The 144,179-nt window shown below is 39.1% G+C and overlaps 1 long non-coding RNA gene across 1 annotated transcript; it reads left to right on the top strand.

Annotated features, from left to right (window-relative positions):
- Positions 1-17,982: 17,982 nt before the first annotated feature.
- LOC140696562 (uncharacterized) lies at positions 17,983-18,991 on the top strand. Its single transcript, XR_012073033.1, has 3 exons — positions 17,983-18,168; positions 18,312-18,393; positions 18,513-18,991. It is a non-coding gene; the product is annotated as an uncharacterized lncRNA (long non-coding RNA).
- The last annotated feature ends 125,188 nt before the right edge of the window (positions 18,992-144,179 follow it).

Raw genomic sequence — 144,179 nt, 5'->3', positions numbered from 1 at the left:
AGCTTAATCAGGATTAGTAAGGAGCCCAAAGACACAAAGAATTCAAGGACTCTGTCACTCCACACCACAAGGTGACAGGAGCCCTCCTCCTACAGTCAGATGCCACACTGGGTACAAGCAGAGGAAAAGGGTCAGATTCCATGAGGCTGAGCAAGTATCGACAGAAAGACATTACTTGAAGGGATTACTTCAAATCCTAGTTTGAATAAAGCCTTAAATCAGATTAGACTGAATAAACGTTCCTTTATATCAATCAGATACAGGATCACGAAGAGACACCACCTCGGTCTTAGTCAAGAAGCATCTTGTGCACTGAGTCACAGCGCCGTTAAACCCTCATCTGCATTGACACACACGAATCCCTTGTACACAATCTGTGTGTGTTTTTATGCATTTATACTCGTAATCAAATGTGTACACACATATTGACATATCTTATTGATAGTGCAACTATCGCCCTGGCAGTTTTTACCACCCTAGAGATAAATCATGCGATCTATCATCTGATATAGATAGATAAATCATCTGATCAGGAGTCCATTTGCCAAATACCTGGATCTGTATGACACGTGGAACTTGTTGTCATGTCACATCACCTGTAATTCACATTCACGTGAAGCTGGTAATGTTTTAAAAATATCACTGAAATACTAATTGCAGAATACTTTCATTTTTTACTGCTCCCTAAGTTTAAGCTTCGCCTAGAATCTTCATTAACGCTTTTACTATAGTACTAGCTATTTCTTCTCTCATGTTATTTTTTTTCCCAACTGTGAAGAAGCGAGAAGACTGGAGTTGTAATTCTCTTATAATCATATGTATATAATATATATGTGTATAATCATATATATATAATATATACAGTTTCTCCCTTAATTTATCCAGAAAATGTTTTCTTCTCTGTATGTTGTATAGAAAGGGTTCTATACGCCTATATTTGAAAAAAAATAGGTCACTTATCATCTATCATCTGAAATATTTTCCATATCATTTAAAAGCCTATAACTCTTACTTTTTTTAATTGAGTAGTTACATGTACAGCAGTTTGTTTAAAATGGACCACATATCACCGTTGGGATAAATGTGTATATGTGTGGGGTGTGTGTATACACATACAAACGTGTTATATCTAGATATGTACATATGAAATACAAAATATAATATGTAACAGCGTTAAATATGTTATATAATATGGAATATATAATATGTACACATATATCTCGGTATATACATTGTATAAATATATCTTATTCACACACACATTTTTGAGCAAAAGTTTTAATGTTCAGCCATGTGCAATTTTGCGAGTGACATTAGCAGAATCTACTTATCTAAAAAAAGTTTTTCTTACAAACAATCTGACTGTAAATTTCTCTCTTTTTTTAGCTGAAATATAGTTGATTTACAATATTGTGCTAGTTTCAGGTGTACAGCAAAGTGATTCAGTTATATATATATATATAAATATTCTTTTTCATTATAGGTTATTACAAGATATTGAATATAGTCCCCGTGTTTGTTTTAGTTGAGTATATTCAGGAGAATGCACTTAGTAAAATTTCTAGTCTCCCCCTGAATTCTTCACATTCAGCTCAACAGCTATTGGATTCTTCTTTATCACTTATCACAAGTTTCAGAGTCTATATTTCGTACCTCATATCAGTGGGACCCTTGGTTTCAGCTGCCTGAAAATCTATCATCAAGAAAACGCTCAGCCACCTCCAGAATCTGGCCTTTTAATTATATTATCTGACGGACTGACAAAAGCATAAATGTCTTTTAATGAACCACATATCAGATCAATAAACTCTCAGAAGTTGCATCCCAAGACAGCTCCTCATATTTTATTTTCTCCATCTCCCTCAAAGGAACTGTATGTTGAAGTTGCCCACCTGCTAACGGCTACTCTTTACCTACGAGTCCTACATCTGCCTAGCAACATAGATAACCAACATTTCCAGAACGGCAGTCAGTTTCACAGATATAAAGTGTGGGTTACAAAATCAATCACTTTTTCCCAAGGGAGGAAGTCGCCGAATTGAATAATTAGGGCCAACTGTCCGAACCACGTGGTGACTAAAAATGGATCCAGCCAATGTAGGATGTTCTAGGCTCCAGGGATGCCCAGAGTTTTGGGAATAATTTACCTGGATGGTGGTTCTACATCATCCCCACCTGCCTTGTCCCTCACTTCCTTCATCATTCTCTGTGGTTGGTGACGTGGCTGCACCAATGCCCTTCCTCAGCCTTTCATAACCTACCCCTCCTGCTCGCAGTCTCCCATCTTTTGCTGAAGGCATCTTTAAACAACTCTCAGAGTAACACATTTCTTTGTTTCTAGTTAGCTTTTTAAGCCTTCTATACTCTAAAGATCAAAAATATGTGGTAAACAATCTTATGGTTACCGGGGAAAGGAGGTGGGAGGGGATGCCTTTGGAAATTTGAGATTTACAAATGTTAGCCACTGTATATAAAAACAGATTAAAAATTTTTTCTTTTGTATAGCATGGGGAACTATGTTCACAATGTTGTAATAACCTTTAGTGGAAAAAATATGAAAACGAACATATGTATGTATATGCATGACTGGGACATTGTGCTGTACACCAGAGATTGACACATTGTAATTGACTATACTTCAATTAAAAAAATGTGGCATTGGCATGATCCAACATATTATTGTGCACTGTTCAGCTACCCAGCGTTTAAAGCAGATTTCAATTTGAGTGACTTGGAATCTGGGATACACACAGCTCAGTTTCCAGAGCCCTCACTACCCCCTAACCTGCTCAACGTTTCTTTGCCTAAATAGCCCCTTGGATAGTCTTTGTTTTTTAAATGATGCAATTTTAAACATAAACAAAAGTAGAATACAACTATATAATAAAAACCAATGTGTTTATCACCTACATTCAAAAATTCTTAGTCTATAACTACTTCTGTTTTGTTTCTACTCCGACTCCTACTCTGTCCCCAGGGGATTATTTTGAGACTAATTCCAGACAACATACAATTTATCTGTAAATAGTTCATATTTATAAAAAGGTAAAAATCTCACCTGCAAAACCATTATCATACAACATGCAAAAACAGTTAAAATAAAGTAGTAAATAGAGTCAAATATCAAGGAAGTGTTCACATTTCCGCAAACACCTTTTTCATTCCTTCTCTCCATCTCCTCTGCTTTGTGACATCATCGCTCTTAATCTCACTGGTTCAAGTCAGAATCCAAATGAAGTCGTCAAATTTGGCTGCTGTCACCGAAGGCTCTTAAACAATCTGTCATTTCCTTTTTTTATCTTGTGATGTATTCTTGAAGACTTTGAGCTCATCATTTTTGTCTTTTGCCTCCATATCTGGCACCCAACACCTTCTTATACACAGGCATGTGATCATGTGATCCCACTGCCTCAGTGAGAGACCAGAGTTTTACCGAGAAGACTACTTCGCCCAAGGACCTTTTCCCTAATATCGGTAAGGTTGTCCCATATCTTAAAAGTAGAGTTTTAGTCCTTCTAATCTCAAACTCAGAAAAAAAGTTTTTTTTGAGTGGGGTAGGAGGGCACCGAGGTGACCTCAGGCCTAGAGGAAAAGTGGGCTTTATACCATCGAGAAGATGCAAATGTTTACAAAGCTCTTCCCTTCTTTGTTTTCAGATGGCCTAACTTCTTCTATTATCATTATAAATTTATAAGAAGATTTTGAACTTAGTCACAATTAAAAAAAAAATCCCCCCTGAGTGAACACATTTAAGATGTTGTGTTTCATGCATAACTTGTCATGAATAAAGAATCCAATTCCTCAAATCTAAATTCATATTTATTTTTCTAACTACACCTTAATAACAATCACCCATGAGGTAGGTGATTGGGGCCAAGTCACCTGGGACTTTATTCCGGTAATTTATTTATCTGGTTTATTGGTAATTTGGCTTTATTGTTAAGAGGGATGGTAAACTGTGGGAGAATTCTCAGTTGTGGTGTGACATGATCTGATTTATATTTTAAAGGGATGTATCTGGCTGCTTTGAAGAGAACAGATTTAAGGAGACAAGAGTGAAAGCAGGGAGACCTATGGGGGGCTGTTTCAGTAGCTGAGGTGAGTCAAAGCATCCAGGAGTTTGATGAGGACCTTGGAGACCACAGTTCTAACTTTATCACTACTGGAAAGCAAGCCAGGTTTATTGCAGTGAAGTGGCTTGAGCATGGTTGATTCCCAAATTTTTAAGAGCCTACAATGTAAACTAGGCTTCAAAAAATCTCAGTCCTCAAATATATGAAATAATAAATATTTTAGGATTCTTTCAAAAGAAAAGCCTGCCATTCATTTTCTGACGGAAATGCCTGATAAAGTTGTCTTACTTCTCATATTTCGAATCACCTGATCCACACATGCTGTATAATTCCTCATTGGTATCCACAGTGGGAACCAAGTCAATCCTTGAAGACCAAAGATGCAGGTGTAAAGGTGAGAGTGGTCAGTAAGGCAAGAAGTGATAACCAGAGAAAAGCAGGAATAGGGAGGAGGTATGGCTCAAAGGGAACAGGGTCCAGCAGACACTGTAAACGCAACAGGGGATCTAAGACCGTGACTAAACTGTTTACCACTGTAGCCTCAGTGTAGTGCCTGGCACACAGTAAACAGTTACTAAATCCTAAATATGTGCACAAATGAGTTATTGAAGGGAGACGAGGCTGTCCAACCACATAGCGTATAAATCCTCCCAGGCTGGTACAACGTTGCAGAAACATCAGTAGGGTGGAGTAACTCGAGGATGCAGGGAGTTGTCAGATTGTTTTATTCCTTGAAATGATCTCCAAAAAGATTTTAAAAATCAATTATTTTTATTTCATTATCTTGTTTCCTGAGGGGCTAGGGATGGAATATCCAGCTCCGAGGTCCTGGTATTCAAGGAGCCTCTGATTTGATGCACGAAACCAAACAGCAGACGGAGAGGAGGTGCTAGAGCTAAGGGGTATCCTGGCGGAAGAGAAGAATTGCTCAAGTCAACATGGTTCAAGGTAAGCTCAGATTATGAAGAAAAACACACACATGTACATCAGACGTAATTTGTGTATTCCAGCAAGAGTGTTGTCTCCACTGTAATTCCAGGGTAAAAGATAAGACAGGTACTGCTCAAATGTATCCAACCACATCCGAATGTTGTCAATACTCAGTGTCAGCCAGTCTGGGCTGCTGTAGGAGCGTGCTGTAGACCGTGTGCATTATAAACAACAGAAATGTATTTCCTGCAGTTCTGGAGGCTGAACGTCTGAGATCAAGGAGTGAGCATGGTCGAGTTCCGGTGAGCGGCTTTTTCTGGTTGTAGACTGCCCTTTTCTTACACATTCACATGGAAGAAACAGACCAAGGGAGCATTCCAGGGTCTCTTAAAGGAAACCAATCCAGACTCCTCACCCCTCAGATTATCACCCTGGGAGTTAGGATTTCTGCACATGAGACTTGGGGTGACACAAGCATTCGGTTCATTGCACTTGGCTTTGATGATAATTAAGTACAGTGAGAACAGAATCGTGAGGTCATAGATTCATAAACTGATTCCTTCCTCAGGGGAACCAATACTGTTTATACTCAGGGTGAAACCAAATATAGCTCTCTGCTTGACCCAAGGCAATACCTTGTGAACCACAGCTTCCTCACTAGGATGACGAGGAGCTGCCATCTTTTTTAAATAACAAAAAGGAAGCAGAGTTTGATGCACCACTTCTTCTGGGCTTCAGGAGTCTGGAAGGAGAGCTGTGAGTGGTGCTTGAGTGACTAAGTTTGACAAGTCTCAGCACCACCTTTGCCTGAGGGAGGCTGCACAGTCAACAGACTATCCCCACTTGCTTTAAACTTTCCCCCACCACTTCTCTTCCGAAGTTTGCAGAGAAGATCTCATCTCGATAATTAGTATGTTTCTGCTTTCAGAAATGACAGGCTAAAGTTCTTCTTACCCAGATGGAAGCAAACTGTGTTTTGGCTTCTCTCCTTGAGCAGAAGCCAAGGTAACCGTGGGTTTCTGGTTGACATTCTGATATAGAGGTTCCCAAGCCTCGGCTGGTAGGCAAAACACTCAACAACTATCCAGTTTGTGCCAATCAAGAAGTAAGATTAAAAAATATTATGTATCTATTCAACTATTAACAGACCTGTTCAGAGAGGCTATCTGATAGGGACTTTTTATTTAAAAATATAATTATAAAAACTAATTATCATAAAACATTACTATATTAAATAAACCTCCCTTCTCTCTCTTTCACACACACAAAAATACTATGGAAGTCTGAGTGGTGAGAAAGGAAAATCTCTAAATCTCTGCTTGCTTAGAAAACTAATTCAATAATTAGTCATCGTTGAGAAGAACATAAAGATGTTCTTTTATATAAACCTTTATATTTGTCTTAAGTTGTATAGAGGGCAGAGAAATGTGGCTGTATGTGCTTTCAAAGCTGGAAAATAAGATTCTGGTAAAGTAAATACCTTTGAGAGGAGTTTCAGAATGTTGAAGTCACCTTAACACTGTCCTTTCATGGAGAAAGCATGAATATTCTTAGTTGAGGGCAATTTTTGGCAGCAGGTAAAAAGGGTAGCAAGGGGTAAGGAATGGGGGTTACTTCGTAGTAGCTGGCATCACTTTGTGGTTTATTACAAAAAACAAGTCACCTTGAAATACACATTTAGGGCTAGTTTGAATAGCAAAACTAGAAGCCAGAAAGAATATATCTGAAAAGATTTAGAAAGTAGCTTAGACTTGAGCCAAATGTCAGGACTAGCGATGAAGGTATGATGGGATGTAATGTTTTCAGGAGACAGACATGAGAGGCAGCGATTTGTACTAAGTCTCCTTTACAGTGTGTTCAACCAACATGACCTCATTTTAACCCGTGTGAAAGCTGTTTGTAATATTGTCTTTGTGAAGGAAAAATACTGCAGCCATATCAGTAAACAAAGGATGCTGCAGCCATCAAGTCATGCGTCACCACTGCCACCCCCGACAGTGACCCAGAGGGAACTCAGGATGGGAAAGAACAGGACACTGGCCCTGGACAGCTAAGATGCACATCAAAGGAATGATTTCAAGGAGCCCAGACGCTTACATTTTTGCATCTTCTCATACAAAAAAAAAAAAAAGTGTTAACTTCCTTAACTTGTAATATCTGGCCGTCTTCTTCTTCTCCTTCTCCTCCTCTTTCTACTCCTCCTCCTCCTCTCCCCACTTCCCCTTCTCCCTTTCCCCTCCCCCTCCCCTCCCCCTCCTTCTCCCTCTCCCTCCCTCTCCTTCTTCTTCTTTTTTTCTTTTTGGCTTTCTTTAATTAACAGTCATCTTTTGAAGTTCCAGCTACCTGGTCTTTGTTACAAAAACTCCTGTATCCTGGACTATAAACTCCTCCCTTGCATCTTTGGAGCAGTCCCCTAGAGCCATCTGAGAGACCACCTCCTGAGCTCGAGTCCTCAGAAAGTCTGCTGCATAAAACTTCATTCTTAACTTTCCGGTTCTGCATTTTATTCCACTCAACATCATCCATATTTTTTTTACACAGGTGGAAATGGAATTAGGCTAGATAAGTTGTCCATGGCCATGCAGCAAATAAAGTCTGGGGATCAGAATTCAAACCGAGACTCCCATCCAAAGCCAGTGGTTTCTCAAGTTTGGATGAGTGACTCTGCATCTCACCTAAATCATAGAATGATGCTCTGAAAGGAAAGCTAAATACTGTGCTGATTAGAGAAAATTTGATCCTAGCTGAACAGCCCTTTCAGTCCATTTAAATCATTTGTGAAGACAAAAATGGTCTGTTTCTTCTCTACATATCAAACCATGAAAGGAAATGTGTTTACCAAAGTTTACAGGGGGAAGGTGTAGCTCAGTGGTCGAGCACATTCTTAGCATACATGAGGTCCTGGGTTCCATTCCCAGCACCTCCATTAAAATAAAATAAAATAATAGATAGATAAATAAATAAATAAATAAATAAATTAATTAATTAATTAATTAATAAAAAAAAGCCTAGTTACCTCCTCTCTCCAAAAAAAAAGGGGAAAAAGTTTACAGTATTTATCTAAATAAACTTGATTTAGTACTTGTTCTAGCTCTTGAAGAAATCAAATACCATGTTTTAGGTGTTCCGAGTATACAATTTACTCTTTTGTAAATATGTATTTAAATAACATTGGATCTTTGTGTATCGGTGCCCACAAGATACAGATGTAGAGAATATTTTCACCAAATATGGTCATGATAGATGTGGTGTTCACTAACTTTTCCTCCAGTGATTCCCAATACTTCTTCCTTTGTTTTGATGATCTTAAAATTTTAGGAAGTGATTCTTTTGGAGACAAATTCGGACACGTTCTCAAACCATCCTTTCTGGAACTCCCGGGCATTACAACAAAATAAACATCAATAAAACCCAAAATGTCTTAAGAAAATGGTGCATTTTCAGGCCTGCCTGAATGTAGACCATCACTAACTTTGTAAATGTCATTACTCATTCAGATATTTCCAAGGAGATAGGGCTTCATGTCTCAGAACTTTCTTGGGTGTCCAATTCCAAAGAAGGACATTCTGTATGGAACTTTAACCAAAAAGTCATGCTCTAGAGTAAAGACCAAGATGAAGAAGAGGAGGTGGTAGAGTTAGAAGTCAGAATCTTTGAGTAAATCACAACACACAAAAACTAGATGGAGTAAAAGTACTGGACCATACAGGTGCAGGTCAAGAACAAAGAAGCCGGTAGGCTACATCCCCATGCAGATGGGTTTCCATGGTTCAAGAGGAAAGCCTGTCCAGCTAACTGTAGCATCTTTAAAAAGAGGCTGATGAATTCACAGTCAGGGTCGCCCCCGAGTGATGTTTTATCATTCTCATTCCCACATACAAATCTTTTTCAAGACTCTCTCCTAAAAACATGTTTCTATTTCAAAACTTAGCAACATATTGTCTGGCTCCGACTCTCCTTCCGATTCCCGTCCTTCTAAATCATGTTTGAGAGCTAATTAGGTTGAGTGCCATTTTCAACTGCTACTTTGGAAGATAAGGTACATGCCTGCATATTGTGCACTGACTGCTGAGCACATCTGTGCTCCACATCAATCTGCAGGGATTTGGAAAATTAACATCTCTTTAAAGGCAAAGCAGGGTTATCATCAAAGGCATGTATTTCTTATTGGTCTTTGGCCTTGTGAATATAGCTTGGACTGTAATTGAAAGTGCATTGTAACAGAATTAGAGCTTTTAAAAAAATTGGAAATATTCCTCTCCTACACAAGTGCAGATAGACAGAAAAACAAGTTGGAAAAATCTATATCTTAAAAAGATATGTGTTTTTTTAAATGGTAAACAATTTTTGAAAGATGCACCATGTCAATATAAAATAGAAATCCACTTATATTGTCAAGAAAATGGGTTAGTACAATTTTCTATGAACTTTGAGATGCTCGACATGGGAGGAAAAACAAATGAAACAGAGCACCAAATCTTGGAATGATGATCTCAGGAGGTTTCCAGGTAGAAAAAAGCAAGCCAACCATTTTCTATTTTGCACTCTAGGTGTTAGGCTCATGGAATCCGGGAACACTTGTGCCTAGGGGAAAGAGAATGCCTTGGAGAGACCTGTGTTTGGGGCAGAGTCTTAGCAGAGTCTACAGGACACAACTGCCTCCCCAGGAAGGAAGGAGCAGCTAACACATAATCAGTGGTAGCCTGGAGGCATGAAGGAGCTGACGGGTTATATTATTTGTTGAAATGGATCTTTAATGCTTTTAAGATAGAAAAAAAGGGAGCAATCGAAGTGGCTGGAAACACTCAGAGGATCAAGCTAAAGCGAGTTCCATGTCGTGTCTTGAATTCTCAGTGCTGTAGCAGGCATTGTAGGGGAAAGAAGGAATGATGTAAGACTGGAAAACTCCCCATCTTGAGTGGACTATTTGTTCCATGCTTTATCAACTTAATTTAATTTATTACCAAAATGACAAACATGGTATAGACGGAAATCAAGGCAATAGGATGGATGGATGAGTGAAAGGGAAGGTCATATAAAAGAATAAGGAAGTCAGAGAGAAAGCAACCTGTGGTCCTGCTAGATTTGAGACCTTAGGATCCAGTTTGGCAGACATTTTCCCTAAAGGGCCTGATAGTAAGCATAGCCTTAGCAACTGCTCGGTTTTGCCACTGTCACAGCAAAGCTCCCGCAGATAATACGTCAACAAATGAACCCAGCTGTGTTCCAATAAGCACTTTATTTATGGAGGCTTAAATTTGAATTTTATATAATGGTCATATGTCACCAAATATTCTTCTTCTCTTTCCAGTCATGCAAAAACAACTTTGACCCCAGGAACTGTACAAAAGCAGGCACTGGGCTGGATCTGCCCCATGGACCACTGTCTGCCTTAGATCCTAGTGCTTACAGCATGATTTTATACACCTCACACGGGTATAATGGAGCCACACTGCAGAACCCTCAAGTTCTCTCTGACCACTGTCATTTTTAAAATACACTCCCTTTGAATTATTTCTTTTTTTGAAGCTACAACCTCCAAATTTAGAAACACAGACATTAGAAGATCTGGTAAGTGAAAGAGAATTGTGGATTGCTTTTCCACTGAACGTTTTAAAAATAAATAAAAACAATTTTGATTGGCACCACTGAGCATACCAAGGCTTATTTCTGCAGATTAAAAAGCCAAGTACCATTTCTTACAGAATAAAGAGACTGACACTTACGTTAGACTCACTTGGCATTTCTGGCATTAAAAAACAACAACAAACAACAACAAAAACAAAAACAAAAACAAAACCCCAAAGACTTCAATAAGACCAAGTAATTTACTTCTCTTCAGCATTGTGGCAAGTAACCTACGTCATCTGTCTGTGTGCAGGCAAATGTTTCCCATTGTTCTGTGCTGGGATGCTATCAAACATTGCCACTTTTTTCAGTCACCATTTATCACACTGACAGGAAAACAAAGCAACACGAAGACCAAAGAATAAAAGACGTACATTTAGAATGGCAGTTCATCTACAGTTTAGTGGCCTTTTAAATAAAGGAATACTTTGTATTTTTCATCCACCTTGTTACGGATGTTATGTTGCTCAGTATTACTTATAAATGCACTAGCTGTTCAAGAATGATTGTAGGTCACATGAGGTCTATTCAACCAGGTTGATCAATGAGAAATATCCTTGTTGCCTAGAGTATCCTTCCGATAAAAAGGTGAGTAATGAGTAGTCCCACCTTGAGTGCACTGCGTCAGAACATTGAATTGGGCTAGAAATTACAGGACCTGCATCTCCGTCTGTGGACAGTAGGGAAGCCACCCTCCCCATCCACCACTCTAAAGACCTACCTTATTCACTGCTACCCTACCTCTCAAACTGTATTTATGGGAACCTCCCACAAGCAGAAGAGCAGGCAGATATCCACAGGGTGTCTCACCCTGACTCCAAAAAACATAGCTTTGTTTGGAACATTTCATGTCTATTAAACTTCCGCATAACATTTTATTTGTGACCATATTTGTGACCACATTGTAGAGGTTTGAGTAGATTATTCCCCAGTCATTTGCAAATTAATAATCTCATTGATTTCCCATTTGGTTCTCTCTTGAATGTTAACAGGTGGGACTATCTCAGGATTTAGAACACCCATATTCAAATTCGGGTTAGTGATAAAGCACTGAATGAGATCAGGGGTGTCAATGAAAATAATCAATAAACAGTCCATAATAGGAATAGAAAAGAGTTTAATTGGAGCCAAACCGAGGACTATAGCCCGGAAGACAGCCTCTCCGATGACTCTGAGGAGCTGCTCCAGAGAAGCATGGTTTTCAGCAGTTTTATGTCTTGTCAGAACAAAGGACATCGAACAAGTCAGGGATACAGTCCTTCAAGGTTAAAAACAAACAAACTAACAAACTAACAAAAACAGAGCAGCACGTGCACAGCAAATCAGTGCGGCTTTGACATCTAGGAAGCAAGTCTTACCATCAGAGGGGGACCAGCCTCGGTGTTCCAGGAAGAGGGACATTTAATCTGTATTTTTAACACAGGCATTCTTTACTTCTGGTCAATGCACCCTTTTCTTTAATAATTAAAGCAGATGTGCAATGTAGGTTTGATGGGCCACACACAGGCTGTTCTAGTGAGCATCAAATTCAAGGGAACTCATGCAGAAGCCAGAATGATGGCCCCGAACTTCAATATGTAAACATTTTTTTTTAATCAGTGGGAATGGTGGAGCAGGGACCTCTGAAAATCCATTCCTCCTTAAGCGCAATGAGAACACTAACAAAAACTGTCAAAATCAACTCTTTCTAGAGCTCTGTAAGTTAGCCAGAGGCTGGAAGACAATCCAAAGAACATTTATTCAAGAGAAACAGCTGAATCTCAGTAAGAACAGAAAGCTTTGTGGCATTTTACTTGCCCTTTCTTCATCATCCTTCCCTGGCCCCCATGGGAGCCCTGAAGACCCATATTCCCACAGTCACACTGAGAGCCAGCCACACTGCATGCGCTAGTGGGGACAGAATGAGTTTGGAGCTGCCTAAAAGCAATATTTCTAAAGAATTATCATCATCTGACTGTTTATAACAGTCAACGGCTACATTAAAAAAGTCACAAATTAATAATTGAGCCCCTCTGCCTTGACAATCTAGAAAAATAAGACCAAAGTAAACAAAGAATGCGAATGAAAATAAAGATTTCAGTGAAACTAAAATAGAGAACAAAAAAACTAATTCTACCAAACACTTAAAGAAGAATTAATACCTACATTTTATAAATTCTTTTAAAAATAGGGGCAAAAGGATCATTTTTCAACTGATCCTGTGAAGCCAGTGGTACCAAAATCAAAACAAGACACATACGAAAAAAGAAAGTTGGAGCCTGTATTTCTAATGAACATAGATGTAAAAAAAAAAAAAAACACTAGCAAAATGAATCTAGCAACATATAAATAGGATTATACTGCAAACCACATATCTTATAAAGAATTAATATCCAAAATATACAAGCAACTCGCACAAGTCAATAGCAAAATACAAATAACTCAAGTTAAAAATGGCCTGTAAATACTCTATCCTGACCCACTTATCAGTGAAATATTAAGCTCCATGTGCTCCTCATTTTTCCACCTATGTTTCTGGCTGTGTCTCCTCACCGCGGCTGTTTCCTTTATTTCTTTGACATATCAGATTGGAACGGCCAAGAGCTCAGAACTTCGACCTACGTGTTCCCCACATTCTTTCCTTTGATTGACTTGAATCTCCTCCCACCTCCAGACCACTCCGCTCACCTTTGTGCTTCTGCGTGCAACAGCATCCCGACATCTTGATTTGTGTCACTAAGAACCCATCTTCTTTTCTTTTCTTTTTTTTTTTTTTTTTTGCTCTCAGTTAATGATAACTTGAGCTCTTCTGGCTAAAACTCTGGAGCCACTCTTAGACAATCTTTAAGCCCTGACATCAAATCTTGTAATCATTTGCTTCAGAATTTGTCCAGAATTTGACTATTTCTCACCACTTGTACTTCTGTCCAAGGCATCAGCCTGTCTCTGACTTGCTGTGAAAATGTCCTGACTCACCTTCCTGTTTCTGTCTTGGTCTTCACTCTGTCAGTGCACAATCTACCACAGTAGCCAAAGTTTTTCTATTAAAATGCCAATTAAATTATATCAGTTATTTCTCTGATCAAAACTCTATACTATCTCCCAGTCTTTAACATAATAACACTCAAAGTTTTCATGACATAAAATCTGACCCTACCATCTCTCTGACCTCACCTCTGAGCAGCTCTCTCTTTTGTTCACTTTGCTCCAGTCCCCTACTCCGTAGGGTTTCCTTCTCTTCCCTGCTCAAGTTCCCACCACTTTACTAGAGTTTCCTGGCATCACCTTCCAAATAAACCAATTGTATGAGAATCCTTATTCCAGGGACTCCTTGAATGAGAACCAAAGCCAAGACTTTTGGTAATGGGAGTATTTCCAGGCATCACAGCTCAGGACTCTCTTCTGACCTTGGGTAACCTGCTTCACCAAATGGCAGTCACGACCTTCTTGCTGGTGGTGAGACGAATGTTGGTAACTCCTGGCATGTTACAGCATCAGCATTTCTGAGACTCCTGTCTATGGGGAATTGAGTTGGGGGGGAGGTAAAAGCGGGCAGAGTGTCCCGTGCAATAACTCTAGCACTTGAGGAACAGGAAGTCAATGGTAGTTATAAGAAGGTGGTTTGGTTGGCGACTCTTCACTGTCGGTGAAACTTTGGCAGGAGAAAACTGCAGGCTCAGGTTGGCCGACTCTCAATTCAGCTTCTGCGTGAAGGTCAGAACTGAAAGGTTCTCACTTCCTACAGCCGGATGGGATAGTGGCAGAGTTACAAAGCGAGCTGAATGCACGGTCCCAAGAAGTCTCTTATGCTGGAGTCGGGACCCAGGTAGGAAGGAATGGAATCCTGAGGTCTGAGATGCGCACATCTGGTGGATGCGACTGAGAACCAGAAGCACCCCGGTTGCCCGAATCCTCGAAGGCAGAAATGCCTCCTTGCTAAGGATTGGCAGCCCTCTCTTGCCTGAAGACCATTCAGAGTCCCTGCCACATTACACTTGTCCTCACCGAGACTTTCCCTCATTTTGTTTTACAAGTAATACTTAAAGTCTAGCTTCAGTATGTCTTCCTGCCCCTGCTACAGGAAGACAGACATTATTTACAAAGTATGAAAGGCAGTGTCTAATGTGGACGGGCAGAACTCGGAGGACAGCTCAGGAGATATTCTGACGTTTGCCAAACCCTGGTGGTGGGCAGAGTATCAGGACTGACATGGGAGATTTGATGGATATGGGGTCCCTTTTCTGCAACTTGGGGCTTAATGTCCTGGCAAAGATAACTAGAACAAGTCCCACAGTACATTTCTGGAACAGATCATGAAAGGTTAAAGAAATTGATGATGTATTGAAAATGAAGCGGAGATGACAGAAGTGTCTTAGAAGACCTGTCTTAAATGGCTAAAAAGGCTCAAGGAATTGAGTGTATTAAAGTTGATCTATTATATAACAGGGAACCCCTGAGCCAGACACATTCTGGGGAGGCTCAGAGATTGTCTCTGCACCAGCAGTAAGAGATGTGCCAGGACAGAGGTACGAAAACTGCTGGGAGCCTCAGCGTGGGTAGTTGGAGAGTTCTGCCATGAACACAGTTCTCTGCGTCCTTGGGAATGGCAGGATTCCAGAATGGCGGAGCCCAGCTGATGGCACTAAGTTGCTAGCGATCAGGTGAACCCAACCAAGAGTCCGTGCCAGAAAGATGGGCTATTGGTCAAGTCACTGACTCACAGGGACCGGGCTCCCACCAGAGATGCAAGGGAGGCCACTGGTGGAACTGCCACACTTACATAACCGACAGGAGCCGATGAGGGGACCACGGACATCACCTACTGCAAAGGAGCGCACAGCTGACCCTCCATCTCTGAGTGAGTTTCAGATCCAGAGGCCGTGAATTGAAGGCCACAGCACCTCAAAAAGAAACCCCCCAACTTCACTCAGACCCATGTCACCTTCCTCGATGCACTGACATCACTCCCCCTCACGCAGGTGAACTTAAATTAGTGAAGAATGTAAGAAAAAACAAATGATACCTGATTCATGGATGAATTGGTTAGATGTGCTGATTTCAGCCAAAAACGCTCTGTTGAAGATAACAGCTCCAATCAGGCTTGGCCTGGAAAGGCAGTAATAAAGGGGTGTTTTCCTCACAAGAAGAGATTCCAGCACCCCAGGTCCAAGGTCATCAAACTTTTTCCCAAAGAGCCAGGCAAAAAAATATTTTATGTGCATGGACCTCTTTCCTAACAACTCAACCATGTCCTGGTAATATGGACAGACGATACGGAAAGGACTGGGCTCATCTGTGTTCCAATGAAATTTTATTTACAAAAGCAGGTGGCTAGACCATCGGCCATCATCTGCTGACACTTGCAGTAGGTTATCCACTTGGTGCGGAGAGAAAACTGGCCTGAAATAAGAGCAGACATAGGTTCTAGGGCAACTACCAATGTCTTGGCTTGTTGAGAGAATTGAAAATGCATAGACTGATTGCTCTTTGGGCCCATGGGCATACAGCGTGTGGATTTTTGAAATTTCTATCGGCGCCCAGCAAAGCTCAGCCATGAAGAGAAGGCACAAAATGAGAGGAATAAGATATCTTGTCCTGAAAGGCGGATCATCTTCTGTCTTTGCTCTCCCTGAGGATGGAAGCAAGACCCGCGACTCACATGGGCCTGGGAAGAAAGCAGCTGGGGGGTCAGAATGGAGAAGATGAATGGGTCCCGTTCACCACAGGAAGCATCGCTGCTCCTGGAGCTGAATGCTCAGCCTACCGCAGCAGACAGCTGATGGTCAGCCCTGAGTCTGCTCCTGATGCGCAGAAAGACCAGCAGGCCACTTAGTGGTGATGAGTTCCAGCCTTCTCCTCCCAACACCTAACGCCATGACTGCTGCCCAGTGGGTCAGGGCTCTTCATGCCCTGGGACTAGTGGGCCAAGGAAGGCGTGATTGTACTGGAGAAGATGTGGCCCTTCCTACCATGAAGAGCGAGTTTAGGTCAAATACTCAGAAACAAAGGTCTGGGTTACTCCACTGCACCAGCACCCCTGCCAGCAGAAACAGTAGTGCAGGGTGATGTGAATATAGGGTGGGTGGTAATGGATGGAGAGGTTGGAAATGTAATGATTACAGTCCGGCTTCTGTATTCACTGGTACCATCTGCTGCTGATTAAACCCCTCGGCTGGCGGGACCCGCTGATGTGGAGGGCTGGCTGTACAGGACTTGCGCATCCACGGATGTTGGTGTCATTGAATCCTGGAACCAATGCCCCACGGATCCTGAGGTTCGATGGTACAGCTTCGGGAACAAATGCACTCTCAGGGACTGTAGCTGGTCCCACTGAAACTCCTGTCATAGAGCTATTCTGGTTCAGTATTCATGACTGACTACCCCCTCAAAAATGTGACCCAACACAGGGAACTTGTGAGCGGTGAAGTGCAGGTGATGTTTCAGTGCCTTGCTCTTTTCCCCGAGCACATACCTCCACATGCTGAAGGCTGCTTCAGTAGAAATGTCTGAGTCTCTCCACCTTGGGGCAACTTTTTTCTTGCCCCCCAACTGTGGAGACATACTCTGTCTCTGCACAGGTCGGACAAGTGTGCAGAAGCATCCGTCATGCCAGTCACAGCCCTCCAGCAGGGGGGGGCAGGGAGTTGCGATGGAGCCGCCAGCACCTCCCCAAGTCACCCCGGGCGGGCTAGGCGGTGAATGGCTGGATTACACCCCAGACTGCTCCTGGCTGATTTCTGCTCTGTCTCAACACTCCCCCTTCTTTAGTGGTATTTCCTGAGGTCGTTTCCCAAATAAGCAACTGCAATTTATTTATTTTGCACAGTATATATATATATATATGTATTATTGAAGTATAGCCAGTTTAGTGTTGTGTCAGTTTCTGGTGCACAGCACAATGCTTCAGTATTACATATATTAATTTTCATATTCTTTTTCACCATATGTTGCTACAAGATATCAAATATAGTTCCCTGCATTATACAGTATGAACTTGTTATTTATCTATTCTATATATATATCAGTTAGTATCTGCAATTCTCCCAATTTATCCACTCCCATCACCCCCACACAAAGTTTGTTCTCCGTATCTGAGAGTCTGTTTCTGTTCTGCAAGGAAGTTCATTTGTCTTTTATTTTTAGATTCCACATACAAGTGATGTGACTGCTACATAAACCCCTTTCCAGAGGCTGTTTCTGGAGGAACTCACACTAAGACGATGCTCTGCTGGGACCAGAGAAGCTACGTTTGGGTTTACATTTTGAGGGAACTGTTGGTCTCAGGGATACAGAGTTCCAGAAGGTTACAGTCAGATGAGATTCTGGAACTCTTTAAATCTGCAATTCTAAAAATTATGTACAATGCAGTCAGTCTCCCCTTCACAATTTACAGGGAACACAAGCTACAGTCCTCATAAATTCGTGGCTAAGTAGAAACTATTCTCCTAATTTTCTTTTAAATGCATTAGCCTGTCCACCTGGCTTTCATTTCTATTTCACTGAGGACTCTAAGAGCAACTACTGAACATCCCAAGAAGCCACAATTATTCCCAATGAGGTAGAAAAGGGATGGCTAAGTTTCCCATAATTTTGATGAATGGTATATTATAAGAAATTATTCAGAGATCACTGGAACATGAAATTTTGTTCATTAGTGTGCATAAATACATTCATTATAACAGTGTCTGATCTATTTACCAGGAAGGGTAACAGCAGAAACAGGAATCTCTCCTTTGTACTAAATTATATCTCCTGATCTCGAGGTTTAGCCATCTCCTTTCAGGTAAGTACCAATTCATTTGACTCTCACTTTTACCCCAACAGTAATCCATAGTCTTTACAAAGAATATTTAAGTGCAGACATGTAAGTATATAATTACACTATTGTTTCTCTCTCTCCAGGCTTTCGCTCCATTTTCTTGAAGTGGCCACTGTTCCCAGTTCCTTGAATATCTGTCTTGATGTTTTCCTGCAGGTGCACACACACAAATACCTTGACACACCTGCACAAACACACATTCAGCCCAAGCGCACACGCACGTACATGTTTACATATTTACGTAAATGATGTAATGGATCGTTGAGGTAATTTTTATGTCAGTGTGTCAAGAACCACCTACTTTTCATTGATCATTTATTTTCACTGTATGATATCCCGTGGTCATACTCCAGTTTTTAACTATTTATATGTTGATGGATTTTTAAGTGTCTTCTGATTTATTTCCGATTACAAACAATAACCTGTAATCAACGTTCTCTAGGCTTATCTTGCCATATTTTGAAGGACAGATTATTAGAAGCGGGATTTTGGAGTTCAATGGTTGAGACACTTTAAATTAAACAGATAACAACTAACGAAAAATGGTTTCCTAAAATTTATTGTAACAGTCTAGAAGTACCAGTAATATTATTTTTGATAATTCCTGTTTCTTCTAACACTATTATAAATATTTAACTAGTTCTATTATAGTAAATAAAAATGGTATTGCTAGTAATATTGATCATCTTTTTAATCTAGTTATACTTTAATAGACTTATTTTTAATATACTTATTGAATATACTTCTTTTTCCATGAATTGTGTATTCAAATATTTGTCTCTTTTTCTACTGTATTAGTTATGTTGAAATTGGTGATGCATAGGAGCATTCATGTATTACAGGTACTAATTTTTGGTTTAAATATTTCACTTATTTCCCTACACTTTTTTAAGCATTTTGGTAATACTTTCTTCTCTGATAGAGTGTCCTATTTTCATATATTCAAGTTACTCCCAGGCAAAATCAAATCACAAATATTTGGAGTATTTATTTGTTAATTTAAGTTTTATTTATCAAGTTTATTGTTAAAAATTCCTTTGGTGATGGTTATATGAATTTTGGGAGGAAAACAGCATTTCAATGTGTATTTGCTGTCAAGCAAAACATATTTTGTTTTCAAAACTGTTATTCAGTCAGTTCACACATATGTACCTTATTTCAGGCACAGTTGCAGGCACTGACAATATAGCTATGAACAAGTCATTGACATTCATTTTTTTTTCTCTGGGTAATATTTAAACACTCAAAGGTCATCAAATATTAAAAAATAATCTCATCATCCCAAACTAGTTATTTTTCTTTTATCTTTAACTCCTATTAATAACACTTCTAATAGTCTCAATTATTTAGATCAAGTTGATGGAGTGATCTCCTCTAGCTTCCATTTCCTTTCCCCTATCATGACATAAATTTTTTGTCCACACCTACCTGGTCTGTCTGTACGAGTCTCCCCTTTCTCTTCCTTCTCCTGCATTTTTATACCATCACACAGTCTGGGGGTCAGGCTGCCTCTGTTTCCCCTCACTGCCCCAGTCCCGATGTTCATTGCTGCCAAACAGAAAACCCCAAACCACAACTCTTACCAAACCCCATCTCAGATCATGTCCTCACGTCTTACCTTCAACTTTCAAGAATAAAAGCTTGGCCTGGCGTTCAATGGGGGCACCGAAAAAGCAGTGGCAGAATCTGATTTGCTTCTGAAAATTAAAATGTTCCTAACTGAAAAATTCAGGAAGCATGTGCTAGCGAGGAGCGTCGACCATGGCACTGACTGACAATGGATGAGAGGAGAGTAGGCGGAGCAGAGGGAAGTTTACCAGAATAAAAGCTCCCTGAAAACAAGTTATGCATGTTTTGTTTTTGTTCTTTGTGGTCTGTTTAGTCACTTCTGTATCCACAGTGCCTAGAACAGTAAGCCCTCAGTAAATATATCTTTAATGAATGTCAAAGGCAGAGAAACAGACACGGATGTGGGTGACTTGTTTGGGGGTTTCCAACATAGAGTATGGACTCAGGTCTTCCTGTGTGAGCAGTGGTGCTATCGATCAAGATGACGCAGGATAAACCCTTTGTGGCACAATAACTGGTAATAGGTCCTCCGTGCTTACCAGATACCAGGTATTGCTAAATGCAAGCCATTCATTATATTACTTAATCCCCAGATGGTTATATGATATAATTGCATCATTTCCTCTCATTTTAAATATAAAGGCACTGAGGCTGAAAGGGGCTAATTAAAACCTCAGATGCTAAAGCTAAATGTTTGCTAAAACCAGAATCTGAATCTAGAGACTTACATAGACTTTGTTGCATAGACTAGGATCTTAGATATATTTGAGCTTCCAAATAAGTGGGGAAAATTATCATAAGAAGTAGAAAAACTAAATGCATAAATAAATATGTGCTATGAGTTTTTAAAATGTCAAAAAATTAAGTAAAAAAAATCCATTCCTGATTATTCCATTGTGAATTCTCTCAGATTTTTAGGGTTGACACATCCGAATGCTACAAAAGCTTTCTAGGAAAGAGAACATTATGGAACGTTTTACAATTTATGTTGCAAAATTAATTATTTTTCCAAAAGAGGAAAAAAAATACTACAGAGTGAGCACATGGAAGTGTAGATGTAATAATCTTATATAAATAATCTTATATAAATCTTATATAAATCAGGGTAATTTACTATTAGGGAATATGTTTCTATAGTTAAGTTATCACACAGATGGAAGAAAGTGTAGGTCATAATTTAGAGAATAAGCAGGCACTTGGAAAAAATGCAATGATGATTTCTGGTAAAAGCTGAAAACTGGTATTATAAGAATATGTTCTTGACATAACAAAGTTGCCTGTCTTGAATAAAGAGCTCATCTCGTAATCAAGAGCAAAAAGGCAAAGGAGTTCCCATGACATTTAGGCTTATGGCGAGGAGTGTGATTATTCCAATATCATTTAGTATTATTCTGGAAGCTGGAGTTAAGGGACAGAGGAAAAATAATGTACAATGTAAGAAGAAAACTCAGAACTCTACTTTTTTTTCATTTAATATATTTGTTATGTTAGTGTTTTGAGTGGGAGAGAGTTACTTAAAAGATAATCCATTTGGGAAGCTTATTTTACATCTGAGTCTTCAAATCATTTTGAAGAAATCAGTGGTCCAAAGGTTTCATGGAAGAAAGGTGAAGACAAACTTCCTGGCTTAGTGAAAACAGCACGAGGCTGTGGTTGTGCAGAACCTTCTACTGAGACCTGAGAAGTCCCACCTCAAGGCCATCATCATTCACGTCTTGGAGACATCATTCAGTGTCTTTTGTGGGGATCTTTCCAGATTCAGTCTCTTCTAATGGCCTCTGGATAAAAGTGAGACCCAGGTTTGGCACAGCAACATCACCAGGCTATTCATCAATCCAAGGAAAGCACATGATAGGAATTTGAAATGCATCCTATTCATCCCATTTCAGACTTAATGCAAAACCTGTACTGGCTGCTACCTCCCTGCCATAAAGACGAAGCAGAAGCTAGGAAGGAACTGTGTAGCAGTCCTGGTACTCAACCCTCATTGTGATGGTCCATAATTTGGGGAACCTCAGGTAAATACAGTGAGATTCAGGCATCTGTGCAGGTCTCAGACTTTTCTACAACAGGGTGATATTCTAAGTCTTTGGATCCTTCCACTAGTCCAACGCCACACATCAAAAATCTTAAAATAGGGAGCGTTAAACACTAAGTACAAATCAGAGAAAAATTAATTCTAGAAGTAACAGATAAAGACATACAAACTTACATGCTGAAGTAGTAACTGAAGGGAAAATGGTAGATTCAGAACATTTAGATCCTTTGATGTCGGATATCCAAAAACTGTACCTCGATTTGGAGTGAACATTTTGTTTCCTATGAAGGCAACACACAAAGAAAAAGCCCTGCACTGGTACCACCCACATCTGCCTGCAAACTGAAACCTCCAAATTGCACATCAATTAAGATACTGTTAGAAACAAGTGCAGCAATGTGGACAACTGAAAGATTCGAAACAAAAACAAAAAATGATTTCCAGTGAGAAAGTGATATACAGCTGGGTATAAAAGTACACATGTAGACTACATGTTCTAGCTAAGACAAATCAGCTTGTGAAAAAGAAATTACCTGCCGAGAACAATTATGAAAGCTGGATGAAATGCCCAAAGCATTTATCTGGAGTCACACAGGAACTATCAAGGGAGCCAGAAGCTGAGGAGTCGAGGTTTCATAAAGAAGGAATGGAAGGTATTGCTATATTGAGATGAGCACAGTCTTTTACACTGTTTCAGAAGTAGTACAAGGTAAGAGACAGTGAACCCTTGGAGAAAGCAAAGGCTAAGAAGACTTGGGAAATTAGTGGGGCTCTTGGCAGTTTCACAGGGCGAGGGAGATGAAAACTGAAGATCAGGGGCCGGCCAAGAAAGAAGGAACCTGGTACACATCTCAGGAGTGAGGAGGAAAAAGACATAACTCAGCCCAAGTGAAGACTGATGAGCTGTGTTTACTAACTCAAGCCCTAATTTGATATGCTTTTATTCGAACTACCTGCCAGAAGCTAAGGAGGTTTTGGAACCCCTATAATTTTTCAGTTCAAATGTCCAGCATTCACTGGGCAAACAAACAAAAAAATGAAATACAGCTACATCATGTAATAGGAATACACGGGAAAAACAGACAATAGAACCAGATTTTAAAGTGGTCTAGAACTTGGAGTTATGACTTTAACAAAACTTCAAAATAACTGCAAATAATCTAAGAAAATGCATGGAATAATTGACATTTTAAACAAGAGCATTGAAATCTATACAAAGAGGACCAATGTGAACCCTGGATTGTCAGCCCTATTGGTTAAGACAGTAATACCACATGATATCATTCATACGTGGAATCTAAAAAAAAAAAAAGAAGACACTAATGAACTCAGCTACAAAACAGAAACAGACTTGCAGACATAGTAAACAATTTTATGATTACCAAAGGAAAGAGGGTGGGAAGGGACACATTTGGGAGTTTGAGATTTACAAATGTTAGCCACTATATATAAAAATAGATTTTAAAATTTTCTTCTGGATAGCACAGGGAACTATGTTCAATATCTTGTAATAACCTTTAATAAAAAAATATGAAAATGAATATATGTATGTGTATGCATGACTGGGACATTATGCTGTACACCAGAAATTGATACATTGTAACTGACTATACTTCAATTTTAAAAAAGTGAAGAAAAAGGGATAAGAATTGTATGGCATGGAGGCCAGTCCATTGTAAATTTTATTGAGCGTCTATTGTCTACAGAGTACTGTTCTGATATTCACAAGACATCTGTAAAGTAGACATTTACATTTGATTTCTCATTATCGTGTCCAACCACCAAGTGGATTTCCTGGAATCCAAACTCAGGATCACTTCAACCTGAAACATTTGCTTTAATACCAAAATGACTAGAATGCAAAGTTTCCAGTGTTCTTTGTCTCTAATTTACTGAATATATTGCCATAGCTTATTCCTAATAGGCACATACACATTGGCAAGATACTTAGAACCTGTATCTTTTAAATAACTTATTAAAAGATGCTATTATTGTCAGCATGTCTGCCTTCAAGAAGGTAAAAATTGGTCTTCTGTTGAATTCCAGTAGAGGCTCACCTTCAGTTTTAGTTAAGTCATCACGATCATGTCATGACTTTCTTCCTTTCTTCCTAATTCCAGAAAAAAAGATTTTCAAGACAGTCCTATGTACCAAGGTTGGGTTATTATGATTGTATTTGTCCCACTGGCCATGTATTTCACGACATTTTGTATAGATTATCAACACTCCACCCATTTTTTAACATAGTACGCACACTTCTCCATCCAGTATTGGTATTTACAACTTCACACAACTGAGCTGAGCTCTGTGAGGGTAAAGCTCTTCCTCAGAGGCCAGCGTATTGTCTGGTACATAGACGGCATCCAGAAAATAGTGTTGATGACTTTTATTAGGTCTTCTTTATTTATTAATCCTTATCTACCTACTCAAGTTTCAAGTTTTGGCCAAAATCCTCGCCAAACTTAATTTTGATTCTTTTGAAATAAGAAACAAAGAGCAATTTTATGACACAAGAGATTTCAGGAGGAGGTTAGGTGCATATCACCTGCGCGTTGTCCTTTACCAAATGACAACAGCAATCAGGTAACACACAGAATCCAGCCTTCCAAGTACAGGCTTTTGCCTTTTGCTTTGCTGACGGCTTTTGTTTTGTTTTTCCAAAGTCTGAGCAGTTCTTGACCCCCAGTTCTAGAGAGAAATAAAGAACAGAGACTTTTCTTTCACCCCGGAGAAAATGCTTCACAGGGAAGAGGTTATTTCCACTCATTCTATAACCTGTCTTTGGGCAAAAATAGTTGGCTTTGTTGAATTCTACATACAACTATGTTACCGAAGGCAAGTTTGCCTGCCCGCCGCACCATGAGGCCAAACAAACTGAAATATCAGAATTGGGAGCAGAGAAAGGTTTACTGCAGGGCCGAGTAAGGAGGACAGGGGCTCATACCCAAGAAAATCCCAAACTCCCCAAAAGGTTTCTGCAAAGTGTATTTAAAGGCAGGTGAGGGAGGCGGGTGGCTTGTGTGTGATCAGCTGGTGCACAATCCTCTGATGAGTTGATGTGGGGGTAACAGGGCAGTCAACACTGTCAACGCCCCATCGCCAGGAGGTCTGGGGCCGTGTGCTCTCCATCACAACGTAGTTAATTTCTTCCCTTTGGTGGTGGTTTTAGCATCTGAAACACTCAGGAAATATACACGAGATACTATTATCTGAGTCCTTCACAGAGGAGCTGCAGCAGAGGATATAGGGAGGGATCTGACCCTGGAAGACCCCACAGGGTCCTGTTTGGTTACAAATACAATAAGCCGTTTGAGGTAGGTTGAGGGGAGAGGTTTCCGTCCATCCTCATAGCCTAGGGGAAAAAGCGAGCAAACACAGAGTGAAGGAAGTTTGTTTGTTTGAAGGGAGCCTGCAAGTGTTGCCTGTTTCATATGTTGCAGAAATTCATAAAGTTTCATGATGAAGTTCCTCTTTCAAAGAGAGAAACAGACACATGCGAGTACAACTTTCTCAACATAGTTTGTCTTTTCCATGTTTTTTCTTTTGAGTAAAGAAAATATTAATTACCGCGTGAGTATCGGGAGATGACAGACAAAATCAGGAAAGGTCTTCCAGGACAGTTTGTCGGTTACCCAATTTTGAACTTAATACACTGGTCGTAATTACTGCAGATGAAATGGTGAACAAGACCGCTGCCACCACCACCGTGGCAGCTGTAGTGGAGACAGCTGACTGGTAACACACCTGTTTTACAAATCACCACAAGGGCACGGTGCACTGACGAAAACTGTTGGTAGAACTTGTCCGGGGTTTTTTCAGGGAAATACAGGTGTGAAAGTACCTTTGTGGAGGTTGATGCGGGTTTCACATCCCTGTCTGGACTCTCGCTACCCAAAGAGCCATCATTCATCCTCACGATGCAGCTCTGGTGATGTCTTGCTGGCACACCGACCCCCGCGCTCCCGCACAGACTCTGCCTCTCATATGTGCCGACTGTGGGAGCTGACGCCCCTTGGTTGTCCCGAGACATCTTTGTCCAAGGGCATCTGGCTAGACGGTGACCCCCCTGAGGCCGGGTAGGAGGCTGAGTTTCCCAGCACAGCACCTGCCACGGAAAAGACCCTCAGGATGTATTTACTGACTTGAAGGATGCTGATATGTCCAGAAGGGAGGAACGGGCTTGTTAGCTTCCTGTTTTTCTGATCTCCACGGCTGTTGTCTATTGGGATGTGCATGGAAAGAATATTTAATGAGTGTCAGATGTGAGCTGGGAGCAGAGAGGAAGTATTAAATACGAGGAGGTCGGGTCTCCTAACAGAGATACACACAGATGGCTCGTTGGGATGGGAAGCGTTTCATCGGACGCTTGGTGTCAGTACTTCTCACGTTCCTGTTTTCCTTAGCGATGGTCTCAGGTGTTTTCTTCAAATTCATTTGTCTCTCTTGACTCTTTCCCCGGAGCTGCTGAAACACGAGCCTGCCCGTCTCATGTGCTTCTACATTACCAGCTTTATCAAGCATGACGCCTCCTCCCCATCTCTAATATTCCTCACAGATGGTACTTCTCAACACGAACTACTTTGTCAAACATGACATTTACTTCCCAGGCTTCCGAGGGGCGGATGAGAGCCTTCCGCATAATTTTTTTTACTGCTACAGGTCATTTTTTTCATAATTGCCATTGATAACTTATTAGTTACACCACCTTGCTCCTCTGGAGGTCCACTTGTAAAAGAGTTTGAAAGGTACGTTTCACAGATTAATTTAAATAAACCACTTCTGCTTTGATGTCACTTTTTATTACCATCTAGAAAGGGATCTTTTTGACAATTCCTAAAAATCAACCAAAAGAGCCAATTCTCTCTTAGCATGTGTGTGTGTGTTGTCTGTGTGTGTCTGTGTGTGTGCATGCATATATGTCTAACTAAATACTTCAAGACTTTAGTTATCAACATGTGTAATTGGTTTACTGAGCACAGAAGTGTTTGGTTATGGAAATTGGAAAGTCAGAAACACAGACCACAAAAAGCTGCGTGTGTGTTTGTGTGTGTGTGGGGGGGGGTCTTAACAAAATTGAGAAACAGGAAAAAATCATTTTGTCTGCATTTGTTAACGATGAACTTATTTGCAATTATCCTTTTAAAAGATCACTTAATTTTTCGGCAGCTGTTTAATGTCATGTGGAGACAGCTCCTGGCAATGGTAAAGGTTTTTCAGTTGGACTCTGTGGGGTTGGTAGTTTCTTTGCTGCACTAAATTCTGACATCAGTACCATGTGGGAGGAGTTCTTGAGAGGTTCTGGTTTTAGCTTCGTTTATTTTCTTTTCACTTCTCACTGGGGAGCAATAGATCTTGGCCCCTGACCTGTTAATTCCTTCTCCTTCCACTTCTGGCCTCACACACATCTTCTCCGCCATCTGACAGGCACTGAACATGGCCTTCTCCACTTTCCTGAGCCACTGAAATGTGAGCTGGGCCACTGTTCTTGAGAAGGGAAGACTCCATCAGGCCACATATGGCTACGTTAGCACTTCAGAAAATATTATTGGGGGAGAAAACGTAATTGCAAGTGTAGAAAGGAATTAAAATTCTTCTTGGACAACCAGTGATCCTTTGAACATTGGGATATTAACACTCAATATATACTTTGTCTTTGCAAATCTACAGAGGAAGAGAAAAATGTGCCTAGCAAAGCAGGACATGGGATGCCAGGAGTTCAAAATATTATGAAATCAGCTCATAAAACATCTAACGTCCTAAGTTCGTTAGTAAGGGAAAGAACCAGAGCACATTTGCTCATAAAAAGAAAAGCATGAAAAACAAATCACAAGGGTATTAATAATTGAAACTCAGGCCACACAAAAAGAAAATGGAGTAGCAATTTTAGAAATTAAATTAGTCAGTTAATTGCCATTTCAAACACTCACACTAACTATGGTGTGAGAAGTTAGGCATCAGCTAGAATTCATTGCAAATGGATTTTATGTGATTAGTCAGAATGGGCCAGTACCAAAGCTGGATGTTTGCGGTTTTAATCATCTAAATTTGCCCCATATTCTTAATTTCCATCTTTGCTCATCTCATGATCAAAAATTTAGAATGTGTCCTTTTATGAAAAAAGTGTCTAAGAGGTTACTTCCTGTGCTGTCTCTGGTTCCTGTATATTTGTCCTGACAGCCTGCTGAGATAGAAATAACTTTGCATTTCAAGCAAAGTTTAATTATCTGAATTCTATAGGGCCGTCACATGTAGAATAGAAAATTATCCCGTCCGCTGAGCTGTCGTGGACTCAGTCACCCATTCACGAGACCCAGCCCAAGCTCCCAGGTTCTTCTTTGACCTCCTTAATCAGTCAATTTTAACCCCTTCAGAAAATGCACTGAAGGGTCAGTGGCTCACTCACTGACTGAATGAATTGATTATTTGTTCAGTCAGGAAATGCTTTTGTCTAGATATTTTTACATTTACTGCTTATTTCTATGATGATGGATAGTACCTTATTATAAATTTATCATTCCTTTCCTTGTGGAATATTGTTTTAACTTTCAGACAATTTCCTTGAATTATAGCACCCCTATACAAAAACCGAAACTACACATTTTTATCAGATTAGTCTTGGCACACACTTCATTATGATCATATATTTAAAAAATTGACTAAATTTCTATAGCTTAATAAGGAAATCTGAGGTCAAGAGCTTGGCATTGAGCCTTCTCCAAGATCAGACCCCAACTTAACATTTCAGCCTGATGTCCAAATATTCTGCCTTGGCAAGATAGTTCTCCAAAATAGGTTAGTAGACTTCCTCGCTACAAAATAACATTTGAGGTTGCATGGTTAGTGACAAGGTGATCTTTACAGAAGAAATTAATTGAAAAAGTGCAACCTGTCCTCAAAGGGAGGGTCTAACATCTAAAATCCAAGTACTCAGAAAAAAAAAGCAATTCCTATCTATCCTCAATATATTAAGGATGAAAAGAACATGTACCAGAGTTGGATACTGGGAACTTAAGCTTCTAAACTCCTCCTGTGAGTGAATGTCTGAGTTAGGTCGTGTCGAGAGGAAGCCATAGCCACAAGGAGTTCAGACCCTTGAGGTCTGCAAACTGATGGGTGACCATATTTAAGTTAGACCCACTGTTTATTCATTCTTGCATCACACAGTCTCTGCCACAGAAAGCTCATTAAATACAGATTAAATGGATACACCAATGACTTAATCTATCATAATATGCCTGTTCTTACCAATCGGCTGAGTATTTGGCTGGATTTTCTTGGGCACCCAAGATATCTGGGAGCCGCAAATGGATGATTGTTTGGGGAAAAGGCAGCCTGGCGTCTCTGGGCAGTACAGCCAGGAGATGTCCCTTCCTAAGGCTTGTATGGCAGTGCCTGAAGGTTAGATAATGCTATGTGGTTAACGTAATCTAGGGGCAAAGATAAGTCACCAGAAAGAGGGAGGACTATTAGTAACATGTAGCTGTAATAGAGGAGATTAATAACCAATCTTGGAACAATAAAAACAAGATGCTTTACTAAGTCAGTGATCACAGCCTGTTTTGTTTATCTTTCAAGACTACCTCCTTGTGCTCAGATTTCAGGCTCAGCAAGCAAATTTCCCATGACTGAAATGCTGGTGAGAAAAACTGCTCCAGAAAGGGGCTGCCCTGCAGAAAGGGGCACGCACACAAAAGATCCTGGTTGGAAAAGCAACATCTTCACCGTTAGGAGTAGAATGTGCAGTCTAGTAGAAGCAGTTTTATTTAAATGGGTCTACTCATAAAGTCTATGCTTTTTATTTATTTATTTTTCTGGATTTGAATCTGGAGCTGCACTTTTGATTTGAAGACACAGGACACATCAAGGGTAAGTCACCTGGTCGTGCAGTTCCCTGAAGTCTCTCGGCAGCCTAGTCCCTGGCTTTCCTCTGGGCGTCCCTCCACCTCACTGCTCATACTGAAGCTCTCGAGGGTAAATCTCTCTCATTCCCACCATCTCATCCTTGTTTCATACAATATTGAGGACAATGACTGCTTCTAAAGTCAAATTTGAAGAGGCTGTCCCGTAAGGCTAGTAAGAAGAGAGCAAAGCTTTAGGACGTGCCACCAGGGCTCTGTTAGCAAAGTGACTTAAAGTGCCGAAGTTTGAAATGATGAAGACGTTGTTCGAAGTGTCTTGGTTTGCATTTTAGGGTTTGTCATAGTAAGGGTAGTTTCTTGAATCATTCCCCTCTAAAGAGTTTGTGACATTTTAATGCTGGGCAGAGACATACTCCTACTGCCTTTGGTTGCTTTACCTCATCAGAGATGAGGCTCAAGCAATTGTGGACCCCAGGAGAGGAGCTGGGGCTAGTTCACGCACTGGCAAATCTGGCCATCAAAGCTACGGCCACTGGGGAGGGAGGGTGTGGCTCAAATGGCAGAGCGCATGCTCAGCACACACAAGGTCCTGGGTTCAATCCCCAGTACCTCCTCTAAAAATAAATGAATAAGTAAGCCTAACTCCCTCCCCCCACCAAAAAAAAAAAAAAAAAGCTACGGTCATCTGGAGTGGTATCGCGGTCCTTACGCCACAGACAGCAGAGTCCATCACTGACTGCATTAAACTGAGTCTTAAGCAGAGCTACTTGCTGAGTTTTATCACGTGTGGAAATTACTACTGAATATGCGTTTGGGGCAGTTAGGTTTTACGTAGATTTAGGCTGGCATATTACAGAGTATTTTGGCTGGATCAGTGATGAACTAGCCATAGAAATGACTAAGTTTCATAATCACTTTACTTTCCTGTTCTTCATGGTCGTTCTGTCCTGAGAGACGTATGGGGCCAGATTCACCTACTCTCTTCTAAGTACAGCTAATACTGGAAAGCGCAAATGGAAGACAGGGTGGGAGATGGGTTTGGGTGGGGGCTATTGCTGGTGGCTGTGGAAACAGTGAAAAAGGACTGGATCATGCATGAATGACCAGGTTCAGGGACAGCATATAGCACCATAAAAACATTCCATGGGTCAGTTTAGCGGAAGAAATCTGCAGATTCAATACAATCCCAATCAAAACCCCGACAGGCTTTTTTGGTGCTGTCAAAAATCTGATTTTAAAGTTGATGTGGGAAGGAAATAATTATACTGCAACGTAACAAAGTTGCAGGACTCACACAACCTCATTTAAAATCCTATTATAAGAACATAGTACCCAAGATGGTCTGGAATTCGTGCAGGGATAGATGCAAAGACCAATGGAACAGAATAGGGTCCAGAGAAATATGTCCACATTTAGTCTACTTATTTTTAACAAAGGTACAAAAACTATTCAATGAAAAAATAAGAGTCATTTCAACAACAGTTTTGGAATAACCTGACATTTATTTGGGAAAAAAAAGTTCAGCTTACTTTTCATGTCTTATAAAATTAACTAAAAATTGATCACACACATACAGATAAATTATAAAGTTATGAAACATCTAGAAAAAGAAAGATAAAATATTTGTGACTTGAATTAAGCAAAGAGTTCTTCTTTACAACTTCAAAGCATGATCCATTGAACTTTCTAAAAGTAATAAATTGGACATTTTCCAATTTTAAATCTTTTGCTATGTCAACTGTTGTGTTCAGAGAAGAAAAACACATGCTACTCACTGGGAAAAATATTTGCAAGTCATAACTGACAAAGCACTTGTATGCAGACTGTATGGACAACTTCTTAAAACCCAACAATAAAAACAAACCCAATTAGAAAATGGGCAAGCACTTCAGTAGACACTTTGCCAAAGCAGTTATGTGCGTGGGAAATGAGCATGTGGAAACACGTTCAACACTGTTAATCACACATAAGTTAAAACCACAAGGAGACTGCACTGGACTTTACACTCACACACACAACACAGATCTGATCATACTGATGAGCACGAAGAGCAACTTGCAGCTTCACACGTTGCCAGTGAGACCGCAAGGGGGGTCACCACGGTGGTAAACAGTTGGACAGTTCTGTGTAAAGTTAAACATACATTGACCATAAGACCCAGCAACCACCCTGAAGTATTTACCAAAGATAAGTGGAAACTTACATTCATACAACTTTTATGTGGCATTCTGGAAAAGACAAAATTCTCAGGAACAGAGAACAGACCAGTGGTTGCCAGGATTTAAGGCTGGAGAGCATCTGACCACTGGGGCATCACAAGGAACTGATTTGGGGTGAGGAGCTCATCTGTGCCTTGCTTGTGGTGGAGGAAACGTGACTGTGCACATTTATCAAAACTCACAGATCTGTCTACCATCAGGAGTTAACTTTATGTAAATTAAACATAAAGCAATTATAGAACATGCAACGGGCCGGTTTGACAAGAGGCAGTGTCTATTTTAGTTTGCTTTAACTCTGAATGCTTATCCTGATGATGTCTGGACCCACCGGCGGTCCCGCAGACACAAGTGTTAACTGAGTGTTTATGGCGAACGTGGAATTGGTGAAAGCAGAGAAAAGGATAAGAAAATGAGATTGATGTGGACGGAGAGCTAGTGTGATCTGGGCTCCATTCTAGGCTCTTAATACGCACAAATTATCTTCAAATTGATGAAAATCCCTACACTTGTTTGATGGAGAGAGGCTGAAGCTCGTACAGAGGAAAAAGAAAATGTTCTGAAGATGCACTGCTTCCGTATACAGAGTGCGTAATACCAACCCAGGCTTATAGTTCAGGGGCATGGAAGATAAAGGGATATATAAGAAGGCATTGACCCAATTCTGGTCCAGATCTAACAATTTTCTTCACTTTCCAACCATGACTCTAAATAGTCTTGGAGATGTGATGGAGAAACGTGAGCTAGCCCATAAGCCAGTACATGGACTTAAGGATACCAACCCAGCCACGCCCAGGGAGCGTTTCACTTTCTACGGGGAAAACGTGACATGCCACAGGGCTCTGCTTTGTTCTACAATCTAAACCACGACCCGAGTGAAGGCATAGCATCATGCCTGTCAAGTTCACGTGTATTAAAGAGACAGATCAATGTTTTACATGTGGGATGGTATATTCAAAATATCACGCCAGCCCAGAAATATGGAAACAAGTGAACACTTGAAATTCAGCAGGGATCAATGTAACACGTGCATTTTAGTTCAGAAACAGTAATTGTGAAAAACAGAGTGTGGCCCCTGTTTTGTGAGAAGAATGAGACGTTGGTGCCTGTTTGTATCTTAAATTTCACAAAATTAAAAACAAATAGAGGGTGAAGAACCTTGATTTTATAGCAAGGTTTTTGGTGATACATTTTATTCCTTTTAATTGCAGTATAGTCAGTTTACAATGTTGCCTCCATTTCTGGTGTACAGCATAATGTTTCCATTATTACATATATACATAGAAATATTCCTTTTCACATTCTTTTCCATTATAGGTTACAAAAAGATGTTGAATATAGTTCCCCATGCTATACGATAGAAACTTGTTGTTAATCTATTTTTTTTGTGTGTGTGATATGGCAAGCTTTGGGAACACACATCTAAGTGTTTTGGGTGGTCAAGTTGTACCATGGCCAGTGATGTGGCTATAGATATATGCTGTGTGTCTAGCTGTCTTCATGGATGTGCAGGACAGAACTGACATCTGTGGAGGTGCGGGGTCAGTTTCTCTGCTTCGATCTGACCATATTGTTGAGTCCGGCTTTTGATTTTACTGTGTGCGTGGGGTGTGCGTGTACATGGGTGCGTGCGTGTATGTGGCTGTGCGTGTGTGTTGGCAGCTTTCAAGATCTGGTAAGCAAACTACAGCACTACTGATGGAAATGAGGAGTTAGCACTGTGATTGCAAACACCAGTCTTCTTGTCTGCTCAATGAAATAATTAACTCAACTAATGTTGATTCAGGGTGTAACATACACCAGACACCATGGCCAGGGCTAATATGCAGCAATGAATAAACAAGAAAAAAAAATTAAACGAAGATATCTGTCATTTTGCACCGTTGTCAGAATTCAGGGCACCTAGTTATTATAGGTGATCAATCATTGCAAAGAGTGATAGCTATGGACAGATGGAACAAGCTAGAATAAATATACTTTATTTTTTGGTGGTTCTAGAGCTTTGTTTATGCATTTTATGTCCTGATGGCTTTTAGTAACTTCATAAAGAGGTGTTGATTTGCCAAGACAGAATTAAACCATTTGGCTGGTCTAGGCTGTGGCTTCCAAGATCACTTTGGGCATTTTAGTGAAAACCCTATTAAAATGTCTCTTTCTGATCGTGATTCAGCCTAACTACATTGTCTGCCTGGCAAATTTGATATTTTAAAGCTGTTTGAAACTGACTGGAAAAACAGCATCCCGAAAAAAGGGACTGTTTGAATTATCGGGCATCTGCAGATGGCTGTGTTATACTGTGTGGGGGGACCTTCCCGCTGAGCACCAGAGCAGGAGCCCTGGTGAGGTGATGACTGGGAGCTGAGAGCTCAGTCCGGCAAACACAACCACCATGGAAGCGTCCCTGGGGTGTAAGAGCTTCTTCCAGAATGAAAGGTCATAAAAACGAGGGCCCTAGTGGACCAGGTGCAAATAATGGCCGGGACAGAACCTCTTCCAAAAGTAAGAAGGGCGGATGACTTCAACTGTTACAAAGTCCAAACGCGTTCTGTTCGCTGCGTGACAGGCCAGTAAATCTGGAGAAGACATATTGGGGTAAGGAATAATAACTTTATTCAGAAAGCCAGCAGACCAAGAAGATGGGAGAACTAATATCCTGCAGGACCATCTTTCCGAAGTCAGAATTCAGGCTCCTTTCGTAATAAAAAGAGAGATGCAGTTGTTTGTTGCAAGCTTCTTGGTGTCAGAATCCTTTGTTCTTGCAGCTGTCCATGTGGGTCAGGTCACAGTGTTCCTGTAAACCTCCAACAAGACAAATGTTATTCTCTGTTCTGCAACTTTTTATCTCTGTATGAATGGGAAAGTGTTACACCCTTAAAGGTCAGAGCCTTGAGAATGGGCTCTCCTGTCTATTTCAGGCTCTAGGCAACATTCTTTTACAAAAGGTGCCAAACCAGCAAGACTGAGCCCAGGAGACAGAGCACAGGGTTAAAGCCAAAGGAACAGATTCAGTATGGAGTCAGATTGGTTCTTCCCTACTACACAACCCCTCTGAAAAGAATAAGAAGGGCTTATATAACCAACCTCCAATTACAAAGGGAGAGAAAGAATCACTTTTTAAGGAGGACAAGGCAACCTGAAGTTTTATCTGTATCTCGTGAAGGGAGGCAGTGTGATGGCCCTACTGCTTCTATGTCTCATCAAGTTGCTCCTCTGGGCGGGTCGCCAGCCAAGGTCAGCCGAGGGACGTTTCTATGTGTTTGCCTCTCATTAAGGTTTATTTTCAATGTGCCCTGGAATATATTAGTATATTTATCCCAGAGTGAGAAAATCAGACCATGAAGTCTAGCTGGGAGAAAATCAGAAAAGTGATTGAGACAGACATGCTGTGATAAATACCCACCTCACTGCGCTTATGTGGTGCCTGCGTGCTATGCGCATAAATCTAGGCCAAAAGCTGAAGCACAATCTGACCGTGTCTAGAAGTCACTGGGTCATCATCGCCAGTTGTGAATAAGCGTTCAGGATGTTTTTTGCTATTTATCAGTCCTTTATTAAGAATCCACCACTTGGCATGCACTGCAGATTGCTACTTGTTTTGATTTTATCACTGCTTCCTTCAAACTGGCCACCTGTTAATGGAAAAGAAAGAGAAATCCATAGATAATTACACTGCACTATCATAAATTCCAAGTTTTATTGAAGTATTTTTTGAAGTATAGATGATTTATAATGGTGTGATAGTTTCAAATGTACAGAAAAGTGATTCAATTATACATACACATAATATATATTATTTTCCAGATTATTTTCTCTTATAGGTTATTACAGGATATTGAATACACTTCCCTGGGCTATACAGTAAGCCCTTGTTTATCTATTTTATATATAGTAGTTAGTATCTGCAAATCCCAAACTCCTAATTTATCTCCCCCAACCTCTTTCCCCTTTGGTTACCATAGTTTGTTTACTATGTCTATGAGTCTGTTTCTGGCTTGTAAATAAGTTCATTTGTATCATTTTTTTTCAGATTCCACATATAAGTGGTATCATATGACGGTTGCCTTTCTCTGTGGGACTTCCTTTACTCAATATGAGAATCTCTGTGTCCATCCATATGACTGCAAGTGGCATTCTTTCATTCTTTTTTATGGTTGAGTAATATCCCATTGTGTGTGTTGATGGACATTTAGGCTGCTTCCATGTCTTGGCGATTGTAAATAGTGCTGCTATGAACATTGGGGTGCATGTTTCTCTTCAAGTTACAGTTTTACCCAGATATATGCCCAGAAATGGGATTGCTGGATCATATGGTAAGTCTATCTTCAGTTTTTTGAAGAATCTCCATACTGTTCTCCATAGTGGCTGCACCAATTTACATTCCCACCAACAGTGTGGGAGGGTTCCTTCTTCTCCACACTCTCTCCAGCATTCATCCTTCATAGAATTTTTAATGATGGCCATTCTGACTGGTGTGAGGTGATACCTCATTGTAGTTTTGATCTGTATTTATCTGATAATTAGCAGTATTGAGCATGTTTTCATGTGCCAGTTGGCCATCTGTGTGTCTTCTTTGGAGAAATACCTATTTAGTTCTTATAGTCAACTTTATCTCACACTGGGTAATGGCAGTGGACTTCTCAGAGATTAAATTTAGACTGAACCTCCAAGAACAAGTGTATCTTACCCAGGTGAATGTGAATGGAGGAAGAGAAGTAGGGAATTCCAAATGAGAGAAGCAATATGAGGATGGTCAGATGCCCCTGAAATTTTTACGTGAAAGATTCGGGAAATAGATCAATAGTCAGGCAATAGCAAAAAATATCTCTGAAAGGGTGATGGGAATCATAGCATGAATGCTTTTGCTGAGGATCCTTGTCTTGAAGGCAAGAACAGAGTCCAGAGAATAAGGGTGCTTCTTTTCTCCAGCATGTGGTGGGCTCAAGATAATTTAGGGCATTTTGGTTGGACTACAGAGAGACCTTAGCCTAGAGATGTGTGTTGAGTAGTTGAGAACACTCAGCGGGAAGTTTGTTGGTGGAAGGGAGACAAGAAGGTAACATCTGGCATTGGGACAGGACAGCCCCTCCAGAGTCTCTGTTTGGGGTCCTAGTAAAGTAATGAACCTAGGATTTACTGTGGACTGGGGTCTTCCTTTAGTTTCCACTTTCATATCAGGCATCAAGAATTGAATGTGTTACTAATTATCAGAGAAATGAAAATCAAAACTACAATGAGGTATCACCTCACATCAGTCAGAATGGCCATTATTAAAAAGTCCACAAGTGATAAATGCTAGAGAGGGTGTGGAGAAAAGGGAACCCTCTTACACTGTCAGTGGGAATGCAGTTTGGTGCAGCCATTATGGAAAATAGTATTGATGTTCCTTTAAAAAAAAAACTGAAAATAGACTTACCCTATGATCCAACAACAACCCCACTTCTTGGCATATATCTGGAAAGAACTCTAAAACTCTAATTCAAAAAGATTCATTCACCCCAGTGTTCATAGCAGCACTACTTACAATAGCCAGGACATGAAACAATCTAAATGTCCATTGACAGATGACTGGATAAAGACAATGTGGTATATTTATACAATGGAATACTACTCAGCCATTACAAAGAATAAAATAATGCCATTTGCAGCAACATGGATGGATCTGGATATCAGCATTCAAAGTGAAGTAAGCCAGAAAGATAAAGAAAGATACCACATATGATAGTACTCATGTGTGGAATCTAAAGAAAGACACAGATAAACTTATTTACACAACAGATACAGACTCATAGGCATAGAGAACAAACGTATGGTTACCAGGGAGTAAAGGAGGTAAGAAAGGATAAATTGAGAGTTTGAGATTTGCAGATACTAACTACTACATATAAAATAGATAAACAGCAGGTTTCTATGTATAGCACAGGGAACTATATTCAATATGTTGTAGTAACCTATAATGAAAAAGAATGTGAAGAAGAATGTATGTATGTATATGTATGGCTGAAACACTATGCTGCTCACCAGAAATTGACACAACATTGTAAACTGATTGTACCTCAATTTAAGAAAATGGAAAAAAAAAAGAATTGAACATGTTAAAAAGCTGGTAAGTTCTTTGGAATTGGTCATAAGAAAACTAGGATAATTACAACACAGGTGAGGGAATCCTATCAATTTTTGTGACATTAGTGATTCTGACAAGTAGATACATGTAAAGCTCTTAAGTCAGAGGTCTTCCAGGTCTGGAGCAGGGAACCCTGGTGATGAACGTTTCATGTACAAATCTTATCTGGATGTTGGGATGTGGGCTTGGAGGCGTTGCAAAGAGTTTTCTAGGAGCAAGGGGCTCACATTTGTACTAAAAGTCGACAGCACCTGATTCTCAGAGCTTAGTTCTGGAGTTTGTGAAGCACATCTGGCCCTCTTGAAGGAGAAAACAGTCCTGTGTGTCCTTGGCGACCTGCCCCACCTTGTTTCTTCTTTAGCTGTCAGTCGTACGTGTTCTTCTGGGATTCTGCAATGGGAGGCTGCTATTGGTTACTCTTGAACCTGCTCCCTGCAGCATCACCCCAGGTGACATGCCCTGACCTTTGGTTTGATGGTCATAATGGAGGTAGTGCCCATAAGGCTGGGGAAATGCAATTTGAAGCTTCACTGGTCTCAGCCTGGGCTTCAATTTTTCTCCTGAAGGCTTTGTGTCTTTGGATGACTTCTATACCTTAGATTCTTTTCATGAGAAAATGAAGATTATTAGCCAAATTTGTTTGGAAATTCTGCAAGTCCCTGATTATGATGATCTCATCTGACTTGAGAGAAGGGAGCAGTTGAATGTAGTCTCTGTACTTCATCAGAAACCTAGACCACAGGAGATCTAACGTGAATGCAAGGTCAGTGCTGTGCTGACTCATGACTCAGATACCGGGTGACCATGCCCCACTCAACACCACCATCTCCACTCCCAGCAGAAGGGACCTGAGCTCAAATCTAATTTAAAATTGTCTTTTGTTGCAACCCTCCAGATATCTGTCCTGCCTGTTTCCTGGAAGCAGGCTATTTCTGAGCAAAGCTGATCTCTTGAAATAGGTTGTTACAGCCTTCCAAAGGGCTCTTTGCTCTAAAATGCATCTCTCATTGATCCTACCCAAATCCTTGCATTAGAAAGCCAAGTTAAGCCAGGGCCTCCCACATTTTGGTCATTACTGTACCATTCTCTCAAATTTTGGGAAAAAAATTCCTTTTCTTTTTTTCAAATTAATTTAATACATTTACGAAAAGGAAATTTCTCATTACTACTGAATAAAAATGTTGTAAGTGAAGAGGTGAGAGGGATGCATTTTGCACTTTTAAAGAGGACATTTTTGAAAGAATGTTATAATAGCAGTCTAGCAAATAAATACCACTCACTCAACAAGGAACCCAAAGAAAAGAGGGACATGAAAAGCAAGCTCACTTAGAGGGTGGCAACATGTGGAGGCCTTGGTGAGTAAGAAAGCAGAGCATCACATTGCCCAAAAGTGGAAGATGTGGGCTGGCCTTTCCTCCTGGCCCAGGCAAGCTTGTTCCGGGGGTAGAGTGTCTGCTGGGGTGCGTGTTGAGGTAATGGCAATTGTTGGGCCCTCAGTTGGCTGTGATTGTGGACAGTAGACCTGATAGTTGGCCTTCTTGACACTGAATCTATTTTTTCCTACCAGCTGGTCCTCTTTAAAGACTCCTGTAATATTTCATAAATTCTCCAGGCAAGAATTTCTTCCAGGACCAGAATCGTGCCTTTGTACGCCTGTGTGTGATTATAGGGAAGTCTTTTCCTTTTCAAGGGCTGGGTTTTTCTCATCTCTGAAATGGGACCAAGAAGAGTTACCTGGAAAGGCTGTTTTGAGGATCAGCTGATATAAATTCCATCAGCAGATGGAAATACCTCACGCATGGTCTCTGCACACCTCAGGTACTTAGTATTCCTTTTCTGTTTCCTTTGCTACACAATAGTGAGATGGTGGGTGTTTGACAGTCATGGTGACTTCAGGACGGGTTTAAGAGCACATGGTTTTGTGGGTTGTAAGTGTGATGAAGGAAACCACATGGACATCAGGCTTTTGTTTTGATGGCAGGGTTAAATAATGCGGTGTTTGGACCTTCATTGTACTTGGAGTTGTTATAGATGGTTCTATGCTTTAGTGTGACAAAGTGACAAAAGGGAATCCAGGTTCCCCATTAACCCTGATACTGGCCATAATTACTCTCGCTAATAGACACCATTGGTCTGCTAGCCAGCATGCCTGTAATGAGGCTCGGCCAGGAAACACCAGCCAAATCTACATGCATGCTGGACACATTGTAGGAGTATCCAGCAGCTGCTGTTGACCCATGAAGCCTGCACTCCTGTCGGCCTTGGAAACACACCTTTTGACCAATTTGGAGGACAAATAAACAGTTCATGAAGACCTTATCTTAAAGAGAGTTCATTTTCATTGGCTGTTGATGCCAATGTGACTAAAAGATCAAATGACATTAAGGACTCACAAAACAAGTGATACGCAAAGTAAAATCTTTTCCTCAGAAATATTTTATGTTGATCAGGGCAGTGCTGTGGATCTTCCATTTAATAAAATTTTCTATGTGCCAGGAACTGTGCTGAGTGCTTTACATATGTTATTTCAGTTAATGTTGCCAACCGGCTTGTGAATACACACAGTTATTTAGAGATTAAAAAATTGAGCCTAAGAGAAGTTAAATAAATTCTTAAGGTTGCAGTGCCAGTTAAGAAGCAACCTAGCTATCGAATTCCTGATCTAACTGTAGCCAATGTTCAAGGAAGTTGCTAGATCCTCATTGGTCAGATGATAAAAATATGTATTTCTACTACTATGAAACTCACAGGGAAGACATGGAAATCAAGTAAGTGAATATATGTGAAGGAGATTAAAAAAAAACTAAATTACTTAGTATGAGAACCACACTAACGTCTCTCCACCACACTCAAAGCAGCGTATCACACAATGGAGAGGCCACATAAGTGCTTGTGCATGAAGTTGGATGCGAGTGTAAATCAAACAAGTTAAATTAGAAGCAAACTAGTGGGGGAAAGTAGTTGTGGGGGAGGGCACTGGACTTCTGATTAATGTCATATTCAAGTTGATGGAGTTGCCAGGACCAGAAGTAGATTACCCATTTTCCCCAAACTTAGTAGACAGAAACCTTTTCCCACCCCACCAACATCCTGAACAGAAGGACAACTTCTTCTGATTATTCTTAAGAGTGTCTGAATTTCCTTCCCACCTTCCAGAGGTCTCTGAAATCAACGTCTGCAGAAAATCTTTCCAGTCAGATATCACATTTCCCTTCTTTGAAGAACAGCACAGTATAGAAATTACTTTTAGAAGACACCATTTCTGACCTTTTTGCTTTAAGATTATTTTCTAGGTTTTATAAATTGTGCCTATAATCCCAGTGCTTAGCTGATAGCAAACACAGTCATTGTTTTTATTTATTTTTTTTTTACTTTTGTATTGAAGTATAGTTGATTTACAATGTTAGTTTCAGGTATACAGCAAAATGATTCAGTTATACATATATATATATATAAACTATATATGTATATACATATATATAAAACATATATATATGTTTTCTTTTCAGATTTTTTCCATTTTGTGTTATTACAAAAAATTGAATATAGTAGGTCCTTGTTGTTTATCTATTTTATATATAGTAGTGTGTATCTGTTATTAGGAGTTGGGGATTAATGATCATTGTTATTTTGTTACTTTTTTCCCCACTGAATTTAATCAGGTTGCTACAAATTCCAATTATGTATGTTTCTCTCTCATAGTTACATAAATACTTATAGAACAAAAACTAACAGTTAATAACGTCCTAATTTTCCAGTGGTGCAAAGTCACACTGCAGTGGCCAGTTCCCAAGTGCCCACTGGTATCACGCTTCTGATATAAAATCTCTAACCAGTAATGTCTTACAAGGCATTAATCTGTGTATCTGTGCCCTGCAAGGAAAAGAAGCTGGTCCTGAAATGGGATCATCCTGCAGACTTGCTGGATTTGGTTAGTTTGGCAGAAGAATTCCTTGCCACGAGGAATGACTGTTATCAGACCATAAGTGCACACTTCCTTGGTGGGAGAGGGTGCCACTGGGGAGGGCAGATATAGGTTTTGTGGGCCTTGAAGTTTCTGAAATTATGTGTGCTCCTTTTTAGAAAAGGAACACGGGATGACAAAAAAAAAAAAAATTGGGTCCATGGAGCCCTAGAGAGGAAAACACTGTGATGGATTCAGTTGGGAATGGAGACGATGGCTCTCTCACCTTGGGAGACGTTTTGAAGGGGAATCGTGAAACAGGAGTTATTTATGCCTTAGACATTTTCCACGAAGGGCTCGCTACATTTTATTTCCATTTCCTGCTGTTGTCATCACAGGCCTGGGTCTAGGTGTGAACTCAGCAAGGACAGAGCTGAGATCCCCCTCTGAGAGTCAGAAAATACACTGCAATCGGATTCGTCTGCCCTGTAATTAGACTTTGTTCTTTCATCAAGCAAATTGTGCCTGATGTCATGTTCCTGGTAATGGGTATGATCATCATGAATGGTGTTCACCAGACACATCCAGCACATTGGCCCCACTGAACTTCCTGGCTCCTTGTAGCGGGACGTGACCCTGTGACCAGCTCCGGCCGAGGCTTTGTAAGCAGAGTAGATGTGTGTCACTTCTGAGCACGGGCCCTTAGATGGAGCTGGAGCTCTTTCGGTTGGCCGTGAGGACTGATGACACCAGGATGTAGCCTCCTGTCATCCTGGCTGGAGAGAGGAGACATGGGGGCTGACCCCATGATGGGCAAGAAGCCTAAAAACATGCCTTCCTTGTCATTGGTCACTAGCTTCCTGCTTGTTTATTACCCAGAACAAACTTGTCTGTCTCATGACACACGGGAACCTCCCAGGCCCTCCTGAACACAAACTTTGGGCAGGCCCACTGTGTCAGTTTTCTTGCTGGACAAGTTGTTACTGAGTCCAGACTCTTTCTCACAGCATCACACACCAATAAATTGAGAGACAAGGTGTTGGGGCAAGGAATAGTGACTTTACTCGCAAAGCTGGCAGACTGAGAAGATGGGGACTGATGTCCCGGAGAACCATTTCCCTAAATCAGAATTCAGGCTCCTTTTATACTAAAAAGGGGAAGGATTTTGGTTGGTTATTGCAAACATCTTGATGTCAGAATCCTTTGTTCTTGCAGCTGTCCATGTAGGTCAGGTCATGGTGTCCCTGTAAACCTCCAACAAGACAATTGTTATTTTCTATTCTGCAACTTATTATCTTTATATGAACGGAAAAGTATTAATGCCCTTAAAGGTCAGAGCCTTGAGAATAGGCTATTCTGTGTATTTCAGGCTCTAGGCAACATCCTTTTACGAAAGGTGCAGAACCAGCCCATGAAACAAAGCACAGGGTTAAAGCCAAAGGAACAGATCTAATATGGAGTCGGATTTGCTCCTTTCTATTCCAAAGTAATTGATTGAACACAACTTCAAGACAGACATCATCTAGATACCGGGAACACGGTGCTGAACAAAGATCTTGATGCTGCTTATATCTAATAGGAGGCATGAGGGGTTGATGTGTAAGACATTTCCAGACATGACTGAGTCTCATCAGTGGGTGAATGTCAGGCTCAAGCTGGGTTTCCACCAGGTAGGCATAAAAAGAAGAATATTAAGTAGGACATTAGATTCATCTAAAAAACTGCATTCATCTCTAGACTATGCCAAGATCTCGTCCTGAAGACCAGAAGAATTCATAAATATCACCCAGTGAAGTTGGCACTAACTGGGGAAGATTTTCATGTTGAAGAGAAGGATTGGGTTCTTTTTTTTTCTTCTTCTCTGGGTACTGCTCAGATGGATGTCATATGTTTCTGGACAGCTCTGAGTTAGAAGAAATAGGAGGATGGGAGGCATGTTCAGGGAGAAGTGGGCAAGGAGGTACATTCCTACTGGCTCTAGGCATTCAGAAAGAGATGTTAAGGAGACTTTGAATTTGCTGTAAGGTCCAGACAAGCTTACCACACTAAGGCATTGCATAGGAACTTAGGAATATAGAACGCTCATTTGACTAAGTAGCTCCAGGTTTGCATTTTTAGAAACCCAACCTAAATGGGTTCTAGCCCAGGGCAAGAAACTGAAGCATGGAGAAAGAAAGGGAGATACTTGGAATAGCAGTATGTCCTGGCAGGGGCTCTTTGGCTTTGAGCTTTATACAAACTGAAAGTAGATTTTCAACGATAGTATAGTTTTCTTTTCTTTTTTTCTTGGCAATTCACAAAATCCCTAAATAGAATGACGCAATTTTATTTTTGTGGCAAACTGTAAAGTTTTCCCTGAACTTACACTGACCCTCTCCATTTGAATTACTTCCCTTTGTCAACTATTCCTAGATCAGGATGTAAGTTTCCCAGGACTGCGATGCTGGCCACACCAAAGCCACCGAACTCAAATGTAGCACTTGGCCCTTCTTGTTTCTTTTCCCTATAAAGTCTTTTTCACTCATCATGTTGGAGACATCCTGGAACATTGTTTCTATTGCAACAGCCTGGAGAACTGGGGGGAGGACCCACTTCTAAGCTCAAGCAGGTGGTTGACAGAATGCATTTCTTGGTGGCCTCAGAACTGAGATCCCCATTTCCTTGCTGGCAGCCGGAGTCGCTCTCTGCTCCTAGGGGGCACCTGTCTCACTCTCTTCATCTGTAAACCAGCAATAGCCCCTCGAGTCCCTCTTGTATTTCAAATCTTGGTCCCTGACATCCCCTTCTGCTGCCTTCTCCTGCCTTTTAAAGTGTGTATGTAATTAAGCTCATCCGGATAATCACCAAGTTTTAAGGTCCAATTAACTGATTAAGATGGGCTGATTTGAATCTTAAACTACAAATGCAAAGTCTGTTCAATACCTAGACTAGTATTTGAATAACCTAGGAATGGGAATCTCAGGGAGAGAGGACAAACCTTGGAATTCTACCTCTCATGTAAAGTCCGAGAATTTCTTAAAGCTAAACATGGATGAGGTCACCCTAAGAGATCTAAATTCCTACTCTGATCATTTTTCCATCCTTTTGTGCTGACTTCACTCAGATCCATGAATCTAAGAAGTCACTTGGCAAAGTGATCTTCTTTTTAAAAATAAACAACGTCCACATTACCCCTCCACCACCAAAGTACACATACACATATTCACAACATGCACACACACTTCTATTTCTAGGGTAACACAGAATATAGACTTTTACTTTTCCAGATGAGGGAAAATTTGCCACAGAATTTATGAATCCGAAAGATCAACTAAAACAAGATAAAACAACTGGGAAATGGCATGGCACCAATTTGGGATTAGAACTAATTCGTAAGGTGAAGCCAAGACAGAGATGCTCGCCAATGTGCTCCAGACACAATACCACGCCCCCAGTTTGAACTCTGGGAATCAGCTCCAAATCGTGTCGGCCACACAACGCTCCTTTGTCATGAATCCTACATCAGAGCGCCAACACCATTCAAGGGACCACCCTTTGTCAGTGCTGCCTGCTTTGTGTTCTCACCAATTCATGGTCTCCCGCTGGAGGTTGGATGCCAGTTTCTGAACAGATGGCTTCCTTCTCTCTTTCTCTTGTCATACTGCAAGGAGGTGGCCATACACCAAAGCCTGAGCTATTGGATGACTCCTTGTGCTGGCCAGTGTCAGGTACCCCTGGAGACACCCCAGCCACAATCCCGGAGCTCCCGGAAATAGCTTACTGGCATCTGTCAGCAGATAGAGATCTTCCCTTCTCCACCTGCTCCAATCACAGCACTTGGCATCTTTCCTGTCACATCTCCATCTCAGGGTCTTGTAGACAGCATACAGTTGGGTCTTGTTTATTCAGTCACTCTGACAACCTCTGTCTTTGACTGGTGTGTTTCTTCTACATGTTTAGCCCTTTTCCACCATGACAGGCAAAATAATGTCCTCCCCAAACAGGCAAGCCCTCATACCTGGAAACTGAATACGTCACATTCCAGGACAAAAAGGATTTTGCAGATGTAATTAAAGTCGAGATGGAGAATTTGGGTTTTCTGAGTGGACCCAATCCAAATCGCAGTCAAAATGCGATGTAGAGGAGAAGGTTATGATGATGTTATGTGAAAGGGCTCAACCTGCCATCGCTGGTTTTAAGGGTGGAAGAAGGGGTCCATGAACTAAAGTATGGGAGCTACCTCCGGGAAATGGAAACAATGAGGAACTGGATCCTGCAAAGAGCCTACGGGAGGGAACACAGCCATTCAACACCTTGATTTCAGCCTAGTGAGACTAGATCAGATTTCTGATCTATAGACTCATTAAAATGATAAATTTGCATTGTTTAACTCTCTAACTTCGTAGTGATCTGTTATGGTAGCAAAAGAAAACTAACAGACTCAAATTTCAGGATCAAATCCAGCCTAGGTCTCCGTGGTAAATGCAGTGCTTATACGCCACCCTGGCTGGGGCTTCAGTTCCTTCTAGGGTAAAGCATCCTCCTTGCCGGTTCTCACCTGTTCTTTGGTCCATGCATGTTACTTCCTGCACACGAGACATAGCTGGTGTTTGCCTGGGTTGTTGCTGCTGTTTTTCATCAACCCCACACTCAGCTAAATCAATATTTGTTCCTAAAATTGTCCAGATTTTATAGCAATGATATAGCTAGGTGAAGACGCATGCTGGAAATAGAAAAGAATAGGGCCAGTTTGATTGAGGAGAAGGGCCATGTGCTGATGTCAGATATCACAGATTCCAAGTTCGTATAACGTGACATGACACCCAAACCTCAGTTTTCTCTTTCCTAAGATAGGGATAAACATATCTACGCCAGGGAATATTTATAAAGATTAAAGCCAGAAATATGTCAATTGTTTGCCAATGAGTAGATGTTTAGATACTAGACCTTACGGTACTTGATTTTCTTAATAGAAGAAACAAGATAATTAGAAGCATGATGCTTTCACTTCTGTTGTTCTATTTAAAAAATTGCTGTGGGACACAAGGAAAAAGTTTATTTTGAGTGATTATACACAAGTACTGTGATTTTTGAGGGTCAGTATCCCTGTCCATTAAATGAGCTGATGTGAATCCAATTATATGTAAGTAAATATGACACTTGTGCGTACATCGCTCATTGCCATAGCCTGAAAGATGACAATTAAATGGTTTTCCCCTTCATTTAGCTCATACTCATTAGCTAATTGGACAAGCATTACATTAGTTCAAAATTCAATCTTGTCAACAAAAACAGGCACTTCATATGATTGTTTTCATTTTAATGTATTTTCGGACTACTAGGCATGTGACATTTTACTAAAATAAATTGTGTTTTCACAGCACCCATTAACATTTTTAAAATTAATTTGAGTGTTGTGGGCTTTTGGAAATAATTTAATTAGATACAATTAATATAATTGTTATTTGGCAATAATAAGAAAAGATGCACAAAGTAGACCCAGAAAACAGTTCAAAGTCACCAGTGTATCTTTAAATATAATCATTCCATATATATGTGTGTGTGCGTGCATATTACAAATAGATGATATGCATATATGATATATCATTCCCTTTACATATGAAATATGTATATAACATATCATACATACCTGGTCATATGTACATCTAAGATAAATATATATATATAGATCTATATATATATATCTCATATGCATACACTTATATATGTTTCAGATTTGTTTTAAACTTACAAATAAGTTTGTTTTAAATTTCTCAAGTGCTGTGTAGTTGAGGGAAAGTGGCTACGCTGTCTGACATTCCACTTTGCCTTCTGGTGCTCCATTTGGGGATATAGTTGTCCAAGGTCCATCATGTTTCTGCACATCTGGTGAACAGAAGCACTGAGGCCTCTTTAAAGACCATCTTTTGAAAGATAAATCCAGTCTTGGAAGACAGAGATCATATCTTTCTCCAGAGCCAAGGAAAGGCCTTAACACTCTTGTCTAATACACTTAAATGTTTTCCTCCATGGCAGATTTTGAGTAGACGTGCTTGTGGTTCACTATAAAATATGTGGGTCTACAAAACCTGGGCTGCTTCTTCTGTAACAACGCTTTCCATAGGCAAGTATCCCCTGGCCCTCTTTGTGCCAACCTATGGAAATTGGTGCTTGGAAAAACTGAGCCAATATAATATTCTGGCTACTATCATTTCTGCAAATAATAAGCTGTCCTATGACTCTGACCCAGGACCCAGATTTTTTGCCAGCATCCATAAAACTGTGGCAGGCTAACTTCTTAATTGGCAGGAGAGTCAAATCTCAAATGCACTACAGCTCTTGACAGAATGAAACGTTGGTACCTATGACAAAAGAAGTGCTTCATACCAACAAAATAGATCAGTTGGGTGTTTGCTTGTTTTCAAGATGTCTAGAAACATGGCTTTCACACATATGCAGGAGCACTTTAGGATAACGGGACTCAGGGCTCTGACATTTAGGGGTATAACACTTTTCCATCCATACAGAGATAAAAAGTTGCAAAACAGAATAACATGTATCTTGTTAGAGGTTTACAGGAACATCATGATCTAACCCACACGGACAGGTGCAAGAAGACAGGATTCTGACTCCAAGCAGAACCAGCATGACTGAGCCCAGGAGACAGAGCACAGGGTTGGAGCCAAAGGAACAGATCTCATATGGAGTTGAATTTGTTCCTCTCTATTACATTGCTAAGATTCCTGGAGTTGTCTTGCTTCTGTCCCTTCCCAAAGTTCGATTGTTTAAGTAGTCTTGCTTTGAGTCCATAAACTAGTAATGTTCTGATCAATTTACTCTTTTGCTTAATTGAGCCAGACTTTCTATCTGTTCGAACGCAAAAAGCTGTATATAACCAGTTCATACATTTTGCAAAGTGGTTTGAGAACTAAAATAAATGTGCATAAATGGCTCTATAAAGGTGACAAGATCAATGTGATTGAGAAAGGTGAGCAAAGATTTCATGGCTTAGATTCTGCAAAAGTTTCAATGTAATGTTTTTCTTTCTTTTTCTTTCCTTTTTTTTTTTTTTAATGGCGAAACAAAGGTGGCTTAGTCCATTGGTCCTGGAGTTTTCAAAACATCATTTTCCTTGATTCAGAAAATATGTTGATTTGGAAATCCCTAAGTACTGCACATTTGTTGATAGTGGCTCCCAAGGCATCAAACATTTGCCTTCCTAAATGGAGTCAAGTTCTACCTAGTGACAGGATTAGCAAGGCTCCCTTTTCCCCACTAGAATCCAGCTGCCAAGGGCAGCCAATGAGGAGAATATTACTTCTTTGAGCATCTGGAGACTTTGGGAGAAATGTTGTTATGTAGACTTGAGGTGACTTAACTTGTACTCAGAATTGGGACAATCGGGAAGAGGTAATTTTATGCCTCCAGAACTCCATCTGGTGTCTTGTCATAATGTTTTCCTGTTATAATATTATTATAATATTCCTGTTATAACATCATCATCATCATCATCATCATCATCATATTATTATTATTATTATTATTATTATTATTATTATTATTATTATTATTATTATTTTCAATACTGAAGGATTTGTGAAAAGTGTAGGACAGATGATGATGGCTTTTTTTTTTAACCAGGCCTGTGATATTGAGAGCAATATAAGTTACCACTTGCCAATGGATCTCAAATGAAAATAAAAATATAAAATTCTGTATGCTCATAAATGTTGCGATGCCTCTCTTTAAGACACAGCAGACATGTTCCTTTAATTGGAAAAAGAATAATTACTACATGAAAGAGGTAATGATGAGGTACGAAGTCATGTAACAAATTTTACCCACAGCCTACTTTTCAATGGGAAGAAAAATGTGAAGGATTAAATTCCTGCACAAGACTGAAAAACTAGAATTTAAAGCTGATGTTTTCATTTTATTTGCAGTTGCAATGCACATTTTACTTAAGAAAAAAAACTTTGTCACATAAAATCTTATGAGAGCTTACCATCACCAGGAAGACTGAACATGGCTTATTATTTTAATTTTATAGATGAGGACGTTAAGGCACAGAGTCAAAATGCCAAAAGAGATGTGAAGAAAGGTCAAGAATTGAAGTCTCTATCTCTTAGTTAAATGTTCCATCATCTATAGAGTGTGCCCCTAGGCACTTATTTTAACATTCTCCCTAACCATATATTTTTTTTTTTTAGCAGAATAATCTTTGGCCTTCCCCTAATTTACTGCTTACAGAAAATGATACAGTACAAGGGCAAAAATAAAGAAAAATGAGACTTGGTCACCTTCCAACTTAATAACTGACATTTTGATTTTAAAGAGGTATCTAAGAATTCCAATAATCTAGTCACACATGTTCCATTTTACTTTTGTTACTATGACTATGTGAAAGTATAATAGGAAATTAAGTCTGACCCCACACTGGATCTATTTATTTTATTTTAACTGTTGTATTCTTGTGCTTTTGCTATAAGTTAAGAATGTTGCCTAGAGCCTGAAATATACAGGGCAGCCCATTCTCAAGGCTCTGACATGAAAGGGTGTAACATTTTTCATTCATTTAGAGAAAAGAATTTGAAGAACAGAGAGTAACACGTGTCTTGTTGGAGGTTTATAGGAACATCATGACCTGATCTATGTGGACAGCGGCAAGAACAAAAAATTCCAACACCAAGAAGTTTGCAGCAATCAACTATGTCCCCTTCTTGTTTAGTATAAAAGAAGCCTGAATTCAAACACAGGGAAAATGATTCTTCGGGACACTAGTCTACCATCTTCTCAGTCTGCTGGCTTTTCAAATAAAGTCAGTATTCCTTTCTCCAGCAACTTCTCTCGATTTATTGACCTGTCAGGTGGTGAGCAGTAAGAGCTTGAACTCAGTTAAAAAAAAAAGCAAAACATTAATCAAGTTTCTGACTCTTTTATTTTCTGCATAAGGGAAATGACATTTTTGAGGGAGGTGAGTGAAACCGGATTAATTTGGAAAACTCAAGAAAGGCATTATTTGAGTTGTAGACCCTTGGTAGTCTCAATGAGGCTTCCATATTAGTTAAGTGACTCCCATTGTTAGTATTCAGCCTATCAATGTGCATAATGAGAATTTATGATATTTGCCTCATCAGTGGAGATCGAGACACCTCTGATATCAACTTGCCCTTAATATCTAGAGAAGACGAGCTCAAAGTTCTGTTCCATTATATATGGACCATAATTCTTTTTTCTTTCATATTTTTCACCTGTTTCCAGGATGTTTGCTTTCCAATTGTTGCTAATGTCTTAAATATGTAATTTTCACTTAATTAGTACGTTTTTAAATAGGTGCACCATTCTGCATGAGTTCTTCTTCTGCCTTATGTTGGCCAAGCTACACATTTCTTACCACCTAGCAACTTGTCACAGACAGCCTTCATGCATAGTAGACCTCAGAAAGTTTTGAAGAGTGAAAGGGTTTGGGTTCACATAAGACAAATACCACCATAGGTACTGTTAGAGACCCATGTGTTTAGAGTTTTCACCAATTTTGCCACTCATTTCTTCCCAGCATTATTGAAGTATGATTGATAAATAAGATTGCAACATATTTGAAATGTACGATGTGATGATTTCATGTGTGTACACATTGTAAAAAGATTCTCACCATAAAGTTAATACATCCATCTCTGCACTAGTTACCTTCTGTCTGTGTGTGTGAAAACTCTTAAGATCTATTCTCTTACCAAATTTCAATTCCACAGCACATTGTTACCAAATAGAGTCACCATGCCCTACTACATCAGATCCCCAGTACTTACTCATCTCACACCTGAAAACTATAACCCTTTTACCAGCCTCTTCCTATTCCCCCACCACTCAGCCACCAGCAACCATTTTGCTATTCTCTGTTTCTATGAGTTCAACTTTCTCTCCCTTAGACTCCACTTAAAAGTGATACCATGCACTGTTTGTCTTTTTCTGGCTTATTTGTTGTCTCTTGATAATAGTCATTCTAGCAGGTGTGAAGTGACATCCCACTGTGGTTCTGATGTGTATTCCCTGACAATTGGTGATGCTGAGATCTTTTCACTGTCCTACTGACAATTTATATTATTCTATTACAGCTCATTTGCCCATTTTTTATTAGGCTGTTTATTATTATTTATTCATACTGTGAAAACCTTTAGGTTCTTTAGATTAAAAAGAGAAAAATGATTCAAATAAATAGAATCATAATAAAAGAGGCGACATTGCAACTGACAACATAGAAACAGTAATGATCACAAGAAGCTGCTGTGAGCAGTTACACGCCAAAAAAGTAGGTAAGCTAAAAGAAATGGATAAAGTTTTAGAAACATACAATCTACCAAGACTAAATCATGAAGAAATAGAAGATCTGAACAGATAATTTATGACTAAGAAGATTGAATTAGCATTAAAAATCCTCCCAACAAAGAAAAGCTCAAACCAAATGGTTTCATTGATGAATTCTACCAAATGCTTAAAAAACAATGAATGCTAACCCTTCTCAAATTCTCCTCCAAAGTGGCCATCTCATAAGGGAAGAGAGAGGGAGAGAGAGGAGGGGAGGAGGGAGGGGGAGAGGGGAAAGAGGCCAATATCATACTGTTTTGATACTCAAGTTTTGTAATATTGTTTGAAATGAGGAAGCATGATTTCCCCCAGCTTTGCTCTTTTTCAAGATTGCCTTGCATTTTGGGGGAATTTTGTGGTTCCATAAAAACTTTAGGATGGTTTGCTCTGCTTCTGTGAAAAATGCCCTTGAAATTTTGAGTGGGATAGCATTGACTCTCTAGATTGCTTTGGGCATCATGCACATTTTAACAATATTAATCCTCTTTAGCAAGGAACATCTTAACATGCATTTCCTCAATCTCTCTCATTAATGTCTTATAGTTTTTAGTGTATAGGTCTTCATACCTTTGATTAAATTAATTCCTAAGCATTTTATTCTTTTTGATGCAATTATAAGTTGAATTATGTTTTCTTAATGTCTCTTTCTGATAGTTTATTTTATATGTCAATTTAATATCAGTCAAATATTAAAGATTAAATTGAAGAATCACTTTCTAAAAATCAAAAAATTATATCTAATATCTAATGAGTGTTCACTGTTAACTATGTGTCAGATACTGTCCTAAATATCATTCCTGTGTTATTTTAAATATCCTTGGCTTCTTTTAAATAAAATAAAATTCCATCTGTACTTAGAATTTCTTCAGCTTCCCACCCACAACATTATAGAGGTCCATGGCTTGCTTTCTCTCTCTCTCCTCCTTCCTTCCTTCCTTCCTTCTTTCCTTCCTTCCTTCCTTCCTTCCTCTCTCTCCCTCTCTCTCCCCCTCTGTCTCCCTTTCTCCATTTCTTTCTTCCTTTCTTTCTTCCTTTCTCCCTTCCTTCCTTCCCTCTTTCTTTCTCTTTCCTTCCTCCCTCCTTCCCTCCCTCCCTCTTTTCTCTCTTTCTTTCTCTTTCTTTCTTTCTTTCTTTCTTTCTTTCTTTCTTTCTTTCTTTCTTTCTTTCTTTCTTTCTTTCTTTCTTTTTCTCTCTTTCTTTTTCTCTCTTTCTTTCTCTTTCTTTCTTTCTCTTTCTTTCTTTCTCTCTTTCTTTTTCTTTCTCTCTTCCTTCCTTCCTTCCTTCCTTCTTTCTCTTCCTTTTTCTTTCTTTCCCAAGAATAGTTTTGTCGGCAGCACATCAAGACTTAGTGGAGCTTTCTGACTTGGTTCCATCAGCCTATCCCCCAACTCAGAGACCTTCACTGTGAAAGAGAAGGAACCCTAAGACTTTGCTGTAACTTCCTTTCTCTTGTTTAAGGTAGATGTACTACAGCTGTCTTGTCTTCCTCACCACCCTTTCTCCTCTGATAACCTAATTTATCTTTCCTTCTTCATTAATTTCTAACAGAATTTATAACCCACTTTACACTAGCAGAGAATTTCATTTTTAGTACTAACTACATATTCCTTTTATGTCAAATCTATGAGACGCTTCCCTTCTCAGTCAGTTACATCATCATCAACTCCTACATGAATGTTCAATTTCATATTTTGTTGTTTGCATCATAATTTTTTGTCAAATTTGCCAGGTTTTTAAAACTTATGATATATTTTCATTTTTATGTACTACATTTGGTAGCAATTATTTCATAAAATGTATATAAACAATAGTTTTTTCTAAGTTCTGGCACTACCAAAATACTGTTAATTTGTTGTCCCATATGCACCCAACACATTGGTATACAATTCTAGCTTCAAAGCATTCTCTTACAGAAATTCATAGGCAATGCTTCATTATCCTTAACGTGGAGCACCTCACTATGTTTTGACATTTCACTTTTATATGCTTCTTCTAATTTGTATTCAATATCTTTTGTACTCAGTGGACATTTTTCACGCAAAGCCATTTTCTTTTCTTTAAATGATGAGCAGTTTTATGTTTTTCACTCTGTGGTGGAGAAGTCTGGGTGACCAGATTCATTCCCCAGGGTTCCCTCCAGTGAGGTGTGGCGAAGTGTGTAAATTCCTCCCAGTGGAACGTGAGCAGCACAGATGTGCATCCACTCTGTAAATGATAGCTCATCCGCCGTACACACCTGCATGCACTGCTTGGCGATGTTCCTTCCTCCCCGGGGCTGCTGCTGGTGCCTGGGAGAGCTTGCATATGGAAAAACCATTGCCAGCCAGGACCTTGAAATGAACGCATGGAAAACCCTCCACCCACTGCCAACCAGAGTACCACATGCCATAGAATATTCGAGCAAGAATAACCTCCTGCATCATTGAACCACTGAACTACTGAGATATGTGTGTTCTCACACCTATACCACCATAAAGATATGCCATTCTTACACCACGTGTGCTGAAAAGTTGATAGATTTCTTTGTCTTCTCCTTTTATCTCTTTACAGATTTTTCATACTTTACGTCTATTATTTTTTTGTACCACTCTCAGGGAAAGTCCCTGAGTTAGTCTTCCCTTACCCCTTTACAGCTGTACCCAATCTTCTCTTTTTCTTTGCTAGTAATAATTTTCATTTTCAAGAGATAATTGTTTTTTTCCAAAACAATCTGGGTTTTGATTTCTGGAATGTAATATCTCATCCTATATCTCCAGAGATATTATTTATATATTACGAAGTTTTCTGTTTCTTCAATAACAATTACTCTTTTTTTTTTTTGGTGACTTGATTGGTATCTTTTTATTGGCTTTTCTTCATTGCTCTTTTGTTCATTTTGAGGATTTTTGTTAGTCTGTTCCTCCTTCTAATGGAGACTCTGCGTCCATCTGCGTGTGCATGCATTTCCTGTGAACCGAAGGTTACCTCGATCTGGGGAAGTGTGTGTGCTGCCCATAGGTCCACACCTTTAGAATCTTCTAGGTTTGGGCATTTTTATTGTGCTGTTTTTTTTCTCTCATTTCCCAGGACACCGAACTGTCACTCTGTCCCAGATACCTACACTCACTATTCCAGCCTGAGGGTAAGCATCTCTAGTGCTCACTCCTAGCACAAGGAGAGGACAAGATACCACGCAGGAATCATGCCAGCATGTAAAACTTCATGTCTCTCAATACCAGGAGGCAGCCCTTGCGCTTCTTCGGCCAGGGTTGATTTATCTCCCAGCTTGAGACACCTGTTCACCAAATCACATCTTTCATAGCGGGCTTCCTCTGGTTATCCCATATGTTTAGTGATTTCTGATATTCTTCTTTTCTTCATCTGTGGATGGGATGAACCCTTGTTTTCCATAGATTTGATGACATTCTGTTTTTCACATGGTATTTTCTGTGATTTCTGGAAATTTGGGGGAGGGTCTAGATGGATACTTGTTTCTACTCAGTTTTCCTTTTTCATCCAGTTCCTTCCTTTTGGGGAACGTTTCCGTGTCAAAGTCAGGCAGCAACAATCCCAAATCATCCTTGCTTTTTCTTGTTCAGTCAGTGACAGAATTGACCACGTCTTAGAGATTGGAGGAGTAAATAAATACAAACCTACTCAGGGCTGCCTAGAAGGGAAGGGACTCATCTTAAAGGGCAGTGTGTCTTTTCTACACCAGGGCATTAGAAGTCATACAGGAGGAGTTGCCAGTTTAAGAAGGAGAAGTCTATCTCTCGTTCAGCCATCTGCAGTCAGAGCACTGACTGGTCTGCACATTTTAATCCAGTAGGTGGCTGCTGTGGACCCTTAACTGTGGCAGATAAAGAATGTTTGCAGATTTCAAAAGAGTCCCTGATTCATACACCAAACACCGTCAGCATGTAACGTTTCAACTACTGTGTTCTCCATTTATTAGAGTATTAATAACAAATATTTTCTAGCTCTTATTGTGTTTGATGCCACGTTAAGTGGGTTATTATTTATATTGTGTCATTTAACCATCACTGCCTTTCTGTTAGCTAAGTACTTATATCTGTTTCACAAAGGAGCATATGGGGGCACCAAGAGAATAAGCAACTCATCCAAGGTCGTATCACTCAGCGACAGCATTTGAATTAAGGTCCACCTGACTTCAGAGCATGTGCGTCTGATCACTGTGCTATGTGGTTATAAAAATACGCATATGTGTGTTATATTGATATTTGATTCCCTCCCAGTTCATTTCAAGGATAAATCGTATTATTGATAATATTTCAATCTGAAATGGCAGAATCAACTAGCACAGGTTAAGAAAGAGAATGAAATATATATTTAAAACACATAAATAATGCACATTTTGCAGTTGAATATGCAATTAAAATGCTCCCATACGCTTCATTCCAAAAGGCCCAGTTGTCAACTATCAACAAATCACCAATTCACGCTCAGTATTTAGTTGAGATGCACATGTAGTGAAATAACAATGTCTGAATCCCCCAAAATATGAGCTTTAGTCGTGAAATTTCTTGCTAATTTTTTTTTTTTACTTTAATCTCTCAACATACAGAAACGCAAAATTAGGAGAGGGAGGGTATAGCTCAGTGGTAGAGCGCGTGCTTAGCATGCACGAAGTCCTGGGTTCAATCCTCAGTACCTTCATTAACATAAATAAACCTAATTACCTCCTCCCAAATTAAAAATAAAAGAAATACAAAATTAGAATTCAAGGTTCTGGAATAAACATTTGTCTATTTTCTTATATTTGTGGCTTAATTATAATACCAAGATGTGCACACACCATGATGCAATTGCTTAACTCTGCCTTTTAGTGGATAAACTCGTGTGTGTGTGTGTGTGTGTGTGTGTGTGTGTGTGTGTGTGTGTGTATGTGCTGATCTTTCTTAAAAAGAAGCCAAATATGACTTACATTGCTTTAATTGTTTTAAATACCATCAGGTAGATTTTATTGTATTCATTGCTAGTGAGGGAAGGCTCGACAGAAGCAATGATCAAATAAATGCTTGCTACTTTTTAATGTTGTAGTCATTGAAAACTGCACTCTTTCAACAACTCAGCAATTATTCCTCGGCTCTCCTCTCCTTTGCCTAAATTCTGTGCTGCCAAGAGAATGAGAACACAGAGAGGCAGATTATAGGTTCGGCTCATGAACCGAAAGCACCTGCAGCATCCCATAATTTCCCTAAATGCAGGGAACAGATATTCCTTAAGTCATGTAATCATGGTTTTATGTGGTACCCTTTATATCTCTATTTGTGTAGACTGCAATTCCCAACTGCCTGCCATTTGCTCCTAAAATTGAAATGTAAATCTAATTGGAGGCTAATGTGGGATTGTCATTGTTGCCGTGTTAGCTATTTATATGTATGTACTGCATGTATAAATAGCTGTTTTGAGTCTGAGTGTTTCTGGCAGGACTTAACATCAACACAGAGGTAGACATAAGCCTAGAAAGGGAAACATGTCAAAGGCGTAGTTGGCTTTGGGCCTAAAATTTTACTTTTGACAGAAGATGGATATGCTGTAAGCCACTAACATATGGGATGTCACAGAGTTTGAAAAAAAGACACTTAGTGGAGAACAAATTGTAAAAGACTCTGCCAATAAACTCATTGGTTGATCTATTCCAAATGCTTCCTTCATAATGCATTGTAGTTCTGTTATGAATAAACATAATTTTGCCTTTCTGAAGATTCTTCTTTCACATTTGTGTCTATATAAGGTCATAATTCTTTGAAACGAATGAAAAGGAAATGAAATGGAAATAAATACAGTGAAATGAAAAGGAAAACTATACATGCATGATTTAATCAGACACTAAGGGTTCCTTTCTCTTGTTGGACCCACTGGTTAATTGGTTTCCTTGGGTTTTGTTGGTTTTCTTAATGTTCTGGAGTGCTCCTTCATTTATTTTAAGTCCTAGAACTCTGTTGTGTTTTGTTTTTGGAGAAAGAAGAAGAAAATTATGGTCATTTCAAAACAAAATACAAAACAAAGAATAGAAGAGAGAAAATCAAAATTCATATGTCCCCAGGCAAAAGGTGAATTCGACCAAGTCCCAAATATCCATTCCAGTACATTTGATCCACAGCAAAGTCGCTGATTGTGAATATCAATTTTGACATATGATGGTGATTCCTTTTTTTTTATCTTATTTTTATCTTTTTCAAGCATTTCTTATGTTTGCTGTCTCTATTTATCCAATACCATCACTGTGAAATGTATAAAGGAAATCATCTCCATTAGACATAGGCGAAACTGAAGACCAACGAGGGAAAGTTAGTCTGAGCTGACAACTCTATCTAATCGTACAAACTCTGTGAAGGCAGTGATCACGTTCACCTTGCTGATTATTACGTGCCTAAGACATAGCGGCTGTTTCTTAAATAAATGCAAAAGAATAGGTGAAGAGGACCCGGGTTTGAAACCACCTCTCCACACCTCCCCCTCTCAACCCACAGCTTTTCATCCACGTGGCCAGGAGGGCTTGTCTCCTCCACCCTTCTGAGTACTCCGTTTTTAACTTTACCATCCCGGAATCTTATTATGGACCTCACCCCCAGATTCTAACAAGGGAAGTACGAAAGAACTTACTAGACGATAACATTTCATAATCGTGATCTTTTCTTCCCAGATTTAAAAGCTAACTCCAATTACAACCAGTGCCATTGTAATTAATATTTCTTAACATTTATTCTATGCTTAATATTTTAAAAGCACTTCAGTTATTTAGTGAATAGTGCCAAATTTCCATAAATGATGCATTATATTACCTACAGGTTCTGTTGATGGAGGTCCTGCTTAAGTGGAGAACCTTGCATACTGCAATTGGCACATCTGTAAAGGAAAGAAATCTGTTCGAACCCTTAGCTAGAGAAGAGTACCTTATTGCAATGGACAGAGTACTTACAGCTGGAAGTCAAAGGCTGTGTTTAGAACGTCTTCCTTTTTTGGCATTGGGAGTGGGGTGCAAGCTCATTTTCTGTGTCTTTTCTACTATTTAATGACGCTTCCACGTAAAATCCTTTTCTTTCATTTCCCCACTTAACTCAAGAAAATCTCTACCTTTGAAGATGTCGTATGAAGGTTAGGGTCACGCTGCAATGGCAGAGAAGGCTGAGTTATTGCAGGGCTGCCTTGTGCAAGGACCATTCTAGGGGCGATGCCTGCGTCCTGTAACCCACTGCTGCTCAGTGAGTTAGGACGGTGTTAGTCTCACTCGATAGTTGCAGTATCGAAGCCTGGGAGGGATTCTTGCTGAGTCCAAGCTCATTCTGCTCACTACACGGCCGACCAGTACATTGGGGGATGAGGTGCTGGGACAAGGTAAAACAGTTCAGAAAGACAGCAGACCTACAGGATGGGGGACTAATGCCTTGGAGAGCCATCTTCCCCAAGTCAGAATTCAGGCTCCTTTTATACTAAAAAGGGAGGTGTGTGGTTGGTTGTTGCAAACTTCTTGATGTCAGAATCCTTTGTTTTTGCAGCTCCATGTAGGTTAGGTCATGATGTTCCTGCAAACCTCCAGCAAGACACATGTTCTTCTCTGTTCTGCAACTTTTTATCTCTATATGAATGGGAAAGTGTTACACCCTTAAAGGTCAGAGCCTTGAGAATGGGCTCCTCTGTCTCTTTCAGGCTCCAGGCAACCTTCTTTTACAAAAGGTGCAGAACCAGCATGACTGAGCCCCGGAGACAGAGCACAGGGTCAGAGCCAAAGGAACAGATCTCACATGGAGTCAGACTGGTTCTCCCCTAGTATAGGATGAGGACATTTGCCAAGGTGTGGTTGATTCCAGGGTACATGCTCACCCCACTGCCCTGAGTAGATGTGGGATCCTGCAGCCGGGGTACAGTAGTCACCTCTCCTACCAGGGAGTGAAATTTCTATGTGACCTTGGCTATTTCACTTCAATGTTAGGAGAATATTCCTTATAGAGAAAGATCTCACTTTCACTTTCTCCATAAGCGGTAAATTAATTCCATAAATACTTATTAAGATTTTACTGTGCTGGTTTCTACAGTCATGGGAACCACACAACGAGCAAGTTAGATGCACTCTTGCCCTTGACCCCAATCTAATTATTGAAATTATCTTAAGAGTTTATAAAACTGAAAATAGAAAATTTATAAATTGAAAAAAATGCACACCCGAGACATGTGAGAATACCTTTTCCTATTTATGTGAAAGTCAGAAAGCATCTCTTTAGAATTTCAAAAGCATCAATATATTTTCCTGTCAAAAATTCTCGCTAATTGGGTCTGAGAGATCTAATGTTATTTCTTATTGAACAGATGATAAAACAGCTTAAAGATCAGCTTGGAAAGAGGACAAAAGGCCCTTATTGTCACAATTTTAAGAGAGCAGTTTTACTTTTTGCACATAATCTAGTTTTTAATTCCCAGTCATATAAGTTGTTATACAGAGACAGTATATACAGCGTTTAGGACCATTTTGCTTTTCCACTGATTATTTTGTTTTAGATGTTTTCCACACTTTAGTAAATAAGACACATATTTATTTTTCATTTTGAGTTAGTCAGCATCTAAAATGTACTTGCAAGACAATGAGATTATATATAATGTAGAGGATAAGATGGAGGGCAATGGATTCAAAGAGTCTGAGTTCACTTCCTAGGTCCCCTGCCAAATAAATGTGTTATTCAGTGCCCAGTGTCTCAATTATTTCCCCTGTAAAGTGGAAATAATGTACTAACCTCACAGAGCTGTGAGCATTCAATTAAGTCGTGTGTTAAAAAACTTGGATCACCACATGGTACAAAGTACGTGCTCAGTAAATGATGTTATTCATAAAGAAGCAGTTCACAACAAGGAGCATTACGAGGAAATCTGAAGAGTCTTTGGTACAAATATTGAACTCCACATCATTTTATACAGTTATTGAAATAGCAGCTCAACGTGGTAGTCTTCAATGTGTTAACATGTTTTTTTTAATACTGGCATATCACATCATTTATTAAATTGTTGTGCTTTTTAAAATATTGTTGTCCATCCTCAGTTATTATAGACACTTTAGTAATAAATCCTTGCAAGTCAAGGAGTCTCCCTTATAGACGTGCTTCTTGGGGATAAGTGAGTCAACACGTATCAATATAAATACATAAAACAGATACTGGAAATGTATTTTCAGAATAAGGTAAAACTGACTTTGCCAATCTCACTTCATAAAGCACTGGATTTAATTTACTTCAGCATTTAAATTCATCACCTAAAATAGAAAACATAAAAACATAAGGAAAAAGTAACCTGACATAAGTCACATTAACTGTGATATGCTAAAAAGTCATGGTGACTACCATATGATCTCACAATTTCACTCTTTGATATTTACTGAAAGAAACTGAAAACCCATGCCCACACAAAAACCTGCATTTAAATGCTTATTGAGGCTTTACCCGTGGTTGCCAAAACTTGGAAGCAACCATGACATCCTTCAGTCAGTGGATGGATAAACTGTGGTCCATCCAAACAGTGGGATGTTACTCAGTGGTCAAAGAAATGAGCTATCAAGACATGAAAAGACATGGAGGAAACTTAAGTGTGCATTACCAGGTGAGAGAAGCCAGTCTGAAAGGGCTACATACATACATATGACTCCAAGTATATGATTCTGGAAAAGACTGAAAAATGGAAACTGTCAAAGAATCAGTGATTGCCAGGGTTGGTGGAGAGGAAAGGATGAACCGGCAAAGCACAGAGGAATTTGGGGGCAGTGAAATTATTCTATATGATACTATGATGGTGAATTCAGGACATTACACATTTTTCAAAACCCACAGAATGTCCAACAATGAGAGGGAGCAATAATGTAAGCTACCGACTTTGGGTGACAACAATGTGTCATTGTCAGTTCATCAGTTGTAACAAATGGACCAACTGGTAGGGATGTGGATAGTTGGGGAGGCTGTGTTTATTTGGGGGTCAGAAGTGTACAGGGAATCTTTATACCTTCCCCTCAATTTTTCTGTGAACTTAAAGCTGCTCTAAAATAATAAGGTCTATTTTGTTAAATTTATGATGCCAAAGCTTCAAAAATTTTCTTCTGTTATTTTTGCCTCAGATTTTTTTTAAATTTAAGTATAGTTGATTTACAATGGTGTATTACTTTATGGTGTACAGCATAGTGATTCAGTCATATATATATACACTTTTTCATGTTCTTTTTCATTACAGGTTACTATAAGCCATTGGAATAAAGTTCCCTGTGCTATATAGTAAAACCTTGTTGTTTATCTATTCTGTAGGTAGTTTGTATCTGCCATTCCCAAACTCCCAATTTATCCCTCCCTCCCTGCTCTTCCCCCAGTAACCATAAGTTTATTTTCTATGTGTGTGGGTCTGTTTCTGTTTCGTAAATAAGTTCATTTATGTCATATTTTTAGACTTCCCATATGAGTGATATCGTATGGTATTTTTCTTTCTCTTTCTGGCTTACTTCACTTAGAATGACAATCTCCAGGTCCATCCATGTTGTTGCAGATGGCATTATTTCATTCCTTTTTATGACTGAGTAATATTCTTGCATGTGTGTGTGTGTGTGTGTATACACACCACATCTTCTTTATCCAGTCATCACCTGTGTGGTGATGATCAATTCTTCCAACCAGCTGACTTTAAATAATTTACACATCTTCTTTCAAATTCACTATATTAAGCGAAGAGATGATGTAATCCAGTCTCAGACTTTAAAACCATATCATCATGCATTTATGTTTCAAAGCTATACATACACTTACACCCGTTTATATATGTACATATCCGTATGTGCATCACTTTGAAGAAATTCATAGATACAATTATGTTTAAAGTTATTGATCTGAAGAAAGACTGGATAGCAGCAGTGTGATCAGAGATGTATTGATCATATGACGTGCATATGACACTATGCTAGACATTGGAAATAGTAAGAGATGTAAGAGAAAGGCTTGCTTTCAGCAGGTTCAAGGTCTGGTTGGAGAAGCAGTACGATGTGGAAGTCTTAGCAGTAATAGAAGAAGGTGAGGGATCCCACCATCTCCAGATTCAGACTTTCAGAAAACTTGGCGAAGATGGTGTTTACAAGGTTGAAAGTAAATGAATATATGTATGTATATTCATGACTGGGACACTGTGCTGTACATCAGAAATTGACACATTGTAACTGACTGTACTTCAATTTAAAAAAAAAGAGAGAGAGAGAGAAATTCCTTCCTCTGCTGAGGAGTTCCCCTCTCCTCCAGAGTTGATCCAATCTCATCTCCGATCTGGTCTTCCACACAACTTGCCACCCCATTATCATGTTACTTAGAGTGTATCACTTGCTTTGTTCCCCCTGCCTGTGCCTCATTTGTAAACAACATTGTCAAGGCTATTATTGCAGCTGTTTGCAGGATGTCGGAAAGCTGTCAAACCCAGTGGAGTCAAACTGTTTGCAGCAAACGGCAAATGAAACGTCCTCATAAATGATTAAAGGCACTTCATAAGTGATCCTCTCTGAGGAAATGGAAATGTTGTCAGACTGAGTCATCATCTGTTTTCTGCACCTGGAATCAAGCCAAAGACGGCTGCCGCTAATAACCAGTGAGAGGACCGCCTGCTTCTCCAAAGGAAAGGGGCTGCTCTGGAGAAGAGCCTCTGGATTTGACGCAGCTTCATCACATCACGTGGGGGCTGCTGCCGTGGTTTTAGACTCATTACATAAACTCCATTTTTTTTTCCACTGTGCTTACATCCCAAAATAAAATACTGACAATCTGAAAAACAACCTAAAACTAGGAAATATCAAGAACAGCAACCAAACACACATGCATGCAATCAGCAATTACTCAGAAGGAACTCAACCCCTTGGTTATACTTATTCTTTATTGACAAAGTAGCCAACTTTATTAAGGAGAATATTAAATACATTTAAGTGAGACCTGTCTTCAATATACTCATTGACAGTGGAAGGTCAGGATGCCAAATTGTACTAAAGAAGAACCAATCTGACTCCATGTGAGATCTGTTCCTTTTGCTCTGACCCTGGGCTCTGTCTCCGGAGCTCAGTCATGCTGGTTCTGCACCTTTTGTAAAAGAATGTTGCCAAGAGCCTGAAATAAACAGAGGAGCCCATTCTCAGGCTCTGACTTTAAGGGTGTAACACTTTCCCATTCATATAGAGATAAAAAGTTGCAGGGGAGAGATCTACATCTGACTTATTGAAAGTTTATAGGAACACCACAATCTGACCTACCAGGACAGCTGCAAGAACACAGGATTCTGACACCAAGAAGTTTGCAACAACCAACCACACCTCCTCCCCTTTTAGTATAAAAGAAGCCAGAATTCTGACCTGGGGAAGATAGTTCTCTAGGACATTAGTTCCCCATCTTCTTGGTCTGCTGACTTTCTGAATAAAGTCATTATTCCTTGTCCCATCACCTCATTTCCCAATTTACTGGCCTGTCATGTGACGAGCAGAACGAGTTTGGACTCAGTAACAAAATGATAGTGGAATTCCACTTTTTCGAGTTTACTGTTTGAACAACTCAAGGTCTCTGAAGTTAGTTGTCCAAGATCACATCTAGTTTAATAAAACTAGTAGGTATTTGGCGGGAAACTGATGATCCTCCCCAAACAACATTTTAATATGAACTTAACCATGTGTAAACAAAATGGAACAAAATAAAAAACAAAAAACAAAACCATCTCTTAGAAGATGTGCTTCTCATGCGACAAGGAGATAGATCCAAATCACATGTACTTAAAGGAACATCAGCTTTGTTCAGGTTTTACATACATGCAATAATATTAAGCCGATTGTAAGTGCAATGAGTTTTAACAAATGTGTGTCACCACAAGCATGATGTAGGACATTTCCATAAGCACCCAAATAATCCATTCTTGTCTGCACAGAATACCTTCTCCTTACACCTTCCTACATCCTGGACCCTGACAACTGCTTCTATTTCCCTCACTACAGATCTGTCTTTTCTAGAATCTCATGTAAATGGATTGGCTTGGTGTCTGGCTTTTCCCTCAGCATAATGCTGCTGTGGTTCACATTGTGAATGTAGTGTTGCATATGTAAGCAGTTCCTAATATGTTCTAAACATTAAAGTTCATTCTCTTTTACATTATGACAGTCTGTCAAAAACTATAGAAATTTGACAGGACTGAGGGGCTCGCAAGAAATCGTGAGGAGTTTTTGAAGGGGGACAGCTAGACCACGTGCTGGATATATGTCCTACGCATCGTTCCATTAGATTCTCTTAATAACCCTTCAGGTGGAGTTTATTAATGAAATGAAAACTGAATCTCATCCGACATTAAAGAAAATGTTCAGAGTCTCAACAGCTCGTCAGAGTATAGGAAATGGAGGGAAATTTTTGTGCCTCAGTGGAAAACTCTGCAGTGTCCAGAGTACAATTTCCAGGTTGTCTGATTGTACAGAGTTGTGTTGGATTTTGTTTTTTTTGGTTTTGGCTTTTGTTTTGTTTGCTTTGTTTCAATTTTTTAGAATTCTGTATGTTGTAGATAACGGGTAGTAATGCGAACAGTTCCTGTCCATGCAAATCCTGTCCCGTGGAAATTCAATTCACTTTCCTCCCCTCTGCGGAACAGGCCAGGACATTTTAATATTTGCACATTCATTAAAATATTCCTTATCTATAGGTGTGTCTGTTCTTCGTTTTCTCCTTTGGTCTGTTGTAACGTCTTACCAATTCCCTGTTAATGAGTAAAATAAAATACTTAACACACATTCATTTTTATGCCTGTATGAGAAACATGATTTTTAGCTTTTTCTCTTTTTTTGAAAATTACTTTTACCAGCAAGGAATTAAACTCAGGGTTTCTGACCGTATATTCTGTGCTGCTTTCTGCTGTACCATGATTATCTTCTATATTTTCATAATAACTTACTGCTTCTATTATCAATTCCCTTAACACATCAAAAATAGGTTCACATTTTGAACTCTCTTTCATCAGGGATAGAACCATCTCCCAGGATGGACTGATTCTTTTCTGTAAGAGGTCAGTATTGTGAATGTGCTACGTGGATTTTTTGAGGGAACCACATAGCTTTGTTTCATGAAGGTCAGGCTTCATCGAGTCACCGCGTTAGCAGGAAGCCTGTAACCTTGAAGAAGATGAGGTCGTGTCCGAGAACCTCCCCTAAGACACGAATCTGAGGCTTCTCTAAGCCCTGACTTTTCTAGCTGCCAACATTTTCGAGAGCATCTTAGCGGTAATATTTGGTGTTGGAGGAAGCCAGAAAAAACTTGGACATGCTACTCTTTTCCTGTTCTGTTATCTAGATAGATGAAAATTGTGCTTTGTTCTCCTAGGAAACACCTGATTAGAGCGGGCCAGATGTCTAAGTTTTACGTCTTGGAATTATAAATTAAGTCCAATCTCTACCTGAGAGCTCAGCCCCGTTCATTAAATCTTTTGCAGATGATTGTCCTTGTTATGTTTAAACACTTCCAAAGAAAGAAGTTCATTATCATCTAAAAACCCAATCTATGCTCAGGAGGTCTGACTGTCAGAAGTTTCCCTTAGACTGAAGTGAGTCTTTACTCCTGAATTTATAACCTGAATCACTGACTAAGAATTTATTCTGAGCTAGGCAGATTATCTGCTGATTCTTACAACTGCGAGATGGTGTTACCCTGCTTTATGAAGATGGAAATTGTGGCCCAAGAGATAATTAATTTGACCAAAGACCCCAAAATTTGCCTCTCTTAACTGTCAAAATTGGAATTCAGCCCAAGTTGGCATGACTCCAAACTACTCTTTCTACTTTTTTTAAAAACTAAATTACCTCTAAAATGATCCAACAACCCAAATTCTTCTTCCTGGGGATAATAGACTGAGTTTGCTGTATTTAGTAAGGAGTCAATGGTCCTCTCTTTGAGCTGTGATGTCAGGACGCTTAAATTTTCAATCTTGTAGATGAAAGGAAGTCTTGAGTATGCCCCAGTTTCTTCAAAGGGACTTGATCGTGGGTCAGTTAAAACTTCCTTTGGAATATATGTTAGGTATTATAGTTAGGAAGAAACAGAACCTACTCTAACAAGTTTAAGGAAATAAAAAATAGAAAGGAATATTTGATTTCAGAATCTTCATGAGGACCAGAGGGTTGAGCACTGAACAGCCCTGAAGTCTGGAACAACCCAGTCACCACCATGGTACTTCTGGGTCAAAGGCACTGCCTATGTGGCCCCTTGGCACAATGACTCACATTGATGATGTCCACACTGTACCCCAGAAGCCCTCCCATTGCTGTCCTCCCCAAACCATTCACCTTCACCCACCATCACCCCTGCCAAACAATCAATTCCATGTGACACATACTTCCTTTCATTGCTTCCTTCCCAATACAGGTGTCCACAAATGCTGCAGCCTCCTTCACTTGTCTGAGACCCAAGGGAAAAAAGACTGGTGAACGGAGAAGTGTGGCTATGAAGACTAGGGGGTGGGAGGCACAGAATCATGCTGCGGGAAATTCTCCAAACACAGCAACAGCGTTCTCATTAAGATGCTGTAGGATGTCTGCCCACTGGAGGAAGTGTCGTGTGTAGGGGCAGATTCTGTGATCATGAGAAAAAGAATTATTCACACATTTGCAAAACCACCTCACACAATGGTGTTTCTGTTTATATTCTGTGGCTCTACTCCTAATCTCAAAGTGTTTTGTTTTGGGCTGTGACTTAAGTTTCCTATCATTTGAAGCTTGAGGATGGCAGCTGGGTTTACAGATGTTTCTTCTGCTTTTTCATGTGGAGGAGATTTGGCTTTCCTGTACTAAATCTGCTCTTTCAATATTTCCGTGGACTACTTTCATGGTCATTTTTCCCATTTTTCTCTCCTTCTCATAAAATTCCATAGCTCACAGGATCATATCTCAGATAGAGTGTGTCCTCTGGGAAGATATTTTAAATGCATGAAAGGAGGAACTCCTTACAGAAACAGTCTACGATATTCAATTTTGTACTTAAGTTTGGTTAATTCAGATCTTATGAGAAACTATTTTCTCTTTTATTTCTTACATGAGAGAAATCATTGCTTTCTTCTCATTGAAAAACCTTAGACCATGGAAGACCCAGTTCAATTCCTCCTATTTCAAACAGCCATTTCTGACCAATTTAACTTGAAGTGGCATCTCTCATTTCTCTAAATTTCTGAAACAGGGGTTACCTATGTCATTTATGTAGCCATAAGCAACATGTTCTTTTGTGACATTAAAAAAAAAATGTCCATAAGCTGACAGAAGGAGTATGTGGCCAAGGACAAAGAAATAGAGCCAGAAATCTCCAAGAATAGTGAAAAATCGTGACTTTAAAATAAATTCTACATTAATAAATTTTATGTTAGTCTCATAATTTTCTTTATTTAAACATTTTATTTGCTATTTATATCTATTTATGTTGCCTCTTTATTATGGAAACACTTTGCCAAGCTTCAGGAAAGTGCCATTGTAATTTAGATCAAATTGAATCAAACAAGTCCCATATTATGAGAAGCTATCACATCTTTTTTGGATGGAAATCTTCTATTTCCCTATTGTCTCTGTTCTGTTCCTAGATCAACACAGTAACTTGGTTCACGTCTTAGCATCTGTCTTCAGCTCCTACTTCAGCACCTCCTGTCCATGTACTTTCCCAACATCAAGCTTCTCAAAGGAGTTGACTGCTCTTCATTCTCTCACATTTCGTCCGAGGGTGAACATTCATCCTGATTTACTGAAGCTCTAACCCTTTCAGGCCTGTTGTCTAGTCATCTGTCCATCTGGTCAGACATTCATCCTAGATTTTTATCTTCACACTAACAGTCGTTAGTTTTTGCATGAACAGAAGCCACAATCGATTTGGTAAACCTCCACCTACACTTGCACCATCTGTCACGGTCTTACCTAACAGTGCCTGGTCAGTGGAAAGCCCACATGTTAACTCGGGCCCGATTTGGAAGGCAGAGGGAGTCCCAGGGCTCTCAGAGCAAAGCCCAAGGTCAAGGGCACTGACCACTCCCGAGCTGAGGGAGGAGAGGGGAGCAGCAGAGGCATTCCATTCTGACCCAACTGCCTACACCTCCTGCTCTCCAGGCTGCCACACGTTCTGCCTCCTTCCGGTCCTGTTGGGGCCAGTCCATGGTAACCTGAAGAAAAGATTACCTAAGTCCTGGAACATCCAGAGAAGCTACCTCCTGGTTATTCAGGGCCTTTGGACTTACTTCTGTTGCTCCTGGAAACAAGAGAGGACAAGCATTTTCCGAACTGCTCCCTTAAGCTATTTCTTCCACCTCTCATCTCCCTTCCCTGACTCTCCTATTTCCCCTGAATCTCTAATCACCCGTCCTTGAGTCCCAGCCCACCTCCACACAAGGGCACGGTATTCAGGCTTGTAATGTCCAGGTAAGCCTGCTTGCAACCTCGGAGGATTGGGTGGGAGGGATTCATTCATTTTAACTTTCCTAAAGGTCTTTGGGTCTCAAGTGCCTAAGAATGCGTAGGATCTAAGACTCTTAGCAACCATTTCTCTTATCAGAGACTGCAAATTCTGGTTCCCCTAGCATCTGGGTCCCTGTCCTTACTCTTGCAATGGCTGAGGGATGAGTTTTATAGACTCTTGAGTACAATAAAGTCAATGCGTGGCACACTAAATATTTTAAAATATATAATTGTTCAGTTTCAGCAACCTCTTTCATTCTCAAAAGTATTCACGATTGAATGATAAATGATCTTACAAAACTGAAACTTAATACCCATTAAACAGCTACATGGCTTCCCCCTCCCCAGGGGACCCCGGCTTCCGGCAACCACAATCTGACTACTTTCGATACCTCATGTTATTGGTAACACACATTATTTGTCCTTTTTTGTTACTGGTTTATTTACAGTATGGGTGTGCAAATATCTCTTCAAGATCCTATTTCAATTATGTTGGATATATACCCAGAAATAGATTGCTGGATCATATGGTAATTCTAATTTTTTTTTTTAGAAACTTCCATATTGCTTTTCATAAGCATCTTACATCCTCAGTAACAATGCATAAGCATTTCAATTTCTCCTTATTGCTATCTGTTATTTTCTGTTTTTCTAGGAGTGGCTGTTCTGACAGGTGTGAGGTTATATCTCATTGTGGTTTTGATCTGCATTTCCCTGATAATTAGTGATCTTGAGCATGTTTTTTGCTGATCATTTGTATATCTTTGGAGAAACATTTATTCAAGTCTTTTGCTCATTTGTTACCTGAGTTATTTGGTTCTTTTTGTAGAGTTATAGGTGTTCTTAATGTATGCTGGATATTAATCCCTTATCAGATATAAGGTTTGCAAATATTTTTTTCTCATTCTGGAGATTACCTTTTCACTCTGTTGATTATTTCCTTTGCTTCACAGAAGTTCTTAGTGTGATATAATTCCATCTGTCTATTTTTGCTTTTGTTACTTTTGCTTTTGGTATCATATCTAAGAAATTATTGCTAAACTCTGTCATGAAGATTTCCCCCTATGCTTTATTCTAGGATTTTTATACTTTCAAGTCTTACATTTTGGTCTTTAATCTACTTTGGGTGAATTTCTGTATATGATATAAGGAGAGCAGTCAACTTCAGTCTTTTGCAGGTGGATATACAGTTTTCCCAACACCATTTGCTGAAGAGACTATCTTTTCCCAGTTGTGTACTCTTGGCACCTGTGTTGAAGGTCACTTAATTGTAAACACAGTAGTTGATTTAAGGGCTTTCTATTCTGTTCCATTGGTTGGTATGTCTGTCTTTACACCAGTACCATGCTTTTTGGGTTACTGTATCTCTGTAAAATACACTAAAACCAGAGAGGGTAAGGCCTCTAGGTTTGGTTTTTTTGGTTTGTTTTTTGTTTTTCATCCCAAGATTTTTCTGGCTGTTTGGGGGTCTTTGGGATTTCATATGAATTTTAGCACTTTTTTCTATTTAGGAAGAACAATCTGAGTATGATTTTGATAAGGATTGCATTCAATCTGTGTATCACTATGGTTAGTATGAGCGTTTGAAAAATGTTAATTTTTCTATTCTGTAGATTTAGAATATCTTTCCATTTATTTGTTTCTCCTTACTCCCATTCAATGTATTTGCATTTCAATATTCAGAAGTAAATAAATAAGCTCTTTTTTCTGTGATCATAGTAATTGTAGATTTATTTGATATTTTTCCTCTCAGGAATTAATTAATACATTGACAAGGACTTCCTACTAGATTGATTTATATATAAATCTACATTGGACCCTCAGGGGCCATGAAAATTCAGTACCTTTTCCTACCTGAGACTCAGTTTCTTCACCTGTAAAATGGGAATAAGAAAACCTACTTCACATTTGTCTTGCAAGACTCAAATGAGGGACAGGAAAACTAGATCTATTACAATAAATAACTCAAGCTTAGTTTTGTCTGATCACAATGGCTTTGGGAATTCAAGTGATAATGCAAGTATTTTATCCAAAACTTTCAATTGGCACCTCAAGGGGAGCTACCTAACATGGGGTGTGACCATGGCTTTCTTTCCTGTCTTTGGACTTCTTCTGCCCCACTCTCCCCACTGATCTGGGGTTTCCGCTTGAGCTTGAAAGTATTGTTTCACATAACAGCCTCTTGAAGGTACATCACTCTTTATAGGAACATGTATAGGAAAGGGGGTCATTCTTGCAAGTACTGATCACATTTCATGGAAAAACCTTGATGTATTAGTTTGCTAAGAGCTTATAAAACAGAATCTAAAAACAAAAACAAAAACAAAAACAAAAACAAAAACTTCTCCACTAAGACGAGAATAGGAAAAACACAAGTTGTGATGTTGAGAAGGACACAAATGTGCTGTCTGTGAACAGTCTTACAAGTCAGGTGCCTGCATAATTAAAGCTCCCTCAACACTGGCCTTAAAATCATTTCTCAGTTGCCTTTTCTTTTTTAGATTCCACACATAAATGATATCACATGAACTTATTTACAAAACAGAAACAGAGTCACAGACATAGAAAACAAACTTATGGCTACCAGGGCGGAAAGGAGGTGGGAAGGGATAAATTGGGAGTTCGAGATTTGCAGATACTAACCACTATATATAAAATAGATAAACAAGTTTCTACTGTACAGCACAGGGAACTATATTCAAGATCTTGTAGTAACCTGTAATGAAAAAGAATATGAAAAGGAATATATGTATTTGTAGGTACGACTGAAACATGACGCTGTGCACCAGAAACTGATACAACATTGTAAACTGACTAGACTTCAATAAAAAAATTGCCTTAAAAAAATCATTTCTCAGAATGGATGGCTGCCCTTCCAAGATCAGAGTGAGTAAAAATCAGATGTAAGCACACACAAACACATACACAGACACACAATTCAGTGGGTGACCCTGAAAAATAAAACCCCAAAGCTATGCCTACATTAGAATTGTGCCAATGGAGGTAAATGCAGTGAGAACCACGAAGCATCTTCTATTTCGGCAATGATTTCGTAAATAAAACGTGAGTTTATAACCTGTGGAAAGTGACCCCATACCAAGATGAAGATGCATTTCACGTCTTGTGCTTTTCATGTACATTTGAATTTTCGGGCTGATTAAATGGGTCTGGGAGGGGAAAACAGGTGTGACAGACTGGGATTTCTCAACAGCAAGGTGACTGCCTTGGGATGAGATTTCGGCTACTGAAGGAAGCTGGAAGCTATTTCTATAGTCAAATGTTGCTTTTGCTTAAGTATTTTGTTTCAGTATTATCGCTTTCATGACCTGAATTTCAAGTAGAAATATTTTGAGAACATTACGCACCTTTTATAACACCAGATTGGTTTCAATCCCAATGGCATCATTATTAGCATAGTGATTCTAACTGTTCAAATCTTAACACTGAAGCCTAATCCAAAATTTTTGACGCACATAGTATAATTTGTTCCCTGTGATGCTAGAGGAATTTTCTTTCTGTGTTCTCAGTTTTTTCCCCTCAGATGCTGATATCTTTTCACAACTAAATAAATCTTAGCTTTCTCAACTGGAGGTAGGTTGGGAGAGAGGCTTAGAAACTGCATCCAACCGAGAGCAGCAGCTTCAGAACGGAGACACAGCTGGTAATGGGAATCTGGGGGGTCCCGAGAGAAGAATTCTGCTCAGGCTGAGATCCCAGAGGTTCTGAGTATTTGAAAGGTACTTAACACGCTCTACTGAGGTGTGGAACAGATGCTCAAAGGCCGCAAAATCCATGAGGGTTATTTAGCAGAAGGGACCATATTGTGATAGCTACCCCTATTTGGGGGCCAAAAAACCATAATCCTGTTTGAGCTCTGATTTCATTGATGAGAATATGCGTTGGGTATTCAAAGCCGCCCAAATAATAGTGATGACATTTTTGAGGAGTGGGTGTAGGGGCTGACTTTGTAAATTGTGAAAGTAATTTCTGAACGGAAAACTGACTGATGTGTAAGTCTCACGCGAAATGCAGTTTTCTTACATTACCTTTGTTTCCACAATGACTAATTGCCAAGTTCTATTTCTCCTTCTAGAATTTTCTTTCTTTCACTTAAAGGGCTAAGTCATCCGATGTGCCGTCAGGCTACCACCAGGGGACGTATGTTGTTTCTTACTGAAGGATGCTACAGAGATGTCAATCATCTTTCTTCAGTCATGGAACATTTCAGCATCTCACTTTCCGTATTCTCATCTGTAGCATCAGCAGCATTTCTCATGACTACAGCACTCACGCTATTCAGTCTGGTGCTCTGACGTCTCAGTTCTTCGACCTCACACCTGCTTTTTCACCTCTGAAACTCTGATTTCCCTTCTCTTGCTCTCTGAATATCATACCCTATATTTAAGTCTTATTTACGATCACATCTCAACCACAACGAGTGTTCAGCCACGTCGGAGCCTCCACTGAATGGTCTGACTCTTTTTCACCTTTGATTTTTTTCCCTTCTAATTCAACTTAGATTCAGTAGTTTGACACTAAAATTGCTTCTTTACATAGATGCTCAGCTGCCTTGAATCTGCCTTCATTTGTCATTCATATCTGACCAAAATGAAGCCTATTCAAGCAACATACTGACTAATGCACTTTTGAATGATTGAGTGGAATTACCATAAATATATTTATGTTAAAACATACATTGGATGTAATACAATACTGTATATACAATATATATTATATATACATGAATATATATTATGCATATATACAGTAATATATTATATATACATGTGTGAATATATATATATATATATATATATATATATATATATATATATATTCTCCTTCTGAATGGAGTAGCTCTAAGTTTATTTTGACAATTTTCAAGTGTGCCTTTAGCACTGTCTGATGGTGTCTCCATATTTCCTTGGTTCTTTCCATTTGCAGTGGCCTGAGATGACTGCTTTATACCCTCTATTTCTTCCCAGAACTAAAATATACCTTCCCACCTGCCTTTGCACAGCATCAGCCAATGCTTCATTATTTGTTCACAGGGAAAATAGTAGCAGGCAGATTAATACGAGTCCCTTTTCTACTGTTAATTATATCATCTGTCTACACACACACACACACACACACACATGTTATTCTCCCTATATCGTAAGTATACCATCCCTGTGCCTATCAGAGGCCAGAACCTCCATTTGTGTGCTGGACTCCCTGGGCAGTTTCTTACTCAAAAACACCCTTCTGCAAACAGTCTCACCCTTGCCTTCATCACCAATACTTCCTTCCCTCCATCCAATCCATAAGGGGGAAATGTGCTTAGGAACTTTTACTTCTGGGGCTGTAGAATTTACCTTAAAAAAAAAAAAAACCCTTTCGATTAAAAAAGCCCATGATAGAAATTGTGGAGATGATACAACAGGGCTAATTTTGTAAGCATGACTGAGTTTTATAAAATATGAAGCTAAGCCCCCAGGCACCAAAAATAGAGATTAGAAAAATCATACTGACATGTTGACACCACGCTGTGGTTTTATTTGAGGTATTTGCTGATCTCAGTAATTTAGACGTATTGTGTGAATGAAACCACTTGGGGAAGAAAAACAAAAAGACCTCTCACTCTAAAATTTTATTAATTTTAAATACATCATTTGTCAAAGTGATATGTGTACATTGTTTTATAGAAAACAAACTTATGATTACCAGAGGAGAAGGAGGTGGGAAGGGATAAATTAGGAGCTCAGGATTTGCAGATACTGACTACTATCTATAAAATAGATAAACAACAAGTTTCTTCTGTACAGCACAGGGAACTAGATTCAATATCTTGTAGTAACTTATGGTGATAAAGCATCTTCTTTCCATTGGTCTGAGCCCCAGCTGAGGATGTAAGCCCATCCTCAGGGCTTACAGAGTGGTCACCGCACAGCCCCAGGACCTGCCCTAAGTAGTTTAAGCCTAGAATGCAAAATCGGAGGTAGACAAGTAAGCATGAACAATAACCACAACTATCAAATCGTTACCTCTAAATACTACTTGGAAATACACTCTTACTTTAACAACATTTTTCCTTTTAGCAGCATTTATAAGTACATAGTTTAAAATGCACTGTTAATAAAAAACTTACCATGAAACTCATTGCCCTGTGCTCATCCTGAGACCACCCTCCAATGCCATTCCTTTTTCTCTCGTATAAACTTTCTTACTTCCCACCTACATTTTCCAAAACATTTTATCCCAGTTCTTGAATAAATTAAATGATTATTGATTTTATTATTCATTGAGGTAATTTTTTTTTCTTAAATTTCTGGGCTCTCTAATTTATTCTATTGCTCTATATGCCTGTTTTATACCAGTACCACACTGCTTTGATGACTGTAGCTTTATAATAAGTTTTATTGTTTTATTCAAAATATTTTAATTGAAATATAGTCAGCTACAATGTGTCAGTTTCTGGTGTACAGCATAATGTCCCAGGCATGCACATACATACACATATTTCTTTTCATATTTCTTTTTCAGTATAGGTTACTACAAGATATTGAACATAGTTTCCCATGCTATACAGAAGAAACTTATTTATCTGAGGTAAATATTTTTATTGATAAGTAATACACTATTGTTATATTTCTTTGTTTGATTTTTCTTTTTCCTGTAATTAATGATTTCTCACTTTCTTTGTTTTTCTTCCTGTGGAATCTGAGCCTACATATAGATAAGTGATTTATCCAAGTTCACACAGATGTGAGGGATTTAACAAGAGATTCAGACTCAGATTTTTTATTGTAAAGGCCATCCTCATCCAACTCTACAACATACTTAAGCTTCTGGAATCATCTGTGCTGAGGGGAGTAAAGCAAATTAAATGTTTAGCCCAATTCTGCTGTAACCCAAAGCCGTATCATGGTAGTATATGGGGAAAGGGTGAAGGTCAAATTCCTACAGTGGGCTTTCCCCAGAAGCTCCAACGATGCAATTTTGTTCCTTTAGGGTCTAATAATGATGAGTGTATTCAATGACTCATTTTTTAATAATTAATGAGTATGTAGGAAAATTATAGTTAATAAATCAAGGGATGTTACTTTTCTTCATGCTAGTGATATGAAAGTATTTAAACATAGATAAGTTAAAATTTGACTTAAAATTCTTGGGTAAATAAAATGCAACCAATAATATTAAAAACTGTATGGTTGTCTTTGGATATGAATGTAGTTGGGGCAAAACTACACGCTGAAGTCAGTATCCTTTTATTTCTCATCTATTATGCGTCAGGGGCTTCAATAGGTACACACATATGCCTAATATTTTAATCAATTCATCCAAAGAAATAAACGAAGTCCCATTCACAGATGAGAATTAGATAGCAAAGTTAAACGAATGCTCCAAAGTGAGGTAAGGGCAGAACAGACCTGCCAGGTACCAGGTCTGCTCAGTTCCAATGCTGTGGTCTTCATTCTTTGTGTCATCTAATTGTACATGGAATGAGGAACATCCTCAGAAGTTTGCAGGGAACTTGAGGAGAAATGTTTTTCTTATTTACCATGTATAAAATACTCATTCTATGATGGCTATGTAAGGCAGAAAGAAGTACAAAGTTCTAACCACCTACAAGAGACCACGAAACAAAGTAACAAAGCAGGTTTCAAAATAATATGAAGCTGTGATGTGAAGACAGGCATCAGTTACATTTTAGTTATTATTTTAATGGTAGTTCACATGAGAACGTATAAAGATAGCATGCCCCCGTTAGTTTTTAAAGAAGCTTTTCCAGTTCTAAACACAAAACTCATTGACGCCAAATACTGTCTGCATTAATTTAAAAGCACCCTAGAATGCACAATCATATCATTCTTTGCATTATTTCCCTTCCTTTCATTTTCCTTTATTTCATAATATTGTTTTCAAAGTCATGGAGCATCAGTATCATTGGACTTCTTGAAGTCATCAGAAGTTTTGCTTCTGTTTTAGACAAGTGTGTATATAAATCTCGTGTTCTATAATATTTGGTCAGTTTCCAAAGTTGTGATATTTAGCAGAAAACCCCCAAACCACACTCCGCATATGTTTTCAGTTCTTTTACCACTCAGCATATTCCCTTGCCTCTGCTCTAAACTGAATCCTACCTTCTGCAAACTCCTCTCATTTATTCTGTGTTTTCCAGGCACTCAGGCTACAAACTCTCCTAAAATAACCATGCTGATTTACAGACACGCTTCTTGCCCAAACAGTCCATCCTTTTCTGGGCTCTGTGTGTTGCCTTCTTAAAATTCATCAATGTCCACGTGGCTGGTCTCAGCTTCTAGTGCTGATGAAGGACTTGCAGGTATGATGGGGAATGTGCCGAATATTTCTAAGGCTGTTACTCGTTTTTGTTCCTTGAGATGTGTTTCTACCACGAGCATGTTTGCTCTGGGATTTACACAGGAGAGATGATGGTCCTGAGGCAGCAGGGGTACTGTCTGCCCTCCGGAAAGGGCTCAGCATCCCTGGTTTCCCTGAGGCAGCAGCTGGCGCTATGCCTCCTGCCAAGGAGAGGGGTGCACCTGCGTGCAGCACGGGATCTCTGCGCCGGTGCTGCGTGTCCCATGGCAGCCCCGAGCCATCTGGAGAACCAAGTGAGTGCCAGGGAATGGGCAAGTTTGGACACAAACCAAATCAAGAAACTTAAAAGAAGACCTAACTTTTTCCATGCTCTTTTCTTTAGACGGTGATAGAAAAATTAGAGATTTGGAGTCAAACAAAGTGAGGTTGAAATAACTGCTTTACATCTTCAAGTCTTTGTTACCATAGACTTAATGAACTTGTCTAATCTCCCTTACCTTACCTGTACAATATAATAGAATAACATGTATAAAGCTCCCAACTTTATAAATATTATGTTTAATGTTTCAGTTTTTCTGACATCACCTCCATCACACAGCAGTGTGTCCACATCAATCCTGACCAGGGAAAATTCAGTGCTTATTTTTTCACACATGATTTATATAAATTCTCCCTCTCTAAAATGGACCACTCACTCCTTTTCTCTTGAGTGACGGCTGTACTTAATGACTCCCTTCCAAAAAGAACAGTAGGAAAGGGGGAAAGTGAAGGGAGACTTCACAGTGGAGAACCCTGATCAGCAAACACAACCTCAAGCCGGTGAAAACTCATCTCGCAACTCAGGCTGTGCTGAAAATCACACTTTCCCTCTGTGATCGAGCTCCCCGAAACTCATCACCCTGGTTTAGAGAAACAGCCAACTGACTTAAATTGATGAAACATTGTACTTAACACTTCTCAAAACTGAGAAAGTCCTCAAAAACAAGGAAAGCTTGAGAAACTTCCACTGTTTAACAGAGCCTCAGCCTGGTACCTGGATGGAACCTGAGAAGGGAAAAATGACTTTATGTAAAAATTAAGGGACTCCAGGGAAGGTCTGAAGTTCACTCAGTAGGAACGTGTCGATGCCAGTCATAAGTTGTGACACACGTGTCAGTAACAGAAGGTGCTGATAACAAGGAAACTGCATGTGATGGAAACCCTCTGCACCACTCTTTGCAACTATTCTATAAATCTAAAGCTACGACAAAATAAAAAGTTTATGTCAAATGTCAAACATATAGAAATTCACAGTAAGAGATACTGGTGCATGGCGTGTCCCCATTTCTCTCTCTTACCATCACTGGCGTCTTCTTAGACATTAGGTCAAAAAGTCCCTTCTTAGACATTTGCTATAGACAAACAATTGATTTTGTGTAAAGATACCTTAGTAAAAATTAGGTGTTGTTTTTTTTTTAACTGAAATACTTTTTTTAAATGTTAATTACCAAAGCTTCTTTTTAAACTGATTTTGTATAGGCATCGTCAACAGTTCCTTCTAGGAAAATAAAATCTAGAAATGCTCTGTGCACATTCTCTGGTGAATTTGGTTCTGCTTCATGCAAAATTCAGTCAGCTTCTTAGATGAAGAGCTAATGGAAGTCATAAAATCACAGTGACAGGTAATTTATACTTGATGAATTTATCTTCATGAAATTTTGTATTAAAAAAAATTAAACCTGGGCAAAGTCTGCCAAGGCAAATGTGTATAGTATCTGAATAATGTAGGTTAAAATATGGTCTCTGAGCCAAATGAATTCTGGCCAAAGGAATTTTGGGGAAGCAGCGAGGAATACAATTTGTCTAATTTGCCCAGTGTGCTAATATTTACTCTATGGATTTGTAAGAGAAAACGGATTGTAATATGAAATAAAATTTGCTTTCCTGTTCACTAAGTCTACATTTGGACTACAGAGGAGAGCTGTTTAATTACCTCTGAGTCAGGGCACTTCTGTGCCGAAAATCCAGTTTGTGTCCATTCAAGAGACTGAGCAGTTCAAATGTTAGGGGTCAGAAATACCTGGATTTAAAGGCAAACTCTAATATCTGAATGGCATTGGCAATTTGCCCAGCTTTGAAAAATCTCACTTTCTTCTCTTAATGTGAAGTTGAGACGTAGGACTTAATGCACGAGGCACGTGGTAATTGTGAAACAAATGTTGATTCCATTCCCTTCCTTTCTGTTTCCACTTTGCATAATCCTCCTCCCCACCTCCACAAAACAACAAAAACAAAAATCCATTCATTGCTTGTCAGGTAAGGTCCAGGTCACTCACAAAATATGTCCCAGGTTTTAATTATTCTGCCCAGAGTTTCTACCAACAAGGAAAATATATTCCACAATCCAAACATTATTTGAATTATGATGGATACAGGAGTTTTTGTCTCCCTGAACTTCAGTTGAAAATATTACTCTGTATTCCCAGTTACAGGGCAAGTTGTCACTGGGGCAGAATGGGAGAAATCGGAGTGATGGTACTTGGTACTGTGGGGACACCAGGGAGCGTTTTCAATAAATATTTGCCGTTGTTAATGGTCTCGCATACTCACCTTGAGCTTTTGTTCTCGTTAATTCAATTTCATCTTTTTAAACTCCAAAAAAAAAAAAAAAGAATCTTTAAAAAGCAACCAATATGACCCAGGTTAAACAGTATCTCTTTATGTCATCCTCTGCTCATCTCCACGATAACTGACGTACTTAGGGAGAAAGAAGCACTCCTTTTATCCCAACATGGTATCCAAAATATTTTAGACAAGTTTGTAAATTACACTTTGTAATTTACACTTTGTAAGTTACACTTCTCTGAATTTACAAGAATTTTCCCATTCATTTTCTCTTCCTTAAGACTCTTTATTGGCGCTCAGTGGTCTATACAGGATACATTCGGGCACACCTCAGCATGACCTACAAGGTCTTCCATCACCTGCTTTCTTCCCTCAGGTCACCTCCTGCCACTCATCCATTTGGGATTCATGCTCGAACAATGGCGAACTATACACGGGTTCCAAAAGTTCTCCGCTGATTCTATACAGTGGCGTATCTTGTTTTATTTGTCTTTAGTGAATACTGTCTCCTGTTTAAAGAATCCTTTTATCTTTGCTCGGGCTGGGTGTCCTCTTGTTCAGAAAATCTTAAACCTCAAATTGGGATTGATAACACTTTTTTTCTGTATCCATAGGGCATTTTTCCTTTATGCTAACGTCCTCTTATATCATTGGCTAGAAATCATGTCTAGTTGCCAGTCTCCACCAATTATTAATTAAGGACAGGAACTGTGTCCTTCCATCCTTCCATTTGCAATTGAGTATTGACATCTTTTCACTTGCAGAACATGGGTGAGTTTTGTCATTTGGACAATTCACCACCGGTCTCAGTCCTGAGGTTGCTCACTCCCTAGCAGCTGTGACTTCATTTGATTAACTATCACTTTAATCCTGAAATGATCATTATTACCATTTCATAGAGGAGGAAACTGAGGCTCAGGGGATGTTAGTTGTGTTGCCCAGGAAAGTGTCATTAAAACATTACTTACTCTGGAAACCCATGATCCTTCATGTATGTCACTTAGCCTCTATTCCTCCCAGCTCTGCTAAGTAAGGCAAGTTTTCTGTTCCTGAGAATTCCCTCTGCTTATTATGGGAGTGCAAATTATAGCTGCCTGAATACAAAAAGACAAGAGTTAATCGTGACCTAGGGATTCGACAAAGAAGATTCCATGAAGGAAAACAGAACTTGAGGTAGACTGAAACACAGTACGGGGTTTATGGAGGCAAGGAATTTGGAGGGAGGAGGAGAGTCCAGGGGGTTCGTGCAGACCCGTAAGGGTTCATGGTCTTGTCTAAGAACTCAGTTTTGTTCTCAGAAGAGGAGAAAAGGGGAGGCTATTAAGATCAAACAATAATGCTTACTTTCCAAGAAAAGGCATCTGGACTAGTAAGAAGGTGGTCAGAAAAGAACCTTTCGTGTTTTTTTTTTCACTTTCAGTAGATTTTATTTTTCAGAACACTCTTAAAATTACAGAAGAATTGAAAATATTTCTCGGATTTCTCACATGCATCACCTCAGGTTTCCCCTATTATTAGTATCTCACATCGGCATCACACGATCATTACAATTAATGTCCCGATATTGACACATTATTATGAACTGAGTCTCATTGTTGATGTAGATTACTCAATTTTTCTTAATTTTCACTTAATATTTCCTGTTCCCAGATCCCATGAGAGTCAGTTAAAATTTCCGTTTAGTTTCCTCTTGGCTGTGGCAGTTTCTCAGCCTTTCCTTATGTGTCATGACCTTGACGATTTTGCAGGAATTTTTGTAGGATGCCCCATTATTAGATTTTTTTTTTTGTCTGGCTTATTGAAATGTCTACCCTCCTAAACAATGGCCTAGTCAAGATACTACAACGTATCCAGCTTGCTGAGAAAAAAAATGTGCTCTGAATGATAAACGTTGTTGATACAGTTGTAAGCCTGGGACCAGGCAAAGCAAGGAGCAGCGGCGAGGGAACAAGCATTGGATGTGCAAAAGCTAACTCCTCAAACGTTATCCACACACCTGTGCATCAGACCAGACAGACTGTACTTCTCGCTTCAGTGATGGGGAGCACCGACACGCAGAACTTCCCGGGGTCCGGTGGGGGCCCGGCCCCCTGGTGAGAGGGGTCTTGATTGGAATTGGGTGTGGCCTAGTACACTATAGCTCAGAACTGGTGGAAACCTTCAGGCAAGGACTTTGAGATCAAGGATAGAAATCATCATAGGGCAAAAGCATCTGTAGGTACTTTCCCTTGAAGAGTTGGTGGGTCTTTTGGAAAGTTTCTGTAATACACCATTAAACCATCTAGCAGGCGGGGGACTTAAAAGTCATGCTAGTAAGAACAAGAAAAGCGCAGTCACATTATTGTAAACAGTAAGGTGTGCTTAACATTTTCAGTGTCCAGGCTGAGTGTGGAGGTAAATTGTCTCAGTTCTCAGAGTATTTGAAATTCTGGAGGCAAGCAAAACAGAAAAATCAATTGGACTTCTGTATACCAGCTGTGGACGTTTGGACACCAAAATTATAAATAGAAAGCCTTTCACAAGAAGACCTCCTACAAAATAAAAATATCCCAGTTAAAGACAATATTTCTAGAAGTTCATTAATAATTATTTTATAGTTATGCAATTATTTATAATACTATTAATAATATTTTATAGCATAATTACTGCTATAATATTATTCACAATAATATTATTTATTTTATAATCCATCCTATATAATTGTAATACTTTATTGTAGCATATTATTAATCTTGCATTATTTAATAATTTTATTATTTATAATAATATTGTTTTATTTTATAATCGATGCTATATAATTATAATACTTTATTGTAACGTGTTACTAGTCCTGCGTTATTTCATAATTTTTGCCCATCAGTGAGTTTATAAGAAAACGCTTGGCAGAGTTTTGATGAAAGACAGTTAGAAAGGATGCCTGGGAGTTTATTTTCTAGCATTAATTCTGTCGCTTCCAAACCACATGACCTCAGGTGAATTCTTTAACCTCTTTGGTCCTCCCTTAAAAATGACAAGCAGGGCTGTAAGATTTGAATCCTCTCTCTCATGACCTTGGAAAAGTTATAAGCCTTCCCTGAGCTTCACTTTCCTGGTCTGCAGGAAAGGAGCTAATCATAGTGTCTACATCACAGGGCAGCTGTCACGATTAAAGTATTCACTATATGTAAAGTACTTAGAGTTACACCTTATACAGTCGGTTCACATAACCTTATTCTTTTACTATTATAACTGTTAAGTTGAATTCCATGATCTGCAAATTGCTTCTTGCACTTCGGAGAATACAAGGATGGAGAGGGTCTGTGACTTGTGCGTACCTGAAATTTCTGTTAAAAGTTTAACTGTACGTGGTACCAGTATTCTGTACCGAGTGGAGCCTAGGCCAGGACACTGTAAAAGTTTTCTTCTTTCATTCTACAAGCACTTTCAGAGCCTAGTACCCTCTATTCTTCAGTAACTTTCATAGGACTTGGAACGAAACAGATAGATAATATTGTAGCTGGTTAGTGATACTATTACGTGGGAAATTGTCAAGATTCACTGGTGGCCTCCAAGGTCCATGCCAGGCAAGCTATCCAGTGGGTACCACTCAGAAAGTCCCATCGACCGAATTAAAATGCTCAAATGCCACAGCTTATTTAAATCATGCAGCATTTCAGTGCACAGCACAGAGTGCAGAGCAAGGGGAAACAAATGGCAAAAGTCAATACACTAAGAACAGAGTGTGTGAGCCCCGAGGTTCCGAGGTCCTTACCACCCGAGTGCTGGGTCATGCGAGGTTCCCGCACCCTGATGCTCTGTCTGCCACATCGGTCCTCTTGCTCATGAGATATAAGCCCGGAGTTTAGGTTCAAACAGTGGTGCCCACCCACAGAAAGCGCCCTGGGCTGATGACACCCTTGGCCTATTGGAGACATCCAAACACTACAGTATAATCAGATCTTTTAAAACTGAATTTGAAAAGTAAACTCTGCTATTGGAAGAATTTAGACTGCTGTCTATTCACGGCTGTTCATAGCAATAGTCCTGATCCATCAAGAGACGTGAAAGGGCAAGGTTCAAATCAAAGGAAATCGTTTGCAATATACCTAACAATATAGGAAAAAATTAACAGCACTAGGAATATGCAAATGACCCATGTATGTTAACAAGAAGGATCATTTCCCATTACCTTGCTCGTCCTGAATGTTTCACTAGCTTAAATTCTTGAAAGATGTAAAGAGATGTCTTGTAGTTGTTTCAATTTCCATGTATTTGCATGACTGGAAACTCACTCCATGAGTTATTAAGAGTACATATTTCCTAATTAGAAACAGACAATTTATGACTTTTGCCCACTTATCACATTGGATTTTTAATGTTTTTTTTCTCATGGATTCGTATAACTTTTTATATAGTAAGTTTTTGTATATTATTTATCTCCATTTTCTTCTTGCTATATTTAGTCTTTTATCATCTAAAATTTTGGAACCACATTTTCTAACCATTTTCTTTGAAGACCTTCTTTATTTTAAGATGTGATATTTAGCCATCTGTATTTTGTTCTCTAAGGTCTTAGTGTGATACCATGAGACAAATGATTTATTCCTTAATTTATTATTAAACAAAAGCTTGCTGCTTCAACGTTCCTACTTTTTTCTCATGGATAGACACACACAGATATTTTGTAAGAATATGATATTTGACTACTTGGCTTCTGTTCTTAAGCATTGAAGTAGTAATCGCGGGGAAAATGTGAAATTTGTTGGACTTTGTCACACTTATCGTATAATTTACTCTTGCTTTTCTTTGGAATCTGCATTAGGAATATTTTAAAATTTTCAGTTCTTGAATCTGCTTAATCAAAACTTGTTCTGTTGTAACTGGAAAATATCTGTTTCTTCTCTTTCTCCTCCCTTTTGGGATAAATGCTTTAACTTCTTCACATCCACAGATCCTCCTTATCTCCTCGGAAAAGGAGGAGTCTGCTCATTTGTTCTGCATGACTTTTATTTGCAAATCCTGCCTTATGAATAAACTGTTATAGTAGCTTCTGAAGAAAGGTCTCTTTTCTGCATACGGATGGGAAATTTCACACAGTCAGCTGTTAAGCTAAAGAGCTATTTCAATAACCTTTACCCTTCGGTCTATCAGGTACTGTCTTATATAAAATATACCATTCATCCCCACCAGCTCTCACATGTCAGTTTTCTCCTCTCCAGTTTATAGATGAAAAAAGTGTGGTTCATAGAAGCTAAGGAATTAGCCTCAGGTGATGGAAGTGTAAGGACTCCAACAGAGTTTCCCTAAAGCAAAATCTGCCGCACCAAGAGGCGTCCTGAATCTGGGAGCATTGGCTCAACTATCTCAAGTTATATGTAAATCAGAACCCAATGTATCCAAGAACACACTGCTGTCATCCTGGCCCAGGCCATCCTGATGCAACAGAAGATAATCTGATGAACTCTTCAGGACCTGTTCCTGGCTTTTATTTTTCCTTCAGTTTTTCTAATGACTTACTAATATTTTTTTAATTGACATATAGTCAGTTACAATGTGTCAATTTCTGTTGTCCAGCACAATGTCCCAGATGTGCATATAGAGACATATTTGTTTTCATATTCTTTTTCATTAAAGGTTATATTTTTAAATTGAAGTATAGTTGATTTATGATGTTGTGTTAATTTCTGGTGTACAGCAATGTGATTCAGTTATATATATATATATGTATGTATACGTTCTTTTTCAGATTCTTTTTCATTATAAGTTATTACAAGATATTTAATATAGCTCCCTGTGCTGTTTCTGCCTTTAGTCCCCATTGCTTGGTTCTAGAGGCCCAGGGTACCTTTCTTAGAAAAAATATTCTTCATCTCAGAGCGTATGTTCTAGAAGAAAAGGAACGCACTAAAATGAAAATGAAAGCACACATTCAGGCTGGAGGTGGACAGACACACAGACACTCACAGCACAGGGGACAGGCACTGAGTCCTCCTCCATGCGAGGCCAGTGTCCAGGGGGCTCTGTGTGTGCTGTGTGTGCCTTTCACTGCATCTTCTGCACACAGTGCTCACATTTCCCTCATGGTTCCTGCCTTCCTTCCTCCGAACAAAGCTTAATATCGCTGCTGCAACCACAGCTCGGCCACACCAGGAAAGCCTCTCCTCTTTCTCTTTTCAGTTCTAACTCAGCTGCTGGATTGCTGCTATTAATAACAGTGGCCACCATACGCTGGTTTCTTTTTGCACAAAGTGCTTTTCTATTATTTATTCAACTCAGTTTTCTCAATGACCCTATTAAGTAGGCAACATAATTTCCATTTAGCAGGGGGGGGCAACAGAAGAGGAGGAAACGACACAGAGATGAAGGGGCAGACTTGGAGATCTCATTGGATTTGGTCAGACCCAAAGCCCACTTTATACTAGACTGTGAAATACTACCATTCCTGGATACAACACCTTAACCTGGTTAAAGTATACACGGTTCTTTAAGAAGGAATCTTTTAAATTATCTTTTTTATTGAAGCATATTCCACATACAGAAAAATAAGTGCAGATTTTGACGAGCTTCTACAAAAGGAATGCCCTTACCACCACCACCATCGCCACCGCCATAACTGATGTTCAGATTAAGAGAAAGGATAATACTGGTATCCTGGAAGACCCCATCATGCATCCCAGTAATCCCCTTGGGAACCCACTACCCTGAGAAGGAGGAACGTTATAGTGAAATTAATTTCAGAGATTGAGACAAGCTGGCGTTGAGAGGGGCTTTGGTCAGAAAGATTTCCCATACCTTGCACAGTGCAGGTGAGACCTGGCACTAATCATTCCAGAGGGCAGTTCTTGGCTAAGCAAGTGACATTGGTCCTTTGCATAGCTGCGTAGACAGGCACTTGTGACAGTAATTTTTGGAAATCGTGCAAGCTGCAAAAAATCCAAGTCCAACAGAGCCTGGCCGTGGGACCCAAGTTGAACTGCATATTGTGATGTGTTCCTTGACCCTCAGTAGTGTTTTCATCAATCCTAAACTGCCACCCAAGGCTAGCCTCCCACGGAAATGTAGACAATTTTATACCACAGAGTAGCAGGTTCAGTTTCTACCCCGGGAAGTATTTAACTCAGGAAGAATCAGAATCTCAGAATTGATGTTGGAGACGGATTCATGTTTCCCAATAAAGAACAAAATTATGACTAGTAAAGAGTCTGGAAACCTTAGAGAGAAATTTTCAGGAAAGCACACACTCTTTTCACAAGGGAATATCTTTATGTGAAAGCATCGGTGGATCTGTCTCTTTTTCCTTTCCTTTTTTTTTTTGGTTTCTTTTTATCTGTCAAGCTGCACTTCATTTATAACTGCTTGTGCTTTGATTCAATTAGATTTGACAAGATTGATGTCTTAGAAGTGCAGAGAGAGCTGGTTGTGACTGTACAGTGCTGTTGGGGCGTAAAATCTGAAGATTACGAATAAAAAAATATATGGGACGTAGAGAAAAATGTCATTCCATGTCAGTGGTTCCAGGTTCAGTTGGAAAACAACAATGGACTTGTTTACATGACTTGTGTCTGTGTTCACAGTGATAGCATGAGAAAGAGGTGTGTGTGAGTGTGTGTGTGTATGTGTGAAAGAGAGAGAATATACACACAGACAAAAAGATGGCATGGGGTTCAGTTAAATCCACTTTTAAGCTGTGCATTCTAGACTCTAGTCCATGTGTCATATCCGGGGATTAAAAAGTTCCTTTCAAAGTATTCGGAAAGAAACAGTATGTAGATTTTCATACAATGTCCTAGCAATTACAGGCAGTGACAGTACGGGGTGCAAAGAATAAGGGCACCTAACACAGTGAGTCAACCCAAGGTTTTCCTGGCAGAGACAAAGCCTGACTTATCATTCAGGTGAAGAAGAGGTGGAAGGGCATTCTTGAGTGGTGGAACAGCCCAAGCAAAGGCTCAGAGATACAACAAAACAAAACACAAGCAAATGATAAAACAAATTAACGGATGCATTCAAGAAATTATCCATAAAGTCGTGAGTATGCCAGCAGGCTAGGGAGACTGAGCACACACAGGTCCTGAGAACTCTTCATGCCAAGATGAGGAACATGGGTTTTATTCTGGAGCCCATGGGGCGCCTCTGAGGACCCCATCCTGAGATTTGAAGACTTGTACTTTAGTAAATTATCTCTGGCAGATATGTAGAGACAGATTGGGGGAATTAAGATTTTAGGCAGAAAGCAGAAAATTACTGCATCTTTTACACAGGTAAGGCAATAGTTCTAAGTTTTGTGGTAACTAGAACTGTTCAAAAATTTTTAAATATTAATTTAAAGTCTTATGAGGTTTAAGTGTTCCACCAAGTGCTTGCTAAATATTTTGACAAAAGAAATGTGTGTTCCTCCCTCTCTCTGTGTTTTCCAAGAGTTGAATATTAGCACAATTTTTCAGGAAAGACCGTAGGCACAACATGAACTCAAAATGTGTTAAAGACTCACGTGTAGGAAACACAGGGGAAAAGCTAACTTGACATTAATCTTGGCAATGGCTGTTTTGGTTATGACACCAAAACCACAGGCAACAAAAGAAAAAATAAACAGGTGGGACTCCATCAAACTGAAAACTTCTGCACAGTAAGAGAAATCATGGACCAAATGACAAAGAAACATATGGAATAGGTGAAAATATTTACAAATCCTATATCTAATAAGGGGTTCCAAAATATATGAAGAACCCATTCAACTCAGTAGCAAAACCCCCAATAATCCAATTAGAAATGGACTAAGGACCCAAATAGACATATTTCTGAGAAAACATGCTAATGACCAGCATCGCTAATTATGAGGAAAACACAAACCAAAGCCACGATGACTTATCACCCTGCACCTTTCAGGATGGTTATTATCAAAAAGACAAGTGATAACAAAAGTTGGGAAGTATGTGGAGAAAAAGGAATTCTTGTATGCTGTTGGTGGAAATATAAATTGGTAGAGACGTTGTGAAAAACAGTATAGAGGTTCATCAAAAAATTAAAAATAGAACTGCCATATGATCCAGCAATCCCAGTTTGGGTATCTAGTCAAAGGAAATGAAGTCAGTATCTTGAGGAGATATCTGTTCCCCCATGTTCATTGAAGCATCATTCACAACAGCTCAGACTTGGAAACAACATAAGGGTTTGTTGATGGATGAACAGGGTTTTTAAAAAAGATGATATATATATATATATATATATATATATATATATATATATATATATATATATATACAATGAACTACTCTTCAGCCATAAAAAGTGAAATCCTGTTATTTTCAACAGCATGGAGGGATCTTGAGAGCATTATCCTAAATGAAATAAGTCAGACAGAGAAAGACAAATACTGTTGGATGTCACTTATATACGGAATCTTAAAAAGGCAATCTCACAGGAGCAAAGAGTAGAATGGTGGTTTCCAGGGGCTGGGTGGGGAGAACGGGGAGATGTTGGTCAGAGAGTATAAACTTTCAGTTAGAAGATAAGAAAGTTCGGGGGATCTACTACACAGTGTTGCAATTATAGTTAGTAATGCTATGTTGTGTACTTGGAATTTGCTGAGAGGATTCATCTTGTGTTCTCACCACACACACACAATGTACTGTGTGAGTTAACAGGGATGTTAATTACCTTGATTGTGGCAAAAATTTTACAAGGTACAGGTGTGTCAATTCACTGTGCACCTTAAAAGTGCACAACTTTGATTTGTCAGTTAAATATCGATAAAGCTGGAAAAAAAGAAAGACTTTATAAATTATTGATGCATTAGGCAACTGGTTGCAAAGCCCACAGAATACCACGGAGTTGGACTTCTCTGCAGATGGGAATCCACGTTACCATCTAGGCATGGTTAAAAAGTGCATGCTCTTTTGGAAAGAACGGAGTCAGAGTCTTTCAAGCACAGGTATCCATTATCACTCAGTCAGTTGTCGCTGTGATCTGGGCGGAATTTCTCAAAAATCCCTGCTCGCGAGTTCTTCACATGAAAAGCAATAGAGAAAATTAAATCCGTGTCATTGTGCTGTATTAACGAGTAAATGATATCTTCTGTATAAACTCCTAGAGTTCATCCATTAGGATAAAGAAAGAAAGCAAATGGATTAAAACCCAAAGGATTTGATCTTTCCATTCAAAGTAGGACCTGACTTAAGCAGGCACTAGGAATAATTATGAATCTTACACCAGTTATTTGGAGAGGTTGTCTGAAAACTGTGAATGACAGTGACAGCATATTTCAAAGAATGACAAGACCCCAATTCAGCATCTATTATTATGGTTTCTGAGCAAAGAATGCATTAGTTGACATGGTGTCATTTGAAGGGTAAAAAGTGCATACGGGGTCTCTACCAGTAGCAAACTTTTCTTGAACCAGAAACAAAACTTTCCTTAAACAGAAATAAAAATAACAGCTAAAATTTCTAGAGTATTTACTATATACTCAGATGACATATTCTGCATGTCATTTCAACTTCTCAACAACCTTCCGGGTAACATATCCCTCTCTATATTTATAAATAAATCTAAGAGGGATTAAATGAATGGTCTAAGGCCAACCAGGTAGTAAAGAGTGAAGTCAAAATTAGAATGGGGTTTGACTTAAGCCTAAATATAGTTCAGTCCTAAGTAACTTACAAAGGAAAAAAAAAAGACCCAGTGATTGCAATAAAATGATTTTAAAATAAGTAACTTACATTAAATTAAATTAAATTAAATTAAATTAAATTAAATTAAAATGGACTTCCAGACCTGATTCCATTGGTCTGGCACAGAACCCAATAATCTGAATGCACTGGAAGCATATTTTGTCATCATCTAACAAGTCTGGGCCACAATTACTGCTTACTTATTTATGCTTTTACTTTATTCATTTAGCCTGAATTGAGTGAGTAGCAAAGAAACTGATGAGGAAATTGAATACTGTATGCATGTTAGTGACATGGAAACTATTGAAGACATGTCCTTAAATTCTCAGGGTCAGATATCAAGTAGTCCAACTTTCAAATACTTTTCTTACTAGATACTGTGAGAACATTTCACCCTTTGCTTTTGCTTTTAGAAAAATCAAGACCAAGTTTTGGACTTAGTGTCAACATATGATGGTATGAATCTCCCCTGATCCCATTCCAAGACTCTAATTTTCTTTTCTTTTGGATTTTTATATCTTTCCTCATTGATTTTAATCCAACTGTATTGTGTGTGTGTGTAATATATAATATATATACTTATAAATATAAATTCACATATATTTATATATTTTCAAACTACATCATTTATGTTTTTGATCATAAATAAGATTGTAAATGCAGGCAAACATTCATCATAAACACACGAAGACCTCATTCATGGGAAAGCGCAACAGTGTTGGGTCCATTCATTTGAAAGTAGCTCATTTTTTCACTGAGTGGCTCAAGGAAGAAACCAGAAGACCAAAAGATTGGGAAAGTGGGGTGTGGACTCAGAAAGACTGAACAGGAAAAACTTCGCTCTGTCATACTTTCTCAGAATCAATATAGCTGAAAAGACAGATCTTCTCTGTTTAAACGGTGTAATTTGTCAGAAGCTTTCATTCTCATACATAACTAGAAACAAACACTCTTCAGAGTACATTGCTCTGAAACGCTTGGTTTATCCCCAGCATGTCAGCTCCAGGCAACTCATTTCTATGTCATTCTTACTATTTTTCACCAAAAGAGACAGAGAATGGGCAATGTAATCAACATCTGCTTTCCTTGCACTCTTCTTTATCGTCAAATTCCTATTGCTTGAAGAAAGTTTGATTAAACTATAACATTTATCTGGTTGTCTCCTTCCCTGTGGTTTCAATGAGCTAATACTTGTCTTAAATTCTTCTCTTTTACCAGTTAATTGTTTCTATAATTTGCTTGTGGACTTGGGGATTTTGCTCTCAAGTTCAGATTAATAAAACCTGATTGAATAGGCATTATTTTCCAGATAAAGATTAGGAGTTACTTGGGTAGATTTTAAAAATTTCTCCAATAGCAAAAAATAAAAGAGAATACATTTTATAAGAATAAACTCAGTATAATCAAAAGTATCAAGGCTGCCATTAGTTTTAAAGATCTTTTGCATGATTAAGAAAACGGTTAAGTGACACATTACCCATCTGTAAACTCTGCAGATGTTTGGAACCACTAAGGGGAAAGGAGAAGGCAGATGTTACTTAAATGTGCAACATTCTTTCAGTAAATTCTTGGGTCTCTGGTGAAAGATCTGGTCCTTTAGCTGGTGGTTTAGCATTTCAGGAGATTTTCTTAAGGTTTTTAGAACACTTATGAAGAGATGACAAGAGTTGGAGAAATGTGCTTTATGCCAGAAAACAAACATGATACAGAGATTTATTTGCAAGGGATCAATGCAAAGTCCATCAATTAGACATTTTGTAAAGAGTAACATCTGTAAAAGAAACAGAAAATCCCTTTGGTACTTTGACTTTATTGTATACCAATTTCACTGTAAGTGGATTGATTAAATACATACAGCCAGGATATTTACCAATGACGTAAACGTGGCTTAATTCCATAAAGAAGAAAAATTACCCTTACTGAGAGCTTACCATCGGCCACGTGCTGTAGATGATTTTAAATATCTTGTTTGATTTATAGTACTCGGGTTACAAGCGCTTTAATCTCAGTTTTTCAGAAGATTACACATATCACCAAAAAGATATCCAAGTAACTCAATGCCACAGAGCTAGTAGGTAGCAGACCTGGAATTTGACTCTCCCCTCATCTGCTCCCAAATCCTCACCCCCACGCTCCTGGACTCGCGTCACTGAACAAAGACTGCGTCTTTGCAGTTATTAAGAAAAAGTATTGACAAGTTTTGAAATAATTGTAGTTTTATACAGTTCAATAAATAACTATTCTCAACTGGTCCAAAATTTTTACCATAATGTGTACCATTGCTGCCTACAAAATGTATTAAACATATGACTTCTTTGATACAGGACTTGTCACTAATTTCTTTAGCACGATTCCAATAGCAAACATCTTATAATACATTCTCTGGCTTTTCTTATTAAATAGTTCAGAAATAGTACAACTTGAAATAGACTTTTTTCCTCCCCACCCCCAACCCCGAGTTCTAACAAATACCAAGTGTGGGTCATTGTTTGGTCTTCTGGTGTCTAATGTAGTAACTGTGCTGTTGTCCTCACAATTTCAGAAGTGTAAGCGTCTTGTGTAAGCCAAGGCACAGAGGCCTCATCGCTCCCCTCTTGATAAATACTCAAGAGCTGGTCAGTTTAATCCAAAGGACCAGTTAATTATAAAGGTAAATGGTTAATTCCACATGAGTTTACTTTTACTTGGGGTGGCCACTCCGTAACAGGTAACAAATGTGGTCCTTGGTATCAACAGATTGGACTACAGATTACTGACTCTATCAATATTTTCAGGAGTCTAGCAAATGGTCTCATCCTTCTGAGCCTCAGTTTCCTTTGTGATAAAATGAAAATGAAGGGCATGAAGCTGGAGATGATATGTGATAACTTATGCAAACCTCTTGATACATTTCAGTACTCGGCTGTTATTTACCATTTCTTTTCTGAACACTTTCCAGTAATCCCACCTTCCTCCTTGCCCCAAGTTCCAGCTTGGTTAAAGAACACGCCAAATTCTGGTTTCATATTATCTGAATGTAATTTAAGCATTTTTTTTCCAAATGAAACGCCACAAACAAAAGGATTTATTTCAGCAAATTCAGTCTTGTAGAGCCACCTTGTCCCTTTGATTAGATGGATGCAGCCACTGTCTCCTTTCCTTTGTTGAACCTAAAAGTGAACATGCAGTGGATTCTCCTGACCTGCTAATGCAGTAATATGCAAACTCTGAGAGATAAGAGGAGAATGGCCTTCTTAAATCAATGATCAAAACCGAAAACAGCACGTCTATGACCTTTCTCAAATGACAGAATATGAGTGGAGGGTAACCGGCTGTCTAGCATTGACTTTTCAGGGTTCACTTTTTTTCTGTCCATTATAAAGTGGCTGCTGACACAAATTGAATCCATTCACTACCGGGTGAAGGTCATCAGAAAAAAACTCAGCTCAGAGCTGTGGTGGTTTCGAGGGCTTTTGTAGGTCCTGCTACCAATCCTGAAAGGCACTGTTGATCACACTGAGTTCCGGAAAGATGAATTTTGAAACTGGTCCTATTTCCGTGCTGAGCTGGGAACCATACGAAACAGAAAATCCCCAGACACCAGCCGTAGTGCGTTTACCCTTCTCCTTTGCTGATTAATTGACTCAGTGTTTACTATGTATCTCTGTTATTTCTGAATCTGATGTATCGTCAATGTTCCTTATTTTTTCTAAGTTTGTGAACGTTAGCTTTCCACACAGAGAATTTGTCATTTTTGAAGACGCAAACAAAATGCTGAAGTGAGGGCAAATTAGACTCTGCACAAGGTCCCGGCCACCATCTTGGTTACATTTGCTTCTGTTCCTGACACAAGAAAGCTTCAGCAAGACATTTACTTCTCTGTGTTCCTGTGCTGATACGGGATACCACAATATCTCCAAAAATCAAGGAGTTTGGTTCTAAGATATGCAGAATGTCTCAGCACTTCAGATTGAGTGGGTTAGTTTATCCCCCCAAAACACATCTAAATTACACATTTTTTATGCAAACATCCATTTTCAAAGAGACATTTATAAGCCAATCAAACAAGGATGGATTTTCCCCATTAAACAGATATAAAACACATGTATCTGAAATGATATACTTTATATAGTAAAATGTAAAAACATTGCTTTATCACAGGAAGGTGGTTTTACACCACAATTGCATTATTTGACTGTAGTAGAAATATTGTGTATTACAAGGTAGCAATCGATGAAAAATCAAATATCTAAATATTTTTTAAAACCGTAACAAACTGTGCTGCATACTTGGAATTTACATTGAAATTAGAATGAAATTACTTGGTTGGCTCCTTCATAATAAAGTGAAACATAGGACACACAAGTTGTAAATTTCCATATAAACAAACAACTATAATATAATTTTGCAAGTAATATTAGAATGAGGAACAAATGTGTAGAAACATATGGAAAGAAAGTGTTTCTTTGTGTTTTATGTCAGTTCCCTTAATTGTTAGTGCAAGGCTTTTTCTCATCAGGTCTAAGTCATCAACATAGCCTTCAACAGAAATGAATAACTCATGTTTAAATTCCTGTTTTAATCGTGCCAGCCTCCGCTCTCGCTGATGAGCCAGATGGTGACTTGCAATTCAAAGGAAGAGTGCATGGTCCAAAAAGCATGCACCTTGGAAAAAGCTGACCTTGGTTCCAACTCCATTTTCAACTCTTATTAACTGTGTAACCCTGGACAAATTCCTTTAGCCCCCTGACCGCAGGGTCTTCATTTCTAAAATGACAAGAACAGTGACCCCATAGGACTCCTATCAGGTCAGAAAGTGAGAAAACTTATGTAAAACAAACCAGAGCAGAGCCAAACCCAAAATCTGGGTTCAGCCTGACCTTTAAAAAAGTGGCCATGAATTATTGACAGCAAGGGAACGTAAGCACAGTGGGACGCAGAGCCTGACCACCGCATACCCAGGCATCTTGCTCTGTTAACAACATCAAAGGGGATTTTTCTTTTTTTTTTTTGAATTCATGAAGTTTCTCATCCTCAAATTACCGTCTTCAATGGAAAATGACATGGTTTCTAAGCACCAAGCCCCTTGGCAATACATAATTCCGCATCTCTCCCCTTAGGTGAGAAAAAGCCCTTTCTTTCCTGTTTCTATTTCATGAAGTATATGGTATTATTTATTTTTCTGCCTTATAGTATTAGTATATTGTTTTATATTTTTATATGTATTTATTTTTTTATTTGGCTATAACTATTTTATATATTGTATTAGTTTCAGGTGTGCAGCTTCTGATTGTTTTCCATTATAGGTTATCACAAAAAAGTTGAATATAGTCCCCTGTGCCACGTGGTCGGTCCTTGTTGTTTATCTATTTTATATACAGTAGCGTGTACCCGTTAACCGTATATGACTAATACATCTGGCCCCACTCCCTTTATTTTTTGCAGTCTTGTATTAGACCCTTGAGAGAAAGGCCTTGTACACATCCGCACTGCATCTCTAAAACAGAATACACCAACCTGGACCCTTAACCCACTCTCGTAATAGACAGCAAGGTGATAAAAGGTAACAGAGTTTGACCCCAAAGATATCAAATATATGCTGTAAAAAATGAAGCCATTAAATCTCAGTCCCAAGATGAGATTGAAATGTCACCTCCATGAAACCAAGGAGGCCACCCATTCAAACTAGGAATCTACTGGGGAAGTGTTCACGATCTGGGAGATTCTCCCAATGTCTGAGGCCTTCGGGTCCTTTGTGTTAGCTTATGTTGTCTCGAAATGTGGTCAATTCTCTGTTCTCAAGAGTAGATACGTTTTAACAAATTCCATACAAATATAAAAAAGCATGATGCTAATTAATTCACTTACAACAGGACATATTATCACAAAGACCCAGTATCTGAAGCCCTTACCATCAGTGTGTTTTCTTCCTCTTTTCTTTTGCTGTGAGGGGTTGCAATCATGTGCAAACTAAGAATAGAGATTTCCGTAATTAATGTTCTCTTCTCCGATTATTCCACATCCTTCTGAATCACAGAGAGGCAGAGCTCCCACTCAGAACGTTTCGTTGTTCATCTTTTTTGTTCAATCACTGTTTTAATAAGCAAGACCTCTCCTCCCCCATTTTTTAAAATTATTTTTGTAATTGATCTTTCTGAATTGTTGCTATTGTGCATTTTTTGGATAATCATTTGTAAATATTATTACTGCTTGAAGCTCTTTCCTTTGCTCAGGTTAAAGGAATTTTGTTGGTTTGGGGGACCTTGGTAGGGGCTGCAAGAATACAGTGGGGAAGACTCTCAACTGTAGACTTGAGTACCGTGAGGCTGTGGTTCTGATTTTAATTGTGTTTTTAGGCATCCTGTCAGGATCTAAAAGTATGCACACACACACAAACATGCGTATATACACAGCATTATTCCATGAAGGATAGCTACTAATATAAACGCATCTGCAACATATTGAGAAAAAAATTTATCAAATATATGGCTGCCATTGCATCAGTTTCTAGCTCTTAGCTAACACTCGCCATTTCAAGCATGATGTAATCACATCCATCACTCGCGTTCACTCTGGGAATGTCTTGACCACACCTCCTATTTTCAGGTCAAACATTATACTTCCCTAAATAGTAAAGATAGCAAATGGGAGGAGAAACCAGTTAGCAATGAACTAAGTAAAAACCTACATTTCTTGGGCTTCTATTGGCATTTGAGTCAGTGTTAAGAGGAAAGCTATTCAGAGAAGCTTCATTCTTTAGGTCAGAGTCAGAGCCTTAGGAGAATGGCTGTCACCCAGTCTACAGAGTTTTTAGAGATAAACATGGTACCCAGGGGATGTGGGTTGTTCCATTTTGACTACACTGTGCTCAGTGATTGCCTTGAAAGGCTGTGTCAGGAGAAGGCAGTGGCCTGGGTGTTTTGATGAGGGCCTTCCTTGAATCACATTCTCAGCAAGGGGTCAGGGACAGTGAAGATGAAATATGTGTGAAGGTCGGAGGCCCCTTCTCCATGGTTTCTCCCGATGTCGCTCGGTAGGTTGCGTACCACGGTGTCTATGGAACACATGTTGAAAGCAGGGAGGTTCTGAGTATTTACCGTCTCCAAGGCCTGGAGATAGCTCAGGACAACTGACCCAGGGTTCAGTTTCTGCACACAGGGTGGCTCCAAAGCTCCAAGTTCTAGACTGTACACAGCTTGCGCCATCTCACCTTGTCCATCGTGACTTACGTCTCTTCTGCTCAGGAGAGCCCCCTGGGCTGCAGCTCCTTCTACATTCTAGAGTATTCCCCAGGAATGATTTGCAGGTCTTGGTCCAGTTATCCTTGCTTGTTCCCACCTCTGTCTCCCACATTCTCACTTTTGCTCATTCGAAAGTTCCCTGAATTTCCATCTGGCTATGCAAGCAGATAGAGCCATAGACTATCATGTTTTTTTAATTTTATTTTTACTTTGCTGAAGACTCTGGAGATCAACCTTAGTTTCCGCAAATTTATTGTTATGGTAGTTTTTCAAACTTCCAAAATGCCCTGATATTTTTCCAGGTCAAACATACTCCTAGGGGAAAATCCTGAACTTTTTGGTAAAATTATTATGAGAATGGCTCTAGCAGACTGATTCCAGGAAACCCTGTTTAAAGAGGTTGGCGTCCTCCATCCAAACCATTGCCCTGACTTTCTGCTTAATTGACAGTGGACTGTGCATGTGATTAACATGAAATTTTCTTCAGAGGCCTGCTTTCTGGCCTTTGAACACCTCCCAGCCTACGAAGCCTCATTCTCTAACTGAGAAAGGGAGTGCCTGTGGGAACAGAAAGGAAAAGAAAGGGGTTCATTTTTGCTATTTCAGGTATCAAATTCACATTCAAAGCACTTTCTAACACACTTACTTTTGGAAATCCTGACATTTTCCTGAGGGGCAGGTAAGTGTTTTTATCCCAATTTTACAGATGAAAAACTTGAAACCCAAGGTTAAGTGACTTGCTTGCAGCAGCACTGGGAGCCGATGTCAAGATCAGACTTCCAACATCAATGTTTGATTGCTCAGACCGCTGGGCCACGGCTGTTTCTAACTATAACATGAATGCTTCGGAAATAGTTTTAACTGCTCTTAGGAATATAAACACTCAGACTGTGCTCTGGGTCAGAATAGACTTTCCAAATGCCTGACAAACACAGAAATAGTGAAGGCGGAATGATGGCTGTTTGAGTTCATAGAGATGGATACTAGTGTAAATCGTTTTGTAGGTTACGGCACTCCTCATTGACATTTTCATGCATTCACTCAACAAACACTCAGCAACCAAAAGCACAATTCTGAGTTAAATTACAAATATTTACCCATGTAGTGTTAGACATGTATAATACACTTTTATAGCTATTATTTATAGTAATTATTCAGTGACAGATTGACTGGTAGATTATTCACTATATTGTCACAAATAATCAGGTCTGTATTATCTCATTTAAACAAACTTGCATGCCATGGTCCCAATTTTATAAGTAAGAAAGTTTATAAATTGTACGGTAAGTCAGTTATTAAGCCAGTATTCAAATCTAGGTTGGTGTTGGAAAGAACATGGCTTTTTTATCAGACAGATTTCTGATAATAGTTCCAAATATAGTTCCACAACTTACAAAGCAGGTTGCAGTGGTACCATTTAAACTCTAGGAGTTTGTTTCCTTGCTTTAAAACCTGAAATGTTAGTAGCTAACACCGTTGTCCAACAATATATGATTCTTCTGAGATTTAAGGAAAAAATCTTTTAGGTGTAATTTTTTTTATAGAAAGTTAAGGATTCTGCTCAAAATAAAAGTACTCTGGAAAAGCTATTTTTTTTTTTAATCTTCAAATATAGGTGGTTTGGGGATTAAGTAAGTAAGAGACTTTCAGAACAAAGACCAAGTGAAGGCAGAAGTCCAGAAGAGTAAACTGAAGTCAGCAGTTGGCTTTTGTGTCAAGCATGTAGTTACCAGATAAACTAGAGTTTTTACTTCCATAGACTCACAGAGAGAAAGGAAGCAGATAACGAAGTCCACATCCTGCACAAGGTGGAGGGTCTAGTGGGAAATCCTCTCACGTAAGATGGGGATACCTAAGAGTTATGTCTTGTTGAAATAATGAACCAAATGTATTCCCAGATGAAAGCAAGTCACATGGAAAATGTAATATTTTGACAAAGAATGAGGCTTAGAAAGTGCCTGAGACTTTGAAATGTCAACCATCAGGTTATGTTCATAACATGGATAGCACAAAAACTTCCAAGCTAAGAATGTAATTGAGAATAACTGACGTAACACTCCCCCCAGGACACTGACAAGAAGCAAATACAGAAACTCTCTGGATCAAACAAATTTCAATCCACGTCACACACAAAAAAGGATAATAGAAAATGGATAGCATACAGTAACAGGTGTCTATTCCCACACTGAAGTAAAATACCAAAAAAGAATGCCAATACAAATTAAGGAAAACCAAGACAGAGCCGTGAGGGCTTCAGATCTGTTAAATACACATAACGAAAAAATTTTGAACTTGAAAGTATTTGTAATAAGAAACCATAAGGAATTAAGAAGTTGACTATAGAAATAAAAAATATAAATATGATAGATTAATCAAAAGCATAATTAAAATTAGAAATTAATTGAGTTGTAAATGTTGAGTAGCTTAGATTAGCTTCTCACACATAACAATCATAAAGTCTAGGCAAAAAAAATTAAAAGCCCCAATGATGGAACTGGGACGTAATCACAAATAGGCAGAAAATGGAGAGAAATACAATCTAGAAAGAAGAAATTAGGCAGATGAGATTTACAAATTTGTGGGGTTGCTTGAAGCCACAGGCCATGGGAAGCCACAGACCATGGGAAGCCACTGTCATATTGGTCTGAAGTGTCAAAGGACAGAGTTTAAGTCTTTCAGAACAGTGAGAAAGTCAGGAAGAGATCCTAGAAAGAAATGAGCTATAAGAAGGTTGAGCCCCCAAATTCCACTAATTCTACCTCAGTTCTTTGCTAATTGCTAAATTACTCATGCTTTGGTACAACTGCACAGAACCCAGCGGGAAAGAAGCAGCTAGAGGGTAAAAGAGTGAGGGAGAAATTAGAACTGATGGTTACTGAGGATAAGACAGAGTGTAATTTGAATCCACTCAGGCCAGTTACCTCGTAGGACCAGCACCACTACAGTCACTTGTTACAGAAAGATAAATGGATTATAGACTCTGCAGACCATATGCAGTGTGTCATTCAAAATTAAAGAATGAGCAAAGACAAAGGAGATATGACCCATAACCAAAATTTTTTTTATTAGAAAAGGAAATAGTAACCAGGCCCAAGGAGACCCAAATTAGTAATTAGCTGATAGCAATTAGAAAGCAACTATTGTCAGTATATTCCAGAACTTAAAGAAAGATACATGTGTAATTAATGAACAGGTAGGGAATCTCAGCAAAGAATGAGGAATTTATATGTTTCGACAATGAGTAGGAAATTTCAGAAACAAAAGGCAAAAATAAATAAATAGACTGTACTGTGTGATTTTAGCAGTATATTGGAGAATATAGAAAAAGAGCTATTATTATTAAAATAAATCAAAAGAAATTATCCAATACAAAAAACAGTGAGAAAATAAACACCTCAGAGTACTTCAGCACAGCATCAAATATGAGATCATATGAGTTCCTTGAGTCTCAGAAGAGTCAGAATGAAACAGAAAAAAAGAAGTATTTGAAGAAATAATACTCTAAAAGTTTCCCAGGTTGATGAAAGACATTGACTTAAAGATCCAAGAAGATCAATGTATTTCAGACAGAAAAATATGTTGAAAGGAATCCCCAACCAGTGGCATCTAGGTCTACCCATGTCAAACTGTTCAAATACACATTAAGAGAAACCTTGAGAGTAGCCGAGGAAACCCAGCCATTACACTACATACAGGGGGAAAATGATGCAAATTATGACTATTTATCAGAAATGATGTAGGCCACTGAATTTTGAAATGACATCTTTAAAATGATGAAAGATAAAGCCATCAACTCAGAATTCTACACACAGCAAAATTAAACCCAACTTGAAGGTGAAACAACAATAGTTTAATGAAAGAAAAATTGAAATAATGTATCACTAGCAGAAAAGAATTGCTAGAAATGCTAAAAATATTCAAGATACATCATTCTTCAGGATAAAGAGTTTCTAGGTAGTAAACTTGGATTTATTGGAAGGCATTTATTGGAAGAACGTAAATGAAAATAATTGATAAATATAAAGTCTCTCTTCATATGTGTAAACACATTTTCGTTTTATCTCTCAGTTTCTTCAAAGATATGACTGTATTACAGTTAAACACGAAAGTGTACTGTATTTTGGAGATCATAATGTATATATATTGTGTGCCATATTGACAACAAAAAGGAAAGAACTGGGGTAAATCAAATTATGCTATAGATTAGCTGAGGAAGTATAATATTAATTCTAAATAGATCCTGTTACGATAAATATGCCCACTGATTTTTCCAAAACAAGGGTGTTGGCAAGGATGTGGAGAAAAGGGAAGTCTCCTGCACTGTTGGTGGGAATGTAAATTGGTGCAGCCACTATGAGAAGACAGTATGGAGATTCCTCAAAGAATTAAAAGTAGAGCTACCATATGATCCAGCAATTCCACTCCAGGGCATTTATCTGAAGAGAATGAAAACATTAATTTGAAAAGATATATGCACTCCTATGTTCATTGCAGCAGTATTTACAATAGGCAAGTTATGGAAGCAACTTAAGTGCCCACCAATAGAGGAATGGATAAAGATGTGGTATATATATATATATATATAACAGAATATTACCGAGCCATAAAAAAGAATGAAATCTTGCCATTTGCAGCAACACTGATGGACCTAGAGGGTATTATGCAAAGTGAAATAAGTCAGACAGCAATGGACCTGGGGTGATAATGATGTGTCAGTGTAGGTTCATCAGTCGTACAAATTGAAGCAGGATGTTGATAGACGGGGGAGGCTGTACATATGTGGGTGTGATGTGTATGTGGGAATTCTCTGTGGTTTTTACTCAATGTTGCTATAAACCTAAAACTGCCACAAAAAGGAAAGTCTATTTTAAAAAGGTTAAATATAGAATTACATATGACCCAGTAATTCCAGTAATTCTGCTCCCAGATATACATCCAAAAGAAATAAAGTCAGGTACTCAAAGAAATACCTACACATAAATATTCATAGTAGAAGTATTATCAAGAGCCAAAAGGTGGAATCTTCCTAAATTTAGATCAGAAGATGAAAGGGTAAACAAATTGTGGTATGCATATACAATAAAGTATTATTCAGCTATAAAGAGGAGGAACTGATACACGTTAACAACATGGAGGAACTTCAAAAGTATCACACTCAGTGAAAGAAGCTGGATACAAAATGTCACTTAATATATTGATGCCGGTTACATGGAATATCCATGGATAGAAAAAAAAATCATAGAGACAGAGAGAAAACTGCATGCCACGGGCTGGGGAGAGGGAGGAACGGGCACCTTCTGCACCTGGAGGTTTCTTTTTGGGTGATGAAAATGTTTTAGAACTAGAAACAGGTGGTGGTTGGACATTATGACTGTACTTGGTGCCCCTTATTTGTACGCTGTAACCTGGTTAATTATGGAGATTTTCCACTTTAAAAAAAAAAAAGCTCATTGTAGATTAGTTAAGCAAAAAAGTCACATGGAAAGAGAGTTATCTGTTATTGATCAAATTCTAACTTGCCAAATCAGGGACCTTTAGAGTTGATTCTGTGAATGTGTTAGGCATCTAATGACAGCCTACAACATTTTCATGTGGATTACTTAAAAAAAAATATCGAAAGCATGGCCCTGCTCCACTTGTTATCATGAGTAAATTCATTGAAAATTCTCAAAATGGGGTTTATTTACAAAAGATTGCTCTGAAACTTATTTTATTTGAAGATAGCCTGATTTCTGAATAAGTTAAGAACTTCCCCTGTCATTTTATGTAAAATATGCATTTTATAAGTAAACCTTTTATGCCTAGCTAAATAAGATAAATTCTAGTTTGGCTCCATGCAAACCTCTTATCATTTAATTCATTGCCATATCTTTAAACAGAGAGACTAGAGGCATATCATAACAATAATCAAGTGAAATTCAGAAAAAACGATGCTAATTCTCACTTTGCTTCTCAAAGGCCAACTGTAGACCTGAGGGATTATGGAACTAATATAGGATTTCATTTAGTACAAAATCCTTTCTTGTTTCCATCTGTAATTAACCCATGCAACGGCACAGGGTACCAATGAAGTCCCTGTATTGGTGTATGTATCTCTAAGAATACTTGGATAATCAAATCAGATAACTCTTCCCCAATGCTATGGTTCTGATAGAAAACTAATTCCAAACATTTTCTTGCCTCACTGGTTCGTGTTGAAATTTCCAGAGGGATGCCAAAACCTATTTTAATCTCCATGATAGAACATTTATATTCGAGTTTAATAGAATCACGAATGGTCTGACATTCACCTGACATTACACAACTATTTCTTTCTCATTTGTACCATAGCTCCTAGTTGCTTTATATTTCCTGTAAAGTATTCTTAATGATATACATTATTTATTTTTACATCAAATCAGGGAAATGGGTGTTATGTGCTTTTTACTGATAGGAAAACTGAAGTCTGGAGAAGCTAATTGTGTCCACGATCACCAAGGAAGCTTTGAAAATCCATGCATTTAACCCTTGCTTCGTATAGCTTAATCTGTCATTGACATGTATTTTTGAAAATTAGAAAGAGATTATTCTGCCATTGAGAAAATTTGTACAGTTGGGGATATAATATTGTTGAAATTCGTGTATTAGGTTATGGGTAACCTTGGTCATCTACCAACCTTGTGTTAATTACTAGTAAAATGGATGTAAATATCTTGGCAGCTTTGTGCCCAGGTTTGTAAACGTGTCTGAATGCTTATTATAAATTCTTAAATAAATAAGATTGGTTATTAATTCAATAAGTACCAGAAGGCCATTCAATTCAACTGGGGTAAGTAATAAAGTTATTTGCTAAACACCTCCCAGTGCCAGGCAATATGCTCATGTTAATATCAATCCTCAAAACAATCTTAGAAGGGAAGAATTATAATCTTGGCTTACAGAAACAATGAGCATGAAAAGATGTTAAGTACTTTGTTCAAAGTGGAAAAATAAATGAAGGCACTGTCCATCTTGGCCAAAGTTCCCAGGCTCCTCCCACAGGTTCGTCTGAAGTCAAAGCAAGTGCGCTTGATTCAACGCGAGTCATGACTGTATTTACTGCACTCAGTGATTCACTGAACCTCTTAAGTCTTCAGTTCCCAAATCTCTTGGCCTTGTCTGAATCTATGGCTGTTGCACCATAAATTACCTGTCAAATACAATGTTTAAATTGCTTGTCTGCCACTGGTAGCAAAGCATGGATTAGAGCAGGGAGATATTGAAGGTACAGAGGTCAGTTACAAGACTGTGGAAGTTATGCAAATAAGAGGTGGTCAGGGTCAGTACTAGGAGTTGAGATCCGGAATACAAAAGAAGAAATGAATTAACAAGTACACTCAGTTAATTAACAAATTAACCCAGTACATCTCAGCAAGAGTCAGTAATGTAAGGATTTAGGTCGGGGATAAGAGAAAAAGTTTCTAAATTAATCCCAAGCCATTTTACTGAAGGAGCTAGCTCAGTGTTTCCAAATTTGAAAGAACGTGTTAGGATGAGAAGAAATCTTAGTTTGACACATGAAACAGAGAATTCACAAGCTTATGGGAAAGACATATAAATAGGCAATTAGTGGAATGTCAGAAATGGTGGTTAAGACATGACCTTTCAGTCTGCATGTCACCCTTCCTCAGCTGGGGACAAGTCCATGACCACAGTCCCTCCTCAGTGGCCCAGAGGAGCTCTGACCTCACCCACCTCCACAAACCCGCCACCACTGTTTTCAGATGACTGTACATCCAACCAGATGGGGCCAATCACATTCTTTTTTTTTTTTCCTGGGAGTTTGGTACTGTTAAAAAAAAATCAGCCAAGTAAATTTAAAATACCTGGTTGGCTTTATTGAACAATTCACTATTTGGGCAACATCACACACAGCAAATAGAGGGGAGTTCCAAAGGGCAACAGAAAGGGAAGGTTTTCAAGGGCAGGACAAGAAAGCCATACACAGGAAAAAGGATTATTTCAGATTAGCCCATCTCCCTTTTGGCAAAACAGGATCTTATCATATAGGTCACCTCGATTCCCCTGGGGGGATGGAGAGGGCCCATGTGACAGATTACCTCATCGGTCCTGACCAGTAAATTTCACATTGACTGGTGAGGATTACATTGTTGGGAATGGTTGTAATGGCAGTTAGGTTAGATATTGGGTCTCGGCTTCAGAAGTGGCTCCATTTGGGGTCTGTTGCTTCTTTCGTAACAGTAGACAGGAACACAGAAAGCATGGACTAGATGATTAAACTCCGTGGTCCTGTCCCCCACGGTGGAGGCGGCTGCTTTGGACTGGAGTATAGAAATATCTGATCTTCCATGAAGCAAAGGGGGTCAGGGGAGCAGAGGGACACAGAAAACCAGATGTTTGACCTGGGTCAAGAGGGGAAGGCAGAGAGACTGAGACAGAACCCCTGGTTCCTTCAAGCTGTTTTCTCCCTTCTGCCTTTTGTACACTCGATGAATGACTCTGCCCTTGGTATCATGGTGAGAACCCTGTAACTGTCCAGTTTTTCTGTTTTGTTTAAATTATATTGAATGGATTTCTACTCTTTGCAGCTGAAGACCTGAGACCCAGATAGTTATGGAAGGAAAGAGGACACCAAAAAAACCAAACTTGACAATTACAAGGAATCAGGAAAGATAGTCTCTGTATAAAATAAAATATGCACCTTTGAGCTCCAGAATATTGCTTTCTGCAACACTGAAAAACTGGATTCTATTTAGGGAACATCTGGAAGAAGGTATTGTGCTTTCCTTCAGGCCCCAAATCCCATAAGAATGTGCCCCTGGTGATGCAGAGTTTGACTCGGCAACAAGGAGAGTTCTGTGTAAAGTAGAAACATTAATTATAAATATGAATTACGTAAGGAGTGTGATATGGACAGGTAGGATCAAAAGGAAGTGCCATACAGGAAACTAGTATTCTGAGTCAGCACGAATAAGATCTCCATCGGGGGCCCATGGCATGCCCCGCTTTCAGCGCTGAGAAGTCAATGGTAGGTCTGTTGGGATGTGATGCAGATGTTCTGGTCCTGGGGGCCTTCTTTGCTTCTTATGACAGCTTCTGTCCTTAGGCAAGAACGTGTTTGGTGATGTGTGAATATGTGTTCTTCCTATTTACCTGCAGCCCAAGCAAAGCACCTTCACACAATTCAAAACTCTCACCTCTGCTCCACAAAACATATATGTTAGAATCTTCCAGACTCAACAGAAATGTTCAGGCAGTGCCAAAGGAGCAAAATTCAGGGAAAACTGATTCTCAGGCAGTGTGTAGAAAAATATGAGCTGAAATAATCAATGTAGGGAAAGTCAGAAAATACGCATGGGTACTGGATATTTCTTTTGCCTCCATTGGCATGGTTTGGGGGGGGGAGGGTAAGGTCCCTTGGAGGACCTCCCCTGAGCAGGATGATTCTTCACTACAATTTATTTTTCTAACTGGACATATAATATTAGTCCTTTCTTTGAAGCCTATATTCAAATTCCGCTAGGCAATCTGAATTTCTTCAAATTATTACTCAATTCGAATATCTCACAGATGTAAAATTATTTTCTTGCTTAGCAACGGTTGGTTAGGTCCCCATGTATCTACTGAAGATCTTCCCCCTTGGATAGTAATTAATTTGAGATCATATAATTTATTGTTTATTCTTTTTATGCACCAGTTGATCCAAAGACGGGAATGAGAGTTCAAAGGTTTATAGTAAACACTTCACTTCAAAATTATAATTGCAAACTAAATAGTAGTGGCAATATATATTTATCCCATTGTTTTCCTAAGATGCACAGTATTTTCTTATTTTCCATAAATCAAAGAAAAGAAATGTTTTCTGTAACTCACGACCCTGGGGAGAGTACCCTGAATGACTGACAAGTTTGCTGTTATCCACTCCCCGCTACACAAGATGACTTACGTTGAGCTGTGAAGTAAATAACACAAAATCTGAAAGTGTGTTGACATGTGTTTGCTCAGCTTTTTTTGATTTGGCTCAAATAAATAAATTCTTATTCATTCTGATAAGATAATTTGGAGTGCAATTTTAAGTTTATTCCTCATCCTCTGACTTGAACTTGTTTTGTAATATTCTGATATTTAAAGTTTCAAAGCCCAAAACCAAACCAAATCAAACCAAACCAAACCAAACCAAAACTTGAGTTAACTGTCTTTTGTGTCCCTTTAATGATCAATTACTGAAGGTAGAAAGGATAGAGATTTCAAATCTCAGACCAAGAAAGCCAATATATCAATATTTCCAGGCAGTTTAGTAGACTTGGATTATCTGGAGGTAAACCAGTTCTGGTCAAGATGGAGGAACAAAAATATTTTCCTTTTCTTAAGAGAAAAAAAAAAAAAAGGATCTTTGACTTCTTTTAAGCCACCATCAAAAATTGTGATTCACGTGAATATATTGAGTTTGTTATATTTCTAACACTGCAATTGCTTAATTTTTACAAGACAAAGACTTTAAAAAATGCCATTTCTTTTCACAGTCTTCTTGACCACACCTTATCCTCAATTCTGGAAAAGGTAAGACTCTCCTGTTGTAATTTTATCTCTACTTGCTTCTGTAAGTCCTTTGAGGTCATGGGCAATGATCCTTCTCTAAATTATAAGAGTAGCTTATGTTTAACAAAATTATGACAGCAAATTAAGTGCATGAATTAAAAGATATTTAGAAGGACGGTCAGAGGATTTAAGGAAGAAGTAAAATCCTTTCAAAGAAGAGAAGATTGGCTTCAATGGATAATTATGAAGAAGAAAAATGTCCTATTCTCTGAGTCAGCTATTAGAAAATAAACAATCAAACTGTGTTTTTGAAGCTGAACAATACTTCCTCCTGCCTAGGATGGTGGAGAAATTAAAAGGTATTAATACTGGTATGTGGTTTTCCCCCAGCCTAAAGGGAAGTGTGAAGATTTGAAAGGGTGTAATCCTCCCCCACAAAAATTAATAAATAAATACTCTGAATTGTACTGTAGACTAAGGTAAACATTAGGGAAGCACCCATCTCTCATTTTCAAGATCATTTATTAAGTAATGCATAGAGGCGATCTCTGAGGAACTGGCGGTTAATGTGAGGTAGGTTCACCAGAGAATGGGTGTGGTCTGACCAGCGTGTGAGCCCTGCAGGTGTTAAACAGGTGGGCAGCTGGAGGGGAGCAGAGAAGGGGGGTCACCGGCCACATGCAGGAAACCCTACGTCGTGTGAACAACGGGGGTCCTTGGGCAGACAGAGAAAATCAGGGACCTCTGGGGTGATAAGAAATCACACATTTGGGGGTGACAAGTGTCCTGGAGGCAGGCGAGAAAGGTGGGGAAAGGCAGGCATCTCCAATGTCCGAATGTAACTTTTTGCTCATTATGCCCTCATTTCAATAAAATTAGCCTTGCAGATTAGAAGTACCCATCATGCACTGAGGCCATGACACTTCCAATCTGGACTAAATAAGGACAAAAATCCCTCCTCCCCTTGGGAAGGTGGAGCTGGGGTGGAGATCAGGGAAAATGATCCCAAACTCCTCCCTCCCCAGTGAATACTCTGCCCATTCATTTTTACACCCCATGTAACCAGCTTGTCAAAGAAACCCAGGGCAGCCGCTCACCTGAGTCTGCCCGCTCTCCCCTTGAGAGCATGTTATCACTAAATAAACCTTCACTTTACTTTCTTGACCTCCGCGTTCCATCTCTGAATTCTTTCTATAACCTGACAAGAATCTCTTCTCTGGGACGCATAGCTGAGGACTTCTCTCGAGTGAGGCAATTTGTATACAAACACTCAGCTTCACCTCTCATGACTTGTGACTCCTGGCTGCGAAACACCCGCTCTGCTGGGCTGTGCCACACACTAGAGGGGCTGGATGGAGCACCTTGTGCTCCCTGAGGGTGTTAACCGTGCAAGCCCAGGAATGCTGCTGTTGGTTAACACAGAACAGGCGTTGCAGATGATTTTCATAGATTTACTGAAAAGCAATTATTGAGGTTAGATTTATTCTCCATAATTAAAAACTCAAATAGCCTTATTGCACTTAATTATAGCCCTACAGATTGCCATCCATTCATCTAAATCATTCTGGAATTTTTGATTAATTCAGTTTCCGGGGTGGGATGTACAATTAGTTCTGTGTTAGAGTGTGGTGTGTGAACTGAGCTGGGGGGTTCTTGTTATGCAAACTGTCAGTCTCAAATTCAAGAGAAATCACCTCTCAAATTCTCAATTCCCCCACCCATAGCACATCACTGATAGAAATAACTACCCTTCAAATTGTTACGTAGATAAATGAGACAACATTAGTCAATGCCTATCATAATGCCTAGAAAATAATAGACTTTTGATTAATCTTTTTTCTGCCTATCTCTTTTTCCATAGTCATCTCGTTAAGTCAAAGACTCTTTTTTGTCCTACTTAGGAAGCATTTGTTCTATCTTTTCGTAATTTTCCTGCAGACTTTCTAGTATTTCTTCCTTGAGATGCATGAGTAAAGACTCACTACTCTGCTGCGCAGCCAAAAAAAAAAAAATTAAGTGGACGCAATGAATAATCTGAATTGGGGATCCAGCTACGTCACTTCCTGAGTTTATAATCATGTTGAAGTCAACACGCAGCTCTGTGTGGGCACCAGTAATACGTTCCCCACGAAGTTATTGCATATGTGAATTAATACTGTGACCGCCAAACCCTGCATTACTTTAAGTAAATGGAAAAGGAGAAGCCTGGCTTTTTCTGATTTTCAGAACACTCTGCCCTGGTTTCCTTCATGAAAACATGTGCAGTCATGGGAACTGATAGTAAAAAAAAAAAAAAAAAAAAATCTTAAAATTCACCTAGTCCAATTTCCTTCCTTTTGTAAAAGAGGAAAATCGTAGGAGTAAGACAATCTGTTTAAAGTGATGAAACGGGCCTGCTTCAGCGGCTCCGACCGCTCCAAGCTCACCTCACCTGATTTCATTCCCAAAGTCGTGTTCCTGCCACTGCATCGTGACAGCCCATCTCTCAGAGTGAAGGACAACGTTCCAAATATTTACAGCCCAGAAATCAAGTCTGTATTGTTGGGAGATTTAAGGCACAAGCATGTTTATTTTACATTCCTTTCTTTAAAACCACTGTTAAATATTTCATGTGTACAAAGTGTATATAATCTGAATTTAAAATGAAAAATACAATGAGACAAATCCGTGTAAACACTACCCAGGTTAAGGAACAGCATGTTACTGGTGTTTGCAAGACTCCAGCCTTCAAATGCCTTTATTCTAACATCCACTGCATACGTAACCGCTACCCTAAATTTATGTAATTTGTTGCTTTTAGGAAATTTTTTTTTGCTATGTATTCCTAAATGGGATATTATTTAGTTTTATTTGTTGCTTTAAATTTTTGTATGAATGAACTCATACTGTAAATATCTTGTTTCAGATTACATTTTCTGCTTACAATTATATTTTAGAAATTTGTTCACGTTTGTACTAGTTGCTAAAGTCGTTCTTTTTTACTGCAATATTGTATTCAATTGTTTGAAAGTGCTGTGTAATTTATTTAACTATTATTCTGTGCATATTCATTTGAGTAGTTTCCAAATTGTGCTGTTGTAAACATTGTTTCTGTAAACATTCTTTTATATGTCTCCTGATTGATATGTGGGAGGGTTCTTCTGGGATATTTATCTGGGAATCAAGTTTCTGTGACATAGATTACGCCTTTGATCAAAAAGGCAGTACCAGTTTACACGGCCACCATTCCTATAACTCTATATCCTTGGAAACCTCGACGTAATTCAGTTTTAAATTTGTGTCCATCTGTTAAGTATGGATGGTCAACTCAACAGCAACAACAAAGAACCTGATTTAAAAATGGGTATAAACCTTGAATAGACAATTCTCCAAAGAATGCAAATGGCCAAAAGCCTATGAAAAGATGCTCCATAGGATAGGACAAATTATTGGAAAAATGCACTTCAAAGCCACGATGAGACACTACCTCACACCCATTAAGGTGACTGCTATCAAAAACAAACAAACCCCCCCCCCCAAGAAATAGCAACTGTTGGCAAGGATGTGGACAAACTGAAACCCTTATGCACTGCTGCTAGGGAAGGAACATGGCGCAGCTCCGATGGACAGTGGTGCGGTGGTTCCTCAAAAACTTAAACATAGAGTTACCATATCATCCAATAATTCCACTTTTGGGTATATACCTAAAAAATTGAAAGTAGGGTCTCAAAGAGATGTCTGTGGACTCATGTTCAAAGCAGCATTATTCATAATAGACAAAACGGTAGAAGCAAGCATTGATGATGGATAAATGGGTAACCAAAATGTCCTGCGTACAAGTTCAGCATGTGGCTTTCTTGATGGCTGTCTTCTTTCCATTAAAGATATTCTACTTTCCTATTAAAAGTTACTAATGGATAAGGGAATATGAATATGTGATCAAATACTTCCCTGTATGATACAAAAAACATATCTCTTTAAAAAAAAATGTAGGGTCTGCTTTCTTTGTTAGTATCAACTTAAGGGATTTGTTGATTTCTGCTTCAGTGACTGTCTTGCCAGCAGGTAACAGTAACAGTGTGTCTTCTAATCCCAGATGCAACTTGATGTTTAAATTCCAGCAAGAGATTCAGAGCTCACCCTCATGCTTATGGCCGGTAAGTTTCATGTTATATTTCAATGAAAAATGTATCAATTAATACTTCTCCTCAATAAGCTTTACCCCAAGTTTTGAGTGATAAGATACTCTTTCAACTTATAAAACTTATGAAATGCTTTAAGGAAGAGTTTAGAATTCTGAGATGAAAACATCTCTGAAGATAAAGAAAACCCTTTGTGGTTTAATCTGCATCTGATATTTGATCAGACTCTCGTGGCTTACATCTTTCCCAAGCAGCTGATTTTTCTTATGCTTTTACTCATGGGTTGTTTAAATACCAGATACATATTAAAGCCAACTTTATTCCCCTCTCATCACCGCTCTTGGTCTCACTAATCCATCTATCTGCAGGCTTGACGGGGCAGAATCTGCCAGTGAAGAAAGAAACACAGCACTTGCCCTCTGAAAGCTGAACCAACGATTCTTTTGTGTAGCACCGAATAATTTGACTTTCCCTCCTATCAGCCAAAACATTTGTTTTCTCCTTTTAACTCTCCCTTTGGAAAACTTTGTCTTATAGATTCATTCCTGTCACCCCTCTGACTTCCAAGAATCTTAAGAATCAGCTTGCACCCACTTTTTTATATCCCATAGTTAATTTCAATTAGCATTAGATTTCAGGTCTGCATTGGGCTAGAAAAAATCGCAACTTACAGGCATGTCTTCCTCACCACTTACTGGTCTGTGGCCAAGGATAGGTTATGTACTATGCGTACTTTTCTTTGTACTCATTTAGCAAAGTATTCTATTTGCAATGTCATTGTGAGAATTAATGGTCAACATACAAAGTATCTTGCAGTAACCATATCTTAATATATGGTATTATTTTATTTTATCCATAAGTTTTGTTTTGTTCTCAGGTTCATCCCCAGTGCCTCCAGGAGTAATCAACACATAATGTGCAGAAAGTGTTTATTAGTTTAGTAAAGTAATAAGTGAGAATTATTATAAACCAATGATATGCTCTGTTTCTTTTGAAGATGAAGACTCAAGGCTCACCTCCTTCAAAAAGATTTTCTCATCAGTCTCATTCTGCACACAACTTAGCATGTCACTGTAGATCCTGTTTGATTGCCCTCTGGCTGTTTTTTGTTTATGAATCATTTCTACTCCCTCAAAATAATTAACTTAAGTTCAAGGGGTATCTCTTACAGATCTACTGTGCTGTATAAAACACTTAACCAAGAACCAGGCATGTGATAGATTACCAAGAAAACGTTGTCAAGCCTTGGAGTTGGAACGAGATTTAGGGGTCACTGTGCTAAACCCTCATCCAATGCAAGCACACCATACGAATTTGACTTTGTCTTTACTCCCAGCCCTGTGTTACAGCTGCTTAAATAAAGCAAGAATGATGTTTGTCCCCTTAATGTGGACTAAAATCTGCATTCCCTTTTTCAGGGATGGTCAGACAAGGTGAGGCTCCAGTTTCATTGACCGATAACTGAAGGATGTTTGGGCGGACCTTGCATTAATTTGATTTCTGACAGAGTATATTTCCTCCCATGCTTAACATCAGTCAGTGGAATTGTGGAAAGTAACATAACCACTGGCTCATCGGAAAGATGAAAGACAGTACAGAACATATTTATTTCAAAATTATCTAAAACCCTCATGTGAACCTGTGCTATTTTTGTTTTCTCGTCATCCAATGGGGAATCTGAAGATTCGTGGAGAAATAACATAGTCATGCAGCCTTTGTGGCTTTCCTCTTGTGTGGAGGAAATTCTGGCATTAGAATTAGGTAGTTAGTGTCCGGCTCTACTGAGCCCTGTAAGCTGGTGGCTGTGCCTCTCCAATTCCCTTTCCCTTTCCTGGAATAACTGGCACCAAATAGAGTCGATCCTCATAATTCACGTATTCCGTATTTGCGAACTCACCCACCCTCTGAGGTGCCTTCATCACCCTCACATCAGTGCTCATGGTGCTTCTGCGGTCAGTCTCAGGCATTCGCACCGCAGCAGGAATTGGAGCTGCCGTCTGGACATGTTCCCAGCCGGGGGCAGATGGGGTGCCCCTCCGACATCACTCCAGCTCTCATGCTGCAGACAGCGTCCTTTTCTCAGTATGTTTCATGCCACATTTTTCAGATTTTTCTGCTTTTATTTTTTCTTGGTGATTTCACCACTTTAAATGGCCTACAAATCTAATGCTCCCTGGATCTAGTGTTTCTAAGCACAAGAAGGCTGTGATGAGCCCCTTGGAGGAAACAGACGGATGAGCTTCATTCAGGCACGCATTGCGGTACTGCTGATTGTGGCCCAGTGCTAACTGATCACAATCTATTAAATACAGTACCTTAGAAAACATAGACACAAACAGGAGAGGGTATAGATCAAGTGGTAGAGTACATGCTTAGCATGTGCAAGGTCCTGGGTTCAATCCCCAGTACCTCCATTAAACAAACAAACAAACAAATAAATCAAATTTCTCCCGCAAAAAAAAAAATCCCCACATCATACAAAAAAATTAGACATAAACAAGGTTGTATTTATGGGTTGATGAGAATGAAGGGGCCAGAGGCTCATAGGAACGTAAGCCTATATTTCCTCTAGGAGCGATGCTTCAGTTTCCATGAATTGAGTGTGGTGACCATGGCTAAAACTGCCACAGATCATGAGAAGTGACTATATGCACTTTGGTTCACTGGACCTGCAAGGCACATACCTGGCTTCCCAATCTGATATCTACTTCCGCCTCTTCCTTACTAGCAAAACTCTGTTATGTACACATTTGTTTTGAGCTCAGGAACCCATTCCCTCAACGGCTGCTGCATCGACAGTAACCGTGTGAGACAGCTCTGGTCAGTGTGATGCAGCTGGAAGTCTGATGGTCATTCCCGGCGTGGTCTTCTTTGCATTTCTAGACCTTCTTCTCGTCCTATTTCTGTTTAACATGAAACAGAGCGGCTGGTGGGTGGCAGCCTTTTTGCAAACAAGAAGCAGTGAACAGCATGACAAAGGCTCAGGGTAAAAGGCAGAGCAGAGCATCCAGATCGCTGGCGCGTGGTCTCAGCCTTCTCCTTCATTCTTACCTTGGGGTGTTTCTTTGTGGAAGGCAGAGCGTGGGCTGCTTTACACTGGACACGTTATTAGTGCCCGTATTCACCTTTCACTCTACTTCCTCAACACTCTTGGTTTCTCTGAAACTTTTTTCTGTTCCTTTTTCCTCTGTGTCTTCAAACATGCAAAGATATGATGAGAAGGTTGACACGCATCCTCGCCTACATGGCAACCAGCTCTTGATCTTTGGAAAAATGGTTTTTCACTGCCCTGGGGAATCATCTGACATTTCAGGCTGTTTTAGAATCCCATCCTGCTGTGGCCCCGCCAAGGCTTCCATGACTCACACGTTTCTCTCACTCTCCGGGAACTGGACCCAGAATTCAGTATCTTTTCTTACAAGTACGAGGTATTTGAGAAAAGACAGTGCATTCCCCATAACTGGGGAAGTGAGAGTGACTTGCATTTATTGAATACTTATTGTCATGTACCAGGTCCTACAGATAAACCAGGATATTGAATCTTAACCAGAAATAAAACAAAATAAAACAAGACTTGTGAGTTAGGTGTTACCTTGCCCATTTTTCAAATAAGGAAACTGAGTTAAAAAAATAAAATAAAAATAAAGAAAAAGAAAACCACTTTCCAAATGTCCCAGAACTTGCATTAATGAGTTACCTAATATGTAAAAAAAAAAATCACTTGGAAAAAGTAGTGGCTTTAAACAGCAGTAATGAATGTATTATCTCTCAGTATGCTTGGTTCAAAGCCTCAGGAGTGGCTTGGTTAGACAGTCCTGGAATGGGGCTTTCTCATGAACTTGCAGACAGGTGTCCCCTGTGGCTGCAGTCATCTGAGGTTGGACTGGGGCTCGTGGACCACTTCTCAGGGGCTCAGTCACATGCCAGGCTAAGGATGCCAGTTCTTGGCGGGAGACCTCAGCTGCTCACCATCCCAGCCTCTCTGCAGGGTTGTCTGAGTGAGTTCATGGCATGCAGCCAGCATCCCCTAGAGTGACAAATCCTGGAGTGCACTGCAGAAGCCACAAGCCTGTTATAACCTGGCGTTGACACCCAGACATCATCACATCCACTGATTCAACGTGGACGTGAGTACAAGGAACCAGGGATCACCAGAGAGTATTACAAAGACTGGTTACCATGAAAAACAAGGGGAAGAAACTTAGTTAAAGAAAGAAAGAAAGTAAGAAAAGAAAGAAAGAAAGTAAGAAAAGAAAGAAAGAAAGAAAGAAAGAAAGAAAGAAAGAGAAAGAAAGAGAGAGAGAGAGTGAGGGAGGGAGGAAGGAAGGGAGGGACCTGATTCTAATGCCAGCGCACCCTCCTTCAGACCATGCCATCTCAATAAGTTCAGGCGTTTAGGCGTTTAGGCATTTAGGCGTATTTCCATCCTTGACAGTATCCTGGATCTCAGGAGCACTGGCGTGAAGGTAGCTAAATTTCAGAGGCTAGCATCACTAAGCATCATTTCTGACAACAACATGTAATAAAACAACAATCAAACAAATCTGAATGTCTTTAGCACCTCCAAGATCTGATCTGGAATTGGGAAAAATAAAATAAAAGTTTCCTTGCTGGCTCTGGTAGGTCAAGGTTCTTGCTCCTGCAGGCAGCCAGAACATCTCAGACCGACGGGAAAAGGAGCCCTTTTACCAGTCTCGGTGTAGCTCGCTCCTGCTCCAAAGTCATCCGACCTCTTATTCCTGCTTTACTTCCCGTAATTCCCTTCTGGCAACAGGACCATATGCTAGGATGGAAACCAGGGAAATCCGGGGCCGATAAATTACATCTCTTTACATTTTTACTGGTGAGTACAAAAGCTGATGTTCGCTTCCCAGGAAATGCATTCGGGAGAGGCCGGTTGATAACAACACTACAACCACCATTTAATGAGAGTTTAAAAAGGGCCACTCTCCGGAAGCGCATTGTATGTTTCGATCATTTATCCTCATATGAAATATATCTTTTGAATTAAGTATTATTACTTGCAATCTGTAAATGAAGCTTAAAATCATAAGGAACTTAGCCAATGCTTGGGAGTCCAAGTACACCACCGGGGATTTCAGAGCCAGGACAGCTCTGGAAAATCCAAATGTTTCCCTTCGCCACTGCTCATGCCCCCAGGGGCAGAGTCATTTTCTGAAGCCATTAAGTCATTTTTCCTTCATCAGGGAAGCAAAATAGTACCTAGTTCCTACGGCCTTACTGAAGACTGAGAGAATCGGCCTGAAGGAATTTTCCAGATGGCTTCACTTGAAGAGCCCAAAATTTAAACACTTTGACTGGAAGTCTTTTTCGGACACCCTTCTGCTCCTTGAATGGGTATCTGAAACCCCACATAACCTTTTCTGGCTAAGGCAGAGATGGCTGCAGTTTGTATTCCTGCTGTGAACGGTCATGTTGGGATCACTTCAGGGGTAACGGGGCTATTTAAGATTGTTTATTTATCCCCGTATTTGGAGGCTCCAGAAAACAGTTTCTTCCATATTCTAGAGCTGGATAAAAATATAGAACAAAGTGTTTGTCTTCCTCTCTTTTTGGCAGGCGACCATCACCCTTACCTGTCCCAGGTCTGTCCTCCGTGCAGAAGCCAAATCCTCACCACGTAATGAACGAGAGGACACTTGAGACAAAGGCCATGATGTTGCTATTCCTGTGCCTTGAATAAGAGAATCAGAACTTCTCCCAGGAAACTGGGTTAGTGCCAGTTTGTGAATCGATGAGATCTTACTTAATTTCTCGGAGGCCATTCTCATTGCCTCTGCTGTTTTCTGCAGTATTTTCAAATGTGTTGGAAGCTTAAGCAATCATTGAATAATTGACCGTATGTTGTACTTAATGATATCACGGTTGGACGTCTACAATACTGAATACAAATATTAAAATAGATAAACAAGATTAAACTGTATAGCACAGGGGAATGTATACAAGATCTTGCGGTAGCTCACGGTGAAAAAGAAGGTGACAATGAATACACCTATGTCCATGTATAACTGAAAAACTGTGCTCTATGCTGGAAATTGACACAACATTGTAAGCTGACTGTAACTCAATAAAATAAAATAAAATAGAAAGAAAATTACAGGCCAATAAAACACACACATACACACAAAACATGTTCTGGGCCTTAAAGGGACAGATTAATTTTTCTGCTGAGGAAAGGGAAGGGGACATTGTGCCTGCATCTGACATATTTCAATGCTCAAAACAATGCTCTGAGTTAGTTAACCAGTACTCACCATTTACATATAAGGAAAGCATCAAAGGACGGGGAACCTGGGTTCTAACAAAGCTACTCTGATTTTGTAACTGAGCAGGACCCCGTGGGGCCTTCCGGGTTCAGACCCCTCCCTGTATCCTCTGCTGAAGCTCCTCTCTGAAGCACCCAGATCATTGTATCTCACGTGTGTATTTCCTGAGTTTTTCAGATGCTAAAAACCACTGCCAAAGGGAAGAAATTAACTACTTGATGATGGAGAGCATGTGGCCCCAGGCCTTCTGGCGCCTGGGGGTTGATAGTGTCCACCGCCCTGTTCCCTCACCATCAACCCAGCAGAAAATCACTAAGGAGGTGATCATGTATCCTGTGACCCCCTTCCTCACCTGCCTTTAAATAAGCTTTGCTGACGCTCTTTGGGGAGTTCGGGGTTTTCCTGGGCATGAGCCACCCCGTCCTCCTTGCTCAGCCCTGCAGTAAACCTTTCTCTCCTCCAGACTCCAGCAGTTCACTTTGTTTTGCCTCACAGTGAGGTTGGCATGCAAACTTGCCTTGGGAACAATTTCAAAACCTGTGACCCCATTAATTCACTAGTATTCCTGCCCCTCACCAGGATGGAGTGGGACCTATCAGGCGGAAACAGAAGTACTGAATAGTGTTGATTCCAAAGTGCGATCAGTTGTAAAGCTCATCAATAATTTAGCAATGTTTTAATGGAAGATACGTGATTCAGTAAACATACCCATGGATGGTAAGCAGGACCACAGGATTTAACAGCACGTAAATGTGAAAAACACACCTTCGAATGGGAAATTTCACATTATGAAAACGTCACTGATGGATGAACATTTGTTAAAAAAAAAAAAGGTGATAGAGTGAATTATGTGTTTTCTGTGACTCTAGAGAAGGAAACAGAGGAGCAATTCCTGCTCAGGGGTGAGGTTAAAGCAGGGACACCAAACTAGAACTAAGTTTCCTCAGGACCAGAAATTGATGAAAGTGTGTTGTTGCCACAATACTGGCCTCTGTAATGAAAACCAAAATGGACTGAGACTCAGAGGCAGAGTTTTGGGAGAAAAAGAGCATCTTTATTGCTGTGCCAGGCAAAGGGGAGTCGGAGCAGGCTCGTGACTTAGAAACTGTGATTCCATCTCAGGGTTGGGGTCTTGAGGTTTTCTAGAAAAAAAACCAGATGGGTTAGAAAAGGTGATAAGCATCCGGGCGCTTGCCAGGGTGCGGCATTCCTCTTAACCTGCATGAATCTTTCCGGCTTCACGGGGGTGCAGGGGGGCGGGGGTGGATGTGGAGGGTCTTTCCACTCTTCTGAGATAATCAATTGGCCCATTACGTTCTTCCTGGAGCACAGCCTCTGGGTAAAAACTATTGTAAAGAGTGTCGGGGAGAAGGCTGGGGGTTACTTAGCACAAGAGCAGAGAGGGAGGGAAAGCAAACTGCAGAATTTCTTAGTCAGAAGGAACCAGCAGATGGTTTTAGCATCAGGGCAATTAGTTTGCTCCCTGCTCTTTCAATATCATACACGGTTGTTGAGATGAAATCGCTAATAATTGTTATTACTAGTCAGAAAAGCAAAGTTCCACATCCATGGTTTGCCTCCTCACCCTTGTGTCAAAGGGCAAGAGCGAAGAGGCTCTAGGAAACATCTAGAAAAACCGCCATGCCTCTGTTGACAAACTAAAGGGAATTCGGAAGTAATCTATGGAATTCTATGCCCTAATCTTCATAAACTGATCAATTCAAGGTGAGGGTGTGCGCTCTTGGGAGTTCGTTTCCAGGAGTCAGTAGGACATGGGTGCTCACACACCTACCGTGCGCCCCGCCCAACACACAGCATCTTAGGACACCACTGGTGGAATTTCCAGTTCGCTGTACAGACAATGGAAGCTCCAGCATCAGCAAGGGTCATGGTGCTAAAAGTTACACAGGTGTGATCGTTTCTCCAAGTCACCCTAAGCCTGTGAAGATCTCAGAAGCTCAACTTGATTCGTAGCCATAGGAAGAAGTTGCTTACAAAGATGGCAAAATGTGTCACGCAAGTTAAAGCTCGAAAGAACAGAACCCGTTCAGCAACGGTAATGTGTAATTATCTGTTCATCGTCAAGAGTTCGAAACTAGAAATTTACCATTCTCCTTACTGACTTTCTGGAAGTCAGTCCTTCTGAGGGGCATTTGCCCCTTTTTAGCAGGGATTTAGCAGCTGAGGTTTTTGGACGGGCATATTTGAACATGTATGAAGTCCGTACTTTAGATCTGAGAACAGATTTTCCTGTCCTGGAGAGAGGCGTTTTCACGACTCACCCAGGAACAAGCGTTGTTTGTTGCAATGGGCAGATCAGGAATGACTGATTAAAAGAAGTGGGGGGGGGAGGCGAGGAGGAGAGGAAGAGGAAAAGGAAGGAAGGAAGGAAGGAAGGAAAGAAGGAAGGAAGAAAGAAAGAAAGAAAGAAAGAAAGAAAGAAAGAAAGAAAGAAAGAAAGAAAGAAAGAAAGAAAGAAAGAAAAAGAAAGAAGTTAAAAAACCCCAAATGGTGAGTTCCTTTATAGTTGACTAATGCTACAAAAACTGTTGTGGAAAAAAAAAAAAGTAAGCAATGAGACATTATGGCAAATAGTCAACATTTTATTCTGAGGCAGGAAAATATCTGCCAAAGTCAGAGCATCCACTTGGAAAGGCCAAAACAATCTGATTCATTTTATGAAAGTTTTAAGTATTTTATTGTGTGTAGTGGGGGGGGGGATAAGTTAATATTTTAATTTAGAATCACTTTTATAGCTACTGCTAGCATAGATAAAAATTTATAGTTTCTCAGCTGTAGAGTTTTTAGATTTAATTAGAAGAACTGTTCGCTTTATGCAGAACTTTCTCATGGAGGTAGGCTGCTCTGATTTGAATTAATGTGCTTTAAATAATTTTTACTGAGTTTCCTGCTGTGCATAGCTAAATAGAAGTTCTGCGGTGCGTGATTTTAAAAGGAAAAAATTTTTTCCCCCTTGTAACTGAGTTTACGCATTTATTCTGCCCTTAGCAACAAGGACTCACAAACAAACATTTTCACAAGGAGAGGTGAGGTCAGTATGACCATGATAATTAGTCAGTTCTAGGTTTATTGAGACATCTGTGCTCAGTAACTTGTAAGCTAGAAGAAAAATGTCTTACAAGACCTTAACTTTGCTTTTATACATTTCATAAATTCATTATAAAAGCAAAAGAGATGACATGTTTATGGGCTGAATTTTGTGAAAGACTCTGAAATTGCGTAACTTAGAGGCAGAGAAGATTCACATGAGGTCGTGGAGAAGTCAGAATCCAGAACAAAAATACGACCAGCCTAAGAGAAAACCACCCCAACCAGGGCAGAGGTGGAGGACGCCCCCGCCTTGTCTGTGCTTGGGAACAGTTCCCCAGCTTGGACCTCACGGAACCAACCGTCCATTTCAAGCTCGCATCTTTAAATGTGAGATGTAGTTACACAACCATTTGCGTGCACTTTCTTTGGGTCAAGCATTTTACACGTAAAATTGAATTTCAGGCAAACAGTATGAAGAGGATGGAATCCAGGCATGTTTGGTAATTTAACATTATGATAAAAAGAAGTTTAAGTGCAAATCAGTTTACCTATTCCAGCTAAGTGACATGCTTACATCTACTATGAAAAGAGGGTTTAAAAAAAAAAAAAGGAAGCAGACGAACGTTTTATATTTGAGATCCAAGGCCATCCGTCTCTCAGTTCCCCAGATGATTTACAATGGGATGTTAGTTTCTGGTGTTCAGCATAGCAACTCTTTATACGTAGATATTTAATATTCTTTTTCATTGTGCATCTTTTACATTGAGCATCTTTTCATGTGCTTTTTGTCCATGTGCACACCTTTGGAGAAATATCTATTGAAGGCCTTTGCCTATTTTTTAATTGCGCTGTTTGCTCTTTTTTCTTGATGCATTGTGGGAGTTCCTTATAATTCTGCGTATCAATTCCTTATCAGGCATACGATTTGCAAAGATTTTCTCCCAATTCTTGAATTGCCATTTCACTGTGTTGACAGCCTCCTGTATGCACAGAAGTTTTTGATTTCGGGGGAAGTCCAACTTGTCCATTTTTCTTTTGTTGCCTCTCCTTTGGTGTCATCTAAGAAACCACTTATAAATTCAATATAATGAAGATTTCCCCTGATGTTTTTTTCTAAGTTTTTTTTATATAGTTTTAGCTCTTATATTTCACTTGTGATCCATTTTGAATTAATTTTTATAAATTGTTAAAAATAAGAGTCCAGCTTCTTTTGTTCATCTTTCTTTCTCTTCCTTCTTTCCTTCTTTTCTTTATTTTGTGAATGTCCAGTTGACCAGCATCATTTTTTTGAAACGACTGTTCTTTTCTCATTGGATGGCCTGAGCACACTTGTCAAAAAACTGTTGGGTTTATACGGGAGGGTTTAATTCTGGGCTTTCTATTCTACTTCACTCATCTATTTATCTGTCTTCATGCAAGATTGCCATATCTTTTTCATAAAATTTGAAATCAGGACGTATAAGACATCAAATTTGTCCTTTTTCTAAATTGTTTCGTTCAAGTATCTTGAAATTTGCGTATAAAGCTTACAATGGATTTTTCTAATTCCTTTCTTTTTTTTTTTTTCTTTTTTGGCCTTCTTGCCTCTCTTCCTAGATGTTTCTGTTTCCGGAGGAAAAAATGAGTTTTCATAGGGATTTCACTCAATCTCTAAATCCCTTTGGGTAGTAACGGCATCTTAATCTTTAAGTCTTCCAGTTAACGGACACAGAATGCCTCTCCATTTATATATGCCTTCTTTAATTTTCTGATATATAATTCTCAGTCCACATTTTTAAACATGTCAGCACTTTAAATACATCCATCAACCCACTGCTTTCTGTCCTAAAAAATTTCTGCTAGAAATACAATCATAGTCTTATTGGAGAGCCAACAAGTTGCTTATTTCTTGCTGCTTTCAAGAGTCTCTCTTTTCCTTTGGCTTTCAATAATTTGATTTTAACATATCTTAGTGTGGGTCTCTTTGGGTTTATCCTATTTGGAATTGGTTGAGCTCCTTGGATTTTTATATCCATGTGTTTCTTTAAATTTGGGAACTTTGGACCATTGCTTCTTCAAATAATCTTTTACCTTTTTTCTCTCCTACTTCTAGGACTCTCAGAATGTATATATCTACTTGAGAATTTTCCTTATGTCCTTTAGGCTCTTTATTTTTTGTTCTTTTAGATCCTTGGAGTCAACAATTCCAAATGCTAGTCTTCAAATTTACTTATTCTTTCTTCTGCTTGCTAAAGTCTGATGTTGAAATCCTCTAGTATATTTTCAATTCAGTTGTATATTTCAGCTCCAGAACTTGCATTTTTAAAGTCAATTTCTATCCCTTTGTTGATAGCCTCATTTTGTTCATTTATGGTTTTTCTGATTTCCTTTAGTTATTTGTTCATGTTTGTCTTTACTTTGAAAGATAATTGTCTTACGGTCTGTGTCTAACAAGTCTGATGCCCAGGTTTTTTCAGGGTCAGTCTCTGGAGATTTGTTTTGTCCTTTGAGTGGGCTGTGCTTCCCTGTTGCTTTGCATGCTTCATGTTCTTTTGTTGAAAATTGGCCATTTGAAAAAAACAGCTTCCTCCTCTGGGTTTTACAGACTGGTTGGGAATACCTTCAAGGATTAGTGAGCCATTGAACCTGGAGATCACCCCAGGATGAAGTTTTAAGGTCTTCTCAGTCTTATCTGAGCATGTGTCCTGTGTGTGTGTGGTGTGTGTGTGTGTATTTGTATGTGTGTGTATATGTGCTTCCTCAATTGCTTTTAAATGTCTTAATTTCCCAGGGATTCTCACTCATGCTCCCTTCAGGTCCTTAGATCTGTTTTGTAGGCCCCCTTGCAGTTTCCAAACATTGCAGTACCCACCACTACCTTCTGAGGGTTCCAGACTGAGATCAAAACCCTGCCTCCATTCCCCAGCTGAGCTCCAAGTTAGGCAAGACAGAACGTATCTTTAGGGCAACCCGCAGAAAGTCCAGAATGTTGCAAACAAGTTGCACTCAGTCTGCCCTGTCTTAAGGTATGGAGTTGAGAATTGTGTCACTTTCTTCAGAGTGTGCCAGGCTACAGTGTGGACAGTGTGCGGCCAGGGCCAGTAAACCTGCCCCCAAATTTACCGCCATCTGACTGAGACGTTTTCTAGGTTGCGCATTCACTTGCTTGCTGTTTATCTTTGGTTTCCAGAGCTCCTATAAAGTTATTTTCATCAGTCTATAGTTGTATATTTAACACTTCCATAGGGGAATGAGAGCCTAGTTCATTTTCACCTAACATTATGAACTTTCAGAATTATATCCACTCTTATGGATCTATTATAGTTATGGATCTAAACATAATTTGTACATTATTTTTAGCCCAGAAACATCTTTCAATTCTGAATAATCTTGAATTATTTTGTTGATAATAACTTTGCTCTTTCTTTCTTTCTTTCTTTCTTTCTTTCTTTCTTTCTTTCTTTCTTTCTTTCTTTCTTTCTCTCTCTCTCTCTCTCTCTCTTTCTTTCTTTCTTTCTTTCTTTCTTTCTTTCTTTCTTTCTTTCTTTCTTTCTTTCTTTCTTTCTTTCTTTCTTTCTTTCTTTCTTTCTTTCTTTCTTTCTTTCTTTCTTTCTTTCTTTCTTTCTTTCTTTCCTGAACTCCTGGATATTTAGATAACTTCTCTGAACATGTGTTTATTTGTGTGTGTGTGTGTGTGTGTGTATTTAACTTATCTTATCTCTCCTATCTCCCATTTAAAAAAATTACCTTTCTATTCACAGAACTTCAACTTTATCTTCCAGTTCTCCCAATGTGTTTTTAATTTATCCTACCATATTTTTAATTTCTAAAACCATTTTTCTGTTCTCTGGACATTTAATTTTCTTATTAAGCCATTCATTTTTCACAGTTGTTGTGTCTTTTCTTATCTAATTGAAAATATTAGTGGTGGGTTTTTTTTAAGGTCTCCTTCCTCTGAGACAGTGGGAATTGAATTTATTTCCTTTGTTTCTCTATTGGCTTCACCTCAGGGGCATTCACTATGTATACATCAAGTTATTCATAATCAAACATGAGATAAACTGGTACAAGTTTACGGTTAGCATCCAGATCTGGGCTGATCAGAACCATCAGAGGAACTGTTTACAGCTTCCTGCCAGAAGTGGAGGACGGTTGTCAGAATTTTGGATCTTCGTGAAGCAGAGCATTGCAGGTTTCAGCGTGCATTACAAAGATGTGAGTTTCATTCTCCTGCCCTCAGCCTTACGTGGACTTACATGTCTGCATACCTGCCTGAATCCACCTGGATAAATCTGACTGTCATGAAGGAAGCTTTTAGCTGATTCCCCTTCTTTTTGCCCACAACCCCATCCTATTTTCAGCAATAAGTGGCACAAACCATTGTTGCCTTTTCAAAAGAGTGTGACCCATTACTCATTATTGTTCAGCTACCCCTTGGGGTTTAAGGTTCTTTTTAAAATGTATCTGTTATATCTTTTCCCATATGTTTATCTGCTTTTCAAGAAATTGTTGTTCCAGAACTATCAGTTCTCCTTTTATTTATTTTTGTCTTCACGTGGTTATGCCTTTTAACAAATTCTCTGACTGCCGTTAGTGATATTTTGAAGAGACTGTGGATGTAGATAAATGTGTTTTATCTACACTATGTAAACAAGAAATTTTCTTCGTACTTTTCTCTCCTACACTACCAGCAGTCTGCACAACTCCATCTAAATCGTCTTCCCCAAACTTATCAAAGACCTTCAGCTCTTGCCAAAACCAAAAGTTAATACAATGACCTTCAGAAACAGTCATTAGCTAGACTCATTTCTAAATGCCAAAATTGCTATGTATTTAATGCAACTCTGGGCCTTAAGAAAATAACACAAGGACACTTTGTGGGCAGTTGGAGTTAATTATGAATACACAGAACTACAAGTGTCATGTCTGTGATTTTCGGTGTCCTGCAGATAAAAAGAAAATGGCAAATTCATTCATCTTTAAAAACATTACATAGGAACCCATGATTCCAGATAAGCTGGTACATGATAATGAACACACTGAGAAACGTTTCTGGAATTCATAGCCTTGAGAAGAAGCACCTCTAAAAATACTCTAAGAGGGACCTGGAAGATATGTCAAAAGATTAAATATCTGTCAGAGAGAAAGCACAGATGTGAAGCTACTCAGATCGCAGTTGGACTCTGACATCCTTCTTTATGTCTTTTTCTTCCTTCTTACTGCTTATTAGAAGGTTCCTTGGGATTTCTTGCCTTTAAGGGGCTCCCAACCTATGTAAGGAGTCAGTGAACAATCTGGGGGAATCTTCTTTGTGAGCTGAGTGTCTCCCTTCAATAGCAAGTGACACATTTTTGTCATTGTTGTTTTTGTGGCTGATTTAGACCTTTTGAGCTGATGATTTTTGAAGCAGTCCACGAAGACTTAGATTCTTTTTTTATGAAGTTCTGCAGGCTTCTTGAATTCCAACCAAGGCAAAGCATTGAAAGATTTATAAGATCAAGAGCTTACCCATCCATTTCAAAAGACCCAGCCCAATGCTGACACGAAAGCAAGTGAGAGGAGGCTGAGTGGGCTGTTTTCTGTGTCCCTGCCTGTCGGTCACCAGGGGCCACGATCCAGCCTGGCCAGCAAGACCTCGGTCAGAGGAACACTCAGAGCTGGTGTTCTTAATGATTTTGAACTTGGAGTTTAAAATCATTCACTTATATGATACCAACTGGGGAGAGGCTAAACAAAGTGTTAATTCATAGGAAACACACAAATTATATCAATATAGTATGCATTTTAGTATTTGTTCACTTCCTTACATTGTTTAGAAATAGATCTAGAGAGAAAGAAAAAAGAAAACTGAAAATAAATGACACGAAAAGGTGAGGGTAAAGTAAATGGGTTTTGATGGGTTCTTCACAAACAAGTGTACGTTTGTGATTTTTCCCTTGTTCACATGGCTTATTTTTCATATTTTTTTGCTGTGTCCTGATATTTAATACTTGTGTTTTCTTGATCTGAATCCTCAGACAAGTGTAAAGAAGGAAAGGCATAAAATAACATTTGCCCAACCAATGGCCTGGAAACCTTTGCCTTGGCCAGACTGTTAAATTCATGAAACAAATGGCGTGTTTTATATTCTCATCCACACGTGCAGTGTCCTGTCCTATTTTCTCATCATAGGTTCTTTAAACCACTCTTTCTGGCCTTTCTGTAAATCTTCTCACCTAAGGAGCTTCATCTTTTTTTTTTTTTGCATCACTTGAAAGAAAGGTGACCAATTAGCATTTCTCTTCAAATAAATTGTAACTGAGAATGGCAAGCAATGTCTTTTTTTTTCCTGCTTTCATTTCCTTGTTGTGACGCCACCTAACAGAGAGCATCCTGTGAAAACTTTTTAGAATCATTTTTTAAGAGGCCTTTTTCTATGTTTAACAAATCTTTTTCTATGGCCCTCAAGGACTTTGTTGTATACATTAGCGCATTTCTGAAGTAGACTGACATCCCTTCTTATAATTTCTAAACTTTTATACAAACGTATCTTTTGTTTTAAAAATGTATATCTTCTTTCCAAAGCTGTGTGGTTAAGCAAGAGGATGGCTAGGAGATCACTAAACATTTCGACATTTTCCAGGCCTGAATTTTCTTTCTTTTCCATTTATTGCAGTGATTAAATGAGGGGTATTTTTTTTTCCTTTCTCATCTAGATAGAAAGTTTATATTGTGACATGGATATGCCCTCTGGTATAATTCCAAATGGATAACAGACACTAAATGGAAAAACACATATATTCCAAATTCAGTGACTTCTCAAGCCTTTGCTATTTACTAAGGGAAAAGAGAAGGACAAATTGGAAATTCTTCCCTGGAAATACTACCCTCCAACTCAATGGGACGAGAGTTTCAGTTTGATCCCATAAACACTAATTTGCCAACAACCCCGACCAGGGCTTGTGAAAATTCCTGGAAACTGGATTTTTTTTTTAAATAGCATAAACAGAAAAGTTTAATATATTTTGATGATTTTGTGTAATTTCCTTTTTGAATAAAGTCCAGTGCTAGATAGATTTCATCCCTCTGTTGACTAGTTAGCATTGGCAAATCAATTTCAAATGGCTGGAGAGCATCTCCCAGGTCATTGTCAGCCCACTCGCCCCATGTGTGGGTTTCTCTGAGACATAATCACCATCTTGATAACCTTTCCACTTCTTTGTAATTATGTGAAGTGGAAGCTCAGCATGGTGACGTCTCCAACTGTTGTTTCAGAACAGTGACTTCTTCAGTTCTGGGTTAATAAGACACCAGGAAGTTGATGTTGCTGGTCTGGGTACCACTCTCTGAGAACCACTGATCTGAGAGAGATAGAGGTACAGCCCTGAGCATGTGTGAGATGCTGAGCTATCACAATGCTGATGTGCCTGACTTTGAGATGGAATCTGAAATGTAAAAATAAGTGTTAAGTCTTACCTATCGGGAAGGAAGAGTTGAGATTGTTGGCAACTCCCTGTCTCAGACAAGTACCACAGAAGGAACTGGAATTGGACTGAATCTGTAAGTAGTGGGGTGGGAGGCATTGACTTGAAGTCCAGCTGGAGATGTGGGGGCAAGAAGAGGTGTCTGGAGAAAGCCCCAGGGCTTGAAATATCACACTCCTTTAGAGTCAGGGTGAGAGTGAATAATCCTTTGAAATACATAATCCTTTAAAATACAAATGGCAGAAACACTGCCAGCATGCATACTTGTAAACTCACTACAGCAAGAAAAACAACTTCAGCGCTCTAACTCAGCAGTGTGAAAACGTGGCTTTCCAATGAATGACGTTTGCAGGAAGGCTAAACTTGCAGGAATGTATCCTGACTTCCCTCATGAAGAAGCTCTGGCTTGGGGACAGTGGGCAGGTTCCAAAGTCAGTATTTGAGTACTCCATAAGGATTGAGTGGTCTTGAGCAAGTCTTTTGATTTATCCAATCATTCCGTGATAAACTAAATCTCTTTACACAATATAATTTATGGATTATAGGAATGATTAACTATAGTAAAGTTTGTGTAGATAGATTTTAAAGTTCACTAGGAATTGCTAAAATTTTATCTATTTTTATTGAAGTACAGTCCGTTCCAACGTGTCAGTTTCTGGTGTGCAGCACAATGTCCCAGTCATGCAAATACATACATATATTCATTTTCATATTCTTTTTCATTAAAGGGTTATTACAAGATATTGAATATAGTTCCCTGTGCTCTACAGAAGAAATTTGTTTTTTTATCTATTTTTATATGTAGTGTTTAACATTTGCAAGTCTTGGGGGAGGGTATAGCTCAGTGGTAGAGTGCATGCTTAGCAAGCATGAGGTCCTGGGTTCAGTCCCCAGTACCTCCATTTAAAAAAACAAACACATAAATAAATAAATAAACCTAATTAAAAAACAAACAAACAAACAACACCAAAAAAAAATTTTGCAAATCTCAGACTCCGCAATTTTTCCCTTCCCATCTTCCTTCCCCGGGGTAACCATAAGATTGTTTACTATGTCTGCTAGTTAGCAGACCTGGAGATCATCATTCTAAGTGATGCAAGCCAGAAAGAGAAAGAAAAATACCATATGATATCACTTGTGTGTAGAATCTAAAAAAAAATTAAGAAAAAAGAGGACAATGAACTCATCTACTAAAACGTTGTCTTATTATCTAGCTGTGTGATGTGTATGCATTTTGAAATGTCAGCAGTTATGTTAGAGTGAGTAGCTTTAGCTACAACCATAGTGTGAATATATCCCTTCTTCCTGACTTCTTGACACTGAGAAGTGAGAAGATTAAGGACAGACATTCTGTAGTTTATTTCTCCACATTCCCAATTTTCACAAGGAGTCAATACCATCCTTTATTGGAGTCATAAAAAAAAAATCAACATGACATTTACAATTTACTAGGCAAGTCAAAATACCTTCCTAGGGGGGTTTCAATAATGAAATACTGCCATTCACTTCATCTGTTGCAAAATCAAATTGAAGGCCTAAGGGAAAAAAATCTCCCTGAAGAATTAACATTTTTCATGTTGCATGTATGTATAATACAATAATTCTTAAAGTGGAAGCAATTTTTTTTCCTGAGTATCATAAGGGGAAGAGGGTAAAATTACCATTTTCACCAGTTGGAATAAACCTGCAAAGTCCCATGTTCAACATCTTCTAATTTACATTTTTAAGGTCTGTTTACAACAGTGGCAAACTCTCACTGCAAGATAATTGGCTTTTTCCTTTACTCATATGGTGGTTACTGCTGCTTCTAAATATTCCCATTTTGTTAGTCATGGTTGAAAATTGGTTCACAAGAGATGCTTCCTTTTTTCTTTTCCCTTTTGAGTGAGTTCCATGGAGTCCTACACATAGCAGGCATTTGGTATAGAGCTACTAAGACCACAAGGCCAGCAAAACAAGAGCAGGCAACAAATGAATGCTCTTTACTATTTCACTAAGTCCTTTTTGTTAAGGATTCTGATTGAATAAGATGCCCCTCGAAAATGGCATTATTTTATTCTTTTTTATGGCTGAGTAGTATTCCATTGTATAAATATACCACAACTTTCTCTATTCGCTCATCTACTGACGGACATTTAGGTTTTTTCCTTGTCTTGGCTATTTTAAATAGTGCTGCTATGAACATTGGGATGCAGGTTTCTTTTTTAAATTAGACTTTTCTTCAGATATATGCCCAGGAATGGGATTGCTGGATAATATGGACACTCTATTTTTAGTTTTTTAAGGAACCTCCATACTGTCCTCCATAGTGTCTGCACCAGTTTACATTCCCACCAACAGTGTAGGAGGGTTCTTTTTTCTCCACACCCTCTCCAGCATTTATTATTTGCAGACTTTTCAATGATGGCCGTTCTGACCTGTGTGAGGTGATACCTCACTGTGGTTTTGATTTGCATTTTTCTAATTGTTAGCAATTTTAAGCATCTTTTCATGAGCCTTTTGGCCACCAGTATGTCTTTGGAGAAATGTCTATTGAGGTCTCCCCATTTTTTGACTATGCTGTTTGATTTTTTTTCTTATTGAGTTGTATGAGCATGTTTGCATATTTTGTAAATTAGTCCCTTGTCAGTCACATCATTTTCAAATATTTGCTCCTAGTCCATAAGTTGTCTTTCTGTTTTCTTTATGGTTTCCTTTGTTGTGGAAAAGTTTTTAAGTGTAATTAGGTCCCATTAAATTTTCTGCACTTTTTTTCTATATTCTGTTTGTAGCATGAAAATCACTATGTGATGACTTATTGTTAGATTTATATAAATGAGGTTTATGATAAAGTCAGGTAGATTCCTAGGATTGATTTCCATTTTTATTGTCACAACCCCTGTGATGATCAGTGGAGACAATTTCAAGTATTTTGAACTGTTCCTTCACTCCATCAAATACTCAACATATGATACTGTCTGGTTTACCTTATTTAAGGAACAAATTTCTTGTGCTTTTCTTTTGCTTCTTTGTTAGTTTCCCTCTGAGTTTTTTTACTTTATTTCTCTTTTATTATTTTTCCTTAATTCATCATATCACAGATACCTTAACAGCATTAGCTACATTATCTGCTTTATTGAAATCATCACATTTTTATTCTGAAAAACATTTTCTTTCTTTTTTTCCCCCTAGTTTTGCAAAGACTATGCCTTGTTGTGTGTGCTCACTGCAGTCTCTTGTTTTTAATCTCATCTTCAGCTAATATTTTGACAAAGATTTCACTCTGTGCCATGCGGTTCAAAGGGTATTGACAAACGCATTATGTCAGACATCCACAATTACAGTATCACAGAGAACAGTTTCACCTCCCAAAGCATCCTTTGCAGATCATGTATTTTAAACCCTTATACACCCTCAATTTGATGTCTACCCTTTGGTACAAGTTTTGCCATCTTTTATCTTAGCATTAACTCTTTAATGATTTCCTTCAAACATACGTTGCACCTTGCCCATCCACTTATATTTTAGAGTGAGGGGACAGGAGCTCTGTGCCTAAGAGTTATTGAAAAACAGAACAATAATAAAAAATTTATAAATTCATGTACTGAAGTTTAATGAGAAGATAGTCCCTCACTATATGAGAGATTTCAACAAAGTTTGAAGCAAGATCTCTAGCTTGATAATGGACCATATCTGAGAAGGTAACAAATCCACTCTACCTGAGTTGAAATAGGTGCTATGGGTTCTGGAATCCCAAATCAGATGCATCCTGTTTTCTGGCAATTCTAGGATCCTCCCCCTGCCACACACACACACATCCACTAATGCAAAGCTAGTCAGTCTATAAGCTCTGTATGTCCTGTCATACCATAACTCCTAGGCACAGAACTCCTGTTTTCATGTAGGAGAGAAGGATAGAGTTATGAGGAGACATGAGCTATTAGTCTTATCGGGGTTCCTATGTACACAATGAGTGGTTTTAGTCTTGCTGCTTTCAAGATTTTCTGTTTTACTTCAATATCTTAACTATACCATGTGTCTAGGTGGAAATTTTTTGGAGTTCACAGAGCTTCCTGGATGTGCAGATTGATTATTTTTATAACATTTCAGAAGTTTTCAGCCATTATATCTTCAAGTATGTTTTTGACACCTCTGCCTCTCTCCTTCTCTTTCTGGACCCCCATTATGCATATGTGGGTGTCCTTGGTGGGGTCCACATTTCTCTGAGGCTCTGTTCATTTTTCTTCATCTGTCTTTCTTTCTGTGCTTTAGTCTACGTATTCTCTATTTATCTTCAAATTCATGCTCTGTCGTCTTCCAGCTCAGATCTACTATTGAGCTCCCCTAGTGAGTTTTCCATGTTGGTTATTGTACTTTTCAACCCCAGATTTTCCATTTGGCTCCTTTTGTGATTTCTGTCTTTGTTGCTGGTCTCCTTTTTATGAGACATTGTCATCACTTCCATTTAATTCCTCAAATATGGCTTCCTGTAATTCTTTGAATATAGTTATAAAAGCTGCTTTGACATCTTTACTAAGCCCTACCTTTGGCACCCTCAGACGAGGCTTCTATTGAATGCATTTCTATTTTTCTGGTGTATGGATCACATGTTCCTATTCTTTGTGTGTCTCTTTACTTTTTTTTGAGAATTGGGCATTTTGGATAATGGATTGTAACCACTCTGGGTACCATATTCCAGTTCCTATCCCCATCCCCAAGGGACTGTTGCTCCTCCTGATTTAGTAACTTGGCTGGAGCAGTTCAGAGAAAGAAATCTGTTCCCCTCCCGGTGTGTACCTTCTTCCCACCAAAGGCACTGCTTGGGCAGGGCTCAGTCCTCTGACCATCAGGGATGACCGCAGCCTTAAGCTCGCTCACTGTCTCATTCCCCACTCCCAGTTAACCTGAGCCTCTAGCTGGGCTGCCTCTTTGGGTATCACTTCCAGCTATTCCCCTCCCCTAATTGCTAGCTGATTGCTCTATTGTTTTTAACAACACCTGGGGGATTGCTCCACAGTCCAACCCAATTAGAGTAACAATTTTGCAGAAGCAGGGTGTTGCCGATCTCTGAGACTTGCTTCAGTCTCAGGAGGGGACTTCTTAGCTGTCTCTTTCCCTAGTTCTCTTTGCAAAACGTTGAGCCAGTTGACTGTTCCGCTTGTTGCCAACTCTCTCCCTCAGATACCAGCCCCCTCTGACTTGCTTATCACCAAGATGTTCCTTAGGTATAAACTTTGCAAGCTCTATTCCAAATAAAGGGAAAGTTTCAGAAACCTTTATTCTTATGCTCTGCCTCACTCCTGGATAGAATCTATGTCATTGCCCTGGGCTTGGGGCTGGGGATGACATCCTGCTTCACCCAATGGACATGCGACTTCATGGGTCGAGTGTTGCCTGGTGACAGTAGCCTTGGCTTCCTCGATTAGATCCTTTCATCATGGGACTGCTAACATACAAGCAAACTGGGACAAGGTAAATGAATTTCCTGTATTCTCAACCTGCTGTGCCTGGGGTGTGGTTTCTGCTTTATGAATGGGGGTTTGGTGGGCAAGGAGCCTCAGATCCTCTTGGCTGCACCTACCTGGAACAGAACTTCTGTGACATATTGCTGGGGAGAAGGATGAGAGATTCTGACTGCCTACACCAGCCTCCTGGAGTAAAACCATAGCTTTAGACTGGGAGATCATGTTACTGGAGAATAGGTTCTTGTCTCGTCATAGAAATAATTCAGAGATGATATCTGGAAGTCAATAAAGTAAAGTGAAGATTTCTTAAGTGATAATACGCTCTCAAAGGGAGAGCAGGCAGACTCAGATGAGCAGCTATGCTGAGTTTCTTTGGCAAGTTGATTATATAGAGTGTAAAAATGAATGGGCAGAATATTCATTGGGGAGGGAGGGGTTTGGGGTCGTCTTCCCTGATTATCATCCCAGCTCCACCTTCCGATAGGGAGGAGGGATTTTTGTTCTTATTAGTCTGAATGGGAAGTATCATGGTGTCGGTACGTGATGGGTAACTGATCTGCAAGGCTAATTTTATTGAAATAAGTGCATAATGAGCAAAAGGACACATTCAGACACCAGAGATTACTGCCTTTTCTCACTTTTCTTTGTTGGCCTCCAGGACACTTGTCACCCTAAATTGTGTGATTTCTTATCAGCCCGGAGGTTCCTGCTTTTCTCTGCCTGCTCATGGACCCCATTGTTCACAAGATGTAGGGTTTCCTGTCTTGTGGCCCGTGCCTCCCTCTCTCTGCTCACATCTAACTGTCTGCCTTTCTAACACTGGGAGAAGAAGATACTCATTGTCTTGGCCACAGATGCCCAGGATAGAGTTTCTTTCACACTGAGTTGGTATGGAGGAGGAGCCAGGAACAGATCATGGCATAAATCACACACACACACACACACACACACACACACACACACACACACACACACATACACACGCTCTTGTTGTTCTTACAAATTTTTGGTAGGTTTTCTTAAATAAACATTTCTTCATTTTCTATGTTCTTGTAGGAAAACTTTCAGATACTTTTAATTTTGTATTCTAATTTTTACCAATGAAATGGGTGTTTCACTGGGGAAAATATTTGCTGAACCCCTGACATGGTCATTCTGGAGTAAGAAAGCAAATTTTTGACTATGTAAAATTTATTGTACGGCAGTGAGATTTTGGGAAAAAATAACAAAGAAGTTTGCAGGCCTTAAAAGCAACAAAATACTTCCTAAAGGGCTCTGGATTAGAGCGGGGCTTTGAACTATGGGTGAGATTATGATATACAGCCTCCTATGAAGTCAGCACATGTGAAGGGTCATTAAAGCACTGGGTATCAGAGTTCCCAAGTATTTGTATTATTGGAAGTCATTTATTTAGTTTACACAAAATGCCAGTAATAGATCGAGAAGTGAGGCTTATAATACCCCTAGAAACTTCAGGGAGTGATTGGCTATAATTATTTTTCTAGAGTAAGCAAAAAGGACCTGTCATACTTAAACAACAAGGAATGGATACAGTGCATATTTGACTTACATTTGATGACTGAGGATGGCTCATTTAAACATAAGTAGATGTTCACCTCGGACCACGATTCTGAGCTTGTGTACTGCATATGGGGCACAAAAGACAGTGGGTCTCTTGGCTAAAAATGAGTGCAGATTAACTCATGAACATTTCATGATTAAATGTGTGAAAGGAACTCATAATATTTGCTTTATTTTGATTGCAGTTCTTAGGATATAGCCACCTGTTATTTCAGTTGCTTTCACTATGGAGTTTGAGTCTGTAATTTGTTAGTTTGGTATTACCATCTTATCAGCTGGTTAGATGATCTTCCCAAGATTTCTCTTAATTATTACTACTAAATTAATACAAGAAAAGCTGATTTTTCTTGCTGTCATGGTCTCTCGTCCATTTTTTCTTTTTTTCTGGTAGCTCAGCCACGGACATTACCATTTGGTGACACAGCAACTGGAAACTTTCTCCGGGGACGATTCTCTGGTAATTTGGATTTGGTTTCCTTGTGGCTAAGTCATGGCATTTTCAGAGTTTCCACTGTGCTTCTCCAAACCCCACTCCCTCAGGCAGTTAGTTATTGATTCCAAAACACCTACCTCTGTGGATTGAGATCAATACTTGAATCTTCATCAGAAACTCAGCCTCTTGACTAACTCCTATTGACTATCTTATTGCTTCCACTGACCAGTATCTTAACAACTACGAAATCTAGTCTCTTGTAACTACTTTTGAACACACTGAAAATAGAATAAATAAATGCATTCTTTTTGTAGTTCTTTTTTTCCTGCTCTCAAGATAATCCTCTGTCATGTTCTAACCATAACTTGTCTGAATTTATTGAAAGTGTGAGACGGGATAACTAAAACGTCTCAAAGAATAATTGTCTCTACATTCATAACAGTTGGAGAAAACACATCTTTCCATACTGTGAGATACAAGTGACAGATGGGACTATAGTCCCCATAAGTTTCTAATGGATCAGATGGAAGCTGTAAGACAATGTGGGTCTGAAGTTTACATTCTGATATGCCTTGTCAAACCCTTTTTTGTATCTTGATGAACTTCTGCCTTATCTCAGACAGGGAGACCAAGGTAATGACTACACTGATTATCTCTCTGCACAAATCGTATTACTCTAAGTTAAACTGTCTTCATATAACCATCTTCAATAATTAGTTTTCTCTGTGCCTTCCATCCTTTTCCATGCCTGGATTTCTACATGGCCCCATGCTTTCCTCATATTGGAAGGCAGATTACCTGTCCTGCTCAAAGCTTCCCTGGAAAACCCTGGCCCATTTTTTCCCCCAATTTTATATTATTTGCACTTGCTGATGAAAACCTAATTATTTCTTGATAACTTGATAGACTCAGTCTAAAACGCAGTTCATAGCAACTCTATAGGCATTCAAAACATAAAGATGGCATAGACACAGAGCTGAACCAAGATCTTGCTCTTTCTACCAGCAAGTGAATTCATTTTCCAGTTACAGAAATGGGTTGACTGGGGGGAAAAAAGCATATAAATTTGCAGGTGCCCTGGAAGGGGCTGCGTTTGCAAATTTAATCCTAATTGGATAAAGTTTCGGGCAACCTTCGAGAGCAAAGAAATCACTAGACTATTCTCTAACTGAGCTCCCAGAATTAGCAGGCTAGGAAGTCTGTTGTAGGCTGTTTAATATCCTGGAAAGCTTTTACAATCTCTTGCTGAAAATATACACAACATGAATTAGCAGGTCAAACCTTCTGCCAGAGTCAGGGTTAGGGTTAGGGCAAAATCCATGCCCCTCTCCCCACACTTGCAGGAGAAGACAAGCCGGACTTTAATCTCTCCTGGGCTGACTTCAGTTTTCCCAGTCTCTCTTCTTGGGAACCATATTAGTCAACTCAGACTGTCATAACAGAAAACCATGGAGTTGGTGGCTTAAGCAAAACAAATTTATTTCTCACTGTTCTGATGGCTGAAAGTTCAATATCAAGGTACCATCTGGGTTTTTTCCTGGAGACATCCTCCTGGCTTGCAGATGGCCACCTTTCTGCAGTGTCCTTACGTGACCTTTCCTCTGTGCTTGAGTGGAGAGAGGGGATTCTCTGGTGTCCTGTCCTTTCCTTTTCTTACAAGGGCACAAATCTCATTAGATTGGGACCCCACCCTTCTGACTTCATTTACCTTCAATTATCTCTCTCAAGGCTCTTTCAAACCCAGTCACATGGGGTTAGGACTTCAATGTATGGATTTGGGGGACACACAATCCAATCTAGTTGCATGTGGAGAATGGTCACTTCCTCTCTTCTCTAGTTTCTAGTCATTCAGAAAATCACTTAAATCCACTTCTTTTGATTAATCAAATGATCTCTCAAGTCTAGCTTCCTTCCCCCACTTTTCTGAGTTCTAATCCTGGTGCTGAATAATCAGGTAGAAAAAGGCCAGGGGGATGGAGCTCACTGACCAAAAACAGCAGCATAACCTGCTTAAAACCGACTACTAAACCCAGGCGCGTGGTTGTATTTGGAATCACTGTGCGCCAAACAAATTACATTACAAGCCAGTTGCATCAGCCCCTGTTACATAAGGGCCTCTGGGCTTCTGCAGGATTATGGGATGGTCCAGTGACCACAGGAGGACTGGAACACTAGGCAGTGCTTGCTCTGGGGCCCTGCCCAGAGATCACTACCATGCACAGTGGTAGGTGCTCAGAAGAAAGCTGTTGATGGGAAAGGAGCCCGACACTACGTATCTGCGATGAGACACATGCGCTGTGGCTCAGATATTAGTGGATGCAGGCAAGGAAACTGGGGCATCAGCCACTCATTCATCCACATGTTTAGTCCACACCTTAAGATTAGGTTTTATTCCATCCACTAAATGTGCCTAATTAGTGTCATCTCACTGGTACCACAGTTTTACCACTTGGAGTCATTTTTTAAAATTCTATGGGTTGTTTTTTTTCCTGTTTTACATTTTGCTTTAAAATCCACTAGAGCTCAGTGCTTAAAGGTGGAGAATATTAGTCATACAAATGCAAGAAATTAAACATGAGCATAAAGTTGAAAATTACGCAGACTTGCCCCAAGATAGTCTAAAGGTACAACAGACTCATTTATTTGATTAAAGCAATTTACTGTCTCAGGATAGCCCTGGTACTACAAAACCCTGTGCTAGATCGTGAGTATATAGAAATAATTATATCTATTTTTTTAGTGAAGATACAATTTTCAAACCTACAATATGTTATTTCTAAGCAAACGCTTGTAAATATTAATCAGAAAATATTTATTTTTATGATTTATGTAAAGAACTCAAGAAGTGTAAAATATAAATCAAAAAACTGAAAGCAGTTGTTACCAGTTGAATTAAAGTTTAATCTCTAGCTTAGCCTGAGTTTAAACCTGTATAGCATAACACCACTTTATAGTGAGATGTATTCCCTGACAATACATACTTTTAGGATAATAAATAACTCAAAGCCGTACTTATAATGGAACAGCGTATCTTTTCCTCTGCATGAAGAATATTAAGAATTTTATTTAAGGGAACTGTCTAGAAAAAATAGTAGTAATGTATTTGGCTTAAATGCTGTTTCTTTATTTCTGCAACTCTGTGACAGGCACTATTTCAAATGCTTTACAGTTAATCCACTTAACAGCATCATGAGGTATGCACTATTCCATTCTCATTTTACAGAGAAAAAAAGTAGAGTTTAAAAAATTTGTCCAGTTATTTCTGCTCATGCAATAATAATATTGTTAAATTCATAAGATATTTGTAGATAGATGTCCTTCAGTGGTGAGAGGGCTATTTGACCCAGAATTATTAGGGAAAAACTGAGTTTAGATGATCTCAGATACACATTTATGCCAAAAAATTTCACGATCCATGGATTCTTTGAATTTCTCGGCTCCAAGGCAAATAGTGCAGAAAAAAGCCCTCAGGTGTGGCATTCTTTGCTTTCTTCTAGAATGTCCAGACGGCAGTCACCCTGTTTATAAGAATACACTTCAGTCCTTTATTTGCAATAGACAGACATTAAATGTTTAGGTTACTGTATTTAACTAGAAGGAAGAGCTGAGAATTATCCATGACAGAGAGTAATGCCCTTCTAACGCAGAATGGAACTCTAATCTGGAGGCACACAGCATGCACATCTAATAAAGGTCCTTACCGTTGAGGTCTGAGGAGTTAACAATAGAAAAATAATAACATACACACACAAAAACACCCACATACAGAAAAATGGAGGTGGCACCTACCTCTAGAAGACAACAATCTCAAGTTTAAATTCTCCGCTATCTTAGGAGACTTGATTTTCCAGAAAATTATTGTCTAGTCTCATAATGATTCAAAAGAGAGACACTTCACCATTAACAAAACAATACAAGGTAAAAAGGGGAAAATATTTGAGTTTTCTTTTGGGCTGTGTTTCGTCCAACCAAAAAAGAGCAAACAACATGTATGGGTACCAATATGCAGAGCTGGTTGGCAACTTGCCTAGTGGTGCAATGCCGCACAAAATCTCTTTCCTTCCATTGGCCAACTGCTGCCTTGGATGTGTGATCTAGTTTCACAAAATATCAAAAGGAAAAATTACTTCTTTACCTTTGAGGGCTTATATGTGGATAAACAAAAATGTGAACATTGCTGTTCTAAAGAAGAAAACAGAACAAAACTTAATAAGGGGCAGCACTAATAAATGGAAGGACTGATTTGTCTCCAGGATCATTAAGTCAAGTTTCCGTTTTGATTGGAACTAGTTTGGAAATAGTTTAAAATTGTACAGCCCGATGGACACGTGTTTTTTCTGTTATGCTGTGTAATCAACCACCATAGCTCATGAGAGATACATAGGAAACATTTTAAAATTGAAGTCTACAAACATTTTAGGCTCCTTATATTAGTGTATTTTGAACAAATAGTGGTACCCATTTTTATGCACTGTTCTTAGTAAAAACAGAAAGTTCCTATCCTCTGGGAACTTATAGAGTCAAGCAGATGAAAGTCTCAGATAATTTTAATTCCTTCTAATTCTGGTCAGGATGTAGTGGACTATATCTGATACATAGATGGTCTGCATCAGTCATCTGTCTAAAGCAGTAGTTACCGGATGTCTGCAAAAATCTCCCGTGCTCCAATTTCTTACAGGGAGGAACTTGGGGATTTTGAAACTCTTCTTGAAAAATCTGAGCACTGAGCTGTTGACATGTTTGTTGAAGAATGGGCAGGAATTAATCAGGCAAATGGAAAGAGACGTTTATCTTATGCAAAGGCAAAGAGAACAAAATCTGGGCGCATGAAGGCACTGACATACACGAAACATGTAATGTTAGATCATCTTTGAATTTACTTTTATATAAATAGGCATCTCTCCTCCTCTCTCTCTCTTCCTGAATGTGTGTGCACATATGTGTATTTGAATTTGTCTCAATTCTCTCATGTTAGAACTCAATTTATGTTAATGTCCACTATTCAATTTGACTGTCAAAGCGTATGACTCTGAGAGTTCCTCTCAGTTTCTTTCTTGTTTCACCCACTTAACCTGTGTTGCCCACACACCAACTTCAAAGGGAATTGCTTCTCTGTGAAAAAGATCATCACCCTCATTTGCACACGTCCAGTACTTTTTGTGAGAAGTGGCAAGAAAGTATAAGATTAATGATTGGAGTTTATTTTAAATATAAAGATTTATTAATTTATTTACTGCTGCATCTTATTTTTACATACAAAAATATCTTGGCAACTAGCTTAGTCTTTCAACAATTTAGTTTCTATTCCTTCCAATACACAGGAATGTAGCTGTGAGAAGCCAGATAGCATCGTAGACCTTTGCCAACACACATCGGTTTGTATTTTGGTAAAGGAAGCCACGGGCAATATAAATTGTTATTTAGGAGTTGTGCATAATATGTGGAGGAAAAATTCTAGAAGTCTTATGTTTCTCTGAGGACTTAAAAGTTAATAGCATGGTTTTGGACAAAGATAATCCTGAGTTAAAATTTTTGTTCTGATAAATTCTAGCTGTGTGGCATTGGGTAACTTTATTGTACTTATCTCAGTTTCCACCTTGAATTCCCATCTGAAATGAGAATTTTTGTGTGGTTTGAACAGAATTATAAAGATGTATAAAATCTTTGGCTTAAAGCCGATGCATAGTCTGGACTTCAAAGGCTATGGTGTGTGTTTGTGTGTGTGTGGTGTGTGTGTGTGTGTGTGATGTGTTTATGTGTGGTGTGTGTGTGGTGTGTGTGCACAGGCATATATAAATATATATACACATACACATACATATATACATTCACACATAATATATTAAGATCAGGAAAAACTGAGGGAAAATTATAAAGAAAAGCATGACATAGGGCATGACAAAGAAATCAACACAGAAAGATTGAATGAAAACTGAATGTAATTCTACAAATAAAACGAAATAAATATATTTTTGAAAATAAAAGTGCCCCATAAAGTGATACAGCAAGAAACTTATCTATTGCAGTTTTTATGTCCTCATCTTTTTTTAATCTTTCCTTTAATCTCTCTAATCAAAACTCCACTACTGACATGCTATCATTCATGCAAGGAAGGTTCCCCCTAAGATTTGCAGTCAAGAGAAAGAAGCATGAAATATGTGAAGGGTGGGGAGGGGAATGTAAGTTGGCACCTTAAATACTAAATCCATAAAATTATCAAACTCTGAGTTGTCTATGGCTTCTTAGTTGGCAGTTGCAACTATAGTATTACTGTTATATATTATTCCCCTAATCAGAATATTGAAGTATGTCTGTGGATTCTGTATTTTTAACAATCCTTCCAAATGTGTTCAATACAAGTCCCCAGAGCACTATGTTTTGAGAAACAATGGTGTAAATCTCATTCAGAAAATGGACCTATAACGTAAGTCCTGCGTGGTACTAAGAAAAAATATTTTCACAGATCGTATCTACTTGTTTGGTTGGCAGACTCTTCAGGTCACCAGACAGAATATATTAACTTCAAGTTGTAATGAAGTAAATTTACTGATAGGCAAGCTGATTTGTTACAACAGAGAATGATT

This window comes from Vicugna pacos, chromosome 5, assembly GCF_048564905.1.
Source record: "Vicugna pacos chromosome 5, VicPac4, whole genome shotgun sequence".
Classification (NCBI taxonomy): Eukaryota; Metazoa; Chordata; class Mammalia; order Artiodactyla; family Camelidae; genus Vicugna; species Vicugna pacos.
This window is presented reverse-complemented; position numbering and strand designations above follow the sequence as displayed.